General features: G+C 39.3%; 2 protein-coding genes and 1 long non-coding RNA gene across 4 annotated transcripts; 1 reads left to right on the forward strand and 2 right to left on the reverse strand.

Annotated features, from left to right (window-relative positions):
• The first annotated feature begins 329 nt into the window (after nt 1-329).
• LOC117291846 (protein CNPPD1-like) lies at nt 330-12,463 on the forward strand. The gene is made up of 9 exons (XM_033773778.1): nt 330-436; nt 1,506-1,599; nt 2,415-2,496; nt 4,869-4,989; nt 6,563-6,635; nt 7,077-7,132; nt 7,527-7,588; nt 7,798-7,915; nt 10,096-12,463. The coding sequence occupies exons 1-9, from the start codon at nt 374-376 to the stop codon at nt 10,957-10,959; spliced, it is 1,533 nt and encodes a 510-aa protein (XP_033629669.1). The 5' UTR covers nt 330-373; the 3' UTR covers nt 10,960-12,463.
• Nucleotides 12,464-33,063: 20,600 nt separating this feature from the next.
• On the reverse strand, nt 33,064-48,907 carry LOC117291610. The gene is made up of 8 exons (XR_004519169.1): nt 48,784-48,907; nt 46,594-46,691; nt 45,596-45,693; nt 44,485-44,620; nt 41,981-42,145; nt 35,328-35,454; nt 34,805-34,915; nt 33,064-33,255 (listed from the first exon to the last, which is right to left on the reverse strand). It is a non-coding gene; the product is annotated as an uncharacterized LOC117291610 (long non-coding RNA).
• Nucleotides 48,908-51,555: 2,648 nt separating this feature from the next.
• LOC117291643 (low-density lipoprotein receptor-related protein 1-like) lies at nt 51,556-120,102 on the reverse strand. 2 transcript variants are annotated; one of them, XM_033773487.1, is made up of 87 exons: nt 120,020-120,102; nt 119,369-119,488; nt 118,808-118,942; nt 117,803-117,939; nt 116,798-116,900; nt 116,310-116,472; nt 115,444-115,666; nt 114,753-114,930; nt 114,411-114,542; nt 113,628-113,870; nt 113,044-113,215; nt 112,447-112,669; nt 111,341-111,533; nt 110,085-110,207; nt 109,495-109,632; nt 108,857-108,988; nt 108,132-108,245; nt 107,787-107,864; nt 107,259-107,417; nt 105,441-105,566; nt 104,460-104,591; nt 103,443-104,036; nt 102,817-103,021; nt 102,037-102,204; nt 101,162-101,406; nt 100,293-100,424; nt 98,773-98,997; nt 98,250-98,427; nt 97,339-97,445; nt 96,799-96,953; nt 96,071-96,203; nt 95,549-95,677; nt 94,957-95,088; nt 94,148-94,282; nt 93,624-93,753; nt 92,789-93,067; nt 92,133-92,257; nt 91,571-91,693; nt 89,912-90,148; nt 88,902-89,082; nt 88,523-88,727; nt 88,194-88,386; nt 87,730-87,855; nt 87,173-87,304; nt 86,669-86,785; nt 86,117-86,227; nt 85,560-85,715; nt 85,059-85,184; nt 84,319-84,447; nt 83,513-83,641; nt 83,006-83,125; nt 82,310-82,426; nt 81,756-81,899; nt 81,177-81,296; nt 80,242-80,376; nt 79,772-79,977; nt 79,024-79,208; nt 78,687-78,736; nt 78,227-78,374; nt 77,571-77,767; nt 76,754-76,996; nt 75,826-75,957; nt 73,698-73,817; nt 73,120-73,239; nt 72,500-72,616; nt 71,960-72,076; nt 71,180-71,299; nt 70,260-70,373; nt 69,570-69,695; nt 68,749-68,859; nt 67,895-68,020; nt 67,606-67,692; nt 67,181-67,315; nt 66,390-66,631; nt 65,353-65,531; nt 64,890-65,113; nt 63,960-64,151; nt 63,247-63,384; nt 62,513-62,585; nt 61,549-61,764; nt 61,054-61,277; nt 60,202-60,328; nt 59,809-59,891; nt 58,846-58,927; nt 58,087-58,234; nt 55,547-55,669; nt 54,036-54,124 (listed from the first exon to the last, which is right to left on the reverse strand). In XM_033773487.1, the coding sequence occupies exons 2-86, from the start codon at nt 119,421-119,423 to the stop codon at nt 55,589-55,591; spliced, it is 13,095 nt and encodes a 4,364-aa protein (XP_033629378.1). In that variant the 5' UTR covers nt 119,424-119,488; nt 120,020-120,102; the 3' UTR covers nt 54,036-54,124; nt 55,547-55,588. The 2 variants fall into 2 exon arrangements, with proteins under 2 accessions (XP_033629377.1, XP_033629378.1); XM_033773486.1 differs by lacking the exon at nt 55,547-55,669 and having other exon boundaries at nt 51,556-54,124; nt 84,334-84,447.
• Nucleotides 120,103-120,908: the final 806 nt, after the last annotated feature.

Genomic DNA, 120,908 nt, shown 5'->3' on the forward strand with positions numbered 1-120,908 from the left:
CTTGAATCAAGTCTACAGTTTATAGCCCTACAGGGTGTCCAGAAGTGCAGACATATTTGGTAAACAATGCCATGAAATTGAGCCCAGGAAGTTTGTCAAAGAGAATTTGAAATAAAAGTATAAGAAACAAAATGTATACCATCTTATATAGTAAATTAACAAAATGGAACTTTACTGAGGTAATGGAAGGGTTTAATATGAATATTCATACCATCTTTTACTCCATATGTTCTAGAGCAAAGGGCGTTGATGGGGTGACAGCGCGCGTGTTTACTGTGCGTGCAGAAAGCTATACCTTAACCGCATCCTTTCTGCAGTTGGCGCACTACTCTAGAAAAATTGAGTGAAGAAGTGAGGAAAGTCTTCTTCCGAAATGGAATTATTGGGGCGGTTGAGCGAGTTGGATAGAACATACGAAGATATAGACGATTTAGAAGTAAGTATAGATTCCTAAACGACCTTAAGGAATAGATTTGTAGTAGAAATTTGTCATAATCGAGGAGCATATTGAAGTTGACGATAATGTTCTTCAGTCACAAAACACACGGGCTGTATGCATTCTCTATGTTTGTTCATGTGTGTTGGTTACGTTACGCACGATGAATGGCAAGAGATGATTTGTATTGCGACATCGTTGAGTAACTTCACTTTCGTTCACAATATTTGCCTTATCATTTGAGTTTTCCAACATATAATTGGTCATAATTATTCATTTGAAACAAGACGGCCACCACCGTTACTTACTTACCTGCTTACTTACCTGCTTACTTACTGTTCGATGATACGTTACGATAGCCCCACTTGTGTGGCCAAGGATAGCTGAATCCTAACTAAGGATTCAGCTATCCTTGGCCACACAAGTGGGGCTAGTTCGATGATTGATGATGATGGTGATTTATTTAGGTTAGTAATTTTACTTTATTTATCAATATCATCATCATGACATGGTTATTGTTTTACAATACTTAGATAAGATTAAATTAATTATGGTTAGTTAGTTTTTTTACTTTTCTATCGTGTGTGCCGTCTATATACGTAGCAATAGGCCCTACAGCATTACATTTACAACTTTGCAGAACACTGGACTTGTGCCCCTAAAACAAACAAAAATAACAGTAAAATCATTGGAAATTGCATGATTGAAATTGATTGTGATAGTACCTTCTTTGGCATGCGTATTGAATGAGCATGACGGAGGTAGAAATAGATGAGTTTTAATTAGTTCTGATAATCAAAACCCTCAGTTGAGTCAGTGTGCATGGGAGGCACTTACTTAAAAAAAACGACAACTCACGACCCCTCAGAGTCAGACAACAAATTATAAATGTACTTTAAAAGAACATTTGAACATTTGTTAACCGTCAAACGTACCTAGAACAGTCATAATGCATCTATATCTAGCCTAAATCACTTTCAAACTGTTGAAAATTCAAGCCATGAAATTGATCTTCCAACTTAACATTTGTTGATAAAATTAAAAGTTTGTGTTTATGTTATTGTTGCAGTGTTCCCCTGTCCATGCTGAACTCTCTAAGCGCATGAAGAAGACGCTGTATGCTGGAAGAGCAGATTGTGATGAGATATCACTTCCTCTGACTGGTGAGTGAGCTAGATTTTTACAAATATTGACTGCTTCATGTGCTATGGTTTAAACTACGACTCACGATGTGATCCCCGGAGCATTCTGTTTCCCCAAGGCGCAGTCGAGGGAAAAGTAACGGTCCCGGGATCACCGAGGGAGTCGGAGTTTTAACCATAGCATGAGTTAAAGCAGTCAATATTTGGTTTACAACACCCCAACAGACTATTTATCATCCTCGTACACGTAACGTTCGTACGCGCGTTTCAGATACACAGATGCACACTTGATTGGGTTAGAGGTGGTTAAAAAAGACGTCTAGGTACTGCACGTCGTGTGATAGTCGTCGGACTATCACACGGCAAACGATGCACAGCCACCGTTTCTAGTAAACTAAGACATACCATGTGACGCGCCCCAAACCAATGAAAAGGCAGAATATTTTAGGGGGGTTTATAAAGACTACTACTTTTTGTAACTTTAAATGGACTGCAAACTACTGTGACACATGTTGATAAATAATTGGATCTTCAATTGCCAGGCCTGATTATTTAAAATTTCTGATTTGTTTCTTTGCCCTTGGGAAAATCTTGAAAATTGTTATTAAATACCCAGAAGTGCTATTTAAAACCCTACACACCATGTTTACATGCAGGTCAGCCCTTTTAGTTTGACATATTCCTACCTTTTTCCAAAGACCAAATATCATGCCTGCAGCCTGATTTGCACATTTCATAAGTGCAACATTATTGATTATTACTATTGTTGTTATGCGTTAGGATTAGTATTGCAATAGTGAATTAATTGATTGGATTTCATTTGTTGCTATTGTCAGATATTGTTGTGGAGCTGTTTGAGAATGCTGATCAGGGTCGCATGGGGCAATTGAGTAAAAGACATGTCGCTAATGTCACAAGGTATGCAACCCTTTCTTTCTCTACTTTCTAGACGCTCCTGCAAATTTATGACCAGTCCTTGTGAATTTTGACAGTTTTAAAGTTTGTTGAGTAGCCTGCCAGAACCACATTTCATAAAACATGTAATGATAGAAACTTGCTAAGCATAGACCAGTGTTCTCCAACTTATAGAAAAGACTAGGTGCTCCGCTATGCTTTCTAGGTTTACAGTTTTTTACTATGCATTGTAAATTTACAACAGAAATATTTTAGAAATAAGGTGTACATCAGTCGTTTCAGAATACACGTACAATTATCATAACAAAACGATGCACAAAACCACACGTCACATACAAATGTTAATACAAATTGCAGGCTAGTGAAAAAAGGCCATAGGCAATCCAAATTTTTGGTTGACTCGCCCGGCGGGTGATTGGAGAAAAAGTTGAGGGAAACCCCTGCATATTATTTTTCATTCCATTGTATAAGCTGAACATGTCAAGAAATTATGCTTTGCCTGTTTTACCGTCTCCAGTGTGATTCATAGTCAGACTCTTTTCACTGCATTTGGAAATTTCTCAAACATCTGTTTGTTTTGGCTTGGGTTTGTTTTTTCTGCTCTCTGAATAATAAATTTACATGTTGTTTAACCACATGATGTTTGAGATAATTATATTCATGTTAAAAATTTTAGCCTATTCTTCAGAGGCCTTCAGATTCTTTATTATCTTGATGTTTAATTTTTATGAACAAAAAGGGTGTCAGAAAAGGGTGTCAGAGTTCAAAACAAACAGAAATAAGTCTTAAAACCAGAATCCTTTAGTTGTCCAATTCAGTTAAAGCGTACACGTTTTATTTTACATTCAAAATTATTCACAGGCAGTTATATCAAAATAAAATTAAATACACTGGACACTTTTGGTAATTGTCAAAGACTAGTCTTCACAGCAGGTGTGTCTCAACATATGCATAAAATATCAAACCTGTGAAAATTTGAGCTCAATCGGTCGTCGAAGTTGCGAGATATTAATGAAAGAAAAAACACCCTTGTCGCACCCTGGTCACACGAAGTTGTGTCCTTTCTGATGCTTGATTTCGAGACCTCAAGTTCTAAATCTGAGGTCTCAAAATCAAATTCGTGGAAAATTACTTCTTTCTCGAAAACTACGCAACTTCAGAGGGGGCTCTTTCACATTCAATAACACAAATTGTTTTACAATTTGGTCCAGGTGGACATGCATTACCAAACACTTTTATCTTCTCGCAATTTCACTTCAATGCAGTGGTTGTCATTCAACTATTAATTACTAAGTATTATCAGTTTCGGTGCATCGTCAACCTTAGTTAAAACTAACAAATCAATTTACAAACGAAAATAAAACAAACTGATAGTGATACTGGTTCTGGGCCGTCACTGTTGGCTAGGTCAAGGACACTCTGTCCCTCTAGTCTCTAAGCACTCTGGCCCTTCCGACGATTTCCCCGTCTTCTATGAGCTTCTCTCTGAACTCTGTACCCTGGCTTCAGTAGCTCCTTCACCGTCACTCACCAATACGTCAATTCTTTCAGTTAAACTTCAATCCTCACTCAAGGCCATGGTTTTCAAATGCGTCGTATTCTTGGGTTGTGCTGGATGAGTCTGCTTGCCCTCATACATGTGTTGGCTGGCTTGTGGCAATACCGCGTTAAACTTTGAATGATTTGCCTTAGTGGCCGAGTCAACTGAGCTTCAGCTTTGGCATAAAAATGGTATGCCAACTGATGCAGAAATCTGCCTCAGGAACATGCACTGGTTGGTGGCTAGAGCAGAACCTCACACACCCTCTCACTCTCAGGTTGTGATGTCAACTGACTTCACACAGCATTTGCACAAAGGTTCTTTCTCACTCACTCACACCCTAACTAATTATTCATGTTATTCTCCCACCAAAAAAAACCTTGAGGAAAGTGGCCAGGGTTTACCTTAGAATGCACCACAGAGCATCTATGATTAAAACAATTCTCAAGGACCCTTTAGCGGGCTCTGGACCCCACGCTGTAGAACTATGGGTTTGCCAGAATTTAAAATTTGAAACAGGCCTTGTACCTCCCTCTTGAATGAGTCGGCAATTTTCCTCTGGGCACATCTATGAGGAAAATGTAAATTTGTGTTGAAACTTTGCTAAGGGCACCACAGCAAACGCACAGGGCACTACTGCACTTGCCGTTGGTTCTGTGGATAAATTCAAGGCCTGATACAAATAGAATAACAAAAAAGGACTAATTTTCAAAATGTAAACTCAGGAACTTGTTATGAGATTTGCATCAAGTTTTTTGAGCATTCAGTAATTAATTTGAACATGGTCATTCAGTATGTCATGTAACATGATAATTTCCTTTTGTTTTATTTGCAGGAGGGCTCATGTTACCCAGTGCAGTCTCTTTCTTAGTATGATGTACACTAAACGACTACAGGAAAGCAACCCGGACTATGTGAATAGAATCAAACCTGCTGAACTGTTTCTGGTATCGATGGTAGGTTCAGCAAATCAGGGCTCATTTCACCTTATTACAAGTTGTCAATATTACCAAAGTGATTTGTTTTGTGATGTCACACTTTACGATAGCAATTAAGATTGAAACGCACACAGTACAATCTTAACTCTTTGTGAAATCCTACAAAGTCAGACTTCCAAGGTAGTATTTTGGAGGATTTGGAACTCGTAGTGTCATTTAATTTTACCCCAACACCGATGTATGTAAACCTCTATATATACTTAGTACATTCCTGAGTCCTCTGGGACTCATATCACTCCAGTGGGACTCGAACCCACAATCTTTGCGATTCTAGAGAAGATGTCTGACTACTACTAGACTAAGCTTGGACGATATCTCGATATAATCGAAAATTGCGATACCATTTCTTAGACGATATCCGTATCGTCTTGATTTCTTGTTAATCAAATTATCGGCAAATCGTGGTTTTGATGAAGTATCTTGATGTCTTCCCTAATTGAGACGTCTTGCAACCACGAAGGGCTGTTTAAAAAAATATAAAGTCGCAGAAACAACCGCAAGATTCCACAATTGATCCGGAAATACCAGGGTTTCTTTGAAAAAAACCCATCAAAAGACTCTAGTGCCCAGGCGGTCTCCCACAGACACTGCAGAAGTAACACAATGTGTCATTTACCTCCCCCGTGTGAGAGCCTTCTGCGCTAATGCTGCGCGAATAGTAAAATTTTGGTATTCGGATACGGCTGGCCAACTATTAGAAATTAACCGGATATTTGAATAGTTTTATCGCCGCTAGAGGGCGCTGTTCGTTTGTGAATGAGATCTTATGGGCGTATTGATATTAGTTTATGACAGTGTCACTCGGTTCATTCATAAAAATAACCAGATCTAATTTAAAGATGGCGATTTGCTTTTTCTTTTCATTGTGATTGACTCTACAAGAAGGAAAACTTTCGTAATCTTTGAACAAATTATGTCAGAAATGTCATTGTTTTAACTCTTCATAGAGGTGAGCGTAGTTAAATACTTATGCTGTTTTATGCTGTCTTAATAGAAGTTTCATAAGGATTCAGACAAAACATTCCTCTCAGTTGTCGCCTGACGTCCGTTGATATTCGGATATTAAAGAATATATTAGCTAAATATGCACACATGTACAGTAGACACTTTAAAAGAGACTTTATGTGTGTGTAATAGAACTCTATGGTGTAACTGAAAGTCCCATGTGCAACACCATGGGTAGACAGTACACCCCACAGAGCCATACCCCGATTTGTAACTATCTTATAAAAAGAAATGAAATTGGGCATCACAAGATGTCAGAATTTTAAACTTCTTAAAGCACTGAAATAGGGCATCGCAAGATGTTATAATTTTTTGTCTAAAATATAAATCGTGATATAATCGAATATTGGGATATTTTTTTGACGATATATCATGGGAAAATAAAAGCAATATTTCTCCCAAGCTTATATTAGACCACAGAGATTGTCCAGTAGGTAGAGGAAGTTCGAACCCTATATTTCAGCAGCAAGGTACTGCAATAATATAATGTAAATGCTTATGTAAAGATTTTGATTGTTATTCTCAGATGATTGCAACCAAGTTTCTTTATGATGAAGGAGAAGAAGAGGAACTATACAATGATGAGTGGGCAGCCGCAGGTACGGATTTAGTTTAGGGAGAGTCTCAAATGTTGGGCACATTCTAAGCTTGAAAGCACGTCCCTGTAGGCATATATACCTGTAATCCAATTGACCACCAGAATGTGTCGCTTGGCCGCAATATTCTGCCAAACTTTTGGAGCAATCCTAGGTGATATGCATGTTTTTATTATTAATGTTCCAATGGAACGGCGGTCCAACAGAACGGTCAATGTACACCCTCAGGAATTATTACCCTTTCATTTTCAATGAATGCAACTTGGTTGATTTCTGAAGTTGTAACCACACCCCCCCTCCCCTGCTATAATAGATTTGCTGAAACTATACAATCACATGTCTGTGTTTACTGTCTTTCCACCATGCAAACCTTCAAGTCATATTTCACCTGCCTGTAGTTTTATCTGGATTGATAAGAACAATGTTTTGTCTTCTCGTACTCAGCTAAAGTTGACGTTAACCGAGTTCATGATCTTGAGATGGAGTTCCTGGCTGCCATTGTAAGTATGGATTTTTTTCTTTGTATATTTTTTTACTTTAAGTCAGTCTTAAGCCCTCCTATTGTGGGCACTACAATTTTCCAGTGAGTTAACCATCTCAACATTCCTCGGCTATGTATGGCCGAACAACTGTGCACTGAAATACTAGTGTATTGTAGATGCATTCACCATAATAGCTGGTTTATTAATCTTTTTAAACCAAATTGGATGATATTGAATGGTCAGAGAGTAGGAGGGTTGACTGTGTATTGTGTAAATACATTCACTACATATTGTCATTGTTCAGGCTGGAATAGCTTTCTTTGCCAATTTATATTTTAATATTTCCACTTGAAAACGAGGGAAGATGCTGGTTCATCATAATGAATATTCACATCTTATTTACATATTTTAGGACTGGAAGCTGTTGGTGGATCCATTGGATTTCTACGATTTTCTCCTTGGAATTGAAACAAGGTATGTTGTACAAAATCATCTTGACTTTACTATGAACACACACTGGGTTATTTCCAAGCTTAAAAAACAGACGGATACATAAAAAGCAGCCTGATACTTGACGCCCCTTGGACATTGCCGTGGTGCCCTTGAAGCTTACAGGCCTGTTTTATTGTTACATTTTCTCATTCTATGGTCTGAACTCTGACTCTTTTTATCTCTTGTGGTAGGATCGCATTGAGTGAAGGAGGAAAAAGAGGCTGGTATACGTACACTGATTTGAGTATACTCATGCAGCATCCTGGCTGGTACGAAGCTTGCTCCACTCTCATAGAACACATGGTTAAGGTAAGAATTGTTATCTATTTACATTTCACAATGTGCAGCACTCTTCCACACGCCTATTATCTTGTCTGCAATTTTGGGAGTCAAAATGTACACAAAAGAATTGACTCCTAAACTACATTGTGGTGCGTATCAGATTGTACAAGGGCTCAGTAGTAGTTGGGATGATTTTTCTAAACAAAGTTGGTAATATTTCATCTGATAGCTTGCTTGCAACGTGTTAGCTAGCGAGCCGTGCACGCCGTGTTAGCACGGCCAGTTGGGCTGAAAACATGGGCAAAAATTTGATGCACTGCTTGGGTGAAGCCGTGCTGTCCAATAATTTCAGTGAAAATTACTGAACTGCTTTTATTATTATTTTTTTTTGAACAGTTTAAAACAGCAATGAGTAAAATTAGATATGTTGACCAGGTTTCCTTCTTCCTTTTGAGTCAAAATTTCAACAACGCAACCATAAAACAATCACTCGAAGTTGCCTCGAAAACGCTGACCACATTACCACCACACAAGACACAACGCACAAACCACACATTAGACAACGCACGTGCAAATTACACAACGCAAGCGAGACACGCAGACTTCGTTTCAACAGTCAGTCGTCGTCATTGACCGTCATCAGCAGGCAGCATGAACTCCATGCATGCGTGGTATGATAGAGGCGAATTCACACGCGTTTTCGTTCAGATTATTTTAGGTACCAATCTCATCTCCACGATCCTACAAACCATCGCCCTCTGGATTTTTCTACTATGACGTCAGTATTGGTAACGAAGTGACACGCGGCCAATGCACCTTTTACCACATACATTCTGCAGTTGCTTTGTAGATTGGTTCCGCAGTTTTTCCCAACTCGACGGCGGCAAACATGACGATCTTTTTTCCTTCTAGAAATTCAAGGGCACATCGTTTGTTCGTTGTTGAGTTTGTTTGAAACATCAAGACTTGTTTGGATTTCAATGTTTGCATCTCTTTGGTGTTAATGCAGTTGACAAACGATGTTTATTTTCCGCTTGAAAGGTTCAAAAACTGGTTCATGTTTCTATACAAATCTCAAGTCGGTTTTGCTGTAGACCTCCCAAACTTATTTTTCAATCATATGGTACGTTTTTTTGCCCAGTGGAACTACTTATATGGCACTGTCTTTCGTAACTGTTTGTTCTTTATTCTCCGCAGACTGTTTACAAATTGCCTTTGACTCAGTTTCAACAATTAAACAACCTATAAGACTTAAACGTTATGAAACCTAAACAAATACTGAGGAAAATATTAATTACCATGATCAGTCAGTTTAAATTAAGCAAACAATTATGGTACATGTAAATCACTCTTGACATTTTGATCGGTTGCAAATACTTGTGTGAATCATTATTTTACATTAATTAATTGATTTGTTTAAAATAAATACAAAAACTATTATCAGCTTCTTGACCTTCTAGGCCTGTAGTTCTGAAATCGAATGGACATGAATGGATAGAAAATTAACATTAGTAAATGATAACTCTTAATTTCTTCAATACCTCTTCATTTTTTTGCTTAAAGACTTCAAAGTCTTTAAGCAAAAATTTGTATCAAGAGAAACACATGCCCAAAATATTTTGTTGACAGCAAACTTGTACTGCATTATTTGTATCGCTTTTAAATGATTTCAGGCTAAATGGGTCTAAGCTCCATGGTCCAATGGTCAAAGTAACTGCTTTGAACTGGCCTAATATTGACCCAGAAACATTTTATAGAGTTAAATAATGTATAGTGGACGTCGATCACCTTTACAATATCTGTGCTTTAAAGCCTCTCATTTTCGAGTTGAAAACAAAAATTAAATCAAAGTAGTGTACTTGTAACAGAGAAATAGGTACCAGAAATGCATCAGAAACCACCAGAGAGCACCTACAGTAGCCAGAGCTTCCAGGGCCCTTAAGGGGGGGGGAAGACTTGTCGCTGTGCGCTCGTGTTGTGTGCTACGCACACAATGTTTCTATTTTTTTGTAGTGATTTTAGGTTGCACTCCCACTTTTTCAGTTTGCACTCCCACTTTCCAAATTCATGGAGTTGCTTGTAATATACTTTATACTGTTTCCAATCACAGGGGCAACTTTTCTAAATGAAACAAACTGTCTTTAGTAATTAGAACTGTCTCCGCTGACAAAACCATTACGTGATTTTTGTGCTGTATCTCCCCATAGGTGATCAGTATATGCACGCTTGTGTACAGTGTGTGTGCTGCCACTACTATATGGTCTGCCTTACTCCTCCACCACGCTAACATCCCACTCCAACCAACCAATGGTTGTCTTCCTCTACCTCTGGGCTCTCACTTTGCAAAGTCTACCGAGACCAGCCAAGGCTTCAACCATCCCTTGATTGACCTCGTTCTGCATTTCTATCTGACCCACGACCAAAGAGTTGCCCCCGATAACTCTCTTCGCTGCTCGGTGCCTTGGTATGAACTGGAACAACAAGACCTCTCTAGGAAGGGTCGGTTACTCCAACCATCTCATGAGAGACTTCAAGGAGTGGAGGAGGAGGAGGAGGCATCGTCATGCCGATGTGGTTTAAATCAGAGTAGCTACCCACAGAGTTCAGAAGGTACTGGGAGATACTGCTCATGTAGTATGTCCTGGTCCCGATACACAACAACCAAGATGAGATCCGTCCAATCAACTCTCGTTATGTTCTATCATGCCTTACTGACTGCTTGGTCAGACCCACCCTCTTCTACAGACAACAGCACTCAAGACAATCCTCTGTCTGACTCACAACATCGTCCATCATCTTGCAGCGCTTGTAGCAGACCAGAACCCCTCCCCGTCTTGAACTTAACCGAGAATGCCTTACACTCACCACATCGAGCCTGTTGTCAGTCCATCCAAAGGGCGGAGTCTTACTGCTCAATGGACTATGAGAAATGTAACAATTCCTTAAAGTCCTCTAATCTTGGCTCAAACCGTGGATGCAGAGGAAAGAGACCTATACCTTCACTCATTTCACCAGTTTCAGACCTGACGGTTGGTTTTAGAACAAGTTCTGAAATCCTAGTGTCGATGTGACAGTCTTAGGTACCAAAGAAATTACCATTGAGAGACCAGGGGCAATGTCACAGAGATTGTTTACCAGAAATCAGGTACCAGCCAATATGTAGATGAGATGCAAATGAGGGATCTTTGGAATGCTAGATGGCAGCAGGCATACTTGGTAATTTTCCACTGTTCTGAGCATGTTCACAAATTTGTAAGACAATGGATTTACCTGTTTTGTCTGCTGCCACCTAGAGTCCCAAATGTCTACCATTTCATGTCACTGATTAACTAATGACTCTTACTTGGCTAACCTATCTGTTCCGTAATTTTGTCCACTGAGCAGGTTTATAAGACGATTCTGGTCTCATTGAGACACTGGGTGGCAGCAAACTTGAAAAGATTTCTCTTGATTTCTGAAAGGCAGTCCAAATTCATGGATTCAGCTATATAGCCTGTCCAGAATTCTTGAACGTTTTCATCACTATTGCTGCGGACAAATTCTATCATTTGAAAAAGTTGCTTTTCAAATGTTTTTACTATTTGAATATTTCTTTTTTTTTAGTCCACCACCTAGTGTGCAAACTTTTGCTTCATAGCTATTTGACATGAGGTAATATTTATGTGATTCACATTACTAATTTTACTGTTTTTTCCCAAATCGCCAACTAACAAGTGTATTTAAAAGCATGACGTTACCTGATTCTACAAAATTTTAGAGTATTCAGGGTTTTTTAGTTTTTTAGTTTGTATATTTTACCCAACAGTACTGCCTACACATGGAATTTGAAGTTCGTGTAATCACTTGTAATATTGTCATTGTTTTCAAAGTATAAACAAATTAATCCTTAAAATTCAAGTGAATAGAAAATCCCTATTTCCATCACACATGTAAGCAATAGTTTGTTGCTTACTGAATTGCATACTGAGTCACCCTTCAGTGCTGCTTACTGCAAGAAAAACAAATACCTTTTCCTCCACATGAGACTTGACAATTGTTTTGTAAGCACAGAAAAAAAAGTGTAAGCAGATTGTTCTGTGGGGTTTCAATGCCCCAAAAACCAGTTGCCATATATTTACTTTTATTTGTGTCCATCTTGTTTCTGTTGAGAAAACACACTGAACACTTAAAAATGAAAATGGTAAGGAATAATGACCCAAGTTTTTCAAAATTTAAAAAAGGAAACAATACTTTTAAGTATTAAAAGAGACCTGAATTTTCACTTGTCATTATGTTGCAGGCAATACTGTTGTGTAATACAGTTAATCAAGTATGGAATGGCTCTATACTAACTGCATGTATTAATTAATACCCATTATATATTGGAGATTTAATCTGGTATGTTGATTATGGTACTTGTTTACTTTTTTCTTTCTTGGTTTTAATATTTTAATTATTTAGTGAATTTTTTTAGCCTTATCTTCATTGCTCTTTTAGTTTTGCTAGTTTGCATAGCTGAAGCCTTTCCAGTTTTAAACTTACTTGGTGAGAAGCACTGCAGTTTGTGTATCTCAACATATGCATAAAATAACAAACCTGTGAAAATTTGAGCTCAAACGGTCATCGAAGTTGCGAGATAATAATGAAGAAAAAAAAACACCCTTGTCACACGAAGTTGTGTGCGTTCAGATGGTTGATTTCGAGACCTCAAGTTCTAAATCTGAGGTCTCGAAATCAAATTTGTGGAAAATTACTTCTTTCTCGAAAACTATGGCACTTCAGAGGGAGTCGTTTCTCACAATGTTTTATACTATCAACTTCTCCCTATTACTCGTCACCAAGAAAGGTTTTATGCTAATAATTATTTTGAGTAATTACCAATAGTGTCCACTGCCTTTAACTATTGTGATTTAACCTTATACATTTCTGATCAAGCCAAATGTGTTATATTGTACTATTCCAATAAACAAAATTACAAAACATTGATAACAAATGCTTGACTTATGCCTTGTGATTTTATTTATTTGTATTATTTGACCACATTTTTGAAGTTCGATTTGTATGCATTAAAATGAAGCTGGTTTCTTCAGTGATGGCATCATGTACCTTTCATTTTTTTCTAAGATTGAGATTTGATGTTGACCAATCTATATCTAAAACCATTCCTCAAGTTGAAATTATTATTTATAAAAGTTATTCCTCAAGTTAAAAACACATCAGAGTCAGAGGTACCTATCGCATTATTTTAGAGAATAAAAACAACTCTTTGTGTTTTCTTAAATTTATGGCCCAAAATTTGATAAACTGTAGGACATCTACCCCATGTTTTGCTTGTATTTTTTTTATTTATTTTTTATTGATGTATTTATTTTGAGGCACAAGGCTCATCTCTTTAAACTTTTTCAGTAAACAAAAACGGTTTACCCTACAAAAAATGGATGTTCAAAGCCTTGCATTTTTTGTTAAAAAAATTCAAATGGTAAGCCTTGCGTTTTAGTTAAATCTTTGCAATTTTCTAACACAACAACATGCATAAGATGGCCATATTTTGTTATTATTATTATTATTATTATTATTATTATTATTATTATTATTATTATTATTATTATTGTTATTATTATTATTATTATTATTATTATTATTATTATTATTATTATTATTTTTGATTTTTTTTTTTTTTGGGGGGGGGGGGGTGGTTGAAGTGTACCGAAGGCTTAATAAGTTAGATTATTTTTTTATTCCTACATTAATAATAAGCTGAGAAACGAACAAAAAATAGACCTCATATATTACCTTTAGTTCTTTCAACTTTGCGCTAAATCATTTCAAGTTAAACAAACGTAAGGCTACTTGGTTTAATTACAACAATTAGTTACAGTGTAAGCGTTTATTCATCACCTTTAATATGATTCAAGCCTTCGATTCTCGCATTTCGAATCATTCCGCGAGATCTTGCGGGAGCCAGTTTGCCCCTTTGATCTTGGACAGGCACCGGTGGTTGGAACCAGCTAAAGCAACCGACAGGTACCCGATTTCCATGCTACGCGAAATAAACATCAACAGAGTATTAGAGGTCTGGGTACTCGACGGCTTGATGCCGTGACGCGATATTCAAAATGGCCACCAGCCATGCTTGTGAAGTTGTCAACACCATGGATATACTTAGGATGATTTGATGTGATTTAATGTCTCTTTGGGTAAGCTTTATCATGCAGCTTAATTAAGTTAATAATGTAGAATAGGATGAAGGCCTCGTGGAAGGCGTGTAACCACCTAGTTTGTCATAAAACGGGCAATTCTTGTCGCAATTTTATTCCACCTTCATGCTCAACATGAACAACGGCAATCCGGAAGTAGCTGTAACGTTAGAGCATAGGTCATTGCATTGTCATTGCCAATTTGCCGTCAATCAGATACTGGATGAAGAATTCCTCCATGATCAGATGAAACAATCGACTTTTCTTTGTAGTTTTTATAGATTATCTACTTCAACTCGTGTCGGCCACTCCTACGTGTTTCTATGTCAGTTTTTGTTTACATGTTATGTAACACTGAGCTGTCGTAAACTGTTTACCAACCAAAATGACCGGTGCTCTGACATTCGGAGTCGTAGGCATACCATCCAAAATAATTGATACATCATGTTTAAGCCTTTGCAGATTGCCTTTCTCATATCAAGTTGTAAATCTAAAACTGGTTTGCCACCTATACTGCCAAATGATAATGTAAATGTTTAAAGTGGCGATTTTTTTATTTTTATTTTTTTAATCGTCTGAAATTTCATCCAGATGTGTAATGAAGGACGAGGTGCACAGAAAAACCTTGGTCTGAGTCGTAGGCAACTTTTTGAGATATTATTGTCTAGTTTTCGATGCCCCCAAATCAAGATTAAAATTAATACTAATTTGAGGCCCTTCCAATTGTTCCAGCAATCTGTAATCCGTAGAGCGTCTTTTGCACATAAAGAACTTTCTTTGGTTAAATTTTGAGGCAAATCTGAGAGAAATTTTTTTGAGGGTGAAAAAAACGTCAAGTTATACCCCATGCCGTTTTCTCAAAAATCTGCCAAAAAAAATTGTGTTTTTCAAAATCGCCTGAAAACTTGGGTTTAGTCGTCTACCTTAGTAACTGTTTGATGTAATTGGTTTTATTGCCTGATTTTCGATATAACAATGTCTCAAATAATTATTGTATCAAACTCAATAAAACCAAGTGTACCATCACGGCGAGTACCCACCAAGAACACTGGTGGAAATTCAAAGAAGTTATATTCCCGCCGTCATGTTGATCCCAGCTAGCCTACTAAAGACTCGGCCACCCAACCCCAGTGTACCCCGCTACCCTTTCCACAGCGACCGACAATCCCCAATTCCCATCGAAATGCCAGACCAACTTCCCCTGCGAACTAATTTTCTATACCTACATCGTGTGCCTTCGACTCAAATAATTATTTTCTAAGTCCCCTATTATGCCTTTGTTTCCTTGTAAACCAAGCGCCATACTTACAGCGTGCGCCTTCCATCCACTCACCAATTTTTTAAATCACAACCAAAGAGTCCTCTGTCTATCCGTCAGTAAAGCGTATGCCTTCCACTCTCAAATTATTTACCAAGTCCAAAGCAAGGATTTCCCTATGCCATTGTACCATGCGTGCCATTTCCCCATTAATTAAACTAATTGTCTATCTTTATGCCTACAGCGTGTGCCTTCAACTCGTCGAATACTTTTTAAGTCCGAACACAAGAGTCCCCTATCTACTACCAATACCCGTCAGTAAAAGCGTATTATATCTTCCACTCGCAAATTATTTACCAAGTGCAAAGCAAGGATTTCCCTATGCCATAGTACCATGCGTACCCCTTTTCCCATTTTAAACTATACAGTGTGTAGATTTTAACTCAAATATGTTTTAAGTCCGAACCAATGAGTTTCCCATGCCTATGTAACCAGCCCACAACTTGTGCATTTCACTCGAAATTACAAAGTATAAAGCACTGATTTTACTATGCCATAGCATCATGTGGAAAGTGTTCCCCTCGCAAATTATATACCAAGTATAAAGTATAAAGTATAATAATATACTAAGTATGAAGCATTGATATTCCCATACCATAGTATCCTATGAAAAGTATTCAACTCGCAAATTATACACTAAGTATAAAGCATTGACATTCCCATACCATAGCATCCTATAATGAGTATTCAATTATATACTAAGTATAAAGCACTGAAATCCCATGCCATAGCTTTCTGTGTAAAGTATGAACCGAAGGTTTATCAGGTCTAAAATGCGAATTATCCTGGGGGGGACCCAAGTGGGTGTCGTGGGTAGGTGTCGGCCTCCCAAGCAAAATGTCCCCGGTTCGAACCCCGGTGGTGGCAGCGCGGTTGCCGTCCGAGAAGTCTCGACTCACCAGACAGTGGCACACACCGCGCAGTGGCACTCACCGCTAGCACTCGCTTAGAAAAGAAACTTAAAACTTAAAACGAACCTATGCTCTTTTTTATATAAGTTTAAAAAAATAAATTAAAAAAAACATTTTTAAAACGTCTCCAACTTTTCTGAAGCTGGATTCGATCCCGGGACCCTCCGGTCCAGAGGCCAGAGCCCTTCCACTGGGCCACTGCTCCTTCTTACTAATATGCGTTCGAGTTTTATTTTAAACCTTCGTATGACAAACTTTTAATTAAAACGTAGTAAAAGAACACCCGGGAATCGAACTCCGTACCATTGGGTGTAGAGTCGGGAGCCCTTCCATTGGGCCACTATTACTCTTACTTAATTGGCGTTCGAGTTTAATGTTATACCTTAGAATGAACAACTTTAAATCAAAACGTAGTAAAAGAACACCCGGGAATCGAACCCCGTACCATTGGGTGCAGAGTTGGAAGCCCTTCCATTGGGCCATTACTACTCTTACTTTATTTGCGTTCGAGTTTAATGTTATACCCTAGAATGAACAATTTTAAATCAAAACGTATTATAGCTTATGCCTTCCACTCGCAAATTATTTACAAGTGTAAAGCAAGGATTTCCCTATGCCATAGGGTACCGCGCAAACCAATGTTCTCAAGCATACTAAAAGAACACAGATCGGGAATCGAACCCCGTACCCTCGGGTGTATAGTCCGGAGCCCTTCCATTAGGCCACTACTACTCTTTCTTCATTTGCGTTCGAGTTTAATGTTATACCCTAGAATGAACAATTTTAAATCAAAACGTATTATAGCTTATGCCTTCCACTCGCAAATTATTTATTAAGTGTAAAGCAAGGATTTCCCTATGCCATAGGGTACCGCGCAAACCAATGTTCTCAAGCATACTAAAAGAACACAGATCGGGAATCGAACCCCGTACCATTGGGTGGAGAGCCCGAAGCCCTTCCATTAGGCCACTACTACTCTTTCTTCATTTGCGTTCGAGTTTAATGTTATACCCTAGAATGAACAATTTTAAATCAAAACGTATTATAGCTTATGCCTTCCACTCGCAAATTATTTATTAAGTGTAAAGCAAGGATTTCCCTATGCCATGGGGTACCGCGCAAACCAATGTTCTCAAGCATACTAAAAGAACACAGATCGGGAATCGAACCCCGTACCATTGGGTGTAGAGCCCGGAGCCCTTCCACTAGGCCACTACTACTCTTACTTCATTTGCGTTCGAGTTTAATGTTATACCTTAGAATGAACATCTTTAAATCAAAACGTAGTAAAAGAACACAGACCGGGGTTCGAACCATGTACCATTGGGTGTAGAGCCCGGAGCCCTTCCATTGCGCCACTACTACTCTTACTTCATTTGCGTTCAAGTTTAATTTTATACCCTAGAGTGAACAACTTTATATCAAAACATATTGTAACTTATGCCTTCCACTCGCATTAATTATTGATTAGGGGTTAAGCAAGGATTTCTCTATGCCGTAGGGTACCGCGTAAACCAATGTTCTTCAACGCAGAAAAAGAACACACACCGGGGTTCGAACTCAGCACCTTTGGCTTCAGAGTCCAGAGCCCTACCACTGTGCCACTGTCCTTCTTCATAACAAAAGGTTCGAATTTAAATATAAACCTTAGAATGAATTCAACTTTAAATAAAAACGTAATAGCGGGTTCCTTCCACTCGCATGTTATTTATTAGGTATAAAGCAAGGATTTCCCTATGCCATAGGGTTCCGCTTAAACCAATATTCTTACGCGTAGAAAAAGACACACGCCGTGGCTCGAACTCAGTACCTTTGCGCTCAGAATCCGGAGCTCTACCACTGGGCCACCGCTCTTCTTATGAACAATGGGTTCGAGTTTAATTAAAAACCTTAGAATGGACAACTTTAAATCAAAACGTATATAGCGAGTGCCTTCCACTCGCGTGTTTTACAAGGATTTCCCGATGCCATAGTACACCAGGTAATGTAAAGACTGGGACTGGGTACAACAGAGTTGATGCATGCACAAATTCGACGGTGTTTGAGATAAATAAAATGCACGGGACTAAAACGGGTCTATCTAACTGAGAAAATATTAGCGATTGAAAAAGTCTCTAGAAGCCGGGCAAATCGGGCGAATGGGGGGGGGGGGCATATTCAAACAGGGGGCGTAACAATGAGACCAACAAAACCATTTGTTATTATGTAATAAATATATGATAATCTAATGAAATTGAACTCTAAATAAGACACGGGACGGAGTATTCTTTATGTTTTAATTCAATATTTGTTTAATGTTTGAGTTTCTACATTTCACATTATGACTGCTCTTTAAATCAATATGAAAAGAATTCAGACAATAATTGACATACGCATTCAAATTTATTTTAAGCAGCAATTTTTTATTTATTTTTATTTATTTAAATAATTAAAATCATTAAAATTAAAATTTAAACGTCAAGTGTTTGTGCATCATAAAAGAATTTTGTTTTTCTCCAAAGGCGATCAGATTATACTGACCGAAACGTCAATTGAAACCAACGGTTATTTTCAGAACCACCCCATATTTAGAGATGATAGTCATTGCATGGTGTTACCGCAAACCTGTCCATATCGTATTTCCACCATGCAAAGTTTTAAATCCAGGGTACAACATCAAAGCATTGCCATAGATAGGCTGTAACAATTGTATGCAGTGAATAATTAGATTGGAACAATTTTACGACCTCACCACCAATTTCTGGCCGTTTTGGGAAAAGTTTCCGTATGGCGCCACCACTTTTTCATTTGATATGAAATAATATAGTATCTTATTTACCTCAATTAGATAACCCTTTTTGTAAAAATTTGTGAAAAAGTGGTGGCGCCATACGGAAAGTTATCCCCGTTTTGTTTTAATCTCCGAATAATCAACGGGAAAACAGCAACCTACAGGCCTACTAACTATAACAGAGAATTATATTGAGCAATAACACACCATACCCATTGTGTTGTGCACAGTAGACCAGCATACCAGCTAACGTAGTGTAGACATATAGCTAATAGAAACAAACAAATCACAAACATTGCTTTTACCATGGGTTTGAACGACTTTATATTGAATCAGAATAAACGAGTACACATTAGTCTTGCCTGAACAGTTCCCTGAAGATTAAAACTACATCAAAAAGGCTCTAAATATCGTCCACGGAGACAGCCAGAGTCAACTGCATGGTTGGAGATCATTTTGAATACATGTGTACGCGGTAAATTACTGGGTACGAAGCATGGGTTATAAGACCAACTATAGGGTACCCGACTATTCATGTTCTTGTCCCAATGTCGCTTACTTGTTGATATAGCAGTGCCTCCAAAAAGAGAGGTTAAAATGAATTTGAGACCCATCCCAGTTTTCCAGCAATCTTAAACTTGGAGACTGTCTTTTACACATGACGAACTTCCTTTGGTTAAATTGTGAGGCAAAGCGGGGGGAAACAAATTTCGAGGGTGAAAAAACGTCAATCTTACCTACCCTTGACAGTCTCCAAGTTACAGGTTGCTTGAACAATAGGATGGGTCTCAAATATTCATTTTAACCTTGATTTTAAACCGTCGTACTATCCGAAATGAGGCATTATCTCAAAAAGTAGCCATCGTAGACGACTAAAACCAAGATTTCCCCTAATTACACCTAGGTATGAAATTTCAGGCGATTTGGAAGACAAAAATTTCGGCCGATTTTTGAAAAAACTACAAGGGGGTAAAGCTTGACGTGTTTTCAGCCTCGGAAACATTTTCTCTCCGAATTGCCTCAAAATTTAACCAAAGGAAGTTCGTCATGTGTAAAAGACAGTCTCCAAGTTACAGGTTGCTGAAACAATAGGATGGGTCTCAAATATTCATTTTAATCTGGATTTTAAACCGTCGTACTATCCGAAATGAGGCATTATCTCATTTCAGCCTCGGAAACATTTTCTCTCCGAAATGCCTCAAAATTTAATCAAAGGAAGTTCGTCATGTGTAAAAGACAGTCTCCATCATACAGGTTGCTGAACCAATAGTATGGGTCTCAAATATTCATTTTAATCTGGATTTTAAACCGTCGTACTATCCGAAATGAGGCATTATCTCAAAAAGTAGCCATCGTAGACAACTAAAACCAAGATTTTCCTGCTCCTCGCCCCTAATTACACCTAGGTATGAAGTTTCAGGCGATTTGGAAGACAAAAATTTCAGCCGATCTTTGAAAAAACTACAAGGGGGTAAGCTTGACGTTTTTTCAGCCTCGGAAACATTTTCTCTCCGAATTGCCTCAAAATTTAACCAAAGGAAGTTCGTCATGTGTAAAAGACAGTCTCCAAGTTACAGGTTGCTGAAACAATAGGATGGGTCTCAAATATTCATTTTAATCTGGATTTTAAACCGTCGTACTATCCGAAATGAGGCATTATCTGAAAAAGTAGCTATCGTAGACGACTAAAACCACGATTTTCCTGCTCCTCGCCCCCAATTACACCTAGGTATGAAATTTCAGGCTATTTGGAAGACAAAAATTTTGGCCGTTTTTTGAAAAAACGACAAGGGGGTAAGCTTGACGTTTTTTCAGCCTCGGAAACATTTTCTCACCGAAATGCCTCAAAATTTAACCAAAGGAAGTTCGTCATGTGTAAAAGACAGTCTCCAAGTTACAGGTTGCTGAAACAATAGGATGGGTCTCAAATATTAATTTTAATCTGGATTTTAAACCGTCGTACTATCCGAAATGAGGCATTATCTCAAAAAGTAGCCATCGTAGACGACTAAAACCACGATTTTCCTGCTCCTCGCCCCCAATTACACCTAGGTATGAAATTTCAGGCGATTTGGAAGGCAAAAATTTTGGCCGATTTTTGAAAAAACGACAAGGGGGTAAGCTTGACGTTTTTTCAGCCTCGGAAACATTTTCTCTCCGAAATGCCTCAAAATTTAACCAAAGGAAGTTCGTCATGTGTAAAAGACAGTCTTCAAGTTACAGGTTGCTGAAACAATAGGATGGGTCTCAAATATTCATTTTAATCTGGATTTTAAACCGTCGTACTATCCGAAATGAGGCATTATCTCAAAAAGTAGCCATCGTAGACGACTAAAACCAAGATTTTCCTGCTCCTCGCCCCTAATTACACCTAGGTATGAAATTTCAGGCGATTTGGAAGACAAAAATTTCGGCCGATTTTTGAAAAAACGACAAGGGGGTATTCAGCCTCGGAAACATTTTCTCTCCGAATTGCCTCAAAATTTAACCAAAGGAAGTTCGTCATGTGTAAAAGACAGTCTCCAAGTTACAGGTTGCTGAAACAATAGGATGGGTCTCAAATATTCATTTTAATCTGGATTTTAAACCGTCGTACTATCCGAAATGAGGCATTATCTCAAAAAGTAGCCATCGTAGACGACTAAAACCAAGATTTTCCTGCTCCTCGCCCCTAATTACACCTAGGTATGAAATTGCAGGCGATTTGGAAGACAAAAATTTCAGCCGATCTTTGAAAAAACTACAAGGGGGTAAGCTTGACGTTTTTTCAGCCTCGGAAACATTTTCTCTCCGAATTGCCTCAAAATTTAACCAAAGGAAGTTCGTCAAGTGTAAAAGACAGTCTCCAAGTTACAGGTTGCTGGAACAATAGGATGGGTCTCAAATATTCATTTTAATCTGGATTTTAAACCGTCGTACTATCCGAAATGTGGCATTATCTCAAAAAGTAGCTATCGTAGACGACTAAAACCACGATTTTCCTGCTCCTCGCCCCAATTACACCTAGGTATGAAATTTCAGGCGATTTGGAAGACAGCAATTTCGGCCGATTTTTGAAAAAACGACAAGGGGGTAAGCTTGACGTTTTTTCAGACTCGGAAACATTTTCTCTCCGAAATGCCTCAAAATTTAACCAAAGGAAGTTCGTCATGTGTAAAAGACAGTCTCCAAGTTACAGGTTGCTTGAACAATTGGATGGGTCTCAAATATTCATTTTAACCTTGATTTTAAACCGTCGTACTATCCGAAATGAGGCATTATCTCAAAAAGTAGCCATCGTAGACGACTAAAACCAAGATTTTCCTGCTCCTCGCCCCCAATTACACTTAGGTATGAAATTTCAGGCGATTTGGAAGACAAAAATTTTGGCCGATTTTTGAAAAAACGACAAGGAGCTTGACGTTTTTTCAGCCTCGGAAACATTTTCTCTCCGAATTGCTTCAAAATTTAACCAAAGGAAGTTCGTCATGTGTAAAAGACAGTCTCCAAGTTACAGGTTGCTGAAACAATAGGATGGGTCTCAAATATTCATTTTAATCTGGATTTTAAACCGTCGTACTATCCGAAATGAGGCATTATCTCAAAAAGTAGCGATCGTAGACGACTAAAACCACGATTTTCCTGCTCCTCGCCCCTAATTACACCTAGGTATGAAATTTCAGGCGATTTGGAAGACAAAAATTTCGGCCGATTTTTGAAAAAACGACAATGGGTAAGCTTGACGTTTTTTCAGCCTCGGAAACATTTTCTCTCCGAAATGCCTCAAAATTTAACCAAAGGAAGTTCGTCATGTGTAAAAGACAGTCTCCAAGTTACAGGTTGCTGAAACAATAGGATGGGTCTCAAATATTCATTTTAATCTGGATCTTAAACCGTCGTACTATCCGAAATGAGGCATTATCTCAAAAAGTAGCCATCGTAGACGACTAAAACCAAGATTTTCCTGCTCCTCGCCCCTAATTACACCTAGGTATGAAATTTCAGGCGATTTGGAAGGCAAAAATTTTGGCCGATTTTTGAAAAAACGACAAGGGGGTAAGCTTGACGTTTTTTCAGCCTCGGAAACATTTTCTCTCCGAAATGCCTCAAAATTTAACCAAAGGAAGTTCGTCATGTGTAAAAGACAGTCTCCAAGTTACAGGTTGCTGAAATAATAGGATGGGTCTCAAATATTCATTTTAACCTTGATTTTAAACCGTCGTACTATCCGAAATGAGGCATTATCTCAAAAAGTAGCCATCGTAGACGACTAAAACCAAGATTTTCCTGCTCCTCGCCCCTAATTACACCTAGGTATGAAATTTCAGGCGATTTGGAAGACAAAAATTTCGGCCGATTTTTGAAAAAACGACAAGGGCAGGTAAGATTGTATTTTTTTCACCCTCGAAATTTGTTTCCCCCCGCTTTGCCTCACAATTTAACCAAAGGAAGTTCGTCATGTGTAAAAGACAGTCTCCACGTATAAGCTTGCTGGAAAACTGGGATGGGTCTCAAATTCATTTTAACCTCTCTTTTTGGAGGCACTGCTATATCAACAAGTAAGCGACATTGGGACAAGAACATGAATAGTCGGGTACCCTATAGTTGGTCTTATAACCCATGCTTCGTACCCAGTAATTTACCGCGTACACATGTATTCAAAATGATCTCCAACCATGCAGTTGACTCTGGCTGTCTCCGTGGACGATATTTAGAGCCTTTTTGATGTAGTTTTAATCTTCAGGGAACTGTTCAGGCAAGACTAATGTGTACTCGTTTATTCTGATTCAATATAAAGTCGTTCAAACCCATGGTAAAAGCAATGTTTGTGATTTGTTTGTTTCTATTAGCTATAGGTCTACACTACGTTAGCTGGTATGCTGGTCTACTGTGCACAACACAATGGGTATGGTGTGTTATTGCTCAATATAATTCTCTGTTATAGTTAGTAGGCCTGTAGGTTGCTGTTTCCCGTTGATTATTCGGAGATTAAAACAAAACGGCCAGAAATTGGTGGTGAGGTCGTAAAATTGTTCCAATCTAATTATTCACTGCATACAATTGTTACAGCCTATCTATGGCAATGCTTTGATGTTGTACCCTGGATTTAAAACTTTGCATGGTGGAAATACGATATGGACAGGTTTGCGGTAACACCATGCAATGACTATCATCTCTAAATATGGGGTGGTTCTGAAAATAACCGTTGGTTTCAATTGACGTTTCGGTCAGTATAATCTGATCGCCTTTGGAGAAAAACAAAATTCTTTTACGATGCACAAACACTTGACGTTCAAATTTTAATTTTAATGATTTTAATTATTTAAATAAATAAAAATAAATAAAAAATTGCTGCTTTAAATAAATTTGAATGTGTATGTCAATTATTGTCTGAATTCTTTTTATATTGATTTAAAGAGCAGTCATAATGTGAAATGTAGAAACTCAAACATTAAACAAATATTGAATTAAAACATAAAGAATACTCCGTCCCGTGTCTTATTTAGAGTTCAATTTCCTTAGATTATCAAATATTTATTACATATAATAAAAAATGGTTTTGTTGGTCTCATTGTTACGCCCCCTGTTTGAATATGCCCCCCCCCCCCCCCCATTCGCCCGATTTGCCCGGCTTCTAGAGACTTTTTCAATCGCTGATATTTTCTCAGTTAGATAGACCCGTTTTAGTCCCGTGCATTTTATTTATCTCAAACACCGTCGAATTTGTGCATGCATCAACTCTGTTGTACCCAGTCCCAATCTTTACATTACCTGGTGTACTATGGCATCGGGAAATCCTTGTAAAACACGCGAGTGGAAGGCACTCGCTATATACGTTTTGATTTAAAGTTGTCCACTCTAAGGTTTATAATTAAACTCGAACCCATTGTTCATAAGAAGAGCGGTGGCCCAGTGGTAGAGCTCCGGATTCTGAGCGCAAAGGTACTGAGTTCGAGCCACGACGTGTGTCTTTTTCTACGCGTAAGAACATTGGTTTAAGCGGAACCCTATGGCATAGGGAAATCCTTGCTTTATACCTAATAAATAACATGCGAGTGGAAGGAACCCGCTATTACGTTTTTATTTAAAGTTGAATTCATTCTAAGGTTTACATTTAAATTCGAACCTTTTGTTCTGAAGAAGGACAGTGGCACAGTGGTAGGGCTCTGGACTCTGAAGCCAAAGGTGCTGGGTTCGAACCCCGGTGTGTGTTCTTTTTCTGCGTTGAAGAACATTGGTTAACGCGGTACCCTACGGCATAGGGAAATCCTTGCTTAACCCCTAATCAATAATTAATGCGAGTGGAAGGCATAAGTTACAATATGTTTTGATATAAAGTTGTTCACTCTAGGGTATAAAATTAAACTTGAACGCAAATGAAGTAAGAGTAGTAGTGGCGCAATGGAAGGGCTCCGGGCTCTACACCCAATGGTACATGGTTCGAACCCCGGTCTGTGTTCTTTTACTACGTTTTGATTTAAAGATGTTCATTCTAAGGTATAACATTAAACTCGAACGCAAATGAAGTAAGAGTAGTAGTGGCCCAATCGAAGGGCTCCGGGCTCTACACCCAATGGTACGGGGTTCGATTCCCGATCTGTGTTCTTTTAGTATGCTTGAGAACATTGGTTTGCGCGGTATCCTATGGCATAGGGAAATCCTTGCTTTACACTTGTAAATAATTTGCGAGTGGAAGGCATAAGCTATAATACGTTTTGATTTAAAATTGTTCATTCTAGGGTATAACATTAAACTCGAACGCAAATGAAGAAAGAGTAGTAGTGGCCCAGTGGAAGGGCTCCGGGCTCTACACCCAATGGTACGGGGTTCGATTCCCGATCTGTGTTCTTTTTAGTATGCTTGTTGAGAACATTGGTTTGCGCGGTATCCTATGGCATAGGGAAATCCTTTCTTTACACTTGTAAATAATTTGCGAGTGGAAGGCATAAGCTATAATACGTTTTGATTTAAAGTTGTTCATTCTAAGGTATAACATTAAACTCGAACGCAAATGAAGTAAGAGTAGTAATGGCCCAATGGAAGGGCTTCCGACTCTGCACCCAATGGTGCGGGGTTCGATTCCCGGGTGTTCTTTTACTACGTTTTGATTTAAAGTTGTTCATTCTAAGGTATAACATTAAACTCGAACGCAAATTAAGTAAGAGTAGTAGTGGCCCAATGGAAGGGCTCCCGACTCTACACCCAATGGTACGGAGTTCGATTCCCGGGTGTTCTTTTACTACGTTTTAATTAAAAGTTTGATACGAAGGTTTAAAATTAAACTCGAACGCAAATTAAGTAAGAGTAGTAGTGGCCCAATGGAAGGGCTCCCGACTCTACACCCAATGGTACGGAGTTCGATTCCCGGGTGTTCTTTTACTACGTTTTAATTAAAAGTTTGTCATACGAAGGTTTAAAATAAAACTCGAACGCATATTTGTAAGAAGGAGCAGTGGCCCAGTGGAAGGGCTCTGGTCTCTGGACCGGAGGGTCCCGGGATCGAATCCAGCTTCAGAAAAGTTGGAGACGTTTTAAAAATGTTTTTTTTATTTATTTTTTTAAACTTATATAAAAAAGAGCATAGGTTCGTTTTAAGTTTTAAGTTTTAAGTTTCTTTTCTAAGCGAGTGCTAGCGGTGAGTGCCACTGCGCGGTGTGTGCCACTGTCTGGTGGGTCGAGACTTCTCGGACGGCAACCGCGCTGCCACCACCGGGGTTCGAACCGGGGACCCTTTGCTTGGGAGGCCGACACCTACCCACGACACCCACTTGGGTCCCCCCCAGGATAATTCGCATTTTAGACCTGATAAACCTTCGGTTCATACTTTACACAGAAAGCTATGGCATGGGATTTCAGTGCTTTATACTTAGTATATAATTGAATACTCATCATAGGATGCTATGGTATGGGAATATCAATGCTTTATACTTAGTGTATAATTTGCGAGTTGAATACTTTTCATAGGATACTATGGTATGGGAATATCAATGCTTCATACTTAGTATATTATTATACTTTATACTTGGTATATAATTTGCGAGGGGAACACTTTCCACATGATGCTATGGCATAGTAAAATCAGTGCTTTATACTTAGTAATTTCGAGTGAAATGCATGGTACTATGGCATAGGGAAATCCTTGCTTTGCACTTGGTAAATAATTTGCGAGTGGAAGATATAATACGCTTTTACTGACGGGTATTGGTAGTAGATAGGGGACTCTTGTGTTCGGACTTAAAAAGTATTCGACGAGTTGAAGGCACACGCTGTAGGCATAAAGATAGACAATTAGTTTAATTAATGGGGAAATGGTACGCATGGTACAATGGCATAGGGAAATCCTTGCTTTGGACTTGGTAAATAATTTGAGAGTGGAAGGCATACGCTTTATTGACGGGTAGACAGGGGACTCTTTGGTTGTTATTTAAAAAAATGGTGAGTGGATGGAAGGCACACGCTGTAAGTATGGCGCATTGGTTTACAAGGAAACAAAGGCATAATAGGGGACTTACAAAATAATTATTTGAGTCGAAGGCACACGATGTAGGTATAGAAAATTAGTTCGCAGGGGAAATTGGTCTGGCATTTCAATGGGAATTGGGGATTGTCGGTCGCTGTGGAAAGGGTAGCGGGGTACACTGGGGTTGGGTGGCCGAGTCTTTAGTAGGCTAGCTGGGATCAACATGACGGCGGGAATATAACTTCTTTGAATTTCCACCAGTGTTCTTGGTGGGTACTCGCCGTGATTGTACAATTGGTTTTATTGAGTTTGATACAATAATTATTTGAGACATTGTTATATCGAAAATCAGGCCATAAAAACAATCAAAAAGTTACTAAGGTAGACGACTAAACCCAAGTTTTCAGGCGATTTTGAAAAACACGATTTTTTCGGCAGATTTTTGAGAAAACGGCTTGGGGTATAACTTGACGTTTTTTTCACCCTCAAAAAAAATTTCTCTCAGATTTGCCTCAAAATTTAACCAAAGAAAGTTCTTTATGTGCAAAAAAACGCTCTACGGATTACAGATTGCTGGAACAATTGAAAGGGCCTCAAATTAGTATTAATTTTAATCTTGATTTGGGAGCATCGAAAACTAGACAATATTATCTCAAAAAGTTGCCTACGACTCAGACCAAGGTTTTTCTGTGCACCTCGTCCTTCATTACACATCTGGATGAAATTTCAGACGATTAAAAAAATAAAAATAAAAAGCCCGCCAGTTTTATTCAGACCATGTTCAGACTTTAAACATTTACATTATCATTTGGCAGTATAGGTGGCAAACCAGTTTTAGATTTACAACTTGATATGAGAAAGGCAATCTGCAAAGGCTTAAACATGATGTATCAATTCTTTTGGATGGTAGGCCTACGACTCCGAATGTCAGAGCACCGGTCATTTTGGTTGGTAAACAGTTTACGACAGCTCAGTGTTACATAACATGTAAACAAAAAACTGACATAGAAACACGTAGGAGTGGCCGACACGAATTGAAGTAGATAATCTATAAGAACTACAAAAAAAGTCGATTGTTTCATCTGATCATGGAAGATTCTTCATCCAGTATCTGATTGACGGCAAATTGGCAATGACAATGCAATGACCTATGCTCTAACGTTACAGCTACTTCCGGATTGCCGTTGTTTATGTTGAGCATGAAGGTGGAATAAAATTGCGACAAGAATTGCCCGTTTTATGACAAACTAGGTGGTTGCACGCCTTCCACGAGGCCTTCATCCTATTCTACATTATTAAATTAAATAAGCTGCATGATAAAGCTTACCCAAAGAGACATTAAATCACATCAAATCATCCTAAGTATATCCATGGTGTTGACAACTTCACAAGCATGGCTGGTGGCCATTTTGAATATCGCGTCACGGCATCAAGCCGTCAAGTACCCAGACCTCTACTACTCTGTTGATGTTTATTTCGCGTAGCGTGGAAATCGGGTACCTGTCGGTTGCTTTAGCTGGTTCCAACCACCGGTGCCTGTCCAAGATCAAAGGGGCAAACTGGCTCCCGCAAGATCTCGCGGAATGATTCGAAATGCGAGAATCGAAGGCTTGAATCATATTAAAAGTGATGAATAAACGCTTACACTGTAACTAATTGTGGTAATTAAACCAAGTAGCCTTACGTTTGTTTAATTTGAAATGATTTAGCGCAAATGAGGTCTATTTTTTGTTCGTTTCTCAGCTTATTATTAATGTAGGAATAAATAACTTTTAGGTAGATTATTAAAAAGTGACCTTATTTCGTTGTTGAAAATATCTCACTCAAATTTGTGCCACCAAATAATCTAACTTTTAAAGCCTTCGGTACACTTCAACAACCCCCCCCCAAAAAAAAAAAAATAATAATAATAACAATAATAATAATAATAACAAAATATGGCCATCTTATGCATGTTGTTGCGTTAGAAAACTGCAAGGATTTTACTAAAACGCAAGGCTTACCATTTGAATTTTTGTAACAAAAAATGCAAGGCTTTGAACATCCTTTTTTTTGTAGGGTAAACCGTTTTTGTTTACTGAAAAAGTTTAAAGAGATGAGCCTTGTGCCTCAAAATAAACACATCAATAAAAAAATATATAAAATAATGCAAACAAAACAAGGGGTAGATGTCCTACAGTTTATCAAATTTTGGGCCATAAATTTAAGAAAACATAAAGAGTTGTTTTTATTCTCTAAAATAATGCGATAGGTACCTCTGACTCTGATGTGTTTTTAACTTGAGGAATAACTTTTATAAATAATATTTTCAACTTGAGGAATGGTTTTAGATATAGATTGGTCAACATCAAATCTAAATCTAAGAAAAAAATGAAAGGTACATGATGCCATCACTGAAGAAACCAGCTTCATTTTAATGCATACAAATCGAACTTCAAAAATGTGGTCAAATAATACAAATAAATAAAATCACAAGGCATAAGTCAAGCATTTGTTATCAATGTTTTGTAATTTTGTTTATTGGAATAGTACAATGTAACACATTTGGCTTGATCAGAAATGTATAAGGTTAAATCACAATAGTTAAAGGCAGTGGACACTATTGGTAATTACTCAAAATAATCATTAGCATAAAACCTTTCTTGGTGACGATTAATGGGGAGAAGTTGATAGTATAAAACATTGTGAGAAACGACTCCTTCTGAAGTGCCATAGTTTTCGAGAAAGAAGTAATTTTCCACAAGTTTGATTTCGAGACCTCAGATTTAGAACTTGAGGTCCCAAAATCAACCATCTGAACGCACACAACTTCGTGTGACAAGGGTGTTTTTTTTCTTCATAATTATCTCGCAACTTCGATGACCGTTTAAACTCAAATTTTCACAGGTTAGTTATTTTTTGCATATGTTGAGATACACCAACTGTGAAGGCTAGTCCTTGACAATTACCAATAGTGTCCTCTGTCATTAAACCTGCAATTGTATGTTGATTTAAAGACACTGGACATGTTTGGTAATTGTCAAAGACCAGTATTCACTCTTGATGTATCTCAAAATATGCATAACATAACAAACCTGTAAAAAATTGAGCTCAGTTGGTCGTCAAATTTGCAATTAGAGAACAATGAAAGCAAAAACGCCCTTGTTGCACAAGTTGTGTGAGTTCAGATGCTTGATTTCGAGACCTCAAATTCTAATTCTGGGGTCTCGAAATCAAACTCAAATATTTTAGTGAGAAATCGCTTCTGTCTTAAAAATTATGTTACTTCACAGGGAGCTGTTTCTCATAATGTTTTATACTATCTCCAGCTCTCCAGTTTTATACTATCTCCAGCTCTCCATTGCTCGTTACCAAGTAAGTTTTTAATGATAACAATTGTTTTGAGTAATTACCAATTGTGTCCAGTGCCTTCAAAGGAATTGTATAATGCTGAACCACGGTTCTATAAGGTTATATCGCAAATTGTATAAATTTATATCGCAATTGTATCAGGGAAATATCGCAATAGTTCAAGATTATATCACAATCATATAAGGTTATATCGCAAATGTAAAAGGTTATATCGCAATCCTATAAAGGTAATATCGTAATTGTATATACAGTTATATTGCAATTGTATAAGGTTTTATATTCAAAGAATAATGACCCAGGATTCTGTGTTGTTTTTGTTTTGGAATTTTTACATTAAATTTGCTTTGACACTGTTGCCCATATTGAAGTTTTAAGTGAAATAGTCTTTTACGTTTTGCATAACTTGTATTGCACATTAGGAAAGCTCTTTAAAAGAATTTCTAAGTGTGGCCTTTGAATTACTTGGCTCATAAAAATGAATGGACGAGCAGTTAATATGACATGGGTAGTCAGCCCAGTGATCTCCATGACCCCTCCTAAAATTCCAGCCCGGATGCCCACGAATATGAATTGTAAATCAAGAACTTGTGGTTCAGTAACTAGACGCTTTTCATTTTTAAAATAGCGGTTAGCTTGGTAGCATTTGAACTCACAACCTTGTCACTGCAAGTCCTGTAGTCTAACCACTGAACCATCACAAAATTGTCATTGTAAAATGAGCAGTTAGCTGGTAGATTTCGTACCAACAACATTCTGATTGCAAGTCCTGCAGTCTAACCACTGGACCATTATTAGCTTGGTAGGATTCGAACCCACAACCTTGTGATTGTAAGTCCTGCAGCCTAACCACTGGACCACAGTTAGCTTGGTAGGATTCGAACCCACAACCTTGTGGATGCAAGTCCTGCAGTCTAACCACTTGATCACAGTTTGATTGGTAGGATTCAAACCCAGAACCTTGTGATTGCAAGTCCTGCAGTCCAACCACTGGACCACAGTTAGCTGGGTAGTCTTACCACTGGATTCGAACCCAGAACCTTGTGATTGCAAGTCCTACAGCCTAACCACTGGACCACAGTTAGCTTGGTAGGATTCGAACCCACAACCTTGTGGATGCAAGTCCTGCAGTCTAACCACTTGATCACAGTTTGATTGGTAGGATTCAAACCCAGAACCTTGTGATTGTAAGTCCTGCAGTCCAACCACTGGACCACAGTTAGCTGGGTAGGATTCGAACCCACAACCTTTTGATTGCAAGTCCTGCAGTCTAACCACTGAACCACAGTAAGCTTGGTAGGATTCGAACCAACAACCTTGTAACTGCAAGTCCTGCAGTCGAACCACTAAACCATCACAAAATTGTGATTCAGTAACTAGGGAACAATACTTATATTAGTCATTGTTAAACCAGCAGTTAGCTTGGTAGGATTCGAACCAACATATATGTGATTGCAAGTCCTGCAGTCCAACCACTGAACCACAGTTAGCTTGGTAGGATTCAAACCCACAAACTTGTGATTGCAAGTCCCGACGGTTAGCTTGGTAGGATTCGAACCAACAACCTTGTAACTGCAAGTCCTGCAGTCGAACCACTAAACCATCACAAAATTGTGATTCAGTAACTAGGGAACAATACTTATATTAGTCATTGTTAAACCAGCAGTTAGCTTGGTAGGATTCGAACCAACATAATATGTGATTGCAAGTCCTGCAGTCCAACCACTGAACCACAGTTAGCTTGGTAGGATTCAAACCCACAAACTTGTGATTGTAAGTCCTGCAGTCTAACCACTGAACCACAGTTAGCTTGGTAGGATTCAAACCCACAACTTTGTGATTGTAAGTCCTGCAGTCTAACCACTGAACCACAGTTAACTTGGTAGGATTCAAACCAACAACATTGTAACTGCAAGTCCTGCAGTCGAACCACTGGACCACAGTTAGCTTGGTAGGATTCGAACCTACAACCTTGTGATTGCAAGTCCTGCAGTCTAACCACTGAAACACAGTGAGCTTGGTAGGATTCAAACCAACAACCTTGTAACTGCAAGTCCTGCAGTCATACCACTGGACCACAGTTAGCTTGGTAGGATTCGAACCTACAACCCTGTGATTGTAAGTCCTGCAGTCTAACCACTGAAACACAGTTAGCTTGGTAGGATTCAAACCTTTAATCTTGTCATTGCAAGTCCTGCAGTCTAACCACTGGACCACAGTTAGCTTAGTAGGATTCAAACCTACAACCTTGTGATTGCAAGTCCTGCAGTCTAACCACTGGACCAAGTTGACCACCATCCTGGAATAGTTTCATTACTTCTGTTGATGAGTTGTGGATTGCACTATCATTCAAGAGGTCAAAGTGCAAAAGAGGACATCTGGAGATGCTGCATGTTGTTCCGAGCTAAACAAAAAAAGGGAGACGGACAAGTAACCTGTTAAAGGCAGTGGACACTATTAGTAATAGTCAAAGACTAGCCTTCACAGTTGGTGTATCTCAACATATGCATAACATAACTAACCTGTGAAAATTTGAACTCAATTGGTCATCGAAGTTGCGAGATAATAACAAAAGAAAAAAACACCCTTGTCACATGAAGTTGTGTGCGTTTAGATGGTTGATTTCGAGACCTCAAGTTCTAAATCTGAGGTCTCAAAATCAAATTCGTGGAAAATTCCTTCTTTCTTGAAAACTACATCACTTCAGCGGGAGCCGTTTCTCACAATGTTTTATACTATCAACCTCTCCCCATTACTCGTCATCAAGAAAAGTTTTATGCCAATAATTAGTTTGAGTAATTACCAATAGTGTCCACTGCCTTTACAGAGCTGTTAAATAATCAGGTTCAAGGAAAGGGATATGTTTGGTAATCACTCTTAAAATTAGTGGCAATAACAACCTTTGGTCAGAAGCCTACAGCGGATTGGGATACATATAAAAGCACTATGGAAACTAGTTAACCTCATCAACAACCAATAGCTTGTTTATTCCTCTTGTCAGGAAGTCGGCCACTGTGAATGTCAGCTTAATCATACCTTCATTCAACTGTTTGTTTATTTTTGTTTAATTTTTATAACTGTTGTTCATATGCGATGCTTTCCAGATCTGGTTAGGGATTGTTCTGTGATTTTTATGTTTTTTGTGCAATTCTGTGTCTTTTGCCCTGTTACTTTTGTGGTCTATTGTCTTTTGTGCATTTTATTTTGTTATGTTTTTTAATCGTATTACATGAAACTATCTTATTATTGTATTAACTGACCAATTGTGAATTTAAGATCGCAATTCAGGTTTCTTTTACTGCCAGTGTCTTTTTTAAATATTGTTGAATAACTAAACCATTAATAATATATTATTACATTTCACTTTCGATTCGAAAGACGAGTTTTTTTTTTTAAGCCAAGCAGTGACGCTTCTCAGTATGTGTATTCCCATCAGGGAATTTCCTTCATGCGTTGACATATTTTCTCTGGATTTTCAGCGATATCTCAAAAACCTGACCACCCTTGAAAATGTTAGTCTTATTGTGCACACCAACATTTTAAAGGATTAAACAGTCAAACTGTTCCATAAACTAAAGGTTTACTTGCCCTTTAAAGTCTGCATTTCTTCTGTGAAAGACACTGGACACCTTTGGTAATTGTCAAAGACAAGTCTTCACAGTTGGTGTATCTCAACTTGCTTGATTGCGAGACCTCAAATTTTACACCTGAGGTTTTGAAATCAAGTTCATTGAAAATTGCTTCTTTCTCAAAAGCTTTGCACTTCAGAGGGAGCAGTTACTCATAATGTTTTATACTATCAACCTCTCCCCATTACTCGTTACCAAGTGAGGTTTTATGCTAATAATTATTTTGAGTAATTACCAATAGTGTCCACTCCCTTTAAAGACTGCATTTCTTCAAATCAAATTTTATGTGTATGGTAAAAACAAAATACTGTGAATATTGTTTACTGTCAAAATAAGTGGTGTCCGTTCTGTCATCTGGGGCTGGGATGAAAGGGGCTTCTGTCTCCCTGATTCGCTTCCAGTCGATTGCGTGGAATAGTGGATGGGACTTCAGGTCTGAAGAAAGCAAGATAATATATTTGAGAAAATTATGGGAAAGCGTCATTAAAGAAAATGGCTAATGTGAACATCCTTTTTATCTGACAGTTACCAACCTAACACACAAGACAAGAACATAAACAAAAACCAAAACAACAACAACAAACTGTCAGTGTCTTCATTCATTAGCATTCGACCGGAAGTCGCATGTCTGGCTTGATCCCCAAAACAGGGATGATAACAAACAACCACATGAAACCGCGACCAAAATGGTGGTCTCTTTTAATTTGCGTAGACTACCGACGGAGAGAGCAAAAAAAAACTCCCCATCGGATTGCTTCAGAAAGAAGGAAAACGGACCTAAAACATCCATCAAAAACCTCCATGTTCCCCGTCCACAAATGACCTAAAAAACATGCTCAAAACTTACCTTTAACTATTGAAAATGCTTGAAAAATGCGAGTTCTAGTGGTTGTGTTTTTGTTAACCACCGGCCTAGCTACACGACGTACACACACGCATCACGGCAATAACCAACGGAACTTTCGCAATGCTTTCTGAAAAAACAATAAAATGGAAGTTTATTTATTTAAAAGGTGACGCAATGGGGTGGCACTATTAATAGTAGTACTATTATTGAAATACTTTCTAAATCACCAAACTATCTTTTTGAATGCATTAAGAGCTAAAAAGAAACCCTAGTTTGAGAGGATTAGGGGGAAATGCGTGAATTTGAACGCATGTTAATGAATTTGAATGATTTTTTTGCTGAAATTGGCCGGGAAACCTATATTTAATTATGAGAGTATAATTATGTTTCTGAACAATAAAATAATGTTTTAAACCTATATTTAATTATGAGAGTATAATTATGTTTCTGAACAATAAAATAATGTTTTTTAATTAATTGTTTTAAACAATTTTTTTATGTAAAAAAAAAACTTTGCCTCGATGGAACGTCGAACACACGTCCTTCGTGAGTTTGTACGTTTCGAAAAAGTTTTTTTCTTGCATTTTTTCCCGGCAATGTCGACCAGGTGTATTGCTGCTGGATGCAGCAAAACAACTAAAGATGGGATCAGTTTGCAAAGTAGTCCGGTCCGACGACCTTTCCAGCGCTGTGCAGCAAACACTTTGAGCCGTACGCTCCGAGAATCCGGAATACATTACACATTTTGACATGAAGAGAAAAGTTCTTTTCTAAAACATGACGCCATCCCAACAATTTGTCCAGCTAGTGGAGAAGTCGAAGAAGTTGGCACTGCATGCGATTCATCGCACATCGATTGACGACACGAACAGCGCCCTCTCGTGTCAGGCTTGTTTTCAAAATAACATGGAAACTAGTTTTAAAACCTTAGTTAATTTTTTATTCATATTCCACTCATCAAAACACATAATTTATTTTAGTGACAAAAGCTTTATTTTGACAAAATTTCGCACAAAATCGAATGCTTCTGAAAAGGGTCATTCGATTTCATTTTAAGACTAGTCAAATGTACTTTTACGTCATTCAATTTAACAAAATAATCATTCTATTTAACAATTCATCGAAGGTGCATTCAAATTCGCATGATTTTTTTGGGGCAGTCAATTTTGGAATTTGTGCATTCTTAAAAACGCTTGGTTAACTTGTGTTTCCTTACTTATGTTAAAGGCATGCTGCTCATTATTTTTGCACTCTTGAACATAGTTATGCCAAGATGTCTGGCACGCCAACAGATTGATGGTTGGCGAAAATTTACCCCCCAAAAAAATAAAAAATAAATATTTGCTCAGTTAACCATTAAATCTACCCAAAAAAAATAGGTAAAGTCTACTGGAAACAAAAACAAAAAATTAAGGTTCGCTTGCTTTAAAAGGGAAGTCACGAAACAGTTGCTTTTAACTTTACAGTTAATCTTATTATTCGTATTTCTTTGGTCGTACTTATTTGAATCCTCGTTTAGCGAAATTGATTGCCTCGTTACGAAATTGAAAATGATTAAATCAGCAAATCTCTAGTCGAACCAGCTTTGCTAAATTGAATAATGATTGTGCGTCATAAGAAAAGAATGAGTGTGCTAGGAATTTGAATGCCTCAAAACGAAATTGGATGACCTAATTCTGAATTTGAAACGCAGTAAAAACCGGAGAGGCAAAGTAGCTTTAATTCGAACGCCTGAAAATTAAATTGGCTGCTCATTTTCCGAAATTGACCGAGAAAACCTATATTCTAATCAGGCCCGCATCCTACCTGCAGTTATTAAAGAATATTGTTACAATGCATGAAGGACATTTCGAATAGGGGCGTAGATAAATAATTATAAGTTTTCTCGGTCAATAGCGGCAAATGAGCAGCCAATTTAACCACCAAGCTATTCTATTTCGCGCGAAATCGAATACTACTGAAAAGGATCACTCGATTTCGTTTTATGATTGGTCAAATGTAATGTTGCGTCATTCGATTTAACAAAATAATGATTCAATTTAATAATTCATCAAAGCAGCATTCAAATTCGCAGACGCTTCTTGAGGCGTGTGTGCCACGAAAAAGAATGGCGATACTCTAAATTGAACAGAGTGCTAAAGGAATTTAAATCAACTCAAAACGAAATTGGATTGCCGAATTCCGAATTTGAAACGCAGTAATAATAATAATAATAATAATAATAATAATAATAATAATAATAATAATAATAATAATAATAATAATAATAATAATAATAATAATAATAATAATAATAATAATAATAATAATAATAATAATAATAATAATAATAATAATAATAATAATAAAATAATAATAATAATAATAATAATAATAATAATAATAATAATGAAAACTTGTAAAGCGCACAAATCCACAGAAGTGCTCATGGCGCTAAAATACAAACAATAGCATTAATTAATATACAATAACAACAACACAAATTAAAATGTAAACCTAAGTTGAGAGAAATCTAGAACATGTGATATAGAATACAATAATACAAATGCAATATTATAGAAAAAAACATCCTAAAAGGTAACAAAAATAACAATAATTAAACCATTGAATCAAAATTGCCTGTTTGAAGAGATGTGTTTTCAGTTGTTTTTTAAATTGGGTCAAAGAAACGGATGATTTTACTAGTGCAGGCAGTTTGTTCCATAGACAAGGGGCAGCACGTGAAAAAGATCGGTCTCCCCATGAATGTTTGGAAATGGGCTCAATAAGGAGGCTAGAATTATAAGACCGGAGTTTTCGAGGAGGATTGTAACAACTGAGGAGGCAAAACAGCTTCAACTCGAACGCATGAAAATAAAATGGCTGCTCATTTTCTGAATTCGACCGAGAAAACCTATAATATAAAATATCAGATCTGCCATCTGACAACATAGTGCGAACAAAACATCTGCCTAATTTCCCAATAAAAGCATAAAACACATGGGTCAATCCATTTCATGTAGGCGTAAGGTCAGCAAAAACGACATCTCATTGCCTTCTCGGTTGAGGAATCGAGTCAGCAAGGTACAATAATCACAATCGGAAATCAATCACGGAGCCTTAATCACATGTGAAAATTGCCAAACAAGAACCCGGAAGTAGGCCTACGCCAGCAATTGGCCATTTACAAACAAATTAAAAAGTCAGACGGACAGCCAACTCACAACTCTGACGGCCAACTCACAACTCTGACGGACAACCCACAACTCTGACTGCCCAACTAACAACTCCGACGGATAACCCACACCTCCGACGGCCCAACTCACAACTCCGACGGCACAACTCACAACTCCGACGGCACAACTCACAACTCCGACGGACAACCCACAACGCCGACGGACAACTCACAACCTCGACGGACAACTCACAACCCCGACGGACAACCCACAACTCCGACGGCCCAACTCACAACTCCGACGGATCAACTCACAAATCCGACGGACGACCCACAACTCCGACGGCCCATCTCACAACGCCGACGGACAACCCACAACTCCGACGGCCAAACTCGAAACTCCCACGGACAACCCACAACTCTGTCCGACGGACAACCCACAACTCCGTCCGACGGACAACCCACAACTCCGTCCGACAGACAACCCACAACTCCGACGGGCCCAACTAACAACTCCGACAGACAACCCAAAACTCCGACGGCCCAACTTACATGTACAACTCCGACGGACAGCCCACAATCCGACGGACAACCCACAACTCCGACAGACAACTCACAACTCCGACGGACAACCCACAACTCTGACGGCCCAACTAACAACTCCGACGGACAACCCCAAACTCCGACGGCACAAACTAACAACTCCGATAGACAACCCAAAACTCTGACGGCCCAACTTACATGTACAACTCCGACGGACAGCCCACAACTCCGACGGACAGCCCAAAACTCCGACGGACAGCCCACAACTCTGACGGACAACCCACAACTCCGACGAACAACTCACAACTCAGACGGACAACCCACAACTCCGACGGCCCAACGCACAACTCCGACGGAGGCTGTCCTCTATGGAACACCATAGTCCTCTATGGAACACCTCAACAACTTGTTAGTGGACACATTTTTAAGGTTCGTTATTTGAAGTGCCTATGGTATCAGTCTTTAAGATTCTGGTCTTAAAAATTAATTTTATATCTTTATAACGAAGGGTACAAATTCTTTTTAAATAGTTTTTAAGTCAACCGTTGTGCGCATTTTCATTGAAAATAGCATATATAACTGTGGTCAAATAACAACTAATTAGTGGACAAATTTTTCACGGTTCGTTATTTTGAGTGCCTATGCTATCAGTCTTCAAGATTCTGGTCTATAAAATTAATTTTGTATCATAACGAAGGGTACAAATTCTTTTCAAATAGTTTATAAGTCAACCGTTGTGCGAATTTTTACTGAAAATAGCATATATTACTGTGGTTAGGTAAGAACTAATTAGTCGACCAATTTTTCACGCTTCATTATTTTTAGAGCCTATGATATCAGTCTTTCAGATTCTGTTCTTAAAAATTAATTTTGTATCATAACGAAGGGTACAAATGCTTTTCAAATAGTTTATAAGTCAACCGTTGTGCGAATTTTTACTGAAAATAGCATATATTACTGTGGTTAGGTAAGAACTAATTAGTGAACCAATTTTTCACGCTTCGTTATTTTGAGTGCCTTTGGTATCAGTCTTCAAGATTCTGGTGTAAAAAAATAACTTCTTATCGTAACGAAGGGTACAAATTCTTTTCAAATAGTTTTAAGTCAACCGTTGTGCGCATTTTCATTGAAAATAGCATATAAATTACTATGGTCAAATAACAACTAATTAGTGAACCAATTTTTCACGCTTCGTTATTTTGAGTGCCTATGGTATCAGTCTTCAAGATTCTGGTCTAAAAAAATAACTTCTTATCATAACGAAGGGTACAAATTCTTTTCAAATAGTTTTTAAGTCAATAATTGTGCACATTTTCATTGAAAATAGCTTAATTACTGTGGTTAGGTAAGAACTAATTAGTCGACCAATTTTTCACGCTTCGTTATTTTTAGAGCCTATGATATCAGTCTTTCAGATTCTGGTCTTAAAAATTAATTTTATATCTTAACGAAGGGTACAACTTCTTTTCAAATAGTTTTTAAATCAACCGCTATGCATTTATATTGTGCGCCATTTCATTGAAAATAGCATATATTACTGTGGTCAATTAACAACTAATTAGTGGACCAATTTTTCACGCTTTGTTATGTTGAGTGCCTATGGTATTAGTCTTCAAGATTCTGGTCTAAAAAAATAATTTGTTATCATAACGAAGGGTACAAATTCTTTTCAAATAGGTTTTAAGTCAACCGTTGTGCGCATTTTTACTGAAAATAGCATATAATATTACTGTGGTCAATTAACAACTAGTTAGTGGACCAATTTTTCACGCTTCGTTATTTTGAGTGCCTATGGTATCAGTCTTCAAGATTCTGGTCTAAAAAAATAACTTCTTATCATAACGAAGGGTACAAATTCTTTTCAAATAGTTTTTAAGTCAACCGTTGTGCGCATTTTCATTGAAAATAGCATATGTTACTGTGGTCAATTAACAACTAATTAGTGGACCAATTTTTCACGCTTCGTTATTTTGAGTGCCTATGGTATCAGTCTTCAAGATTCTGGTCTTAAAAATTAATTTTATACCTTAACGAAGGGTACAAATTCATTTCAAATAGTTTTTAAATCAACCGCTATGCATTTATATTGTGCGCATTTTTACTGAAAATAGCATATATTACTGTGGTCAATTAACAACTAATTAGTGGACCAATTTTTCACGCTTCGTTATTTTGAGTGCCTGGTATCAGTCTTCAAGATTCTGGTCTTAAAAATTAATTTTTATCTTTTCATTATTTTACAGATGTGTGCTGGCAGAAGGACTTCAGGAGAAGTACGCCCGGCATAAACTCCTCCGAATTGGCAATGCTATGAGCTGAACTGGAGAGTTCGATAAACCAAAAACATTTATTGGTCTTTGTAGGACAGTTACACTCTCCAAGAGAATGAAGTAGGAATAACTGGATAAGAGCAATTCTACTTGTAGCAACACCTGTTTATTTTTCAGCTTAGCAGAAATGTGGCCATTGCATATCATAGTGTGCTTCTTGCTTATGAGTTGATTGTTGTACTTAGTTTTGCCAGCAAAATGGCATAAATAAGTAACTTTAAATATTCTTCTGCCAGCACTAATCGATAATGTACCTTACATCAACAGTCGCAATAAAGGGACTGATTATTAGTAAAGGTCTGTTTACAAAATGTAAGACTTCAACAAGTATACCTCATTGCTTTTTTGCACAATTGTAATATTGTAGGGGGACCAGGACTAGGAGGGAACATGGTCGGGGATGGATCGGGAAAGTAAAATTGGCCTTGGGTGGTAGTCCAAGCCTTCCTGCTACTGCCTCATCGAGTGGGGACTTGGTTTTTTTGTACAACCCTGGCTTTCCCCCGGGCCCTGGACTGCGAGGCAATTTAAGTATATTGATGATGCTGTCAAAGTGCAGCCCCGTCAAAGTGTATATTTGTAAACGGACCTTTTTACAATTCATAAACAAAACAAAAGAAGCCTACCTTATCCTAGTATTGAATAGTTTACAGAGTTGAAGTACGAGCAGCTTGTAGTAAAGAGATGATGACGTGTTTGAATTCATGATGACGCTGCAATCTAAGTGTTTTCATCAAAGCCCTGGTGCATCTCTTGTGTGGAAACTGCTCCTCCTCATCATCTTAATGAACCTATAAACAGAAATACAAGAATAAAGAATAATTAGTAAACAATTATAAGAGCCACTGATCCAACTTAACAGTCTGGACATATCACAGCATAAGTTAAAAGTAGCGCAGGGCCTTTGGTGTAAAAGTGCCTGGAAAAAAGATACATTTTTAGGTTGTTTATTGAAATATAGGCCTAAGCAATATGACATGCCACGTGTTTGTACATGGCAGATTTAGGCCACAGCGGATTTGATGTATTTTTAATTATTTTTAAAAGGGCACCTCTTGTGGACTGTCAACTTCTACAGAACCATTGTTCATATTTTTCTGCTGAGCAAAAGGAAGCAGGATATGAGTTATAAATAGTACATGTGACAAGGCAGTTTGGCTGGTAACCTTACTCTGGTATTAGAAGGAAAATTGCTTTGTGCTAACTGCTAAGTTATTTTTGAGGCAAATAAGCTGCTCATTGAAACTGGGCACTGGGTATAAAATTTCAGGCTTGCATTTTTAACAAACATCTGTCTCATTTGAATGAAATTGACAAGTAATTTTAGCGTGTCATGGCCGAGTGATTATGAGCATCGAATTCAAGTTCTGGTGCTGATTCACCGGAGTGTGGGTTCGAATCCCGGTCGTGACACTTGTGTCCTTGAGCAAGATACTTTACTATAGTTGCTTCTCTTCACCCAGGGGTATAACTGGATACCTGTGAGGGTAGAGGTTGATATTGTATATGAAAAGCCACAAGCGCCTTACAGGTAGCTCAGGGCTGTATACTTCCCAGGTAGCTGAGAAACATTACAGGGATGGTATTGGCCCTATGACCAGGGCACTCATGTAAAGCGCAATGATACGGTTATTGTGCTATATAAGAATTTTTTACTATTATTATTAACTAAAATCTATTTAATAATAATAATATAATAATAAGACTTGTAATGCGCACGTATCCACCCGTATTTGTTCAATTATTGTACACATCATAGCTACTCAGTCTTTTGAGTTTTGTATAGGGTAAAGTAATGCAATTAAAAAACCCATTATGGAGAAAATGAAAACAAATGCAGTTGTTTACTTGTTTGATTTTTGAAATGTGAGATACATAGTTGAGACAGATTAGCTTAGGCTTAGCATGCAGTCAGAAGATGTATTAATGCATACAGGTGGTGGTTCAGCGTACATGAACAAAGTGGAGTGCAATTTGTTGTTGGGTGGGGGGGGGGGGTAGGCAGGTATAAAAAAAGGGTAACATATTGGGGGCAGATTCCAGATTGACAGAAAAGTGGGGTTCATGTTTGGGATTGAAGTACAGGGCCCTATTTCATAAAGCCATGTAAGCATAAAGCACAAACAAATCTTGCTAAACAGAACAGAAGCTAGTTGCAAGTCAAAAATCAAACTAGTGCCATCCACTCATGTTTTGCTTAGCCTAGCAGCATTTTTCTGCTTAATAGCTTTATGAAATTGGGCCAAGGCTGGTATTAATTTAAGGGGTTGCATCGAGAGGTGGTTCAAGATTGAAAGAAAGTGGGGGGGGGGGGAGGGATTGAAGTACAGGCTGGTAGTAGAAAGGGTTGCATCGAGGGGTGGTTCAAGATTGAAAGAAAGTGGGTGGATTGAAGTACAGGCTGGTAGTAGAAAGGGTTACATCTTAGGGGCGGTTCAAGATTGAAAGAAAGTGGGGGGGAGGGATTGAAGTACAGGCTGGTAGTAAAAAGGGTTACATCTTAGGGGCGGTTCAAGATTGAAAGAAAGTGGGTGGATTGTAGTACAGGCTGGTAGTAGAAAGGGTTACATGTTGGGGGCGGTTCTAGATTGAAAGAAAGTGGGGGATTATAGTATAGGCTGGTAGGAAAAAGGGTTACATCTTGGGGGCGGTTCAAGATTGAAAGAAAGTAGGGGGGTTGTAGTATAAGCTGGTAGTAGAAAGGGTTACATGTTGGGGGGCGGTTCAAGATTGAAATAAAGTGGGGGATTATAGTACAGGCTGGTAGGAGAAAGGGTTACATCTTGGGGGTGGTTCAAGATTGAAAGAAAGTAGGGGGGGTTGTAGTACAGGCTGGTAGTAGAAAGGGTTACATCTTGGGGGTGGTTCAAGATTGACAGAAAGTGGGGGGGGGGGTTGAAGCACAGGCTGGTAGTTGAAAGGGTTACATCTTGGGGGCGGTTCAAGATTGACAGAAAGTGGGGGGATTGAAGTACATGCTGGTAGTAGAAAGGGTTAAATCTTGGGGGTGGTTCCAGATTGACAGAATGACGTGGTGCATATTTTGGGATTGAGCAATTTCAGTATTATGCACTACTGACAACAAAACTGTCGGAAGAAAAATAAATAAGCAAAGTAAGCCACAACTCACCAGTATTTGCAGTAATTTCAAGTTGGAATAGTTCTGTCATCTGATGAGGATTTTTTGTGTGGTGATGGCTACAATCCTGTCTGTTGCGCCCGTAACCAATGACGATGAACACAAACCAAAGTTACTTCTAGGATTCCTAAAAAAGGGGAAACAACAACAATTGGAGTAAAAAAGTGGTTCTCTTTTGGGGTGTTAACTTTCATGCATTTTTGAAACTAAGTCTACACAATTTTTCCTTCCTCCATGATTGAACTGAAACACACGTTAAAGGTTACTCCTAGAAGTATGAGGTTTGTGCCACAGAACAAACCTCAGTTTTTGGAGTAGGGACTGATACAAACTATTAGCCCATCATCATAATATAAACACTTGAGCCAGTGGCTCAATTATGACTGAGCCAGTCTTGGCTCAATGTGAACAGAAAGAAATCACTGACTGATCGAGCCAAGGAAATGCTTTATTATGATGATTCTTCAGGCCCTAACCCAAGTTGGACTCCTCCGTTGCATGCAAAGGCACTGAAATTAAATTTTGTTGGCACTGGCGCGAAAATGTAAGTGCATTTATAAATAACAACCAATCAATTTTTGAAATAAAGGGGGGGGGGGGGTGAGTTAATATTATACAATAAAATTATTCACAAAATTAAATAATTTAAAAATACATGATTAAGCAAGAAATAAGTGAAGAAAATGGTTGTTATTATTCTACAACAAAAATATTCACAAAGGTAAATTATTCAACACAAGATAAGCACGAAACAAGGGAAGAAATGTTTGTTATTATACAACAAAAAATATTTACAAAATTAAACTGTTTAACAAATACAAGATAAGAAACAGATAAATTAGAGGGAAAGTTATCATTATTCATTAATGGTGTATTCAAATTACAAACATGGCTTGGCCAAAAAGCAGAATTGTGGAAACATACAAACGGTACAAACATTCAAATCTATATTTAGACTTTTGATAGAATCGTTTCAAATTTGATAGAAACAGTTGATAGAAAAATAGTAGAAAAAACAAAACCTTATTGTATTTGATTTACATTAAATTCTACAACATAAATTTGATTGGTTATGTTTCATTTTGTTATTAATATTACATACCTTTGCACGGATTCATGGAAAAATTCATTAAGTTCAGAAGTGAGCGTTTTGTATCAATGTACAAAACTTGAAGTAGCTCAGTCAGATCTGGAAACTTCCTGTAACAATTAAAGAAAAGAAACTATTGAAAAGTTATTTAATTTCTTGGGACTGGCACAAAAATGCAAGTGCATTTATAAACAACAATCAATAAATTTTTGAAATAAAGGGGGGGGGGAGTTAATATTATACAATAAAAATATTCACAAAATTAATTAATTTAAAAATACATGATTAAGCAAGAAATAAGTGAAGAAAATGGTTGTTATTATTTTACAACAAAAATATTCACAAAGGTAAATTATTCAACAAATACAAGATTTGAAACAGATAAATTAGAGGAAAGTTTTCATTATTCATAAATGGTGTATTCAACTAGCAAACATGCCTTGGCCAAAATGTTCAAAAGTGGTTTTTTTCTTGGGACTGGCACGAAAAATGGCAAGTGCATGTATAAAAAAAACAATCATAAAATTTTCGAAAAATAGGAAGTCAAAAGTTCAGATTATACAATCAAAATAATCACAAAATTTAATTATTTAAATATACATGCTAAGCAAGACATAAAAGGAAGAAAAACAGTTATTATTGTACAACAAAAATATTCACAATAGTAAATTATTTAAAAACACAAGATAAGCAAGATACAAGGGAAGAAAAATTTGTTATTATTATACAACAAAAGTATTCACAAAATTAAATTATTAAACAAATACAAGATTTGAAACAGATAAACGAGAGCAAAGGTATGATTATTCTTAGTGGCGTTATTCAAATAACAAACATGGTTTGGCCAAATCAGAATTGTAAAAACATTTAAATCTACTTGTTCAGACTTTTCGGAGTTGTTTCAAATTTGATTTGATTTGATAGAACAGTTGATAAAAAGATAATAGAAATACAAAACCTAATTACAAATATAAATTTGATTTGTTACGTTTCGTTTTGATATTACATACCTTTGCATAGATTCATTGTGAAATTAATAAAGTTCAGAAGTGAGCGTTTTGTATCAATGTACAAAACTCCAAGAGGCTCAGTTCGATCTGGAAACTTCCTGTTATAATTGAAGAAAATAAAAAAATTAAGAATTATTAAATTTCTTGGGACTGGCACAAATATGGCAAGTGCATTAAATAAACAATCATAAAATTGTCAAAATAAGGGAAGAAAAAATGTAATATTATACAACGAAAATATTCACAAAATAAAAGATATTAAATTTACATGATAAGCAAGAAATAAGGGAAGAAAAGCGGTTGTTATTATTATTATATAACACAGGACACTAGGCTTATCAGACGATAGCTTGAGACACCACTTCTGTGCAACAGAAGCCACTTTAACTGATGATCTGACAACCTCTGTTTGAATCACTTGGTCTGTAAATGAAATGGGGAAAAAAAGAGATAATAGATTCAAGTTTAATATTTTCCCCCACTTACAAACTTCAGAGGTAGGCCTACAAGTAGCCTACTAAAAGCAAACTTTAATATTAATTGAAATTGATCTAGGAACTTGAATAAGTAATGCCTTAAAATTCATAAACCAAGTGATTAAGTTCCCCACATTGAATCATTTGGCAACATAACCAGATATAAAAATGAGTTGTTCACGAGTTCCTTCAAATAAAAGGCCATTGCTTATTGGTAAGCGTATGGATTGTCGTAAAAAAGTGGATCACGAACTCGTCGATAGTAGTAGGCCTACGTACCTATATGGATGGATTTGACATCAAAATGTGTAATTTTTGGCAGAGATAATCTTGAATAAATGAAGAATATAGGCCAACTACGTGTACAAATTGTGTGCAGACTATTCCCTCTCGTCACAGTTCAATAAGGTTTATCGCGATTAGCAAAATATCAAGAGAGGGCGCTGTTGAACCCACACAAAGGTATCGTAGGAGGTCCTGTTTTCGAGGTGTCCCTAAAATCGTGGCAAATCTTTTACCTCTCTGTGCGCGATGTAAACAGTCCCTAGATAAAAATTGTGTGGTTTTATTTGCCAAGCAAAGAGTCTCCTCTCCCTTGACCAAAACTTAGAAACACGTAAGGCTCCACTGGTCATTTGCACTTGTAAATGCAAAAAGTTTTGTATTTTAGGCATTTCTACAAGGTTCAAAAACATGTCATAATGTTGAGGCCATATAAAAATATTTGCCCACCGAAAAAGTTTCATCACACACTATTTCAATTCACAATTCATGATGATCAAAATCATGTGACTGAATGTTTTGCTGAGCATTCTGGAAAAAAAATACAGAGGCTTAAAGAAGCCATGTGCCTTATATCATTTTCTAATATTTTGGGAGATTTTTATTTTTTAACCCTCATATCAATATTATTATTAATATTAAAATTTAAACATCAGCTTGTTGATTCAATTATCACTGTTTATTTATACGCTTTATTGTAAATATTAAGAAAGAAAAAAAAAATAATTAAACAAAATAATCAGATTTGGAAGCCAGTAATTATTCACACATTTTATATTTTTTAATTTTTTGCAAGTTACCGTGGTAATTTAGAAAATTTAATAAAAAAATATTTTTAGTAAAATGAAGGCAAACTGCTGGCTATAGAGTCATACTAAGAGTCTCAAAGAACACTTGTAGTCACTGTAGATGTTTCTTCCATGTCAGGCTTCACCAGGAAACCATACTTTCTCGTTTGCCGTGAAAACAGGAAAAACTCGAAACAAATGGGGCCTGTTGAAGTCATCGAAGATCGGTGTGTGGTGTGAACATTTCAATGTCCATCAAGTTTTAATATATGTTTGCATACTTCATATTAACAAATAAAGATAATTAGGGCATCGGTTGATATATAGCATCATTATTTTTTTCCCAATTCAAAGAAAAAGGCATAATAGCGTGAAAACTGGTAAGCGGAGGATATAGGCGTTGCGTGCGCGAGTCATAGAAACTGCATAGAAACCGCCCCATATTCCTTCCCACAATGCATTGCGTTTCTGAATCATGATAAACCTTATGTTGTGATGATGATGTTGTGCATGCCTGTCATACTTCTGTCGATAGGTGGCGCTCTAAAGTGACATTTCAACTAAATATTAAAAAATTGAATAATAATAATGTGTAAACACAATTATTACTGCATTTCCATGTTCAAAAAGCAACAGTTACTTACCAAAATATTCTACGATTCTTGTGGAGCTTGCCAAATTGTCTAAGTGCATCAAAAACATGTAACTTTGTGACATTTTCTCGTCGTCTGAAAGACGTAAAAACGTCCACGCGTGTGCTGAACGCCATTTGGTTTAGTTGGACCATATTCACCCGAGTGCGCATGTCCCGCTCACATATGCATCCGCCCTGCATCATAGTCCCAAAATGTTGATATTAAAAGTTAATGCAACTATTTTAAGCAAATTTTCTTGTCAAATCAAGTAATTCTATTGAATTCCTTGACTTTGCAGTGTTTAATATTATAATTGAGAGGCAGAGGGCTCCTTTCCCGACGCGCGGAGTGATATCTCCGACCTATTCAAGGTAAGTTTGGCACACACCATGACGGTACCACTTGTTAAGGGGGTGGCGCAATTTTTTAAAGGGGAACCAAATAGACACATAATTATAGATTGTAACCCCCCCCCCCCCCCCTCCCCTATTTGACTTGGGAATACAAGTAATTTAAAATGAATTTTGGAGTAGGCCTAACCTAACACATATTTTAAACGCTGTATTGTCATAACTAGTGGTTGTTATTAAACCAAATAGACAAATATAAGGGAATCAATATGTGTGGTGAAGAGGTTTTCAACTAGTGGTTTAATCCCAACGAGGTATATGGTTCTTGATAATTTTACCGAGACGAAGTCGAGGTAAATTGTCAAGAACCAGGCCTCGGCGGGTTTAAACCACTAGTTGAAAACGGATTCAACACACTTTGATTTCCACACATTTTGATTTCCACTCATAAATTACTTTTCGGTAAAAAACCATCAACACTTTTGGCCAAAAGTAACACAAATGCAAAAAATTATAATTGTTTAATGGTTTACTGTGCGTGTCGCGCGTATCGCGTGATGCGGCCCATCTCTTGCGGCTGTTGCTGTCGACCAATAGGAATGAAGAAACTTATGTCTTATAAGCACAGGTGCAAGCTCCCGTGTCACGCCCATGTTTCAACACTTTTTACCGGTCATAAACAAAGGTTTGATGCGCTCTCCACCAATAGGAATAGCGAAACTATGCGAGGTATTTATGAATGTTTGTTAAATTTGAGTTTAGCGATGAAAGGACTAAAGGTATACGGGGCAGTACTGATATTAGGTATATTTTTGGTTAATTTCTCAACTTATTATTTGTATGAATAATTAACTTGTATATCATTTAAAAAGTGTCATTGATGTATTATTGAAATGCGCTCACTTGCGTCACCCGACTTAAGACTTTGGTACACCCCCCCCCCCCCCCTCTTTGTTGCCCTATTGTGATTATGGAAGCGCTTTGGGATGCTGGGCTGTGATAAAGCGCTTTATAAACATCTATTGTTATTATTATAGCCAATTACAGGGCTTAATCGTGTTAGTAGAAAATGCAAGGCTTACCATTTGAATGTTAGAACAAAAAACTGCAAGACTTTCAACACGAGGGTAATTGCATTTTGTTTATACTAAACAATCTAAAAGAGATAAGCCTTGCAATTCTCCTTCAGTGTGGGGGGCCGGGCGGGGCAATCTGCTGACAACTCACTGGTCTGCCCAATTGCTTTTAAACTAGTGTGGCCAATCCTTCACAAATTAAATTTCAGCACCATTAAATACATTTCAGCAACTTTGGTTTATTTTCCAGAACAAGTGAAGATGTTTCCAAAGTAAGAAAATAAAAATTTAAATGTTCTAGTATTTCATAATACCCTGACACCTTTAAAAATGAGGAACAATGACAATTCACCAAAGAACAAACAAGCGGTTATAAAAAAATATGGACACATCAGGAAACAAAACCCTTTGGGCGTTTTTGAAATTGATTTCTGCAATGGCCTGGCTATACAAATTGGTAAGACTACAAAGTACAGAATATCAAAACTTTAGCCTAGGCCAAGACCACCATTTTGTAAAGGCCCACATTAAATCACATACACATTGTATCATTCAATACACAAAGTTTGGAGAAACCAAAACAAAGTATTTACACTATTAGGACTGAAATTCATTTTATCTTGGACGGCAATGCATTAAGTCAGAAAACCTTCTTGACAAACTCGACCAACTTTCATTATAAATGGCTGCTTGTCGGGAGGTATAGTGCTAAGCAAAAGCATCCATGAAGAAAACGTTGGCTAAGTACTAGTCGCGAACAGTATACAATATACATTGATTTGGCAGGTAGTATGTTTCTAATTTATAGCAACAATGCACGTTCAAAAGTGCTATGAATTATGGCAGTATATGAAGTATTTCATCTCATGGTTTCTTTTTAAGTCTTTCTTCTCTTTGTTGATTATTTGAAGAGAGTGAAGGTAAGATGCAAGATGGGGAAATACAGCAGAAATAATACATTTCAGAACAGTACAATGTCCACAGGTAAAACTAACAATAGACATATGTATATATTTACATAAAATACATATCAATTATACAATTCAAGAAAAAACATTGATACATCGAAACTCTCTTGAACAACTAGGAAAAGTAACTTTTGTGATGATGAGGCTTGTTCAAGCAGGCTTGTGTTAGAGGTGTCAGCTATTAATAACAAATAAAGTAACTAATAAGCAAATACATAACAAACAAAAATAAAATAAGTAAACAAATACAAACAATTAAACCAAAAACCAAACATTAAAAGCCCCCGAAAACAAACAAAACCTTAAATAAATAAATAAATGTCAACAAATAAATAAATAAATATCAACAAACAATAAATAAAAAATAAAATAAATGAAATTGTAACAGAACAGGAAAAAAAGTAACAACAATAATCTCAATAAAGAAATAAATTGTCAACAATTAAACAAAAATCCAATTCCAAGTTATGGTCAAAGTTATAAATGTTTTCAACAAAAACTTTCATTAAAACAAGAAAAGAAAAAAACTTAAATAATAACATCTACCTCTGTAACCCTCATTATGTTGTCTTCATCTGCTAACAATCAATCAAGAAAAGTCCAAACAGCATATCAAGCTTGCCCTCCTATTTTGATCTGCTAATAAAACTGAAACAAGATTGCAGACTTATTATCCCTGCATCAACCAGAAAAAACAAAATATGAAACCGAATTCCAATAAAGACAGCCCATCCTAATTAATCAATTGTTTAAAGTAACTTTCTGGTACACTTTTTAGTCATGCACCAACCAACATTGAATAAAACAATTTACAAGTCATTATTTACTTTTAAGTAAATTTATTACATTTTTAAGTATTAATTTGTACAAATCAAGTATTTTTCAAAAGTACTTTTCACATTCTTCTGCAGTGGTCAAGTACTCAAAATTAGAAAACTGGACATGTTTTTAACAAATAAAATTTGTAGAATTTCTTTAGGCTATAAATTCTTGCACATTGGAGAAGAATTTGTTCATCGAATCGTAAGTAACTTTTCTCAGTAGCCAATATTAATTTAGTACACAATTTGTTTTAAAAAAAGACATAGTAGAAGTTTTTAGGAAAATACGTCTAACGTCCAATCAAGTTAACGAAAGTTTGGGTGGCTTTCTACGCATAATCCTGATAAAATTAATGAAGACGTTAACGCATATTAGGCCAGAAATCCATTCACTTACAACCAAAGGCGCTAAACTTGTCTAAATTGCTTGCTTATTTTGAATAATTGAATCACATTATAACGCTACTTATTACTCCTTCACCGTTTCAAACAAGACACTCCAACCGGACCAGATAAGATGAAAATATCCACTAAATTTGCATTACTTAGCATACATGAGCACAAAAACAAAAAAAGGCAACAGCCCCCTTTTTAAAAGTTCTTACTAAAACGGTTATAAAAGTACAAATATAAGTTATGATAAGCATAAAAAATGACTTTTGTTTTGTTCTCAAATTAGCTGGAAGAAAACCCTGTCCATGGTTTTAGCACCCATCAGTCAATGTTTGTTGTGTTTCCATGAAGATACAAAACCATGGTCCAACTTCATGAGCCTGCTTACTGTGGAATTCTGCGCTTCGCCCTGCCACACTTTGTAGCGCGCAGTAAACGCATAATTCTGTGGTAAGCACGCACAATGAGACTGGGACCTAGACACATGCTAATCATACAGACATAACCACAAACAACACTACCAAAATAATCTTCTTTCTTATGTGATTACTTCCAAATTGGTAGGCCAAGAAAACAAAAAGGGTCCCACATTTGTGATGGCGGTATATATTTACAAAGAGAAAAAAAAGGTGATTAAAAGGTTAGTACATCAAGCACAAGTTGGAAAAATAAACACAGATCAAGGTAGTCTTATAATATATTTTTTTTGCAAGCTTAGATAAATAGTTTCCTCCCGACACCATAGAGTGTGTAGACAGCCATCTTTACCAGAAATTATAGTAATTTTGTTACTGAATTCTGCGTAAATGCAGCATGAAGTATGCTGTAGTTTTGTAAAACTCCTCAGTTGGGTAGAAAAAACTATAATGCTTGACGCAAGTCAAAGCCAAAACCCAAGTTGCCCGTAATGATGACGTATCAGGTACTATCGGTTGTGCTTGCATGTAGTTTTAAATGGACTGGAAGAAGAAAAAAATGGGGAAAAAATAGATATAGCTGTTGCAAACTGCTTTCTAACCAAAAGGACCTATGAATTAAAGACAAAATTACTAAATGGCCTGACATTTTGACCCTTCAACCCCAAAAGATTCTTCCTTGAAGTGAAAAAAAGGCATGGGGGAAACATCTTCATAGCAAGACCCAAGTTTCAACAATGTCAATAAAAAATATTGTGTATTAAGCTGTATTTATTTGCTTAAGTCGCTGAGCCAGGCACAAGTAAGCAAGTAACTGGTAACCCGTTCCGCTCAGCAAGGTCTTTTCCCTGCTAAGAATTTTTATGAAATTAGGTCCTTAGATATTGGCAGCAGACTGCAGCTTCTTCGACTCCGCATTACACTAAAAAAAACAAAAAAATTAATATTACAAGTACTGTAACTTTACCAAAAAAAGGACACAACTTTGTTTTCAAATAATGCCTTTGTTTATATTTACATGGTGGTCACGACCAAGTAGGTCATACATTGGAAATTAATTTCAGCGATCAGTTACACTTTTCAAAAGTCCCTTGACTATTTCCTTACAGACGGGACATTTTTCCTTTCGTTGATTATTTACTCTCACTTTCATCTTAATATCGCGGCTTTCTCGTCATCTTCTCCGAGACCTAATGATCTCGTATCATCTTCCATTGTTTCTGTGTCGTCGAGTAAGTCCTTTTTCTCTTCTAAACTTATCTCCGAGCCGGTACTCTGTCGATCAGCGTATAATGACTCGTACATTGGATTGGAGAAATTGGTCGTCTGTAAACAAGATTGATAAAATAGATTTTATGTTAGGATTTGGAAATCGCTTCTCATAAGAAATTAATTTTCCTGTTCCAATACTTCTGTCCTTTTTACAACAAAAAGTTACAAGTCAAATATACACAACACAAGAAAACCTTCAGAAATGAAAATAAAATCTACAAAAACATAATCAGACAAAATTATTATGATTTTCTAATCATTTCTGAAGTGTTTGACAGAACTAAAAACTTATGAACTAAAAATTGATGAGTTTACAAGAAACAAAATACAATATACACAAAAGCAAAAAAACAAAAAAATGATCTACACAGTCAAGTTTGGATAGTAATTGAGTATGATTACACGAGACAAGCGAAAACATAAAGATGGTATTATTATCATGCCATGCAATGGTAACATGCTTCCTAGCTAATAACTAAATAAATAAATAATTTGGGGGACGAATCATCCTTACTCGCAGCTAAGAGCTGAATTACCAAGGACGCGCTACAAAGTGTTCGAGAAGCAGGCATGCAAGGGCGTCTTTGGCAGCCAGCCACATCAACCCATTATGACCATGGAGCACAGCCAGAGATCAAAAGTGTTTCATTTTTTTCCCGAGGGAGGAAAACCAGAACGTCTGGGAAAGCCCTTATGGTACAGCAGAGAACCAACGCTCAACTCAAATCAAATTACGGTCCTGGCCGGGTATCTAACCAGCGCTTTACGCACAAGCCAACCATGCCCCTAACACGTCCAAACCTTCAACTTCAAAACCCCAGGGCTCAAAATGTACACTGGACTGCATGTCCGAGGCCAGAGATTTAAGTGTTGGGCCAGTTAACTCATGACTGGACAAGTCCAGAATGCTGGTGTTTTACAGTTAAATAATAATAATACTCACTGTGTTATACCTTTAATTAACAAACAAAATATGTTCAAACGTTGACTTTTACGCTGATAAATATTTTTCAGTTCTTGTGAGTATAGAAGTGTAGGGCTACACATCCACAAGGAAAATCTGTTCAGTATAGTTTTTTCTCATTTGGATTCTAGTATTGTAGTCAACATCAAAACATGGCACTAGGTTTTGACTTCTATCAAAATTATTTGATGATACTACATGGACACAAACCACAAACACATTTTTCAATGCTTTTCAGTATCAACAACTGCTTCACAAAGCAAAAAGCAGAACAAAGCAAAAAGGACATTTTCATACATATATATTTTCCCCACCAAAACGTGACAAATACTCATGCAATTTTAATAAGGTGGTACAGGGTGAAATTAACTAAGCAAACAACAAAAAGACAAATACATTTCTTAGAAGGCGGTGAAATTATGTCACTTTTTTTTTTTCATGCAAAAGCAAACTAGCATCCAAGCATTCCGAGAATCAACCCCCCCCCCCTCTGCCCCAACATCAAGATTTACTTGGGTTAATGGAAGCTTTTGAGACTGTTGAAGGCATTTAGGTTAGATGCTTGAGTCCAGCATGATGTCGATGTTAGCGTCAGACAGACGCCGGTAAGACGGAGTGAAGATGTTAAAATTGCGCTGAAATGGAGGAGGGTTACAAGGAGTAGGCGTCCAAAGAGAAAGAAGAGGAGGGTGGGAGAGAAGTAAGGTATGAAATGAAGTCAGACTGCAGTATTTTATTTTATTTTTTCAACAGCATAAAAAAAGAGAGTTAAAAATGAAACCACAGTTCTCGTTTGCCTTCTTTTTAAAATTAACATCTCTAATCGTTCTTCTCTACCTGGCAAGTGGTTGTGCCTTTTTGGGGGGGAGATTTTAAATAGTGAGTTTCTATGAAACTAACCATCAAAGCTATCACTGAAATTAGTAACTTCTGGAGTTTCAAGACAACGTCACATAATTGATAGATGTAAGGTGTTACTGTCATGCTGATTGCTTATTGGATGACACCACCAAGCAAGCTTGTTCTGATTGGTCAACAGTCACTTCATTCAACGCTCAATATGCAACTCTTGAAAATATTATAAAAAAAATCTTGTGCATCTGCACCCAGAATTAGACTGGGCTATCAAGAGGCAATGCACCCAGAATTAGACTGGGCTATCAAGAGGCAATGCATCACAGAGGCCTTACAAGTTGTTGTAACTTTGTATATTTCTCAGTACACATTCAGTTTCATCAGATTACTTCAAGTTAACCAAAACATTGATTTGTAAAGTTCAAAACTCTTATTATTCTTTCTAGTTTGACGGATGCAGATGATCACAGGCAAGTCTGTTGCACCCATTTGTAATCACTCAAAACAAACAAATCCCAAAACATCAACATTTTAAAAGAATGCCAAACACATCTTTCTCATCACTTTTAAAAAAGACACAAAAGAGATCTTAAACCAAAACTAGTATAAGATTCCAGTGTTTATTCCCGCTGTGCAAACCTAAAACTTCTGTAGCATCTAACTTGAAAGTAAACCACAAACATAGAGCTCAAGTCTCTTTCACACTGCACAAATTTCCAAGGAAACTTTGATTGGACCGGTTCACACTTCAACTTTTAGCCAATCCTGGCAAACTCCTGGGAGTTTCCCAGGAGATAGCTACCCTTGTTTAGGAGTAGCGTTAAGTGAATTAACCCTGGGTTAATTGGTGCAATGGGTGCCCATTTCCCCTAAAGATTCAGCATTAAGTTTGAATCAAACATGGGGTGGCCTTGGGGTTAATTCCCCAGGAATTACCTGGGGTTCTATTACCTGAGAGAGTGTGAAAAGGACTTAACAAACACACCCACACCAAATAGACCAAACACAAAAACCTTCATGAGAGACTAGGGGCCTAACATTGCGGAACTTCTGCGCTACAAATCATGAAATCAACAACAAACAGACAGATAGACAAGAACCAACAAAAAGCCCAAAACACAAGCTAAACAGTCTGTTGCCCGTCCAGCAGAGAGGCAAAAGCAAACGCAAGATATAAACAACTAAAAATAGGCTGCTCCTTAGACCAAGGGCTGTTCTGCAAACAAAAAAGGCGACACACAAAAATATGCAACTATGAGTTAAAATAAACTGCAGCAAGAGAAGCTCATGGCAACCTCTTATCCGAAAAAAAAAGCCACCAGAAATCTAAAGCTACTGTTCTACCCACCAGAAGACTTGTGCCCAAGTTCATAGAGCTGCTAAGCACACAAATTTGCTAAGCATAAAATGTCTTCCTTGATAAAAACAGGGTTACCAACCAAATTTCCATTTGTTGCATATTGCTTGTTACCGGTATTCAGCTGTTGTTTGCTTAAATCCTGAAAATCACGTGGAAATTTAGGTGGTTATCCTGTTTTTATCAAGGAAGAAATTCATGCTCAGCAAATTGTTGTGCTTAGCAGCTCTATGAAATTGGACCCTGGTGTACAACTAAAAAAAGACAGACTGGTTGGAAGAACAACAAGGAGAAACAAGGACAAACAAAACATGCGTAATCATGGCCGAGGAACACAATGCTGAAACAAAGAATCGTTTGGCAATGATAGGAATTGAATGCGAGGCTGTAAACAAAAAATCGAAGCCCCCACCCACGTTCAGCAGCAGCGGCTGTAACTGCCCGTAATTTACTGATGAAATGATCAAACAAACAAATGATATGTCTGTTTATGGCTACAACAAAATCTAAACTAAAGTAGGTGTGCATGGAACAAACAAACAAATAAATCAATAAATAATTTAAGAAGATATTTTGGTTTTAGTTTCAACCATGGCTCTCTCCATAGCAAATGATTCTCCAAAGTTTGAATTGTGTTTTTTATTTTTTATTTTTTATTTTTTTATATCAGAGTGAGCTTTGAGCCAATTCAGGGCCGGTTTGAACCCGCTGGTGGGCCGGTTTGAACCGGTTTAGGCCGCTTTAACAACATTTCCAGACAAATGTACAAACTGGCTGCTACAGACAACAGACAGACAGACAGAGAGTTTCTAAGACACACAGATGACAGTGAACCAATACCTTGATTCCTTTGACGGTAAACGCCGTGTCTACAAGCTGTGGTCCGTCATCCTCGTTAAGCTGAGGCTCGTACATGAACGTCGGATTACCAATCTCTACATTGTCTGGATCCTGCTTCATCCGATGATGTTTAAAACTACCGGTATACCTGGAGGAAAACGTCAGCATACAGAAATTTTAATACAGTCGACTCTCATTACAACAGAATCACTGGATATAATAGATGTTAAATTTGCATCGGGGATAAAGAATATTATTATAATTTTTTTTTTTTTTTTACCCATACACCGATATGTGTTAGCACTGTAAACTCTGTACTTCCCCCCGAGTCCTGTGAACAAATATCACAGGCATATTACTCGAGTGGGATTAGAACCCACGACTCTTGCAATTCTAGAACAGTGTTCTAGGCAGTTATCACTGGGACTGGCCAACCTCTTTACAACAGGAAGGTTGTTATAAGAGGACAGCAAAACAAAGAACCACAAAGCAGAAATTAAAATTTGGACTTCAGAATGTACTCTTTATAAGCAAAAACTCTGTATAATGGTGCTTTAAATAACGAGGGTTGACTTTAATACTTAGAAGAACACTTTTAACCCGTACAGTGCTCAGGGCACCTACAAGAATACAGTACAAACTAACTATCAAATGAAAAATGACAAAGAAAATGTAAATTACAATGAGCGAGAAAAGGCGAGAGACATCAAATGCATTTTTGGTTTGAAATTTAACAATTGGTGCTGGGTTTGTACTTACTTTCTCTTGTACCGCACTAATAAGACAATGATGAGAACTACCAGAATTACAAGAATGACTGGTAACGCCACCGCTAAAGAAACTGTAATAAAAGAAGAATAACAAAGAATAGTAAATATTTACATACACAGTCTCCATCATAACATAACAAAATTCCTCCCATTTTTTCTTTGGAACTTTGAAAGAAAAACATCCATTCTAAAATGACAGCTTTCCCTAATGGACACACTTTTAATACCCGGTGTGGATCGGTCCGAATCTCATTTTTAACTTCACTACCGCCGAGTGTGTTCTCATTCGATGACTAGAGCAAACTACTCAAAACATGGAGACCAATAACTCACTCTGCAGTGCCGAGTGTGTTCTCATTCGATGACTAGAGCAAACTACTCAAACCGTTGAGACCAATAACTCACTCTGCAGTGCCAAGTGTGTTCTCATTCGATGACTAGAGCAAACTACTCAAACCGTTGAGACCAATAACTCACTCTGCAGTGCCGAGTGTGTTCTCATTCGATGACTAGAGCAAACTACTCAAACCGTTGAGACCAATAACTCACTCTGCAGTGCCGAGTGTGTTCTCATTCGACGACTAGAGCAAACTACTCAAACCGTTGAGACCAATAACTCACTCTGCAGTGCCGAGTGTGTTCTCATTCGATGACTAGAGCAAACTACTCAAACCGTTGAGACCAATAACTCACTCTGCAGTGCCGAGTGTGTTCTCATTCGATGACTAGAGCAAACTACTCAAACCATTGAGACCAATAACTCACTCTGCAGTAGTGAAGCTAATATAAGAAGTTTTCCTTGATCCACTATAAGCAGGAGTAGCAGTCCCTACATTCCGTTTAGGAAGTAGTTAATAATAAGAAGGACCGTTCTTTTCAGAACTTTAGGGAAGGGCAGAGATGTTAAGAGTTTGTAAGTTGGAGGACGGTTATGTCTAGAAAGCCACTGTACCTTTGGACTTGTTTGCCGTGTTTTGGTTGACGACACCCGGTAATGCTGTTGTATGAACAGAATGCGGATTCAATCCTGAAGCTCTGCCAAATGAAATACACAAACAGGGATGAGATAAAAGTAATAATATTGAACATTTCTGGTATTGAGTCCGAGTTAGTGTATGTGTGTGTGTGTGTGGTATTGAGTCCGAGTTAGTGTATGTGTGTGTGTGTGTGTTTGAGCAAGCAAATTCTAACTCAATGAGGGCTCAAAAGTCAATTTTGGTGTGTGAATTCGTCATTGGATTCCCTCAGAAGCCTGCCGTTATTGGACCCCTAGTTTCTCAGATCTACAAGAACGAGCGTTTTGAGTATTGATTCCAAGTGAGTGTGCAATTTGTTGGTTACTTACACACATTCAGTTCCATTGATTGCTACATGACAATCCTTGCCTTGGGCGAAACATCTATCGCAGCCATCCACCATGCACTGAGGTCCCGTATACCGTGGCGAGGTGCAATTACAAACAGCCGAATACACTGGAAACAAAATAAACAATTATTATTCTATTTTGTTGTTCTATTCTGCGCCTTGAACACCTAGCAGGGTGGATTTGTGCACAATACAAGTCTTTATTATTATTATTATTTACTAATTCTGTGATTTGTTGTCGTTGTACATTCTTTGTTGAATGTATAAACAAATATTAAAAAAACAAAAATTACAATTATTATTGTCTCATCGCTCATCAGGGTCCAATTTTGTAACCCTGCTAAGCAGTAAACAAATGCTTAGCCAGATTCATGTGTGGAAAGTCTAGGGCGAGACTTCAATACCAGACTTGTGGAACACATTTGCCCACTTGGGAAGTCGACAAGTCTGCCGTTGTCCAGCACTTGCATGATACTGGTGATATCGAGGTGAAAAGATGCTTAAGCAATTTTGTTATGCTAAGCTAAAAAACACTCAATGAGTCCGACAGGATCAATGTCCATCACCTAGTATGTGGGCTGGTAACACAATCCTGCTAATCAATATTAGTGCATGCTTAACAGCTTTGAGAAATGGGCCATGCTTCTGTTAACAAGCATTTTTGTGTGAACATTTTAAGATTTGTTAAAATGTATTGGAACAAGAATGAATTCTGTTTGTTTGAATTGTTGCATCAAGACAATCGTAAGCTAAATTCAGATTCAACAAAACAACTAAATACTGGGTTGGTGAAAATGTACAAGTTTAGCGGCTTAGAAAAAGCAATGCTTACATGATATGTTGTGGCAAATTCCTTGATTTGCACACAGCAGCTTCTCACAGGGTCGTTGTGGGGCTACTTCACACCGGTCCCCGGTATGCAGGTATGGGCAAGTACATGATGGTGCAGCAGTGGCGTTACCAACCAGTGATGGTACCCTGCAGGTCCCACCATTCAGACAGTAGCCTTCGCACAAGTCTGTCTCGCACTTGTCCCCAGTGTAACGACGACTGCACCTATTTTCAGAAGAACAACAAATCAAATCAAATGGTTTTTAACCTTCACACTAATGTGAAAAAAGCACTGTATATACTCAAAACAGTCCCCGAACTCTGTAAAAAAAAATATAAAAAAACACAGGCAAATCACTCAGTGGGATTTAAACCAAGGCACAATTGGTACATGTGATATGTGCTTTAACTGGTAATCTTATTCTGCTAAGCATTATTTTGTTGTGCTAAGTTGCTTTTTGTGCTTAAGAAGCTCTATGACATTTTCTGGACTTACAGGCAAACCAGTACGCCGTCCCTTTCCTCGCAGTTTCCTCTACTGTTGCAGTAAGCGTCACAACGATCCGTGGAACATCGTTCCCCTTTGTATCTTATGGTACAGGTACAAGTCAGCCTGGAGTTGTAATCGTTGACCACACATGTTCCCTCGTTCAGACAGTAACGCTCGCAACGATCGACCTCACAGGAGTCACCGTTGAACTGTGATTGGCATCTAGGTAGAGGGAAAGACAGATTAAAATAATAGAATAATAACAATAATAATAATGATAATAATAATAACAAATTCTTATATTGCGAATTTAACAATAACCGTAACAATGCGCTTTACATTAGTGCCCTGGTCATAGGGCCAATAACATCCCTTTAATTTTCCTCAGCTCCCTGGGGAAGTATACAGCACAAGCTGTCGTGGCGCTCCAATGGCTTTTTCATACACAATATCAACCTCTACCCTCGCAGGTACCCATTTTATACCCCTGGGTGAAGAGAAGCAATTACCGGCATTCGAACCCACACTCCGGTGAGTTAGCACCAGAACTTGAATTTGATGCTCTTAACCACTCGGCCATAATACTCTACAATAGAAAAAGCAGAATAACACCAGTACACCTCTTAACGCATGTTGTTCTGTCATTTAACTTTTGAGAAAGACTGCGCTAGGCTCTAAGCGTCAGGCCAGTACTTCTATAATATCATCTGCTCTTTTGGTTGGTAAGCAGTTTGCAACAGTTTATTCTATTTCCTTGTATGAATAGTCTTCCTGTGCATATTCACCAAGCTAATTCTTTCCAATGTTTTCAGTCCCTGTTGAAAACTCATTTGTTTAAAGCTGCTTTTTTTTGTAATTTGCTTATCTACATCTTGTATCTTTCTCTCATTGTTTATTCTATTGTTCTCTTTATAGAGGCTTTTTGCATTTGTCTTATTGTTATTATTGTTATTATGACTGATCTACTTACCTGCATTTTGTACTTCCATCGTCGAGTACTGTACAAGTGCCACCATTCTGGCAGAGGATATCAACGCAGGGTGCTGTAAAAGCAGAAGACAATTTAAGAAACTCGTTATACAATCAAAGACGAATTACGCTTTAAATTGTTGATGGAAACCCGCTGCTAAGTACAGGATTCAAACAGGGCTTAATTTCATGGCCCTGCTTACCACCAAATTCTGTGCTTACGATCACCAATCTCTGCTTACTGTGCAATCACCGAATTTCTGGGCAAGTTGTGTAAGCAAAGAGTGCATAGTTACCTGTTCATGTTTGTTGTGTTGTCATTTAGCCTTCGAGAAAGACTCTGCTAGGGTTGAAACGTCAGGCCATTAACTATTTTTTGCAAAGAGTGCATAGTATCAAGTCCCTGCTTACCTGTGAAAAAAGGCTTGCGTAAGCTAAGGGCCCAATTTCATAAAGCTGCTTAAGCACAAAAAAATAGTTAAGCACAATATAATTATGCTTACCAGAATAAGGTTACCAGCCAAAATACCATCTCACATGTACAATTTGTGACTGGTATCCTGCTCATTTCTGCTAAGCAGATAATTCATAAGCAATGTTGTCTTCTTAAGCAGCTCCATTAAATTGGGCTCCGAGATCCCTGCTCCGGTAAGCGCCGATTCTTTGCGTATGGTAATCGGAGTCATGAAATTGGGTTTAGATGTTATGGTGTCCTATAGGGTTGGATGTACTTACATGGTGTGCTAGGTATTGTTACACACTCTGCATTGGTCATCATGTACCCCTCGGTACAGTTACAGGAGTAGCCCGATGAAGACTTCAGACACAACTGATTGATTTCGCATGGATCGGACTGACATGGGTCTAAGATGTCTACAGGTTAGAACAAAAGAAATATTTTTTTGTTTTATCCATTGTAAATATTTTCTCTCCTAAACCAATTTTGTCTTAGAGGAGTTGGTTTCTTTTTTTGTAGAACGAAACACAATGTTCACAGATTTACATTAAACTTACACAGTTTGAAGATTATGATAGTAGAAAGCTGTATTTTCTCTTGGGTGTTTTAAATGAATGGATCTTTAATTAATTTAATTGTTCAGTGCTCAGGAGCATGTTTACATGCATAGGCGCTATATACATTTCAATTATTATTACTATTATTAAAGCTTACCTTAAAACATTACTTGCTGAGGTGATGTAAGTTTTATCAATGAGTAAAACAATGTCAAACAATGTCTTGGGTGTTTTAAATGAATGGATTTTTAATTAATTAATAGGTTTTCTTTTAATTGTTCAGCGCCCAGGAGCATGTTTACATGGATAGGCGCTATATAAATTTCAATTATTATTATCATTAAAGCTTACCTTAAAATATTACTTGCTGAGGTGCTGTAATTTTTGAGAAATTAGTAAAACAATGACAAACAATGCCGAACACCCTGACTCACCCTTTGCTTGTTTCTGCTTTTGTACAAGAACGATATCGGAGGATGACGACAGCCCTTCGACTAGGTACCTCACCGACTCTTCTTCTTCGTCAGTCCGTCCAAACTTGTTGACCTTAAAGATCTTCTTGGACGGCTCTGTGGTGCCGTAAATCCAATCCTCAAAGACGTCGATGGCAAAGGGTCGTTCTGAATCTGTCAATTAAAAGCATTCACTTAGGAATTATTTGATCAGTTTGTGGTGAACTCCGATCGGATGTAAGCATCGGTGGATGAATGAGATGTTCTTTGAGGTCTAATTTAGTGCATAAAATGACTAGCAGCAGCCAGAGGCTGGTCAGTCATTCAATTCATTATTAAGAAATCATGCAATATCCCTGTTGTGTCAACTTTTACACTGTTACAACAATTTGTGGTTCTATCAATTTTTTATGTTGATACAACAATTTGTAATGGGACAAATGTTTATATTGACACAAAAGTTTGTACTGACACAATATTTTTATATTGACACAATAATTTGTAGTGGAACAATATTTAATAATAATAATAATAATAGTAATAATTCACAATGTTTGTATAGCACATAACACATAAAAATCAAACATGTCCCTAAGCGCTCTTGAGAAAAACACAACAGAATACAAAGACAAGATGTACTGGGTAACAAACAGAATGGATGAAATTAAATGTTAAATAAGTGCGTCTTTAAAGCAATCTTAAACTTAACAATGGGTTCAATGTTTTTTAGATGTTTGGGAGATTGTTCTATAAAGTTTAACATTAACACGACAAATATGTAATGAGAAGACATTTTTATATTGATATGACAATTTGTAGTGCTACACGTACAACAATTTTATACAGATTTTATACCGCAAACCTCACCATATCGATTTCCACCATGCAAAGTTTCAAATCCTACTTTTTTACCTGTTTGGAAGCGAATGACAACCTTTTGATTGTCTCCGTTAAGATCCGCCATCTCTATCCTGGCAGCCTTGGAGTCAGCCCAGTACAGCTTATCGTGGACGTAATCTATCGCCAGACCAGTTGGGTACTGCAGATCGTTGCTCACGATGACCATTCGATTTACTCCGTCCATGTCAATACGAGAGATTAGAGGGCGCCGACCGATCTCGGTCCAAAAAATCCAACTATGGACAGGATGGAGACAGGAAAAAATTTGTAAAGCAAATTTTAAGAAACGTTAAGTCCCCACCCAATAAAACATAAAAACAAAGATAAGAGTAAAACAAGAGGGAAATAGACTTTTGGGGTGGCAACCAAGGCCAGGGCGAAAAGGAGAAGAGGCAAACAGGGGAGGAACAAAATTGACAGAAAGAGCAAAACATAGAGATAACCTGCATCAGTTACTGACTGGGGATCATCATACCTGTTACTGGGGTGGGCCACGATTGCATGTGGCTGACGAAGCTGAGTGCCTACCAGCGTTAACTGGTTCCTGCCATTCTCCTGGGCTACATTGATGGTGTTCCTCGTTGCGTCTACCCAGTAGATCTTGGAGGTGACCCAGTCGACAGCGATACCTCGTGGATTCGTTAAGCCACTGACCTGAAGAGAAAAAAATCACAATATGATGGAAAGGACTTTGAGATGAATTTTGAATCACATCAACAACAAAAGTATGTGTAAACTGAGCATTGCAAAAAAAAAAAAAAAAAAAAAAAAAGCCCAATACGAATCAAAGGTTTGCATGGTGGAAGGATGATAATAAGAAATGTTTTGCTGTGACACCACGCAGACAAATCTCTTTTGAGTTATATTGGTTCTGTGAAAAATCGGAAGACTCAATGTTTCCGACAGTGTACTCTGTATCAGGGAGAGGATACTGTACAAAACGTTGAGTCATTCAGTTCTCTTCAGAACCACCATCACTCAAAAGAGAAGCCAGAAAAGGAAGTTTCAGTTTTAGGTGTTGGAGGAAAACCCAAAGAAAAGTATTCAAGGGAAAACCCATGCAATCAGGTACAGCCTGAAAAACCCAATCCAGGGCCCTCGGCAGGATTCGAACCGGAGTACCAGAGCGGTGGAAGGCACGGCAAGATACCAATACGCAAACCAGAATGGGTGGCACGGTTGGCTTGCGCGTAAAGCGCTCGCCTCTCACCAAGGTGACCCCGGTTCCATTCCCGGTCGGGGCCATATGTGAGTTGAGTTGTGCGTTGGTTCTCTGCTGTGCCGCGAGGGTTTTCCAGACTATCCGGTTTTCCTCCCTCAGGAAAAAAATCAAACACTTTCGATCTCGGCTGTGCTCCGTGGTCATAATGGGTTGATGTGACTGGCAGCCAAAGGCGCCCTTGCATGCCTGCTTCTCGAACACGTTGTAGCCGCGTCCTTCGCAATTCAGCTCTAGCTGCGAGTAAGGACGATTAGCCCCCCTAATTATTATTATTATTAGAATGCACTTACAATCGTCTGTTGGACAGCTTGTCTACGCTGGCGGCCTCCGCTTCGATCCACCGCAACCGTTGCCCTGCTGATGTTACCGCTCGCAGAGTCTACCATGAAGACGGTCTGTGTGGAGTAGATGAAGTCCAAGGCATCGACCTGGGCTCCATCCGCGCTCCTATACTCCACGGTGTAGCTATTCAGGTTGGGATCGAGGCGTTGGAGCTGACCGTTGTCCGGTATCAAGAGGAAGTCAGGAGGTCCTGTGAGAAGGAAAGTAAATGAATAAAGTAGGATTTGAAACTTTGCATTGTTAAGAGAGGTTTGCGGTAGCACCATTTGTAAATCTCTTTAGAGTAGTGTTGGTTCTGAAAAGAAGCGGTGGTTGAAGAAAGAAAATGAAGAAATTAATGAAACAAATTACTACAAAACCCAATAAAATACTGCATTTTTGTATTTCTTAGAAAAACTCTTGCTTTTTTAACAAGTCCTCCTAACTCCTTGTTTCTGTTAATTCACACCTTGGGTTTTGTGCGATTTACTTTTGACTGCAACTAGTTTAAACTTTTGTAAACTGATCATTTCAGTGTTCATTGTGTTTTAAACCGACTAAACACAATAAAGTAAAAGATTAATTTACAAACTAATTGAAGTTGATTTACTACAGAGTTTTTGCACAATTTAGAATGGCTTATTACATGAATTATAGAATTCAAACATGCATCCTAACCACCAATGATCGCTTCAGACCAGGGCGAAGGAAGGAAGAGGGCCATGGGTTCGAATCCTGTCTGAGTAGCCGGGAGACTTACCCTCTGCCTTGCATGTAAAGCTATGCAGACCGGATCTATCCTGTATATATCCTTCAAAACATCCGCAAGAATAAGTTCCCTTCAAGTTCTCGCAGAGTTGAGAGCATTTCCCAGGCTCCTCACACTCATCAATATCTGCAAAAACCAAAATAACAGAAATGAAAATAAACCACTGGAATCTGGAACAAGACTGCAAGAGAGGGCCATAGATTGTTTTTTGTCAATGTAGTGACGATTTAAAGGCAGAATTGTTAAGAAAGATACAATAAAAGTCACTTGTGAAAGTTTCAGCTGAATGTGTTTTTTTACAGCAAAAAACTGTCAGTCTTTGCATGCTGCATCCATCCATGTTTAGCGAGGGTGACAGCTGTTACCAACCGCATCTCCATACAAAAAAAACAGATGGAAAGTTTGATCGGACTCACCGTAGCATGTGACACCATCGTTCTGGAGAGCGTAGCCTTCATCACAAGGAGGGGTGCAGTTGGCGGCATCACCAGTGCAATTGGTGCCTGTAATCATGGAGTTACCGTATAAGAAAATGTTTATCTAAAAGGACGAATGTTGGGCCGTGTCTATAATATACACCGTAACATTTTTTTAAATACAAGACACAAGATCAAATGGTGGACTGACAGGAGAACATTACACTCAGTGCACTGTTTTCAAAGGTTAATACAAAAAAAAATAAAAAATAAAAACTTCACAACTCACGTGGGATGCAGTCAGCCTCGTCGGAACGGTCCCCACAATCGTCAAATCGGTCACAGACCTTGGCTAGTGAAATACAATGCCTGTTTCCGCACTTGAACTCGTCAGCATTGCACAGAACAGGAGCACCTAAGTATCGTTATCAAGTACTCAGGTTATTAATCAAATAGGCGTAATAATTGACCCTTTATAAAAATCAGCTGCTACAGCTATGGCTAAGGACAGCCTATATACTTAATCGCATGAGGATGAGAAAATCTAGCCGCAGCTGGAAATGGCCCTTGACTCTGCATGGCTTGCGCATAATTCAGGGGTGAGAGTCATTACTAACGAAAAAGTCTGAAACTTGGATACAAATTCAAAGGTATATTGAAATGATGCCATTTCTATCGTTTGGAGTAATAGATTTCAAGGAGCTTTTGGAAACAGTATCCAAAGCACTAGAGAAGTAGACCAATGAGCAAGATTTCTTTGTTTGTGAACAAAAATATTGTCTGATTTTCTTCACCAGACCGACATAAAAAGTCTGAATTCAGGCAAAAGCCTGAACAATCTCATCCCTGATAACTGAACATCCCTTAAACTTGATTGGTGAATGTACCTGTTTTATAGAGACTTTATGGAAATCAGTGAAACATTGGACATCAGGAAAGTGTATTAGGCCGTGTTCAAAATGGCGAATTCGGCTTCAGCTACGGCTAGATCAGCACGTCTCCCAGTCTTAAACAATAGGCAGACGCGTGCAATCTAGCCGTAGCTGTAGCCAAAGTTCGTTTCAGACACGGCCGAGTTAGTTCTTCCCCGGGGGAGAAGGGGGGTTAGAAAGGGCCTTTATAGGCAGTCTTTAAATAACTTACAATCCTCATCGCTGTTATCCCCACAGTTATCATGTCCATCACACACCAATGAAGGATAAATACAGATATGATTACTACACTGAAATCTATTTGGAGAACAGGACAGCTTGGCTGAAATAAAAAAAAACAGACAAATGTTTAGATAAAAAATCAAGTAATATATCGTAGGGGAAAGTGATTTGGTAGATAATTCAATTAACGCAATAACGCTTCTCAGATTCAAATTTTGAGGCATAAAAACTGTTATATTTTTACATAACCACCATACTTCAAAATGAAAATGTTTCTCAAAATACTTTATACTATCGAAAGCTGCTGCACATCTCTCTAACCAAAGGTTTTTATTGCCATTAATTTTAAAAGTGAATACCAAACGTATACCTTCCATTTAATGTTGATTCACATGAAGTGTGAGACAGCCATTAGACTAGCCAGAGAGTCCAATGATTTCTCATCACAAATGTGAGACAGCCATTAGACTAGCCAGAGAGTCCAATGATTTCTCATCACAAATGTGAGACAGCCATTAGACTAGCCAGAGTCCAATGATTTCTCATCACAAATGTGAGACAGCCATTAGACTAGCCAGAGAGTCCAATGATTTCTCATCACAAATGTGAGACAGCCATTAGACTAGCCAGAGTCCAATGATTTCTTACCACAAATGTGAGACAGCTCTTAGACTGGCCACATAGTCCAATGATTTCTCACCGCAAATGTGAGACAGCTCTTAGACTGGCCAAACAGCCCAACGACTTCTCAACACAAATTAATGTGAGACAGCCTTTAGACTAGCCTAATTTAGTCCACTTATTTCTTACCACAAAGACCAGGATCTTCATCAGAGTTATCACCGCAGTCGTCTTCTCCGTCACAGCGCCACTGTCGAGGGACGCACTGCGTATTGTTACACGGGAACTCAGACTCCATGCATGTCCTTTCCATACCTTTAATTCGACAACACCAAAATTAATCAAGTTGGTTTTACCGAACCTGTATCTGCTTTATAGCAATATTTGTCTGTGTTCCAAGCTTACTTGTCATGCCAAATTAATAACAGGACACAGTCATCGCAATGTGAAAGACATGACCTTTTTCACTGGTAACCTGTATCTGCTAAGCCATATATGTCTGTGCTAAGCAATTTTTGACACATACCAGTTGGAATAGATTAGGCCGGGAAAAAAAGAAGGATACCAGTCACATTTATTACATGTGGGAAATGCATTGACTTGTTACTGTGTTGTGCTAAGCATAATTTTCTTGTGCTTGGCTACTTTTCTGCTTAAGCAACTCTATAAAATTGGGCCCTCGCTTTGAGCCCAATTTCATAAGGCCCGTAAGCACAAAAACTTGCTTAGCACAGAACAGTATGGCTTAGCAGAAACAGGTTACCAGCCCGAATTACTTAAGTTGCGGCTGGTGCCCGACTCAATTTTTGCTGAGCAAAGAAATTTGTTAACCATTATTTCTTGCTTAACAGCTTTATGAAATTTGGTCCCGATACTTACAGCCGTTCTCATCTGACCCGTCGTTGCAGTCTCTATCACCGTCGCAGTGCCAACGATTCCAGATGCACTGGTTATTTTCACACTTAAACTCATCCGGTGTGCACTGGATAGAATCTGCAAAATCATCCATCGATCAAATCAATCAAAGCAAAATTAGCAAATCACTGCACATTGATTGGACACTTTCGGTTAACAGTATTGTCTAAAGGCTCACACTTCGTGTATCACAACTTATATATAAAATAACAAACCTGTGAAAATATAGGCTCAATCGGTCATCGGAGTCGGGAGAAAATAACCGGAAAACCCACCCTTGTTTCCGCACGTTTCGCCGTGTCATGACATGTGTTTAAAATAAAACCGTAATTCATCGAGAATTGATAATTGTTTTAATAATTTCTCAAAAAGTAAAGCATTTCATGGAATATTATTTCAAGAGAAGTCTTTCACCATTACCTTCTGTAAACCCTGTAGGTTATTTGTAAATCTGTGAACTTTTGTTGTTGTTTCTGTTCCGAAAGTGTCTAATGGCTTTAATAGTAACTAACACTAGTTTCAGACAGGCGCACTAGAGTCAAGCCGAACCAAATTCTGAAATAATTACATGAAAAGGTCGACGTCTGAAACAGTTAGGAGCGACTGGACGCGCTAGCAGTCGGAAGATCGGAACAAATAGAGTCCCTCTAAAATCTACTTGGTTGGGCACGACTCTGGTGGGGGTGCAAGAGAGGTTTCTTATAAGTGCCCTGTTCATTAGGTCAATATCATTTCATCTTTCTCAGCTCCCTGAGGAGTATACAGCCCTGAGCTACCATGGGGCTCCAGTGGCTTTTTCATACACAAAACAAACTCTACCCTCTCCCCTCGCAGGTACCCGTTTATTTTGACATGCTACAAGTAGTTTCTAGAATCCAACGTACCGCAAACCGCCTGGTTTTCATCAGAACCATCAGCACAGTTCAGTTCACCGTTGCACTTCCATTCTTGAGGGATACACTCGTTGTTGTCGCAGGTGAACTGGTTGGTGGTGCAAGTGAAGTCTAAGGTAGGGCAAGCAGGCCACAGGAAATAAAACAATATAAAAATCATCAGAAACTGTATCTCAGTTCCGGTTGGTCCACTTTAAATTCCCAAATAGATTTTTTTTTTTTTAATGTGGAATAATTTATTGAGAACACAACCCTGCTCAGATTTACAAAATTTCAATAATTAATAATAATAATAAGTATTAATAAAGCGCCTTTAAAAAGATCAAAATGCTTCACAGCGAACTTATAACAGAATCTACAGCAGAAGCTAGACAGAAATAAAAAAAGAGGAAAGTAAGGAGAATTTGTTGGAGTGTCTTGCTTAAGGACACAAGTGTCTCTGATGTGAATAGGGAGTTTGTTTCATTCCCTGGGGCTGACTATGGTTTTAGATATGCTATCATATTGCAGAGTATATGATATATTATATCATTTGAAACCCTGCAGGTACGATAACATGGATGTAGGACAATGAAGCAGACAAGACAAGTGTGATGCAAGGCCAGCAAATAAAGCTGACACATTACACCTTAGCTATGAATACGAGTCAAGGACCTGGGCTCTGAAGTTTTTAACAAAGACAGATAGCTTATATATCATTTGGCACTGTGCAAATCTTATTAATGGGTCACAGAGTAGGAGGGTTAATTTATCTAAAAATTATCCACTGACCACAGTCATCTTCGTCCGACCCATCTTGGCAGTCATCATCGGCATCGCATCGCCAATTCAGAGGGACACAACGATAATTCAGACAATGGAATTGATCGGCAGCACACGTCAGTTTACCTGTGAATGGGGGGAGGGGTAGAAGAAGGGAGACGTTTTAAGAAAAACCATTGGGGCACAGTAGAGAACCAATGCACAAATCTACTCAAATATGAGCCGGCAATCAAACCATGGCCATAAGGTTCATCACGAATAGCAAAATCTCAAGAGAGGGGACTGTTGAACCCACACAGAGATATAGGCTATGCGTGCACACGCCGTACATTACAACATACACCGCGCCGTCGAATGCCCCCTCTGCCTACCCATAACACATTGCGGTTCTGAATCGCAATGAACCTTATAGTGGTATAAAGAAGCAAGCAGTAAATTAATGCACTAGCCACCCATGACACCCCACAAATTTGATTTACTAGGTTAAAGAGTTATTACAACAAGTGGACAGGTCTAAAGACGCTAAACATATTTGCAGCAGTAGCTTACCGCAGTCAATTTCATCTGAATCGTCACCGCAGTCATTTTCTAAGTCACAGAGCCATCGATCAGGAATGCAGTGGGAATTATTACACGTGAAGTGATTCTCTGGGCACGTCCTCGCTTCTGAGTAATCAAAAACAAAAACAGAAAAAAGGTTCAAAATAAATGTTAAAAAATAAAATAATATTCTTTATCCCAAAGCAAAAGTATTGTTGCGGTACCCGCTGCTAACACTTAGGATTAAAACTGCCTCTAGCTACCGGGCTAGCTTGATGGTCTAGTGGTAAGACATCTGCTCTAGCAATGCAAAGGTCATGGGCCTTATTTTTAGACTTATTTGCAATGGAAGGGTCGTCGTGTGCGTCTTCTAGTAGACCATCCAGCTCGTAAAAATAATATGGTCCAAAAGTCAAGAATATTTATTTTATTTTTTTTTTTTCTATATTTTTATATATATATTAATTTATTTATTTATTATTATTTTTTTTTTTTTTGGGGGGGGGGGGGGGGGGGGGTTAGAGAAAAAGTCCTGTTCCCACTATCATCGTCATTTTTTGAGAGTGACTTTCTTTTGGAGGGAAAACAGAAATGTGTAAACAATAATTAAACTATCGGCCCTTCCTTACCGCAAGTATCTGGCTCATCGCTCCCGTCTCCACAATCATCATCACCGTCACACTTCCAGACTTCAGGGATGCAGTGGACGTTAAGACAAGAGAATTGCCCCTCACGGCAAGTAGGTGTGGCTGATAAAGAAACAACAATGTATTCAAGTTAGTAGAAAATTTAAAAAAGAAGACGCTCCTTCAAGCTAAGAGGATCATCTTTCAGACCTGGAGTTACACGGCGAAACGGAGGCAGTGGCGTCTGTTGACCTGGTCTAAGCTTTAGAGCCCCTTGAAAAGTTTCCCATAGACTTTAAGATTTTCCAATGGAAGTGGCACCAAAGTTTGTATATCTTACTCGGACAAAGATTTATCAGAAATACCTTCTATTTTAAAATAAATTTCCTGGAGACCTTAAAGGTCATAAGACGTAAGACAAAGAAACATGATTACTTTCCAAAAAGAAGAAATTACATTGCTAGCACAAGTTTAAAAGCACCACAAATATCAACAAAATTTAAAAGTTTCAAAAATGTAGATACATTTAATAATGCACTAGAAACAATGCACAAGGATTTAAGAATAAAATGAAGACTTACGGCAATCTTGTTCGTCTTCACCGTTGGGACAATGCTCGAAGCTATCACAGCGGAATGACAGAGGAATACAGCGACTACTGTTGTGACATTTCCACTGGCTCGGCATACATGTGTGGCGCTCTGTACAAATACACAAGGGATTAAATCAAGCATTATTCCAAGGGTCATTTTACCACCTTTTGTCTCTCTGACAGCTCTGTGTATGAAAATCCTGTCTAAGAGGCTTTTGAAGAGCGTTCAGAGAGTACCCTTTTGCTGGCCATTTTCCAGGCTGAAGATTGCGCAAAGTGGCCAAATAAGTTTGATATTCTGATGCAGGGATATGAAAGGCAGAGTCAGGTGTACATTTTGTCTCTCTGCTATCATGCCTAATGGAAGACTTTGAGGCGCTAGGTGGCAGCAGACTTACCAAGTATATTATCATTGTTGACGTAGTTCTGAGCATGCGAACATTACCGAGACAATGGATTTTACCTGGTAAGTCTGCTGCTACCAAGCGTCCCAAAAGTCTCCCATTCAGGAGTTATAGTCAAACCAGGCATGATATTTGGCCCTTGGAAAAAAAGTAAGAAAACTGTATATACATGTAGTATAAGGGCTGCACTACATGAAAACTGTATATACATGAAGTACAAGGGCTGCACTACATGAAAACTGTATATACATGAAGTACAAGGGCTGCACTACATGGAAACTGTATATACATGTAGTATAAGGGCTGCACTACATGAAAACTGTATATACATGTAGTATAAGGGCTGCACTACATGAAAACTGTATATACATGAAGTACATGTACAAGGGCTGCACTACATGAAAACTGTATATACATGAAGTACAAGGGCTGCACTACATGAAAACTGTATATACATGAAGTACAAGGGCTGCACTACATGAAAACTGTATATACGTGTAGTATAAGGGCTGCACTACATGAAAACTGTATATACATGAAGTACAAGGGCTGCACTACATGAAAACTGTATATACATGAAGTACAAGGGCTGCACTACATGAAAACTGTATATACGTGTAGTATAAGGGCTGCACTACATGAAAACTGTATATACATGTAGTATAAGGGCTGCACTACATGAAAACTGTATATACATGTAGTATAAGGGCTGCACTACATGAAAACTGTATATACATGAAGTACAAGGGCTGCACTACATGGAAACTGTATATACATGTAGTATAAGGGCTGCACTACATGGAAACTGTATATACATGAAGTACAAGGGCTGCACTACATGAAAACTGTATATACATGAAGTACAAGGGCTGCACTACATGAAAACTGTATATACATGAAGTACAAGGGCTGCACTACATGGAAACTGTATATACATGAAGTACAAGGGCTGCACTACATGAAAACTGTATATACATGAAGTACAAGGGCTGCACTACATGGAAACTGTATATACATGTAGTATAAGGGCTGCACTACATGAAAACTGTATATACATGTAGTATAAGGGCTGCACTACATGAAAACTGTATATACATGAAGTACAAGGGCTGCACTACATGGAAACTGTATATACATGAAGTACAAGGGCTGCACTACATGAAAACTGTATATACATGAAGTACAAGGGCTGCACTACATGAAAACTGTATATACATGTAGTATAAGGGCTGCACTACATGAAAACTGTATATACATGAAGTACAAGGGCTGTACTACATGGAAACTGTATATACATGAAGTACAAGGGCTGCACTACATGAAAACTGTATATACATGAAGTACAAGGGCTGCACTACATGGAAACTGTATATACGTGTAGTATAAGGGCTGCACTACATGAAAACTGTATATACATGAAGTACAAGGGCTGCACTACATGAAAACTGTATATACATGTAGTATAAGGGCTGCACTACATGAAAACTGTATATACATGAAGTACAAGGGCTGCACTACATGAAAACTGTATATACATGAAGTACAAGGGCTGCACTACATGAAAACTGTATATACATGTAGTATAAGGGCTGCACTACATGTACACCTGGTGGTTGAGGCTTTAATACACTTCAAGCTGTTTAATCACAATTTTGCTTTTTCCTTCTTCGTAGGGGCTCGATTGGAAATCAAGCCTAAATTAGGGCGACTTACCACAACTGAGTTCATCAGACGCATCCTTGCAGTCGTTCTCCCCGTCGCACACATAGGACGGGTTGATACAATCTTTATTCTCTTCAGTGGAATTGGCACATTGGAATTGGCCAACCACACAGTAGAACGGACCTTTACAATTAACAATGAAATGGAAAATTACATATGAATCATGAATACTACCAGGGTCAGAGGTTAAAGATACGGCTATGGTAAGAGTATTGGGATAAGAAATAGGTTAGGGTTAGGGGTAAGGGGTAAGGGGTAAGGGGTAAGGGGTAAGGGGTAAGGGGTAAGGGGTAAGGGGTAAGGGGTAAGGGGTAAGGGGTTAGGGGTAAGGGGTAAGGGGTAAGGGGTAAGGGGTTAGGGGTTAGGGGTTAGGGGTTAGGGGTAAGGGTTAGGGGATAGAGATAGTGTTAGGGCAAGGGTTAGATAAAGGTTACGGTTTTAAGGGGTCTAGGGATAAGGCTAGGGTAATCGGGCTATAATAATTAATAATAATAATAATTGGGGAGCTAATCATCCTTACTCGCAGCTAAGAGCTGAATTGTGAAGGACGCGGCTACAACGTGTTCAAGAAGCAGGCATGCAAGGGTGCCTTTGGCTGCCAGCCACATCAACCCATTATGACCACGGGGCACAGCTAAAATCAAAAGTGTTTGATTTTTCCCGAGGGAGGAAAATAGGATAGTCTGGAAAACCCTTGTGGCACAGCAGAGAACCAACGCACAACTCAACTCACATATGGCCCTGGCCGGGAATCGAACCGGGGTCACCTTGGTGAGAGGCGAGCGCTTTACACACAAGCCAACCATGCCACCCATAGGGTGAGGGTAAGAGTTAAGGGCTACAAATAGGGAGCGTTTTTGTTCAAACTCTAGTACCGCAGTTTGAAACGTCTCCTTGCCTATAAACTAAACAAACTTACGGCAGTCTTCCGGTTCGTCAGAGTTATCCCCGCAATCGTCTTGTCCATCACATCGCCACCAGAACGGGATGCATTTGTCATTGTTACAGATGAACTGACTAGAGGTGCAGTTAGAGACACACGTCATCTCATCGGGGGACAGGTTGAAGTTGGTCGGGCAGGCGCAGGTGCGACCGCTGCGATCGTTGAGAAGACAGAGGTTGCTGCAGCCGCCGTTCTTGTACTTGCATGGGTTGAACATGGCTGAAAGGAGAAAGAAGGGACATCTTGATTGTTTCTCTACGATAAGCCACAGACTAGCTCTCGATTTAAAGAATAAGGGTTTTCTAGGGACACAAAGAGGGACACAAAGAGTACTGCAGACCAAGGGGATATATTGATACGTTGTAATCATCCTATCAATGCGGAGTTGTAAAACAACCGGTGTGGTCTTGACGTTTCGAACAGTATAAGCCTCTCTTAATATTTATGCATGAGTATGTCACAATTCTAACCCAAAACGAGGCCATAGGCGCAGGCACTGCAAGTGGTGGCAGACGTGCGCCTATAACCTCATTTTGGGTAAGAATTATGACATCATGCATGAATATTAAGAGAGGCATATACTCTGCTTGTCATCAGGAGAGAAAAAGAAGTATACTGTTCAAAACGTTGAGACCACACCGGCTATTTTCAGAACCGACACTCCTCCACAAGGGATTTCATACATCATTGTACCCGCGAGACTACTATTCACAGTTAATTGTTATCTTACACCACAATAGGTCGATCAACTTGCTGGTAATCAGTACCATAGTAAGAGGGTTAACAATCATACCTGGTGGCTGCCGGAGTGGATGGTAAACGTGGATGTCCATTGGTCGATGCACGGTAGTCACCAGGGTGGTTCGATTCTTCCCGGTGTACTTATCAGCTCTGACTACGGTCTTATTCTCCCAGTCCGTCCACAGGAGCCAGTCCTCAAACAATGAGATGGCAAAGATGTGAGGGATGCCTTGGCTGATAACCACTTGTCTGAATGGAGAAGGAAAGAGGAAATTCATCACAATCTTGGTCGTGTTCCCTGTATCCAGTAACAGTATTGAATGCTACTATTCATTGTACAAAAAGGAACCAGACTAATTACCCTTCAAGCATCGGTTTGGTTACATTGAGTTGAATGGGTGAAAATAAAGACGGCAGCACAACGATAGAAGGGTCTATTTCATATATTGACTACATTTTAAAGTAAGTTATGATGTCTTGGACAAAGGCCAGATTTCACAAAAAGCATTAAAGCACAAATACTTGCTTAGCAAAAAAAAAAAAGTTTGCTGCTTATCAAAGTAAAGATACCAGCCAGAATACCATAAAGTTACCATTGTAAGGACTAGTACCCTGGTAATTTCTTGCTTAGCAAAGAAAATTTTGCTGCTTAACAGCTTTCTGAAATTGAGCCCAGGTCAACTAAATTGGAAGGAAAGGATACTGTACCTGTTTGTTCCGTCCCATTCCACAAACTCAACCCTGTCCATGTGAGCATCAGCCCAGAACACACGGTCCGTTGTGTAGTCAATGGTCAGACCATTCGGCCATTTCAAGTGGTCCTCGACGAGGCGTTGAGCTCTAGCTCCGTCCATACCTGGAAAAATCAAATGAAAATAAGATAAAACAATGCCAAGCTGCTTGTGTTCTGATAGGTATCTCATAGTACAAGAGAGGCCGCCCCTAATAGTTAAGAAAGGGTAGGGGTCACTGGAAGGGTAATGATTAGGGTAGGGGCAGTGATTAGGGCAAGGGTAAAGATCAGGGCAACAGCAAGGATAAGGGAAAGGGTTTAGGCGAGGGTTTAGTTCTGGTAGGGTAAAGGCAAGTCTAACAAGAGTACTGATGTATTAAATGGTGGACAAATAGTTGATAAATGTTAGGGTAGAAATCTAGTTGATTCACTTACTTGCTCGCCCGATGTAAGGCTTCTCACCCCAATCCGTCCAGTAGACCAACCTGTTTAAGAAACACAACAAGGAATTGTTATAACCAATAGATGATAGCACTCACATCTAGACTGTTTTAAGAGGAATATCAATTCCTATCTTCAGCTCCCCCCCCCCCCCCCCCCGATTTCTATTCACACTAACGTTTCTTCCTGTATCCACATAACAAGAGTGGCTTTTAGCCTTGTTTGGGCGAATGGCATAAAAAGAAGGGGACACAAAAGTGTAACTGTCCTGTCAGACCACCTTCTTGTAGCTTGTTTCTTCACCGTCCATGTCCAGGTCCCCACAACTTACCCGTTACGTGGATCCAGCGCAATAGCTCTTGGCTCGTCCAACCCTTCCTTGATAAGAGCCCTCCTGAAGTGGCCATCGAGAGTCGACACTCCGATCTGATCTAAACCTTTATCACACCAGTACAGATTCCTGCCGACCCAATCCACCGCCAAACCGTCTGGATTGAGAACACCCAAGTGCAGCACCTGGTGTAAACATGATGGGTATAAAGAGGCCGTTATATTACCAGTGGGTGGTTATCCGTGTACTTAATGCGTATAGCAATGACAAGGGAAACTGATTGGGAAAGACCAACAAGTACAGGATTTGAACCGCACGCAGTGTGTAAACCTATGCATTGCTTGCTGTGGGCTTTAGATTGAGCATGCAGTAGAAAGGATTGCGTGCCGCGGCAGAGGCCAGACCATGCGTTACGATGCATTGTTGTAAATTGTCTTAAGATCGCGCTAACCGCGGAATGTTTTTCTTAGCGCTAATCAGTTTTTTAAAAACGCGGAATTCTGCGGAAACGCGGAAGAGTTGCATGCCTGCCTACCTCTACCAACCCATACCATACTTCACCCTAACCTCAACCCAACATTACCACACCTTACCACATCCTTACATCAACCCACCCTTACCTCACCCAACCCTAACATTATCCCAGCCTTAAATCACCCCACCCCAACCTCAACCCCCATCAACTTCACCCCACCGTAACCTCACCCCACCCTTACCTCACCCCACCCTAACCTCACCCCATCTTTACCTCAGTATTGCTCCCATTGATGTCCATACGGCTGATGGTACTGTCTTGTTGTGTCACATCAGACCAGTACACTTTTCGGTCCTGGACGTCAAAATCTAGCGCTACAGCGTTAGTCAGTTGAGCTTGTACGAGGTTATAGTTATTGCCATATAAATCCACGGAGCGGATGTAGTAGCGATTGGCAAAGAGAATTTGGGGCTTTTCATCTGGTGGAGAGATAAAATTTGTCGAATTTTAATTGGAGATAACCAACATTTTTTTAAAACAAGAAACTATTTAAAGAAGCTCTGACAAAAGTTGCCACAAATGAAAAATCATAAGCAAAATTCTCAATTCTTGTTTATTAATTTTAGCTCCGATGTAATTTAATGTTTAGGAAAAAACACATCTGGAGTCCTGATATGCATCAAGTTATCATGAAATTATTCTGTGAAATGTGTCAAATATTTCCCGATTCTTTTAATACTTACAGGTCGCAGAGAGGACGCATTTGTGTGGATTAGTTGGAAGCGTTTCGTAACCATCGACGCAGAAACAACGGAAAGTCCCAGGGGAGTTCAGACAACCCTGTGAACATGGCAGCGTTTCCACACACTCATTTATATCTGCCGGACAAAAACATAAAAAAAAACCCACAATTTCTTAAAAGTTTTTATAAACCTTATGCACACGACAGCATTTGAGGAGGGCGCCCTTTACTGCAGGGCAAAGTTAGATAGCTCATTGGCCCATCCTGTGCGCCGTGTGTACATATCTGTGCCCTTTCTATTCATTACGAGAAAGCTACATTAAAGAAAGAGGATAGAATAAAAACATCCTTTTCATCAGACAACTAACACCTGATATCTCCATGTAATTCCTCATCCAAACGATGGACTTAATCATAATAATAATAATTAATAATAATTTGGGGGGCTAATCATCCTTACTCGCAGCTAAGAGCTGAATTGCGAAGGACGCGGCTACAGCGTGTTTGAGAAGCAGGCATGCAAGAGCGCCTTTGGCTGCCGGCCACATCAACTCATTATGACCATGGAGCACAGCCAAAGATCGAAAGTGTTTGATTTTTTCCCGAGGGAGGAAAACCGGGTGGTCTGGAAAACCCTCGTGGCACAGAAGAGAACCAACGCACAACTCAACTCACATATGGCCCTGGCCGGGAATCAAATGGGGGTCACCTTGGTGAGAGGCGAGCACTTTACGCACAAGCCAACCATGCCACCCAAAATTGGATCATGCTCGAGTCCAATGTTCTTATCCGCAGGCATTAAAAAAAAAATCAATGTGGATACTGCACAGAATAATAGGGCAAGACGGTACTAGCATTATCCTGTACCCTGAGTAAGAGTTCACTTTGGGAAAGAGGTTACATAAGGAAAGACTCGAGTTGAATTGCACTTCATACCTTCACACGTAGTGCTATCATTTTGCAGTCTGTAGCCATCATAACACGAACATAAGAAGCTGGTTGGCAAATCTTCACACATGTGGTGGCATGGATGGGTTATCTCACATTCATTCACATCTGAAAACAGTGAAGGACATTAAAAAACAAAATTTAAAAAAAAGGAAAACAAAACAAGCAGTAAACTGGAGTTGACCATCGGGTTACAATATTGTGACATGGTGAACCCTTGGAACCTGGTGAAACAAAACTACAGGTGTCGACACAATGTAGTTTATTTCTTTCTCTCTTTGATGAAGATCGCTCTACATCTTTCAAGAAAAGTTTTGGAGATTTTGAAAAAAAATGAATGCCAGGTTCCTAATTAAACTTCATTCGAGATTTGCATTAAAAGCAATCGATCTTTATCATGGTGCGGCCATCTAGATTTTTCTCCGATTCAAACCAATGTAACCAAACCGAGGCTCGAAGGAGAAATAGTCTGGTTCCTTTTTGTACAATGAGTATAAGCACCCTTTACTGTTAGTGGATACGGGGAACATGACCAAGATGGTGGCATAATGATATAGGAATACTTACTGCAATTTCTCTCATCTGACTCATCCACGCAGTCGGCGTTGTTATCGCAAACCAAGTTACTTGAGATGCAGTCGTTGTTTTCACAGCGGAACTGCGTCCCTGGGGCGTCTGGATCACAGTCTCCAATGGGAGGGGCAACAGAGGCTGGAACGGCATAAATCATCATAATACATATTCATATATATGCAAATAAGGTAAGCTCTTAGACATTGATATCAACGAAAAATGCATATTGAAAATAACAACATCTGCTCTAGAATTGCAAAGAATGTGGTTTCGAATCCCAACCGAATAATCTGAATTTTTTTTTACAGAGCTCGGGAAAGTACTGGGGGCGATTTCACAAAGAGTTAGGACTCGTCTTATCTCGACTTCGGATTAATCTTAAGGTCTACAAGCTACAGTGCAGGGTTGGGACTCGTCCTAAGTCCTAAGATTAATCTTAAGTTAGGAAGAGTTTTGTGAAATCGACGGCTGAGCATATAGTGCTTATACACATCGATGTATGGGTAAAGCCAAGTAGTATAAATTATTTTTGATAGGTCAAATCTTACAGCAGTTAGCTTCATCAGAGTTGTCTCTGCAGTCTGCGTCGCCGTCACAGAGCCAGTACCGATGAATACACTGACCATTATCACAGCTGTACTGGTCAGGAGGACATGTCGAGTACTCTGAAAGAGATCAAAATGTATTCAAGACACGATGAATGCCTGCTTAAAGGCAGTGGACACTATTGGTGATTACTCAAAATAATTATTAGCATAAAACCTTACTTGGTAACGAGTAATGGAGAGAGGTTGGTAGTATAAAACATTGTGAGAACCTGCTCCCTCTGAAGTGGAGTAGTTTTTGAGAAAGAAGTAATATGCCACGAATTTGGTTTCGAGACCTCAGATTTAGAATTTGAGGTCTCGAAATCAAGCATCTGAAAGCACACAACTTTGTGTGACTAGGGTGTTTGTTCTTTCATTATCATCTTGCAACTTCGATGACCGATTGAGCTCAAATTTTCACAGGTTTGTTACGTTATGCATATGTTGAGATACACCAAGTGAGAAGACTGGTCTTTGACAATTACCAATAGTGTCCAGTGCCTTTAACATGCACAGATAAAGTCTAGGGGTGAGAGTCTGGGATCCAGATCTTAAAGGCACATTGAAATAATGTCCACCTTTTGGTAACGGGTACTGAGTAAGGGTAAAACCAAATTATAAAATAGTTCTTGATGTCATTGGGGGGATAGTTCTTACCACATGAATCTGTTTCGTCGGACCCGTCCCCACAATCGTCGTCCCGATCGCACACCCAAGCAAGCTGGAGGCAGTGACCATTAAGGCATGCGAACTCGTTGTCATCGCAACGCGTCACATCTTAGAGATAAAACGAGGCACAATAAACATGAATCAAAATTGTGTAAAATTGAACAGAGAGGCTGCTTCGTTCTAACCGTGAAGGAATTAAAATAAGGAAAAGGGAGGTCTAAAAAAGCATTATACTCTGAGCGCCTTATACGAAGGAAATTATCTATATTTGTCCAGGTTGAAAAAACAATACACACAATCATATTGAGCTTAGATTTTCAAACTTGCTCAACTGATCATAGAAAGATTGGCATAATTTCAGGGAACTTTCTGCAGAATCAAGGAAAGTTGCCAGCTCTCTTCAAAACATGGTAAAATTGGTTTATATTAAGTTGGCAGCTTTGCTCCAGGCTCTGTTTTTCAAGCCAGCCAAGGGAAACATTATTGAAAACTTACTACATCCTTGGTCCAAGCGTTCATCGGCAGCATCTCCGCAGTCATTATCTCCATCACACACCCACAGCCTCGGAATACAACGTTTGTTGGCAACACATCGGAACTGGTCACTGCTGCAGGTTGTGTCGTCTAACACAAAACGAACAAATTATTTGTGAGCAAAGAAAACACCAACAACAAAAACTTTGCATGGTTGAAGTATAACTAAGTAGAGGTTTGCGGTAACACCATGTGAAAATCTGAGTAGTGTTGGTTCCGAAAAGAACCGGTGGTCAACGACTGAATGCTTTTATCAGTATGCTCTGCTCTGATTGTCTTTGAGAAAGTACTGAATATGAAAGCACCAAATAGTTGATACTTTCCAAAACACTGTATGAATGATTGTACTTCCTAACTTAGTATCCAGCAACAGAGTACAGCATTCCCCTGAAGATGATCTGGGCCCAATTTCATAGAGCTGCTAAGCACAAAAATGTGCTTAGCGTGAAATTTTTGTCTTGATAAAAACAGGTTTACCAACCAAATTTTCATTTGTTGCATATTACTTGTTGCATATTACTTGTTACTGGTATTCAGCTGTTGTTTGCGGAAAACCAAGTGGAAATTTGGTTAGTAATCCTTTTATATAAAGGCAAAAATTTCATGCTAGAAGCAAATTTTTGTGCTTAGCAGCTCTATGAAATTGGGCCCAGAGCACTCATTGAAACGTTGAGTTGTTAACCGTCGGTTCTTTTCAGAACCAACACTACTCCAAAGAGGTTTTCACACGGTGTTACCGCAAACCTCTCTTAGTGGGTCTATATTACTTTGTGGGTACTGACCACAGTTTGTCTCATCTGAGTTATCGGAGCAGTCATTGTCGCCATCACAGGTCCATTTTTTCGGAATGCACATATTATTGTCACACTTGAATTGATCACCGTCACATGTGTACGCTAAGAAAGAAAAGATGGGGAAAATGAGAGATTTAGAGCAGCAAAAAACCTTTGCAAGAGGAGGTTTAAAAAAACGTATCTAAAAGCAAAAATAGTCCAGTTTAAAGACAACGACAAACACAATTTTTACAATTTTTTGTTCACCCCTCTAAATGATCAAAGATTGGGGGAAGGCCAGAATCTACACAGTGAGTATACAGGTCATTGCCCCCATTCTTAGCCTTAGTGCCCCTTACATCCCGAATCCCGAAGTGCCCTGTGCAAATAAGCAATGGCCTTGCCCCGCAAAGGCATTTTAGGCCTGGAATTATCTACAACTGTAATTATGCCGACTGTAAAAAAACAAATTTGTCGCGCTACAGCTCAACTTTTATCTTTCAGGAAGCTCTGGGCCCAATTTCTTAGAGTCGCTTTAGCAGAAAATGGCGCTTAAAAATGGTAAGCCTAGCAAAAGTAAGCAGGACACCAGTCACAGATTGTACATGATACATGCTATATTGGCTGGTGACCTTATTCTGGTAAGCACAATTTTGTTGTGCTGAGCTACTTTTTGTGCTAAAGCAGCTCTATAAAATTGGGCCCCGATCTTTTTTCTGGAAAAAAAAACTTACTGCAATCTGTTTCATCGGAACCGTCTCCACAGTCGTCGTCGCGATCGCAGACCCACGCCTGGCGAATGCAATGACCATTGGGGCACTGGTGGAAGTTGGTCAGGCAACCTGTATCCCCTGGACGTTCTTCAAATGAGAAGGTTGACAAAACAACAAGTACAATCAGTCATTGTTTGGGGAAATAACAACTTTTCAATCTCAATTAGAATGTACAGAATTCAAATTCATTTCCACATTTCATCATCAAGAAAAAGAAAGAAAAATACAGTCAATATAACCAAATATGGAGGGAACCAGTGTCTGTTTGGAGGGAACCAGTGTCTGTTTGAGAGGGAACCAGTGTCTATTTTGGAGGGAACCAGTGTCTGTTTGGAGGGAACCAGTGTCTGTTTGAGAGGGAACCGGTGTCTATTTTGGAGGGAACCAGTGTTTGTTTCGGAGGGAACCAGTGCTTATTTCAGTTGTAACTAATGTCTACTTTGGAAGGAACCAATGACATACCAGTGCTGCACCCTTCCTCGTCTGTGTTGTCTCCACAATCGTTGATTCCATCGCATACCAACTGAGGTTGGATGCAGATGGAGGTTGAGTTGCAGCCAATCAGCGGGGTAGACACCCACTTCAGGCTCACCTGCCATTCCGCACACGTTATATCCGCTAAATAAAGACCAAAGTTATCAGCGTTAAAGGCACTGGACACTATTGGTCATTACTCAAAAAAATAGTTAGCTTAAGAACTTACTTAGTAATGAGCAATGGAAAGCTGTTGATAGTATAAAACATTGTGAGAATTGAGTCCCTCTGAAGTAACTTAGTTTTTAAGAAAGGAATTTCCATGAGTCAAGGAAATGAAGAAAAAGAGAGATGGGGAAATGGACCTTCTGAATTGGCGCCATCGAGCTGACATCTTAGACAGAAACTTTGACGAAACAAACGAGCAGCTAATTATTCACAGCACACACAGGGACAATGAGCTACCTTTTTTTGACCTCCAGACGAGGGCGCTTATTTTAAATGACGTCATATGCATTAGGTCAATTGAAACAAAGGGAACTTACGGCAGTCCGTTTCATCAGAGTAGTCTTTGCAGTCCAGTTTAGTGTCACATTTGGCCTTCCCATCGACGCACTCTCCACTGCCGCACATAAACTCATTCCCGTAGCATCGACCTGTAATGAATCAAATATTCAGGAACTTAGGGGGCATTCACAACTATCAATATTTTCACAAGCGTACACTTGTTCACTACCCCGGCCCTCCCCCTAAAAGTGTACAAAGTTGGGGGGTTTTTCCTGCAACATTCTACAAAGAGATACTTGAATTTGAATTACATGCAAATCATGTTTATTCTGAGCACAGATTCAGAAGAGAAAAAAATATATACCTGCGTTCAAGACGAAGCTTATCTAACTTTCAAAATGTAAAAAAAGATTATCTTTTGATGCACACAAAGAGCCACACAGGTATGTTTTTTTATAGCTTGATTTTTTTATTTTTATTGTTTGATCAAAAAGGGATTACAAGATAATCCTTCTAACTTCCTTCATCTTAGATTTTCAGTGAATCTTAAGAACATTAAACTCTAAACACAAACTTGGTCCGAGTCTAACCGCATCTGTTTTCATCGCTGTTGTCACCACAGTTATTATAGAAGTCACATCGATGGACATTGGGCACGCAGCGTCCATTGTGGCAGCGGAAGTAACCACGGCGACAGTCACGGATAACTGAAAGTAAAAACATATTTATTAAGCACTTTAAACAACAGAGTGGCAAAGCGCCTTACTATCAATTCTCTAGCTTATTGGGTCTTAAGCCCTTCTGGAAACCAACTCAACTCCTGAGGAGTATGCAGCACCGCAAACCAAGAGCGCACAGGTTGTAAATCATTCACTTCTACAATCACTCCCATCGCAAATACCCACTTACTACCGATGAAAAGCATTTTTTTCCATACACAATATAAGTAAACAGTTAACAGGGAACCAACCACACATATTAAACACAACATGGTATTTGGGCTGGTGAACTTTTTTTTGTCAGAGCTACGCACATTCAAAATTGGCCATTAGACGGCTCTCGATGGACTTGGGAAGGTTAAGGTATTAACTTACGGCAATATGACTCCCTTTCATCGGAGCCGTCCTCGCACTGTTGCAACCCATCACAGGTGTCTTCATAGGGTATACATTCACCATTCCCGCATACAAACTCATCAGACCGGGAGCAGTTGTTAGTTTCCGCTTCTGTGGGTTTGAAGAAAAACAAAACTTGACGTATATCAAGAGGAATTTGGCGGCATAAAGGAGAAAATGATCAAAGCATACTTTAGCCAAAATTTGTGGAAAAAACCACGGTGGACCCTTTCACTGTTAAAAATCCTGTTTCTAAATTGCCTTAATGGTTAAAGGCAGTCGACAGTAAAAAATAAATACAAAGATGAAGCCGACAGTACCCAGTTGGACCAGCCGCTCTTTAACTTGATGCTTCTTTTGAGGGTTATGCAAAGTGGATTGGCCTCATGGCTTAAGTGTTCCAGTTTATTTAACCAACTCCAGGGGTTATGAGCGAGCAAGGCATAATAGGGAGAAATTGAGCTGCGAGATCAATCATATCGTATAAAGTCACCCCCTTACGAGATCGATCACCCCCTGGGAATTTATCTACTCACCCAGACACCTGAATTTTTCAAAAAGATGAAGACCCTCGTCACAAGAGCACACAATGTGTCCTTTTTCATCTGTGTCGCATGTGCCATCACAGCCACCATTGTAGGTGTGGCAACGCCATTCTGTACCTGATGACAGCAAGATGGACCCAGGCAATTTACTAACAACAACTAGTATTTTTTTTTGCTAATTCTTGGAAGAAGAAAAAACAGAGTATACAAAAGGTCTGTTCAAAGAAGAAAGGAAAACACATGGATTCAAAGCTCCAAGTAGACACTTTATTCAGGCCAAACTTTCATGTTTTTACTTTTATGAAATCGACTCCTGAACAACATTGAGTCTTGAGTAAAATAATCCCTATACAGCTCACATAGGAAGCTAAACTGGGATGCCGCGTTGGTGACGTCATTGGTCACCGGTGCAAGGAGCCAAGAGAAATAAAAGAAGGCAGGCAAAATCCACTTACATTCACTGACGTCCTCCGAGACCATGACCAGTCCCATGGGTTGCTGACGGAGCTTGCTGACCATGACCGTCACATCGCCGCCGGTGTACTTGTCGGCACGGATGACCGAGCGCTTGACCCAGTCGGTCCAGTAGATGTGTTCTCCCAAGACTGCCAGGCCAAAGGGATGTACCGGCTCCAGAGGGAGTATCACCTATTAATCAAACAGCCAGATCTTCAGATAAAAAACAGAGGAAAATTGCTGTTCCCCTTCAAGAGCTAAGTTCAAATATCTCATTAAAAAATATATTTGAAAACAAAAAGTTTGTCTATCCAAGAGATATACTCACAAATCTATTATTCCCTTCAAAGTCAGTTCGTTCAATCTTATCCAACCAGGCGTCACACCAGAAGAGTTTAGCGGCAGCGTGATCTATGACGATCCCGTTTGGCATCTGAATCTCCTCCGTGATGATGTCGACCACCTCAGTCCCGCCGAGGAGGGACCTTGAGATGCGAGGGTGCTCCGAGTTCCAGTTGGACCAAAATAAAAACCTGGCGAGAGAGAGAGTAAGTTTCAGTAAGAGTGGATCTTTGGTAAGGTTCAACTCACCATGGTCCAGTGGTTAGACTGCAGGACTTGCAATCAAAAGGTTGTGGGTTTGAATCCTACCAAGCTTCGTGCTTATTTCTTGATTTGTGAATTCATAATCGTGACTGGTGACTTACCCCGTACATGTGTCGATAGCTATTCCCCTAGGATGGTCGTCTCCAGACAGCCTCACCAGCACCTGCTCAGCAGCGTCCTTGTTAGTCAGGCTGATGCGACTGATAGAGGAGTTGGTGTAACTCGTCCAGTAGATCTCTTGGAAGACTGGGTCATACGCTATGCCCTCAGCAGAACCAGTGTCTGTGGTTCAATCAAATAGTAGTGAATTATACAAAGATAGGTACAGGATTGGGTACTAGTGGGCACAGGGTGGCAAACAGATTGATACATGTATGTAAAATACGGGCAGAGGACGGGTGCAGATTGGGTTCAAGTGGGTACAGGGTGGCAAACTGATTGATACATGTATGTAAAATACGGGCAGAGGATGGGTACAGATTGGGTTCAAGTGGGTACAGGGTGGCAAACTGATGGATACATGTTTGCAAAATACGGGAAGAGGACGGGTGCAGATTGGGTTCAAGTGGGTACAGGGTGGCAAACTGATTGATACATGTATGTAAAATACGGGCAGAGGATGGGTACAGATTGGGTTCAAGTGGGTACAGGGTGGCAAACTGATTGATACATGTATGTAAAATACGGGCAGAGGATGGGTACAGATTGGGTTCAAGTGGGTACAGGGTGGCAAACTGATTGATACATGTATGTAAAATACTGGCAGAGGATGGGTACAGATTGGGTTCAAGTGGGTACAGGGTGGCAAACTGATTGATACATGTATGTAAAATACGGGCAGAGGATGGGTACAGATTGGGTACAAGTGGGTACAGGGTGGCAAACTGATTGATACATGTATGTAAAATACGGGCAGAGGATGGGTACAGATTGGGTTCAAGTGGGTACAGGGTGGCAAACTGATTGATACATGTATGTAAAATACGGGCAGAGGATGGGTACAGATTGGGTTCAAGTGGGTACAGGGTGGCAAACAGATTGATACATGTATGTAAAATACGGGAGAAGAACTGGTACAAATTGGGTACAAGTGGGTACAGTATGAACGTACTCTCAATGATGGTCTTATGGTTGAATCCATCCAACTGCATTGAGTGAATGCTCCCCTGCTGTATATCCGTATAGTACAGCATTTTTGTCTTGTAGTCCACGGCCAAGCCGATGACATTTCGAATGAATTCCTGGTTCGCGAGTGGTTTGTTCGGCTGAACACTGCTTTCTAATTCAACGTCGATGTTCAGACTTTTTAGAACACTCCCCTGAGAGAAAAGTATGTAAGCGTCGAACTCTGCAAATGAAGGACGAGGGAACGTTTAACAATCTCTACAAAATATTATTATCCATGAAAAGTGTTGTTATTATATATTTCTGTGTATATTTGGTTTGCGGTAACACCATGTGTGTATCTACTTGCCAGGTAGAGTTGTTCTTAGGGAACTGTCTTGCTTTATTCGACTGCCGTGAAGTAGATAATCGGAGGTTCGGGAGACTTCTCAGTTCTGAAAAGAACTGTCCTGTTTTTTAACTATTACCAGGGCGGATGGTATAGAAATTAGACTGGACTACTACTTTAGCTTATAGGATCGTAATTAACTGTACTGCCGCGGAGTCAGTTCTGAAATTGGTCTCAACGTTTCGACTAGCTTGCTCTAGTCATCGTCAGGAGACGGCAGTAGAATAAAGCAAGACAGTTCCCTAAGAACAACTCTACCTGGCAAGTAGATACACACATGGTGTTACCGCAAACCAAATATACATTGATACCTCACCATGCAATGCCTCAAATCCTATATATATATTTCTGGTAATGAAAGAAAGGATGCCTCATAAGTGAACTTAATCACTGTAGCTCACAAGCCTGAGGAAAACAGTAAACAAAAATGCTTGCTAAGTGAACCAGAAGCACAGGTGTTAACCCCTACACTTCAACGATAAGTATTCTGCGGCCGATTTCTCGAGTTTAGGACGAGTAACTCGTTCTAACTTAGGATCAATCTTAAGGTCTGCATGCTACAATGCAGGGTTGGGACTCATCCTAAGTCCTAAGATTAATCCTAAGTTAAGAAGAGTTTGGAGAAATTGACGGCTGTGTTCTTAAACAAGCCCTACCAATCCTAGTTCAAAGACCTATAAGCAACTAAAAATGGTAAAGCATCTTGCTTGGTGCGCCATTTTGGAAGTTACTTTGAATGTAAAGACATGAACACATTTCATAGATCTGCTTGCAACAAAAGTAGCAAGGCACAACACAATTATGCTTGCCAGAATAAGGTTACCAGCCAAACAACCATGTCACCTGTATAATTTGTGACTGGGTACCCTGGCTTATTTCTGTTAAGCAAAATATTTCTAAGCAAAGGTTTTCTGCTTAAGCAGCTCTATGAAATTGGGACCCTAATGAGAGTGTAGACTTGTGTGCATTGCCATTGTACACACAGGTAACAAACTCCCAAAATGGACTAACAATGCATTAGGCCAAATATATAATTTACAAAAAACCTGTTTAGCATCCCTGCCCGTCTCCTGTTTTTTTTTTTTTTTTTTTTTTTTTTTTTTTTTTTTTCAAAAAAAAAAAAAAATTAATTTAAAAAATGTGTTGGGCGGCCTATAAGAAAAAAACATGGGCCACCCTTCTTTTTTCAAAAAGGCAGGACGCACAACATTTTTTTTTTTTCTTAGCATTATAGTTATAAAAAAAATTGCTACTAACCCTCGCATGAGTGGCCGTCAGAAGCAAGAAGTCCATAGGTACAGCTACACGTACTCTGATTGTTCTCAACACTAAAACAAAGCTGGTCGCATTTATTGCCATCCCCGGCACAGGCACTGGTACCTACAAACAAAACAATGAAGGTTTTGGGTACTTGTTTTACAACAAAAAAACACAAAAGTCTAAACAGATTTAAAATAAACTTACACGGTTTAATGATAATGGTCGTAGAAAGCTTTCCTTAAAATATTACTTTCTGAGGTGCTGTAGTTTTTGAGAAATGAGTGCAACGATTTCACACACACAAAAAAATGTTTTTGTCTCAATGAGACGGAAATCATTTTAGCATGTGACAATGGTTTACCACGACACTACTGAAACAGTTTTGCTGAGGCTTAAAAATAAATCAGAAATCAGAACCTTGGCCACAAGAACCCATAAATAAACCTAAGACCTTGGGAGCACACCCATCAAACCCCAGACACAAACCTAAAATCAAGTGTCTCAACCCGTTACAACCCTAAAGACAGTGGGCGCCCATGAGGTAGACACCTAATCTCACCTGTTTGTTTCTGCTTGCTATAGACGTGTACATCTTTTATAAGCAGACCTAAATTTTCATGCAGAGTAAACCTCTCTGAACCATTAGTCTTTAAGGCACGATGTATGGAACCTCCGAGATGAGTCCTGAAACAAACAAATCAAATGTCAACTAATATCCTAGAAAATGTTTAGCCAACACCCTAATCTTTGATTTCATTTTCAAAAGGGATCAAATTTAACAAGCTTCCTAACAACATTTCAGAATGAGGGGGGGGGGGGGACATTTTGTTTACCTTGAATGAAAATATCTTGTGCCTTCAGAGAATCGATTTCAATTTCTGGTGGTTTAGTCATTAGAGAGTGGGTTTCAAACCCAGTCCTTGAGCAAGATACTTTACTATAATTGCTTCTCTTCACCCAGGGGTATAAATGGGTACCTGTGAAGGTGGAGGTTGATATTGCATTTGAAAAAACAGCCCGGGCCAAGGCAGCATTCTGGTAAAATCAACAGTCTTCCTGACAACATTTCAGGATGTTTTCTTTCCTTTAGAACCAAAATGACAAAAAAGTTATACACAGAGATCGTCTATTGGCACTGGGGGGGCTCTCCTTTCTGTCACCACAAAACCTTTCAAGATTATTTGTCCACCTTTACCAAATTTACAACTTCTTTACCTGTCTGTCCAGTAGATGTGCTCATTAAACACCGTGATGGAAAACGGATCCTGTATGCCGACCTTGTCCACCACCTTCACTATATTATTCCCGTCAAAGTCCGCAGAGTAGATGACATCGTGCTTGGCCTCACACCAGTACAGTCTTGACTCTTCATAGTCAATGGTCAGCCCATTCGGCCAGGCGATGTCCAGATCTATGATAGTGGTGCGATTGGAGCCATCTAGACGGGAGCGCTCAATTTTGGGCTCCGTCCCCCAGTCCCCCCAAAACAAGTATCTAGTGAGACAAGAAGTATCCAAGGAGTTAAAGTGAGATGATCAAATCGGGATTAAGAGGGACATTCTGGACATTCTTGCTAGGATTTCGATTCAAATTATGAGGTCAATTTTCATACAGCCTGTAAAGCACAAAAACTTGCAAAAATTTGCTTAGCAAAGAGGTTACCAGCCAGAACACCATACTGTTACCATTGCTTTGAGCATAGTCCTTACTCTATGCTTTGAGTAGTCATCCGTCGTTTCTTGCTAAGCCAAGAAGTTTGCTTAGCAATATTTTCTGCTAAACAGCCTTCAACCCAGGTCATGCAGCTAAACCATCCACCAGTCCCGGTTGATTGTTTTACAATTTGTTGGGGTGTTTGAATGTTTTTACTTTTTTTACCTGGGGGGGGGGGGGGGAGTCAAATGAGAAGTTGCCTATATTAAGGTGTGACTCTAAGCATCACATACAAGGAACTAGACTACTTTCTCTTCTATTTTCCATTTGGCCATGTATATTTTTACAGCAGGAACCCATTGGTATGCTAGTATGGTACCTGTATACCAATACCTACCCCATGACAGGATGTACGACAATGGACCTCGGTTTATCTAGGTTCTCCGAGATGAGTGTGTGACGGTATGTTCCATTGACTCTGGCTACCTCGATCACGTCCAACTGCTGGTCAGTCCAGTACATATTTCCTGAATGGGGGCAAAAATATAAAATTCTTCAAGCATAGCACCAAGGGCAAATTTTATAAAGCTGCTTAAGCAGAAAATATTGTTTAATAACTGTCTCCTAAGCAGAAATTAGTAGGTACCAGTCACAAATTGTACATGTGAAATACGAAACAGAAATACATGATGTTGTTTTTGAGTTGTACAGGTAGATTCTATGTTTACATGGAAAACATTGGAAAATGACAATTCAGTCGCCAACCTTTACTTTTGTCCCCCATTGTTTGAGCAAAAGTTGGTCAAATATTGCGGCTGTTTGCGGCCGCTCTAGGCATTTTGGTACAAGCCGCTCTAAAGTCTCTAAAGTGTTAACAAATTGCTGTTTTAAAGTACATCTATTAAAATATTTGTTTCTTACCTGCGATCCAGTCGATGGCAAGACCTTCCACCCTGCCTAACCCTCCGCTGACTAGAACCTCTCTGGATGTGTGATCTCGATGGATACGACTGATCTCATGAGACGAGGTATCGACCCAGTAGATGAAGTTATTAGCTGTGAAACATTGGAGAAGGTGAGCATTGAGTAGAGGAATGTGAAATAAGTTGAGATTTATCAAGAATTATTCTTGAAGTAACCCAAAATTATAACTGTAACAGCCTAACGGTCAGAGAACAAAAAGAAAATTACATATACAAGAAGTGAACAGAAATGTTTTAAAGACACTGGACACTATTGGTAATTGTCAAAGACCAGTCTTCTCACTTGGTGTATCTCAACAAATGTATGCATAAAATAGCAAACCTGTGAAAATTTGAGCTCGATTGGTCGTCGGAGTTAAAAGATAACTATGAAGAAGACAAAAAAACACCCTTGTCACACAAAGTTGTGTGCTTTCACATGCTTGATTTCGAGACCTCAAATTCTAAACTTGAGGTCTCAAAATCAAATTTGTGGAAAATTACTTCTTTCTCAAACTAAGTCACTTCAGAGGTAGCCGTTTTATACTATCAACCTCTCCCCATTACTCGTTACCAAGTAAGGTTTTATGCTGATAATTATTTTGAGTAATTACCAATTGTGTCTACTGCCTTTAAAAAGACTCTTCAAAATGAACTTTTGGAAGCAAAGTGTAACATAAGCAGTCAAGTGGAAGTACATGAATACAGTAAAAAAAGAAAGCACATAGAAAAAAACACATTTTATGTGAAGAAAAAGCTCAGTCTAACCTGCATCAAAGTCAATGGCTACAGAGAGGAGGAGACCGGTGATCGGAATGAGTAGATCGCCCTCGCCTGACTGGTCAAGGCTAGTGCCACGGATGCTGGTATCCATGGAGAAAATCAAGAAGGATTCAACGCCTGCAAACAAAATGTTAAAGGAAGAAAAATGTTGGATTTGAAGATACGCATGATGCAATGATCATACAGGGAAAGGGTAAAACACTAGACAGTCCTTTGGGTTACGAAACTCACGTTTTAAAACAAAGGCAGCGAAAATATTATAAATATTGACGATGAAAAAAAACTTGTAAAAAAACATTTTGAAAAATGTCCGCCATACATTTCTTAATGTTCTGCAAGCGAATCTAATTTATTGTGCTTGCTATATAGAAGAGAGTCTTGAGTGCATTTTCATAAGGCCATTAAGCAGACACTTTGCTTCTAAGCATTAAAAAGCAGACAACCAGTTTCAGGCAATCTTACATGGTATTTTGGTCAGTAACCCGCGACGGCAAAGATAGATCATTCTTTACTTAGCAAATTTTAAACTGAACTTCTTGTTGAAATTGGACAACGGCGGCTTTTTTATCCAACCTACCTTTGCAGCTGATGTTATCGTCCTGCAGAGTGTAGCCGGCTGTACATGCGCAAACACGTTGTACATTAGGTAGCGGTATACAAAGTTGACTGCAACCTCCTTGATCCTGTGAGCATCTGTTACTGGTAGCTAAGTCAGGAACAAAATCGCTCTATTAGTAAGTTGTTTTGTTATTTACTATTTAACCTGGGAAGTGGCAGCAGAGGAAGCCAGTTAAGGTGATTCATCTGCTGTTGCTTCTCAGACTGTTTTTTTCTTCAAATTTTAGGTGAACTGACTAGAAATGGAAAGATTTGCGGTAACACCATGTAATGACTATCTCTAGTGAGTTGGGGGTGGTTCTGAAAAGAACCGTTGGTTTAACTCGACGTTTCGATCAGTATGCTCTGATCGTCTTCTGGAGCAAGCAGAACTGACTAGAGTTGTTCGCACTTCAACTTCAGTGTGCACTATGTCCATCATGAACCAGCCACTAGTTAACCATTGGTCTCATTGTATTACGACAAGATTAAAGATCTCTACCTTTCTTGGAGTTTGGATCATAGAGGAACATCTCCTTGAATCCTGGAACGTCTTTTCTAAGCACCTGAATATTGTTAGTGCTTGTGTTGGTCTTATTGACATACTTGACTGTGGTTGTCTCTGCCCAGAAAACCTAAAGGATGTCACACAAAATACAGGACAGAAATGTTAACTTGTGGCAAGAATTCAACGTAAAAAGAAAAATGGAACCTTTATGAAGATCCATCTTTTCTAGGCAAACCCTAAAAAGGTACAGTGGCACTGGACACATTTGGTAACTATCAAAGACCAGTCTTCTCACTTCAGCCTTGTTGGATATGGAACTCAGAAGCGCTTTATTTTTCCGTATTCCACTCGCGCTTGTGTGATAACTTATAGTATCTGGATCTCAAGTGTGACGTTAGATGTCTTCTCTCCATGGGGTTCTTGGCTAGTACAGTGAATTTAGTTTGCCTTTCTAAGAGTCTGTGGCTTCACAACCAGAATTCACATATGAAATGAAATAGGTCCAGCATCCCCTACTGTAGTTTCCACCCCAACTTGTTCATCAGTTCTCTCCTCTCATTCACAAGTTGCAATTTCCCCTGCCCCCTATCAATGCTGACTCGTTAGAGTCATTGCCTGCACAGCAGCCTATCAATAGCCTTCCCAAGTTGATCAACATTGGTTCTGACATTGATGTTCACAAGGAACAGCAGGCGGACCCCAAGGTGGCCGGGTGTACATACCCACGATTCAGTGACAGTAATAGCTGATGGTTCAGCATCTTCATCCAGAGCTAAGAATATCTGTATATTGGCGCCACTCAAGTCACTCGACTGTATATTCTGATCTCCTGCATCTGTCCAATAGATCCGACCTCCGACATCATCAACAGCAAGACCTATGGAAGGAAAAACAAAAATGGTTTCACTTGATGTAGAGATGTCCAAAACAGACATGGTATTTGGTCCTTAAAAGTAGGGGGGGAAAACCCATATTTTTTAGGCTTTTATAAAGTTTTCATGCAATTTAATAACCATTTTGCTGAACTATCAGAGTGCAAACACTTGAGGCAATTTTCCTGGGTTAAATGATAACTCAATATGCTCACCCTAGTGTTATCTTGCTTACCCCTACTCCCAATCAGGGGTAGCTTTTTCCTGGCAAAAATGGCTCCAACCCAGGAAATTGCCAGTTCTACAAGTGTGAAAAGGTCGACTAAATTTTCCCAGTCATTTGCTTGGTAATTCATCTAGTGTGAAGGGGGTTAATGAACCCATCCTTACCGACAGGGTCCTTCAAACCAGTAGCAATGACAGACACTTGGTTTGTTCCATCCATATTGGCTCGTTCTATTGTAGGTATCTCCCCTGCATTGATCCAATACATGGTCCTGGCAAAGAATTAAAGAGTACATGTATGCGTTAAATAATGGACCATTAGAGCATTGTCATACACAGCAATTTACAATAATAACAATAATAATAATAATACAAAGTTCTCATAAAGCGCACGTATCCTAGGCACTAGATCAAGGCGCTGAACAAATAGAGAATAAACAATAAACAAATTAATAGGCTCTAAACAGTTCAGTCTTCAACAGTTTTTTAAATGTTATGATTGAGTCAGACTGGCGGATTTCTGGAGGGAGTTAATTCCATAGGTGGGGGGCCGCTTTAACCAAAGTCACACTGACCGACCACTTTCTTCCAAATGGTGGAAGTAACCAGTTCCATCCATATTGTAACCAGTTCCCGGCAATCTTCAAGAAGAAAAGCCATTCACATTTAAATGTTCACCTGTTTTTCTAGTGGATCGTAAGACAATGTTATAAACATGACTCATGTGCAACCAAAGTGATCCCATAGCATGCACTGCAGTTAGTTGCCTCCAAGTTGCCTGTCAAATTTATTATTTTTATTTTTATGCAAGTCGCCAGACACACAAGGCCTGAAGGCCACTTCAAGGTGTGGGCTACAATCATTTTTTCCAGAGGCCGTTGCCACCTTCTCCTGGGGCTGAAACAGGGTTACCCCTTTTAAAGTCCATACGGATGTAGGCTTGGGTATCGTCAGTCCGAGATGATCGGTATAGGTATATAGATAAGTGAGAAATCATTTGAGTAATCTTTTATACAAAATTTACTCTAACTAACTAAGCTAAGATATTTGTTCTCGTGTCCGGGCGTTTTCTTTACCCGTTGACAGGACGCACAACGACACTTCGTGGACTTGTGAGGTTTCGGACGTGAATCTCATTGCGATAACTCCCATCCAGCCTAGCGATATTTAAACTACTCTTCTCTGCTGAGATGCTGGTCCAGTACATATTCCGAGACAGCCAGTCAATTGTTAAACTGTAGGCATCCGGTATACCTGTCCAACACAAAATTAAAAAAGGAAACATGATCAGAAAGTTTTATTTATTTGTCATTGTACAAAGCTTGAGCTCCAAGATCGGTTGGATGGCAACCAACTGAGGAAGACGATTAGTGGGCTGTTTGTATGCAGTTGCCAGGAGCACTGTATACTCAGTACACTCCCGAGTTCTATGAAATAAAATCACAGGCATATTACTTGGGTGGGATTCGAACCTGGGTGAGATGACCTAAGCGTGCCTGATGACTGACAAAGATGCTGGGCAAGACATTATGGCCAAGATCTCGGCCCCGCCCAAAGGATGATGACTAGGAGGAGGAGGGGAAGGGAGGGCGCTCTTACCTTCGATGACGGTTTCAATCTCTGTGCCGTTGATGTAAGCCCTATTGATAGATTTATGCTCCAAGTCGGTCCAGTACAAGCGTTGCTCAGCCACGTCATGATCAACAGACGAGGCGTTGGCGACGCTGGGGACCGTCAGAGCTGGAATCACATTGTGATATCCATCGCTCAGATGAACTCCTCGGATCTCGGTCGGTACAGAGATGACAAAGAATACATTGTCCTCTGAGAGAGAAAAAGAGGAGAGCAGGATGAATAGCAGAGATCTTGGGAGATCTTGTAAAACAATCAGAGAGATATTTAGAATTACTATAATGTCATTATTAGTCACGACCGAACTTTCACCCAGAGCCTGGTGGTGAGAAGGTCATTGTGGTAGTAATGGGTATTCCTAGAATACTGAGGTGGGTGTGGAGGTCAGTGGTCAGTGACCTACCTGGACTCAATGATGTGGTTCTTGCCTCATTCCAGGAATGACCACTCCTTAAGGAGTTGAAGGGAAATAAAAGAGGCACAGGGAAAGTAAATGAGCTACACTTATAATGGGCACCTAAGCCTTATGTAGAAATAAATAGACTGCATGCAGAAGAAGTTAAAGGGAAGGTATATGTTTGGTAATTGTCAAAGACCAGTCTTCTAACTAAGTGTATCCCAACATAAGCATAAAATACCAAGCCTGTGAAAATTTGAGCTAAATTGGTCATCGAAGTTGCGAGAATATGATGAGAAAAAAAAACACCCTTGTTGGACGACTTTGTGTGCTTTCAGAAGTCTTTTATTATTTTAGTGAGAAATTACCTCTTTCTCAAAATCTATGCTACTTCAGAGGGAGCGGTTTCTCACAATGTTTTATACTATTAACAGCTCTCCAATGCTCGTTACCAAGTCAGTTTTTAAGTTAATACTTGTTTTGAATAATTACCAAACGTGTACCTTCCCTTTAACAACAAATCGTCTTCCGTGAGTCTTTGTAGTGAGTGAATCGTATATAATGATATTGTTCTGAGGAGCCGTATCACAACAACAACATTCAACATAACAGGGGAAAAGTTTCCATAATCAAGGAGATTTTCAAATCTGTTAATCAGAACATGGAAAGATTGGTTACATTTTAGGGAGCTTTCTGAAGAATCAGAGAGAGTTGCCAGCTCTTGACTAGGCATCTACATGTAAGATTATTGGAGGGATACTCACATTGTGTAACAAAACAAAGAATCAAAGAAAAAAATGTTGAATAAAAGGTTTGTGAGTAAAATTAAACATTCTGAATTTCTCATATCATATCTCATTTCTTGCTTAAAAATAAATCCTAAAAATAAGGAAAAAATTATATCGGCGGAAAAAATGTGAGGGTAAAAAAAAAACGACTTGATTTGGGGTTGAACAAAGAAAAATTTACTACGGCCGGACTTAGATCTCAGAAACATACAAAAGAAAAGCGCTCTAAATTTTGTAGTTATTATTTAATAATTTTTGACAACCATCAAAAAGAGATTTACACATGAGAAAAAAAAACTTACCCTCGCAAGATTTATTGTCATCACGGAGCATCATAAGATGGGGGCAGAGACAGGACGCCTGGTGTCCGTTCAGAAGACAAAGATGGGAACAGCCACCATTGTCTAGAAGACATGGATTATTCTCTGGCGAAACTGGGCAAGAAAAAGGTTGTAACATTTATAAATGTTTATAAAGCGCATTTCACAATAACCGTCTCAATGCGCTTTACATAAGTGCCCTGGTCATTTGGCTAATAACATCCCCTTTAATCTTTCTCAGCTCCGTGTGGAGTATACAACCTGGGCAACCTAAGGGCTTTGTCAAACACAATATCAACCTCTACCGTCGCAGGTACCCATTCATACCCCCTGGGTGGAGAGAAGCAACTATAGTTTTAACTATAATGCTCAAGGACACAAGTGTCATGACCAAACCCACACTCTGATAACTTAACCACAAGAACTTGAATTTGATTTTCTAAACCACTTGGCCACAACACACTATTATTTACTTTTGTTACCCCTGACCCGCATGATTTGTCCTTGTTTTTTATCCCTTCGGGTTGTTGTTCCAATTTGGTTCTGTTTTCCTCCTGCATGCTCCGCCCTCAGCCACCCTCTTATTGGATTTATTTTTTGCTTTTGTTTTCTTTTGCAAATAATTTATTTAAGTTAATTTAATTTAACCTTATTTATTCTTTTATTTAATTCTGTATTTATTTTCCTTATTTCTTGTTTTCTTTTTCTTCCCGTTAACGTTCTGTCTTGTGCTTTTGTAACTTGTTTGTTGTACCTTGTATTGGTCGAATAAATAATAATAATAATAATAACTATACACTCCGATATTGTTCTCATTATTATTATTTAAATTTCACAACGAGGTATGTTACCTTGTGGTTGTCGTTGTGGATGGAACACGTGTAGATCAAACGGCTGGGTAGTGGTCTTCTGTACGAGGGTCACGTTCTCTCCGGTCCATTTATTGGCACCGTAGACGGCGTTAGTCCTCCAGTCCGTCCAGTACACTGTGGACTCAAAGACTGTGACGGCAAAGGGATGATAGAGGAACTCATGACCCTGGAGGATCGTGAACGGGAGGGAGCCGTCGTAGAGGATGGAGTGGATGGAGTCAGATCTGTAAGAATGAAAGAACGAGAGGTAGTGGAAATGTTAGAGGGATAAGGCTTGGTGTAATTAATTAACTATGGCTTTTTATATAGTAATCTATGCTGCTATTGTTCACCGCAGAGTCTGCTTTGCTGGTCACTGCTTTCATGCCAGGTCATACCTGACGTGTTATATTGGAGACTATGATGCCCTAATAGAGGACCTAGATCACTCAACTACATACACGTGATCAGTAGAGATACAGAGTCTGAAATCGTGGACCTTCCAAACATGATGAGGAATAAACACCTCTGGCCTGACAATGTGCATTGAATCTCGGTTGCAAACTCTAAATGATGATGAGGATGATAGTAAGATAGCACTTCAGCAGCAGTGCTGTGATTGAAAGAAAAACAGCTTGGTTGGGCCATGTGGTTGCCATGGCGACTTGGCAGCAGCCGTTGTGGATTGGATGCCAGAGGTATGCCATCATTCCGTGGGACGACCAAGGATGCGCTGGGTGGACAATATCCGAGTATGGTCAGGTTGTGATATCACCAAACTTATTATTGTACTGTCACGGAGTACATTTTGGAATTCGGTAGGAAATTTAGCGGGACCATTAGTGGATCGAGGGGACTTCTCTTTATTAACCCACCTTGCATCAATCCAGTACACCCGATCTTCAAGATAGTCCACGGTGAGTCCATTGGGCCAACCTCCTTGGACATCCTGTACTTTGAAGATGACTCGACGATCAAGACCCGCCATAGTGGATCTCTCAATGCGAGGGTTTCCTGCGTCCCAATCCGTCCAGAACATCAATCTAAAATTACATTTTTCAAATAATATGTTATTTTTTCCTAAATTATGAACTCCGTCAATATTTTGTTTAACAATATACAACCCTCTTTCTGTAGCATCTGCAACCATTTAGAACCATTCCATTGCCTAGAATAATAAGTAATACTGGGTTCTTAAGTAGCGCTGTATCAAACCCCTAGGGGTCGATCCAAGAGCTTGGTATTTTTGTCCTGCAATGAATGTAGAGCTACATTGTTGAAGTATGAGTCCTATTCCCTTATAACACCATGTAATGGTTTACAAGGTGCTGTGGCACAACATGCTTTCAATCAGACCAGAAACACCGGGGCAAACCCCCTTCTCTTTATAATAAGTGCACTGGGGCTGATTTCACAAAGATCTAAGATTGATCTTAACTGCAAATTAAGCGTAGTTGTTATGAAAATGGTGATGTCACAATACAAGTTACTATGGTGATACTGAAAAAATTGTCTTGTGATGAATTTTATTGCTTTGTGAAATCGGCCCTTGGATTCTTTTATGTGCATTACACAACACAACCATCGGTAACATTTTCAAGACCCTGGCCATTCTTTGAAATTCAAAATAGAAATAGGAACCCTAGAATTCTCACCCATAGCGGGGATCCAGCGCAATAGCCCTTGGGTTCTCCATCTGGCCAGCCACGACAGTGGTACGGAAGCTGCCGTTGAGTTTAGCCACCTCGATCTGATCCAGCTGGCTCTCTACCCAATATAGATTACCGGCTACCCAATCCACAGCCAGACCCTCAGCCGTAGCCAAACCAGCACTAACTACTTCTTGTATGTTCCTCAGCCCTGCAAGGTTCAGGAACAATCCAAGTTTCAATTAAGAAACAGTAAACAAGCAGTTGATCTTAATCACAGTTCATGAACCCAGAAAGACAATGGCGTATTAAGTAAATCTAAGGGTCCAGCTTCATAAAAGCTGTTGAGTAGAAAACATGGCTTAACCAATTTCTTTGCTTTGGGAAAATTGAGTGGAGCACCAGTCACAAGAATGCAAACTTAATGTTATTTTGTCTCCAAAAAAATGAAATTAACGGAAATTATTATTATTATAAATGGTTTATTTTAATCTGAAAAAAAAACAACCAAAAGGTCAACAACATTCAAATTTACAAACTTTTACAGAAAAATGGAATAAACAATACACATGAACACACAACATATTTTAAGAGAAACAAATAGAAATACTTTGAGAAATCTATATCCTCACCAGCGTTGTGAGAGTTTGTGTCCATCCATCCACAATAGATTTTATCGTCCACTATATCCGTCCAGAACACCTGGCTAGTGTTATAGCAGAAGTCCAGTGCGATAGTATTCTTGAGGTTGTAGACAAGTACGTTGTAGTCTCGAGTCTCCAGATTAATCCGACGCAACTGGTTACGGTTGGAGAAGATCAGATAAGGCACTGCCGGGTCGTTGGACTTACACGTCACCCCATCACCCTGCATGCTGTATCCCTCGTAGCAATGACAGCTGTACGTCCCTTTCCCGTTGGTGCAGTTCTGGCTACAGCGCCCTCGCACAGAGCACATGCGACTGTCGTCGTCGCAGGTGTAGTCGTTCCGCAGGAGTAGGGTTCCCTCGGGGCATGTGCAGAGCCGTCCGGACGGGGAGTTCTGGCAGGTGTGAGTGCAGGCTCGGTCAGGGAGGAAATCTATGGTGTCGCACCATCGCTCCTCGCAGTGCCCTCCTTCGTCGGCTCCGTCCACACACTGGCTCGCTCCGTCGCAGAGGTTAGCATAGGGGATGCAGAGGGTGTGGTTCGGACACTGCCAGAAGCCCCGGGGGCACGCTTCAGCAGCTGAAATATGACAATAGCTCATTGTAATCAATCTTCAACCATTTTACTCTGTTAACTCTTTCTTGAGCCGACCGCTGGCTAGCGACCTCAGAAAAATAGTTGTAAAACAAAACATAATGATCACACGGCCACACAAGTTTCAGAATGGTAAAGTGGACTCTTGAGGATATTGTGACCTTTTTTTGAGGGGTCCCCTTTTGCAAAAAAAAGTTATAACAACTAATGTGTCCAACAAATAATGTGTCTCACTACATTAAATGGTGAATGAAAGGGTTATAAAATACCAGTCAAAGAGTTTAGGCAAATCTGCTATAAAATTCATTTTGGCTCATTGGATGTGCTATACAATGTACATACAAACATACGAAATAAATGAATATTGAGGAGCCAATATGAATATTCATATATGTGGGAGGGACTTACAGCAATCGAGCTCGTCTGATTGGTCAGGACAGTCTGCCTGGCCATCGCATTTCCACCAGATTGGTAAACATTCATCGGAGGCGCTATTTGCGCATTGAAAGTGACTCTCCTTTTTACACTTGGACCCAGGGTCTGTGGAAAGAAATAGCACTCAATTAGAATATTTTGTTCTGGCGAATAATTTAAGAAAAAGAAACAAGCGAGGGTGGGATTCAAACTCAAGACCTTTGCATTGCTAGAGCAGATGCTAACCACTAGACCACTGAGCTATGTGCTAAGAGGCAGTTTGAATCCAATGTGTTAGCAAAAGGTAGTGCATTCGAATCCCACCGTTGCCCAATTTCATAAAGCATGTAATCACAAAAACTTGCTAAGCAGAGAAAAGTACCGCTCAGCAGAAACAGGTTACTAGCCAAAATTACATTGAGTTTGCATTGTTGTGGGTGGTGTCCCACTCAATTTGTGCTTAAACAGAGAAATTGTCAAACAGTATTTTCTGCTTAACAGCTTTATGAAATTGGGCCCAGCTTAACGGAACATTACAGAATTGGTTTTTGCTAACGAAACAGTTGCTGGCAGTGTAAACACTTTATGTAATTCACCATATACATAAACTGACACCTGTAGAAGTTCAAGATCTATCGGCCATCTGGGTCACGAGAGAATAGTGAAAAACCGCTTACAAATTTTGCATTGCATCGATGCCAAAATCATAATGAATAAAACACTCACTGAGCGATAAACTCCAAACGCCAAATTAGATTATTTATTTCTCATCAAATATGACATTTCAGACAGAAATATTTCAAGGGATGTTTTCAACTATCATCACCAATAGCTCGTGTAAGTTTTATGTAAATCTGTGATCTTCATGATTTTTGTTTCGTACCAATTCTGTTACGTTCCTTTAATACACACTAGAGCAACTATAAAAACAAATTCTAAACTCCCTCATGTCTTGCGTTTTACTACCACACTTACCACAGTCCTCTTCGTCTTTATTGTTGCCACAGTCATCAAGCCCATCACACACGTAGAAATTCTGCAAGCAGTAACCGGTACCGCAGCTGAACTCACCATCGCCACACTTGAATGCATTCACGTTAGCTGGTAACAGTCAAAATGACAACAACAGAACGTATTAAGTGTTGTATTCCTAGAAACTTAGGGCCTTGTCACACAAGACGACGTTTTCAGACAACTTGGAGGCATGCTACAGAACCACTTTGGTAGCACATGAGTAACTTTTCAAACAATGTCTTACAATCCCAAAGAATAATATGCGAACATTCAAATGTGAATGGATTCTCTTCTTAAAGATTGCCTGGAGCTGGTTGACTGTAAAGTGCCTCACTAAGTCTACAAAAAAATAACCAGAGCTGCACAAAGGGTATGTAGGTTGGAGGGGTGGGGGCAGTTAATCTAAGAACCAGAGATGCACAAAGGGTATGTAGGTTGGAGGGGTGGGGGCAGTTTATCTAAGAACCAGAGATGCACAAAGGGTATGTAGGTTGGAGGGGTGGGGGCAGTTTATCTAAGAACCAGAGATGCACAAAGGGTATGTAGGTTGGAGGGGTGGGGGCAGTTTATCTAAGAACCAGAGATGCACAAAGGGTATGTAGGTTGGAGGGGTGGGGGCAGTTTATCTAAAAACCAGAGATGCACAAAGGGTATGTAGGTTGGAGGGGTGGGGGCAGTTTATCTAAGAACCAGAGATGCACAAAGGGTATGTAGGTTGGAGGGGTGGGGCAGTTTATCTAAGAACCAGAGATGCACAAAGGGTATGTAGGTTGGAGGGGTGGGGGCAGTTTATCTAAGAACCAGAGATGCACAAAGGGTATGTAGGTTGGAGGGGTGGGGCAGTTTATCTAAGAACCAGAGATGCACAAAGGGTATGTAGGTTGGAGGGGTGGGGGCAGTTTACCTAAGAACCAGAGATGCACAAAGGGTATGTAGGTTGGAGGGGTGGGGGCAGTTTATCTAAGAACCAGATATGCACAAAGGGTATGTAGGTTGGAGGGGTGGGGGCAGTTTATCTAAGAACCAGAGATGCACAAAGGGTATGTAGGTTGGAGGGGTGGGGGCAGTTTATCTAAGAACCAGAGATGCACAAAGGGTATGTAGGTTGGAGGGGTGGGGCAGTTTATCTAAGAACCAGAGATGCACAAAGGGTATGTAGGTTGGAGGGGTGGGGGCAGTTTATCTTTGAACCAGAGATGCACAAAGGGTATGTAGGTTGGAGGGGTGGGGGCAGTTTTTCTAAGAACCAGAGATGCACAAAGGGTATGTAGGTTGGAGGGGTGGGGCAGTTTATCTAAGAACCAGAGATGCACAAAGGGTATGTAGGTTGGAGGGGTGGGGGCAGTTTATCTAAGAACCAGAGATGCACAAAGGGTATGTAGGTTGGACGGGTGGGGGCAGTTTATCTAAGAACCAGAGATGCACAAAGGGTATGTAGGTTGGACGGGTGGGGGCAGTTTATCTAAGAGCAAGTTCAATCTAGGACCAGTTGTTAATAAGTGGTTGGGACGTGTCATAAGTAGGACATGCCCATTGAAGTGTGAACGACACTAGTCCTGGAAATGGGACCATACAAGTTTGCAGTTTTGAATGAACTGGACTTTAGTCGAACTATGGTTTAATATGATCCTTTGCTTTTTTTGTTGGTGGTTTTTACTGCGCCTTGAACACCCAGCAGGGTGGATACGTGCGCATTACAAGTCTTATTATTATTATTATTTATTATTATTGATATTAACTTTCTCTAAGATAGCCCGTTTAGTTCGCAGAGTTACTTACTGCAATTGGCTTCATCACTTCCGTCCATACAATCATCAAAGCCGTTACACTTCAGCTGTTTATTGATGCAGAATCCAGAGGTTTCACACTCGAATCTCGTCTCATTGGTACATGAGTGCGAGCAGTTGCGCTCATCCGTGTTGTCTTGGCAATCATCCACTGAAATCAACAAATTTATTAAACTTTAAAAATAATTTTGAAGAGGTATTTTTTACTGACAATTACTACAGCAAGCTAGTCGAGACCAATTAAAGCTCAATCCACGGCAGTGAAGTTAATAATGAGAAGTCCCCCTCATTCTAAGAAAAAGAAGTAGTCCCAGCTGATTTCCTGCCTTTCACCGGTAGTAGTTAAGAAGCAGGACAGTTCTTTTTAGAATTGAGAAGTCTCCCGAATTGCCCAAAATCTACCACCAATTTATAGGTCTCTTTCCCTCTTTGGTTCCGCAGCTAAGAACTAGAATTAACATCTCTGTTAAGGGCCCAATCTGTTTTGGATAAAAAACAAATAAGAACATGAACCACTCACCGCGGTCACAAACAAAATACATCTCGACACATCGGCCATTGTCACATTGAAACTCAAACGGACGACAAGTAGGTTGACCTGCAAGAAAATATCAAGATTCAAAACGAAAAAACCCAAATTATTCAAATTTATAAATACACACTGCAGTCAATCAGCTATAATACAATTCAAAATAATGCACAGAGTAATAAAAAAAAAAAAATAATAAAACAAATTTAAAACAGTGAAAATAAACACATTGAAACTTACTGCGCTAGAAACTTACTACAGTGCAAAATAATACAAGTCTCTCCCCCTAAAGAAGAGTTCTTTGGAAAAAGAATAAAATAAAGCTGAAGGACTTACTGCAGTCTAATTCATCACTGTTGTCCCCGCAGTCATCCTCTCCATCACACTGCCAGAGATTGAGAATACAGCGACTATTAGCGCACTGGAACTGGGCTGAATTACACTGGTCATCTGTATCAACACATAAAGAAAGAAAACAACATGTCATCATTTCCATCTAACTTGGCAAGAAAGATTCACATAAGATGGTCCAAAAAAATAACCACAAATTATTTGTTAAAAGCTAACCATCTTGGAGTTGTTTAGAAATAGATAAACTGCTTGGCAAATTTGTCTGGGAAGATACATGTAATTCACCAGCAAAAGTAGAAGCGTAGATTTATCGGATGTTCGGGAGACTTCTCAGTTCTGAAAAGAACTGTCCTGCTTTTAAACTACTACCGGGGCGGAAGGGATAGAAAATTGGCTGGGACTACTACTTTAGCTTATAGGATCGTGATTAACTGCTCTACCGCAGAGTCAGTTCTTGAATTGGTCTCAACGTTTCAACTAGCTTGCACTAGGGGTAGGAAATAAACAGCAGGAAAATTTCATATAATTGAAACTAGGAGTTCTCCTTCTTCTCAAATTCTTATTCCATCAAGGACTTCTCCTAGTTTTTCCAATCTATCCTGCAGCTGTATAAATGGAAGAAGAATAGGTTCCAAGGAATTCACACCACGACAAGTCTTTGAAAATTATCTGTTGGGGGGGCGGGCGGTTGGCATTGGGTCCTTTCTTACCTCTACAATGCTCAGCTGCTTCATCGCTACGGTAACCGTCTGAGCAATCATCGTCACCATCACACAACCAGCGGACTGTAATGCATTTTGAATTACGGCAGGCAAACTCATCGACGTCACACGTCACCACACCTAAAATAACAAACAATCAAAATAATTATAATAATAATTACTAGTCCTTATGTAGCGCATTTCACAATAATGTCTCAATGCGCTTTACATTAGTGCCCTCGTCATTGGGCCAATATTATCCCTGTAATGTTTCTCAGCTCCCTGGGGAGTATACAGCCCTGAGTTGCAGTGGTGCTCCGGTGGCTTTTCCTAAAACAGTATCAACCTCTACCCTTGCAGGTACCCCTGGGTGAAAACAAGCAATTATAGTAAATCAACTTGCTCAAGGACACACATGTCACGACCAGGACTCGCACCCACACTCAATGACTTAACCACCAGAACTTGAATTTGATGTTCTTAAACACTTGACCGTGACACACTGCTCACACTCGGCTTACACAGTTAGCTCAAAAATTTGGAGTTTGTGAAGAATGTTGAATGCAAGCGCAACATTTTTGTGGTGAGCAGAGCAATGAAATTGGGCGCAGACCCTTCAAAAGAAAGAAACCAAAGATGAAACTCACCGCATAAATCATGGTCTTCGTCGCTAAGGTCCCCGCAATCATTGTCCCCATCGCACACCCAGATCTTGTCCACACACCGACCATTCTTGCATTCAAACTCACCGTCACAAATGTCAGGCTTGCTGTACGCAGGATCATCTGAAATGATGGTTTACCAATTAATCCCTGAGCGATCGTTATAATATCATTATAAACATTGGGCTCCAAGCATTTCATTTTGTTTTCATCACTTGTGAACATCTTTGTACTGGGACTCCCCCCCCCACCCCCCACCCCCAAGAAAAAAACAAATAAGTGCAAAATAAAAAATATAAATCTGTGCTTATGCAAGGGAATTAAAAAGTTTTTGGATTGTCAGAATAATTTGTTTAAGAGAATATCGTTTGGCACAATTAAACTGAGACTAAACCAAGTGAAGACAAGTATTATATAAACCTACTGGAGTTTGTTTGTTCTCTTTTTTTGGAGACAATATTTGTTATACAGAGTTAAGAAAACCTCATATATCTGGGTACTTTGGGTTAAAAACAAAAAGTGGGCACTGAATGAGCTAAGAATCATGAGTGAAATGAGTCTCACTAGTTACTCACCGTTGCAGCTTAAGTTATCGTTGTCGAGTTTCCTGCCGTCTGCACACTCACATCGCCTCCCACCAGGGGTAGGTAGGCATAACTCACTGCAACCTCCGTTGTTATCAAAACAAGCGTTGGTTCCTATCCAATAAGGATATATTTGTTACATACAGTTCTTATACAGCACTTTATCTGTGACTGACAGGCGGCTCAAGGGCTCAATATTTTTCAATTAAGAGACCAAATTGCCTGCCTGGAATTTCATCCTTAATAATAATAAATAATAATAATAAATAATAATAATTAATAACATTTGTAAAGCACTTTCCACAGGCATTTCAAAGCGCTTTAGCATTGTCTGAAAAGATGTGTTTTTAACTGAGACTTGAATGAGCTGATTGAGGATGAGCCACGGATATGAAGAGGGAGCTTGTTCCAGCAAGTTGGTGCAGCTACTGAGAATGCTCTATGACCATGGCGGGTATTCGTGCATGGACCATTGGAAAGTTGAAGATGAATGTTGGATAGTGATGGAAAGGCTCGTGGATGAAGAAGGCAACTTTTGTGAGATGAGACTATTGATGTATGTGGGTGCAAGGCCATGTCTTGCTTTGTAAACAAGGAGAAGAATTTTGAACTGAATCCGCTTGAGAATAGGTAGCCAGTGTAGAGAACGAAGAACCGGTGTAATATGTTCTTAAGAGGGCATGGTCATTTTCATTTTACAAAGGGCACTTCCAATGGAAACTTTTGAAGGGGCACCAAAGCCAGGGCAGAAAATGCCATTGCCTCCAAGGCCTCCGCGTAATTCCAGGCCAGCAATTTTTAAGCACCTTTTACTCTGTAATGTGACAAAATCGGCAGCCAGCCGTGTCAGAAAATCCATAGCAAACGAGACCTGGCAACATTTGCATCTTGCAGTTAGTGAGATTTTTACAACAATCAGGGAGATACTTAATAATATAATAATAATAATACAAAGCATTCATATAGCGCTCTACGGAGGACAGAGCGCTTTACATGAGACTATGACAAATAAAAAAAATTAAAAACTAGGATGGGTTTGGGAACAGAAATGTCTTGGAGGAGGCTTTTGAACAAAGTCAACGACATCGCCTTTCGTAGATCGACAGGAAGCTCATACTTAAAACTTCAATCAAATCAAATTCGATGCTTAGCAACAGACGTAGCCACAACTGCAGCCGCCAATTTTGATAAGGCCTTAGCTACTTTTTGTGCTGGGACACCTCTATGATTGTGATGATCAAACTAACCTGTCTGTCGATCAGGGTCGTACACCCTCAACTCAAAGAGAACACCGCCACTACGCAGGACAACGGGATCCAGTTGCTCGCTGTCCCGGTCGTACCTCAATACCTCCCCTTTGGTGTAATCCGTCCAGAAGATAAACCTGCCATAGTAATCCAAACCAAAGGGGTGCAGAATCTTGTCGCTGATGACTATCGACTGTTTTGGGTTTTGAAAAAAATATATATATATATATATACATATCACCTAGTTTAAAGTTGTTTTTATAAATTCATCACTGTAACTATCTGATGTAAGTAACCCCCCCCCCCTTTTTTTCCACAGGTCCCTCATACCTATTTTTAAAATCATCATACCTTTGATCTTGCTATTCTTATTAATTGACCATTGTTAGTTGCATCATGATGCAACTTGCTCTCTAATCCTACCCTTTCATGTCTCCCTCCATTGTTGTCGAACAATACATTTACCACTTTTATGGTCCAGTAACCCTTCCTTTCATTCTAAACATCCTTTGTCCTCGCCACTTCACTCCTATTGGTTCATAGCCCCCAATATTGTTTCTGAAATAGGAAATTTGATTGGCTGTTATTTTCCCGCTTCTTTCTGGATCCTTTCCTTAATCCCTTTCCCCCTCTCTTTTTCTATAAATGGATATGTATTTGTTTGTACTTGTCTTATGCCTCTGAAGAAGGTCCGGATTGGATCGAAAGCTAAGGCCATCTACCCTATTCATTATATATATACATATCAAAATGTGCTGAAGATGTCAGAAGTTTGAGCAAGGTACAAAATGTATCTGATGGCGCAAGGCGTACATTTTTACAGTCTATGGAGTTGCTCGAGTAGTATATGACTTGCGTAGAAAACAGTTCATTTTTTTTCCGCAAATCTAAATCAAGTCACAAGCCAATGTGAAAGCAACAAGTCAAGACATACGTTAAAAAAAATAGCGAGTCACATGACTAAAGTCAACATCACTGATTTCAGGCTTACTGTTTGCAATCTTCATTTTTATCGGAAAATAACAATCGAGTCACTGGTAACAGATATCTTAAGACAACTCAGATCTCTTTGTGAAATCAGTGGCAAGTCTACTTTGAACTCTGACCTGTCTATCGCCAGTCCCGTTCAGGGGAACTCCCTTGATGACATCATAGAAGGCGTCACACCAGTACAGCATCCCTTCCCCTTTGTCTAAGCTCAAGCCATTGGGCCACAGCATGTCCCCGCTCACAAACGTCTGCCGATTGGACCCATCCATGTCAGCACGCTCAATCTTCGCTAAGTCGCTGTTGTCGACGCCTTCGGCCCAGTCGCTGAAGTACATGTACCTGTCGGTCAAATTTTCAAGCACGAAATAGTCTTACACGTTTGCAAATGAGATCTAGTGCACCAGACTACAATTCTGGTGTTGTCAGCATAAGTGGTGTTTAAAGCTTTGCAAGGTGTGGGGAAAAAAAGATAACAAAAGTGAACTTGCGGGAGCAACCATGTGTAAAATCTCATTTGGAAGAGTGTCGGCTCTTAAAAGAGCCGACTGGGTCTCAACGTTTCAATTTTATAGAGCTGCCCTGTCACATGCCCCATTTGTACATGTACCTGGTATCCTACTCATTTCTGCTGAGTAGAAAAGTGTTCAGCAGTATTCTCTCCTTAACCAGCTCTAGGAAATTGGGCCCTGGTGAAAGGAGAAGCATACACTCACCCATCAACGGGGTCTACCACTATAGCACGGAGGTGGGTGATATTATCCGAGATGATGGTGGCCCGGTGCGTGCCATCAAGACGCGCCACGCTGATTGTCTTCAAGTCGTCATCGGTCCAGTAGAGATTCTTACTGATCCAATCAACGGCGATACCTTCACAGTTGCTTACCCCTGAGGAACGAGAGAGAGAAAGGGAATAATAATAATAATAATAATAATAATAATAATAATAATAATAATAATATAATAATAATAATAATTAACCCCGGTCATTGGGCCATTTGATTCATTCTTTAACCCAACTCCCTGGGGAGTGGGGAGTATACAACCTGTGCAATAAATAAGAATGGGTAACCAATGTTGTTGTTGAAGAAGCGTTGATGCGTGTGAGTGTTTTGTCTGCAATTCAATTCAGTTCAATAACTCTTTACTAGATCCCAAAAAGGGTAATTCAAATGCTTGCATACAGTAAAAACGTAGCGTTGTGTTGAAGCTTTTTAAGGCGAGTGATGTCAGACTGTTTATTCTCCCTTTCATTCCATGTTGCCCACGTCGTTTCAAAACTTCCTCGCCAAAGACTTACTCTCGGTTATCAGCTCCTCTCGGTCTGTACCATTGATCCTCTGTCGTCCAATGATGTAGTTGTTGGAATCGGCGAAGTAGATGTACTCTTCGGCTGCGTAGTAGTCTACCGCCCTCGGACTCTCCAGGTTGGTGACGGGAATGATGGACTCGGCTTCATCACTCCTGTCAGTCATTGGTATCCCGTGGACGGAACCAGGGAAACTCTGGCCGTAGATCAAGAAGCGAGAGTTGTCCCGGTTCTCTGTGGTTTTTTTAAAACATTCATTTTGTGAGAAAAGAAACAACGATTAACCGAACAAAAAAAAGCAAATGGAACAATGAATACTTTCAATCCAAGACTTTTATTGATATCTCACAGTCCTGATTTTTTTCCATCTGGCCAAGGCATCCACAAAGCAATAATGATTAAGTGTCTTGCTTTATGAAACAAATGTCAAGACCAGGACTCGAACCTACACTCTCTTGCTCAGAGACACCAGAGCTGGAGTCCAGTGCACTCGACTTTTCCACCACAACATACCTTCTGATTTTAATTCATTTGAAAGAACCAAGTGCTTTCCAAATCAAAATTTAAGTTCCCTCACCAAAACCTTGGGTACGTTTTGGCGGTCGTAACCAATAACTGTTTGGTTGAATTGGCCATTGGTTAATCACAGGCAAATGACCGAAACAGTTATTGGTTACAGCCGCCAAACGCACCCCTTCCTCTGTGCAGAATGATTGAATAGTCAGTTTGAATTATGTGGCTATTCCTTTCCCAGGGGAATAATCACAAACTCACCTACGCAGGTTGTACCATTCTCCAGTCGGAATCCCTGCTGGCATCGGCACAGCTTTCCACTCCCATCCTTGCCAGAGATGAGGCAGATGTGAGTGCAGTCGCCGTTGTTGTCTCCGCACGGGTGACCCTCAACTGAGGAGAGCAGTAAACAATATTAAGTCAATGCAACAAATAGAATCTTCTCAGGTTTTAGGAAAAGTTTCCTTAACACTTGAGAACTTGATCAAAGGACAAGATTTCTTACATGTGGTAAAAAGTAATGGCTGACTTTCTCCACCGGATCACCTTAAAAAGTCTGAATTCAGACTAAAGTTTGAAATTTCTCATCCCCGTAGAACTTACCCATTGGCTGTAAAGCTTCATGGTACACCTTAACAGCTCCAGCCCCTGAGCTTATATTATGTCTGATCACAGATGCACTTCCGTCAAACTTATTGATCTTGGTGATAGTTGGTTTCTCCAGCCAGTTTGTGATGTAGATATAGTTCCTGAACACCGATATTCCAAACCCAAATTGAACCTGAAAGGCGGCAAAAAGGTTGCAAAAAGATACAAGAATTGTCAACCAACAAGAAATAATTTAAATGGGATGGAATCTTTGAATGAAATAAATAATTGCAAAAGATAGAAAAAGAGTGTCAAGGCCAAATGTAACCACGGTCCAACTTCATGGCTCTGCTTACCACATAATTATGCACTTACAGTATCCTGTAGATCGCTTACTGCTATTGGTTGTAAGCACAGAATTCTGAGCCCTGGGCCCAATGTATTAAAGCTGTTAAGAAAAGACTGATTAGTAAATTTCTTTGGTAAGCAAAAATTGAGTGGGACACCAGTTGTAACGATGTTACCTTTATGGAATTTTGGATGGTACCCAGTTTCTGCTAAGCAAGGATTGCCCATGCTTAGCTAATTTTTGTGCTTATTGGCTTGATGAATCCGAGCCCTGGTGACACAAAGAGAGTAAATGAGGTCAGATGAACTTTGTACCAAAACAGGCAACAAAAGTAAAAAAAAAACACAAAAGGCTTACATCTACGCCTCTTGCTACAGTAGTCCGGTCGCTTCCATCATATTCAGCACTTTCAACAAGCTGGAGACTGGAATCAGTCCAGTAGATCCTCTGAGCAACTAGATCGACGGCGATGCCGTGGGGTGTGGCAATCTTGACGGAGACGATGTCCTCGTATTGACTGCCGTCCATGTTGGCTCGTTTCACTTTTGGACTAGTGCCACGGTCGGTGAAGAAAATGAGTCTGTGGATAATAGATGGTAAATAATAATACTAATATAGGTTTTCTCGGTCAAATTAAGAAAATGAGCAGCCAATTTCATTTTCATGCGTTCGAGTTAAAGCAGTTTTGCCTCTCCAGTTGTTACTGCGTTTCAAATTCAGAATTCAGCTTCATTTTGAGTTGATTCAAATTCCTTTAGCACTCTGTTCAATTAAGCCTATCATCATTCTTGTTCGTGAAACACACGCTTCAAGAAGCGTCTGTCCAATTTGAATGCTGCTTTAATGAATTGTTAAGTTGAATGATTATTTTGTTAAATCGAATGACGCAACATTACATTTGATCAATCATAACACGAAATCGAATGACCCTTTTTACTAGCATTTGATTTCGCGGGAAATAGAATAGCTTGGTGCTTAAATTGGCTGATCATTTGCCGAAATTGACCGAGAAAACCTATAGTAATAATTTATGGAGCGCCTTATGCGAGAGCCTTAAGGCTCAAGGCTTCATAGATAATAAAAGAAGCAAAACTTAAGTAAACAGCAAAAGATAAGCCAAAATACATGTCACAAGCTAGTCAAAATCTAGAGGAAAAAATAGAGATGCAGTTTGACAACAAAACAATAATTTAAATTGAGTAGAATAAAATGGCAAAGCGTACCCTTTTGTAGGGTCCAGGGCAATACCCTGTGGTTGATCTAGTCCATCACTCAGGATCGGAACGACCTTATTCCCCTCGGCGTTACTGATGAAGATCTGATCGGACACGTCGTCAACAAAGTAGATGTTTCCCGTTATCCAATCCATGGCAAACTGTTGGATATCTGTTCAACAAATTCAAATTCAAAATCAAATTCGAATTTGGCGAAATCAAATACCTAGACATTACAGAAAACATTGCATGTCTTTACAGCCTTTACGGCCAAGGAGATTTATAGCAAATTTACCAGGTCCCAAGAAAATATGAAAATCTCTCCAGTAAATTGTAGAAACTGTTAAAAAAATTCAGAGAGGCTAATCAAACAAACAAATATCGCCTGAGAAACTACCACTAGAAACCGTTTTTTTTTTTTTTATCATCACAGATTTTAATTTCAGCTGAAATTAATTTACGGAAAACCACAATGATGCATAAAAACTGGTACTTACGGCTGACGCTAAAAAACACACTCAGTTTATGGAGTCCGCCAAAACTGGTCGAGTTCGCACACATCAACTCGTTTTTATCAACAGCAAAATTAATCCAGCAGACCTTTAGAGAAAGACAAAATCGGCAGGAAAATAAAAATCCCGAAGAGTATTTGTTAGTCTGTGGTGCTGTGTACTCCCGAGAAGTTGAAATGGTTTTGGGTGAGCTGAAGAGCCTTGTGAACAATCTTAGTAATAGTGGAGCATCACAAACGTAGCCATTATTGGTAAAGACGTCTAATCGGGGGAAAAATATAGCAAAAAGCCTAGCTCTTTTTACAGCAGAATTCTGCAGTTATTACTAACATTCTCTGTTAACAGGGTGAAAGCAGAATTTCGACATTAACGGTGTAACAAAAGAAAGCTTAGAATATTATTATTAGTAATTTCTTTGGCAATAACAGTACAAACCCAATACAAAACAATGGGAAACTTTGGAACGCTAGGTGGCAGCAGACTTACCAGGTAAATTTCCATTGTTTGCATAGTTCTGAGCATGCGCACATTACCGAGAACAATGGGTTTTACCTGGTAAGTCTGCTGCCACAAAGCGTCCCTAAAGTCTCCCATTGACCCAATTCACCTGACGTCATCATCAGAATAATCTTGGATGCGCCATTTTGTGGGCAATGTCACTGTGCGTTATTCAGTGAAGTGCACATTTTAGGCGACGCACCGTTAACCTATCGCCCACCCAAATGGTGAGCGTGGCACAGTCACCGTTAGTGACGTGTGTTAAGGGACAACAAAAGCAAATACATACTATAATCTGTAGATTTGTTGCCCCACATCTGGGATACACGATGAAATAGAGATAAACATATAGAAATGTTAAGTACACACGCAAAAGTCCAAGTTCCTTGCTACACTGCGAAATACGCTTACATTACGCACAGATTTGTCTGTTTCTATAAGTCAGGTTTTCCTTTTCAGTAAGTAGAAATTTTGACTTGATAAGTTGCTTACCCTTTCTCTCCTGTAGTCATAATCTAAGGCCATTACTCCTAGTGCATGTATGGGTTCAATCCCATCAAGATCTGTTCCTTTCATGCTTAGCTTCAGGACAGTGCTGGAGTTAGCCACAAGCAGATTCGCAGGCTTTCCTGTAGAAAATCAGACATCACAGTTATGAACAAATTAATTTAACATCTATTAAATCGTTTGCAGTACCCGCTGCTAAACATAGGATTCAAACTGTCTCTAGCCACAGGGCCATCTCAGTGGTCTAGTTGGTACGACACTGCTCTAGAATTGCAAAGGCAGTGGGTTCAAATCCCACACAACTAATATGCCTGTGATTTTTTTTTTTCACAGAACTCTGGTAAGTACTGAGTATCGGTGCTGACACACATCGGTGTTTGTGGGTAAAAACCAAAATTAATCTTCTTTATCCCTGATGCAAATTTAACATCTGTTATATCAGCAATTTGTAACAAAGATGGTGGGATATGAAGTTTCGTATAGATGGAGAGATGAACTAAGTACAAATAGAGGCATTAATTGGCAAAAGACAGCGCAGGATAAAGTGAAATGGAGAAATGGTGAAGAGGCTTTCCTCCTGCAGTGGAGTGAAATAGGCAGGACAGACAGTAGAGGCTTTTTGAACCATCAGGTGCAGATTTCACAAAGAGCTAAGATTGATCGTAACTGCAAATCAATCGTAGTTGCTTAGTAAAGTGGGTAAATTTTGGGTTACGATGGATTGTATTTCTTCATGAAATCGAGCCCTGGCTTCGGAACTTTGCTCTTGAAGGGGCAAAGCAATTGTCCACTGACAAGGGGGAAATTCAATGTAGACACTTTTATTTTGTATTGGAACTTGGCAAAGAACACCACATTAAATGCACAGGGCACCATGGCAATTGTTGTGGGTGCGGACTCAAGGCAAATCCCACTCTTGCCACTATGTCAATCACTATCGGCAAAGGCGCTGTTCTTTTTTCAGCAGGGGAACTTTAATAGAGTATTTACCATCTGCCTGGTCACATGTCTTGAGGTCTTTCTGAAGTGTGTACCCACTGGAACAAGAACAGCTGTAGCTCCCCTCAGAGTTGAGGCATGTTTGGTCACAGCCATGAATAGAGTGGTCCTGGCACTCGTTCAAATCTTAAATATACAGAGTGAGACAGAGAATAGGAGGGGATAAAAATAATTCACAATAATAACGCAAGATGAGACTATTTTACAAGAAGAGTATACTGTCCATAGACAATGTGAACTTTGTTGACAATAAGTGTGAACTTGTACATTCTTTGGCTAGTCTGGCAGGCAAGACACTGCACTGATCATGGGAAAGTTGACATTTTGTGTCATAATTTCCACATACATGTGTAAACCCAAGAGTTGGGAAAGTAAAAGCTGGACAAGTTTTGAGATGTGCCCCCTTTCGTGATATCAAAAGTTGATAACAATTGGACAGTGCAATCACCCTTAATTAGGGAATCTGACCCTAATTAGGGCACAGGCAAGATTTACCATAATGCGGCGACGTAAGGCAAAATTGAGTAAATAGCAGTGTCATTTTAACTATACCTTCACATGTCCTCCTATTTTTAGTAGTCTGGTACCCTTGTTGACAGTAGCACATGGCGCCATAGATTGTCTCTGCGCAGGAAACCTCACAGTTTCGTCGGCTGCATTTATTACTATTTTCTGTCGATTCAAGAACAAAACTAGATTAGGATTTAATTTGTATTTAGGTAGATCCAAATCAATTTACTAAAGCAGCAGCCAATTTCACAAAACTTTACGCAACTGTGTAAGTCCACTTGCACGCCCTCTATGGCGCAAAACTATGACGCAAGTGGTCTTATGCAGTTGCGTAAAGTTTTGTAAAATCGGCTGTAGGACCTGAACCTATGTCCTAGGTCACCATGGTCTAATGGTTAGACTACAGGACTTGAAATCACAAGGTTGTTGGTTCGAACCCTACCAAGCTAATCGCTGATTTCACAATGACTAGATAAGATTTGTTGTCTAGTTACTGAACCACAACTTCTTGAGTTGTGAAACGCATAATCATAGACGTTAAACCAATGTCTGTATAAGAGAGATTGGCTGTTGCCAGCTTGGTGTTTATTCTTGCATCTCCTTGTGGGAGTTTGCAGAGTTCCCGTGACGGGAAGATCATCTAAACAAATCAACAAACAAACAAGCAAGCAAATTCAAGTTCCAAGTGTGTACCTAGACGGCAATGAGCGCCCTCGTCACTTCCATCTGGACAATCAGGAATCCTGTCACAGACCTCGAACGGCCGGATGCAAATCTCCGTTCCTGGACACCTGAAATAATCGTGATGAGAGCACTGGAAAGGCGCTGGAGTTGCCGAGCACTGCACACCTGTTCAAGAAGAGAGTCAGGATTCAAGTTAATCAAATTAAATAATAATAATAATAATAATAATAATAATAATAATTTTGTGACACTATGTGCTACTCGGCTAAACCAATCACAAGAACCATCTCTGCCCTCATAGGTACCCATTTACCCCTGGGTGGAGAGAAGCAATTGTCCTCCTCAGGGACCCAAGTGTCGCAACCGGGATTCGAACCCACACTCTGCTGAACAGAAGCATCAGTGCTTCAGTTCGGTGCTCTTATCCACTCGGACATTTTCTTTGTCATTCCATCAGCCTCATTTTGTGCATACAATGCACGATAGGGAAGCATCGGGTGTAATTTTCCCCCTTGGGTGTACAAAACGCCATGGACCCCATCACAGCGTGCAACAATTGTATAATGAACCACCTCACCACCCTTAAACAGGCGGCAGCTATCTGATGAGAGATAACCAATCTTACCTTCCCCATCGTCATAATTCTCATCAGCCCCATCTCCGCAATCATCAGTACCATCGCACAGCCATCCTTTAGGTATGCACAGCGTCGTACCGGGACACTGGTACTTATCTGGAGGACACGTTACCTCACCTGTTACATAGAAAAAAGAATGTCAAGAGAGAGTGAGCAAAACTTATTTTGGAGTCACAAGGCTCGAAATTAACACTGCACCGTATGCCAGAGGCCAGTGCTTTTAGTGTCAAACAGTAAACTCATGACCTGTTACTAAGAAAG

This window comes from Asterias rubens, chromosome 6 (assembly GCF_902459465.1).
Source record: "Asterias rubens chromosome 6, eAstRub1.3, whole genome shotgun sequence".
In the NCBI taxonomy this organism is placed as follows: Eukaryota; Metazoa; Echinodermata; class Asteroidea; order Forcipulatida; family Asteriidae; genus Asterias; species Asterias rubens.

Bases quoted from the DNA above. Each gene is read 5' to 3' on its own strand.
- LOC117291846 (XM_033773778.1), top strand. From the start codon at position 374: ATGGAATTATTGGGGCGGTTGAGCGAGTTGGATAGAACATACGAAGAT. The intron at 1,600-2,414 runs GTGAGTGAGCTA...TGCTATTGTCAG, and splicing joins GATATCACTTCCTCTGACTG to ATATTGTTGTGGAGCTGTTT. The intron at 7,133-7,526 runs GTAAGTATGGAT...TACATATTTTAG, and splicing joins TGGAGTTCCTGGCTGCCATT to GACTGGAAGCTGTTGGTGGA.
- LOC117291643 (XM_033773486.1), bottom strand. From the start codon at position 119,423: ATGTGCTACTGTCAACAAGGGTACCAGACTACTAAAAATAGGAGGACA. The intron at 107,865-108,131 runs GTAAGTCCTTCA...ATTTTCTTGCAG, and splicing joins CAGTGATGAATTAGACTGCA to GTCAACCTACTTGTCGTCCG. The intron at 94,283-94,956 runs GTTAGACTGAGC...AATGTTTCACAG, and splicing joins AGCCATTGACTTTGATGCAG to CTAATAACTTCATCTACTGG.